The sequence below is a fragment of the Denticeps clupeoides genome, chromosome 1, assembly GCF_900700375.1.
Source record: "Denticeps clupeoides chromosome 1, fDenClu1.1, whole genome shotgun sequence".
NCBI lineage: Eukaryota > Metazoa > Chordata > Actinopteri > Clupeiformes > Denticipitidae > Denticeps > Denticeps clupeoides.
Window position 1 is genome coordinate 1114386 of NC_041707.1, and position 120649 is coordinate 1235034.

At 47.1% G+C, this 120649-nt stretch overlaps 9 protein-coding genes, 1 non-coding gene and 1 pseudogene across 13 annotated transcripts; 5 read left to right on the plus strand and 6 right to left on the minus strand.

The window, feature by feature from the left end:
• Positions 1 to 3493: 3493 nt before the first annotated feature.
• Positions 3494 to 5057, minus strand: LOC114798216 (olfactory receptor 142-like). Its single transcript, XM_028993727.1, has 2 exons — positions 5048 to 5057; positions 3494 to 4680 (listed from the first exon to the last, which is right to left on the minus strand). Exon 2 carries the CDS (start codon positions 4670 to 4672, stop codon positions 3740 to 3742), a length of 933 nt encoding a protein of 310 aa, XP_028849560.1. The 5' UTR covers positions 4673 to 4680; positions 5048 to 5057; the 3' UTR covers positions 3494 to 3739.
• A 2556-nt stretch (positions 5058 to 7613) lies between these two features.
• LOC114791325 (olfactory receptor 10J5-like) lies at positions 7614 to 8555 on the minus strand. Its single transcript, XM_028982081.1, has one exon. The coding sequence runs from the start codon at positions 8553 to 8555 to the stop codon at positions 7614 to 7616; it is 942 nt and encodes a 313-aa protein (XP_028837914.1).
• Positions 8556 to 14004: 5449 nt separating this feature from the next.
• On the minus strand, positions 14005 to 15141 carry LOC114798551 (putative gustatory receptor clone PTE01). The gene has a single exon (XM_028994355.1). The coding sequence runs from the start codon at positions 15139 to 15141 to the stop codon at positions 14200 to 14202; it is 942 nt and encodes a 313-aa protein (XP_028850188.1). The 3' UTR covers positions 14005 to 14199.
• A 2024-nt stretch (positions 15142 to 17165) lies between these two features.
• On the minus strand, positions 17166 to 18165 carry LOC114798222 (putative gustatory receptor clone PTE01). Its single transcript, XM_028993741.1, has one exon. It carries the CDS (start codon positions 18163 to 18165, stop codon positions 17221 to 17223), a length of 945 nt encoding a protein of 314 aa, XP_028849574.1. The 3' UTR covers positions 17166 to 17220.
• A 1537-nt stretch (positions 18166 to 19702) lies between these two features.
• Positions 19703 to 20647, minus strand: LOC114791503 (olfactory receptor 142-like). The gene has a single exon (XM_028982172.1). The coding sequence runs from the start codon at positions 20645 to 20647 to the stop codon at positions 19703 to 19705; it is 945 nt and encodes a 314-aa protein (XP_028838005.1).
• An 11029-nt stretch (positions 20648 to 31676) lies between these two features.
• LOC114798089 (uncharacterized protein FAM241A-like) lies at positions 31677 to 35449 on the minus strand. 3 transcript variants are annotated; one of them, XM_028993507.1, is made up of 3 exons: positions 35086 to 35449; positions 34505 to 34712; positions 31677 to 32594 (listed from the first exon to the last, which is right to left on the minus strand). In XM_028993507.1, exons 2-3 carry the CDS (start codon positions 34589 to 34591, stop codon positions 32349 to 32351), a joined length of 333 nt encoding a protein of 110 aa, XP_028849340.1. In that variant the 5' UTR covers positions 34592 to 34712; positions 35086 to 35449; the 3' UTR covers positions 31677 to 32348. The 3 variants fall into 3 exon arrangements, with proteins under 3 accessions (XP_028849340.1, XP_028849329.1, XP_028849319.1); XM_028993496.1 differs by having other exon boundaries at positions 34505 to 34722; XM_028993486.1 differs by having other exon boundaries at positions 34505 to 35449.
• LOC114798082 (eukaryotic translation initiation factor 4E-1A) lies at positions 35117 to 40320 on the plus strand. The gene is made up of 7 exons (XM_028993473.1): positions 35117 to 35256; positions 37225 to 37325; positions 37406 to 37501; positions 37597 to 37660; positions 37771 to 37884; positions 37959 to 38098; positions 39294 to 40320. The coding sequence occupies exons 1-7, from the start codon at positions 35239 to 35241 to the stop codon at positions 39406 to 39408; spliced, it is 648 nt and encodes a 215-aa protein (XP_028849306.1). The 5' UTR covers positions 35117 to 35238; the 3' UTR covers positions 39409 to 40320.
• Positions 40321 to 48867: 8547 nt separating this feature from the next.
• Positions 48868 to 73272, plus strand: LOC114800344 (leucine-rich repeat and immunoglobulin-like domain-containing nogo receptor-interacting protein 2). The gene is made up of 2 exons (XM_028997570.1): positions 48868 to 49261; positions 71019 to 73272. The coding sequence occupies exon 2, from the start codon at positions 71031 to 71033 to the stop codon at positions 72915 to 72917; it is 1887 nt and encodes a 628-aa protein (XP_028853403.1). The 5' UTR covers positions 48868 to 49261; positions 71019 to 71030; the 3' UTR covers positions 72918 to 73272.
• On the plus strand, positions 56646 to 56764 carry LOC114803029 (5S ribosomal RNA). Its single transcript, XR_003751864.1, has one exon. It is a non-coding gene; the product is annotated as a 5S ribosomal RNA (ribosomal RNA).
• A 6418-nt stretch (positions 73273 to 79690) lies between the features above and the next one.
• Positions 79691 to 87932, plus strand: LOC114789063 (guanine nucleotide exchange C9orf72-like). Of its 2 annotated transcripts, none has more exons than XR_003749614.1 (10): positions 79691 to 79850; positions 80100 to 80684; positions 81252 to 81347; positions 81467 to 81531; positions 81606 to 81678; positions 85711 to 85827; positions 85916 to 86125; positions 86993 to 87050; positions 87121 to 87230; positions 87316 to 87347. XR_003749614.1 is itself a non-coding variant. In XM_028978132.1 (10 exons), the coding sequence occupies exons 2-10, from the start codon at positions 80229 to 80231 to the stop codon at positions 87500 to 87502; spliced, it is 1398 nt and encodes a 465-aa protein (XP_028833965.1). In that variant the 5' UTR covers positions 79691 to 79850; positions 80100 to 80228; the 3' UTR covers positions 87503 to 87932. The 2 variants fall into 2 exon arrangements, 1 of the variants encoding a protein (XP_028833965.1); XM_028978132.1 differs by having other exon boundaries at positions 85916 to 86151; positions 87316 to 87932.
• A 232-nt stretch (positions 87933 to 88164) lies between these two features.
• On the plus strand, positions 88165 to 120240 carry LOC114797563 (transmembrane protein KIAA1109 homolog; annotated as a pseudogene).
• Positions 120241 to 120649: the final 409 nt, after the last annotated feature.

The window sequence follows — 120649 nt, forward strand, 5'->3', positions numbered from 1 at the left end:
CACTAGGCCACGACTGCCCCTACCAGTGACCCCAGCGTGATACCCAGAGGTCAGACTCACCTTCACCCCTAGTTGGCCTCAGAACTGATGCCAGAATCTGGCCCCGAATTGAGGTCCTCAGTCAGAGAGTAGTTCAGGAGGGCCATGATGCCTGAGCACCTCTCTTATGATGATTGCTCTTGTCTGAGGTGACTTGGGGAGACCGGGGAGAATTTGGAATTGCCCGCCAGAATTTGTTAGACTGGTGATGAACTCCATGGATACATGGGACAAAGGGCGATGGGTAATGAGAAGACATGAGGTCATTGGTTCTCCACCTTCTGTGTAGTGCAGGTGGGGCATGCGGTTATGCGGTTGTGGCAGTGGTGGCCTAGCGGTTAAGGAGCCACTGAGCAAAGCACCGTCCCCACAAACTGCTCCCCAGGCACCTGTCATGGCTGCCCACTGCTCACCAAGGGTGATGGGTTAAATGCAGAGGACACATTTCGTTGTGTGCACCGGGGAGCCTGGGCGATGAGAAGATTTCGACAAGCTCCTGTGTTCTGGTGTGTCCTGGATATCCGGACAGTGAGTCATCATGGCCCCATTGGAGACCCTGAGTACGCACATACGTGTGATCTATGGTATGAACAATGACTCTCTCTACTGTAGTGGAAGCAAAGGCCCCACAGTGAGGCAACCTGGGAACTTAGTTACCACCTTCTCGCGTGTCTACCTGTCTAACAGTAAGCCAACCTCGGATGTCAGTTACAAAATCACTGCGTGTCCATCAGTAAAGACAACCTGGGAACCACCTCCCCACTTGTTCTACAGTAAGGTAACCTGAAACTCAGTTGCCACCTCCCCACATATAAAACAATGAGGCAACCTGGGAATTCAGTTACCACCTCCTCACGTGTCCAGCAGTGAGTCAACCTAGGAACTCAGTTGCCACCTCCCCGCATGTCCAGCAATTTTGGGCAGTGGTGGCCTAGTGAAGTGAAGTGAAGTGATTGTCACATGTGATACACAGCAGCACAGCAAACGATGCACACCGTGAAATGTGTCCTCTGTATTTAACCATCACCCTGAGTGAGCAGTGGGCAGCCTTGACAGGCGCCCGGGGAGCAGTGTGTGGGGACGGTGCTCAGTGGCACCTTGGTGGATCGGGAATCGAACCGGCAACCTTCTGATTACAGGGCCGCTTCCTTAACCGCTAGGCCACCACTGCCCCACTGCCGGTTAAGGAAGCAGCCCCGTAATCAGAAGGTTGGCTCACCCTCACATGTCTAGCAGTAAGGCAACCTGAGAACTCAGCTGCCACCTCCCCAAGTGTCCAGCAGTGAGGCAAACCGGGAACTCGGTTGCCACGTGTGCGTCCAGGAATAACACAATCTGGGAACTCAATTGCCAGCTCCCCACGTGTCCAGCAGAGAGGCAACCTGGGATCTCAGTTGGCACCTTCTCGCGTGTCTACCTGTCTACCAGTAAGACAACCTCGGATGTCAGTTTCAAACTCACTGCGTGTCCAACCTGAAACTCATGTTCTACAGTGAGGAAGCCTGGGAACTCAGTTGCCACCTCTCTGCGTGCCCAGTAGTGAGGCAACATGGGAAATCGTTGCCACCTGTGTGTCCAGCAGCGAGGAAACCTGGGAACTCAGTTGCCACCTCTCTGCGTGCCCAGTAGTGAGGCAACATGGGAAATCGTTGCCACCTGTGTGTCCAGCAGCGAGGAAACCTGGGAACTCAGTTGTCACCCCCTCACGTGTCCAGAAGTAAGGCAACCAGGGAACTCAGTTGCCACCTCCCCATGTGTCCACCAGTGAGGCAACCTGGGAACTCAGTTCCCACCTCTCTGCATGTCTAGCAGTAAGGCAACCGGGGAGCTAATTTGACACCTCCTTGCGTGTCCAGCAGTGAGGCAATATAAGAAATCAGTTGCCACCTCCCCATGTGTCCAGCAATTTGGGGCAGTGGTGGCCTAGCGGTTAAGGAAGCGGCCCCGTAATCAGAAGGTTGCCGGTCCGAATCCCGACCCGCCAAGGTGCCACTGAGGTGCACTGTGCAAAGCACCGTCCCCACACACTGCTCCCCGGGCGCCAGTCATGGTGCCCACTGCTCACTCAGGGTGATGGGGGCACATGATGGGGGCAACCTGGGAACCCAGTTGCCACTTCCCTGCGTGTCCAGCAGTGAGACAACCTGGGAATTCAGTTACCACCTCGCAGTTAAGCTAGGCCACCCTAATTAGAAGGTTGCCGGTTCGAATACCGACCCGCCAAGGTACCACTGAGGTGCCACGCCCCTGCCTGTCCAGCAGTAAGGCAACCCGGGAACTCAGTTGCCACGTGTCCCGCAGTGAACCCAGGAACTCAACCTAATTCCCTGCATACCCAGTAGTGAGCAATGTCTAGCGGGTTTGGTGAACTGGTGCATTGGAGTCTGGAGCATCGTGGCAGGAGCTTGTTCAAGCTAAATCTCAAGTTTATTCATAAAGCACTTTAAAACAACGCAGTTGACCAAAAAAAAAGAGCGAGACAGCAAATAAAATAATAACAACCAAGAAATGATTAATAACCAGAATAAAACAGTAAAAACAACATCTCAGACAGATTTAAAAGCCGAGGAGAAAAAATGTGTTTTTTGAGGGAGCTCTTAAAAGCAGGAAGGGGTTTGGCCTGCCTGATGTTCAAGGGCATTGCATTCCAAAGTCTTGGAACAGCGACTGAAAAAGATCGGTTACCCCTCAGTTTCCGCCTTGTCTAAGGGACAACTAACAATTAATGTTCTGCTGACCCGAGAACCCTTGGATGAGCATACGACTGTGGCAGATCAGACAGAAACTGTGCGGCAAGGCCATGAGGACATTTAAAAGCAAACAAAAGAATTTTAATATCCATCCGATAGCGAACTGGGAGCCAATGAATGCTAGAACTGGAACTGTGTTTCTGTACCAGTTTAAAGCCGCATTTTGGACCACTCTGGTTAAGCCCAACATAAAGTGCATTGCAGCAGTCCAGACGATTCGTAATAAAAGCATGGATTAAAATCGCAAAGTGGCGCCGAGAGAGAAGTGGCCGGACTCTCAACAGTTGTCTCAATTGAAAAAAGCTGGCTTTGACCACTGAGCTGATCTGTGCATCAAATGTCAATTGTGGAGTTAAAGAACCTAAGTCGATTTTAACTCTATCACTTGCTCCAAACAACATAACCTCTGTCTTTTTTTTTTATTATTAAATTGTAAAAAATTCAGTGACATCCATGCTTTAATTTCTGCAATACACTCCAGATACACTACAGATATACTCCAGATATACTCCAGAAAATGTGTTTTCTTCTTTTAGTGTATATAGATTTTACTGTCATTTTTCCGAAGCATTGACCCTAGAGGAAGTAAGTACAAAGAGAAGAGACAGCAAGGGAAATGACCACATGACCACACAAGAATGAACAGACTGAACAAACAATGCCTGCAGTGATATTTAACAGCTCAGCGAAGGAACATTGTGCTTTTTTAAATATTTTTTTACCAATATTCTGTTTCAGTGCTGGTTGTAAATAGAATTGATTTGCTCTAACACATCAGTAGGCTTAAAATAAAAGGATAAAAGAATAAAATCATAATTACAGAAATAAACACATAACTTTTGCCTTGAAATAAATCCACCCACAACATTTCACTGTTTATGATTTTGAATGAAGCATGTTCAGCTCAGAAACTTCCGTTCTTATGATTTGTGACATGCCATATTACAGCCCTATTTAAAAGTGACAGAGATCTTCGGTGATTGCATCAAAAATGGATTCTTTTTTCGCATTTCTGCTAAAGTGAGTCCGTACATGAGAGGATTTAAAACTGGGGGAACCACAAGGAACTCCACAGAGAAGATGAGAGCCACAACATTCATAACTGGGCTCAGTTCGTAACGACTGAGTAATACGTCACAGAAAAGAGCGATGGAGTACGTTACAAACGTCACGATGTGGGGCAGGCAAGTTTGCAGAGCTTTACCCCGCACTTCAGCCGAGCTTCGCTTGCACACGATAAGAATCCTGACGTAGGTGAAGAGGATGAAGCCTGAAGGCAGAAAGACGCTGGTTGATGCTACAAATAACCCGAACGCATTGTTAACGGCTGTGGACACGCAAGACAGCCTCGCCACGGACCACGTGGAGCAGTAAAGTCGGGTTATGGCTCTGCCGCACAGGGGCAGCCGGGCTGCCAGGTAAACGACGAACGCCATCCAGAAGAAAGGCCAGAACGCCGCCGCCGCCATGAGGAGGCCGGTCGCCCTCGCCGTCATCACGCTGTGGTAGTGTAACGGCCGGCATATGGCCACGTATCGGTCATAAGCCATTACAGCCAAGATGGTTAATTCGGATATGGAATAAGTATAAATGACGTAAATCTGGGTGAAGCAGGCCGGACGGGATATGGCATGGGAGTCGGAGAGGAGGTCGATGGAAAGGCGTGGGAAGAGTCCGGTGGTGCCGTACAGAGCGTTGATCGACAGACAAGAAATAAAAATGTACATGGGCTCATGCAGCGATTTCTCCTTAATCACAGTCAGAATTATGCTGATGTTGAGGAACAGAATAGCAACGTACTCAAGGAGTATTGTGATGAAATAGACATATTTTAAATGGCCTTGATCCTGGTACAGGGTGAAGTAAAAAGTTTCGTTTTCCATCCGCGTTCCTGGAAATGATGGAAAAGACACAGCTTCAGATTGGTTAGAATCAGGGTGTTTTTTTTCCTTCAGTTAACATTAGCATACAACATGTACCGAATGGCTGAAAATGAACCGAATCAACTTCATACTGCTTCATACTTTATGATTAAAGTATCCATCCATCCATCTAGCCATCTATCTATGTATCTACAGTTAAAGTACAGAATTTTAGTCTTGTTCCTGAAACTACTAAATCCTTCTAAATTCTAAAGCATTTTACAAAAGCATTTTTCTTAACAATATGTGCAAATATTCCATTTTTAAAAAAGACCCTTCTGTACGCCTCCTGTGCTGTCTGCATTCATGTCACATGAGTAAACACTGCAGTGTTACCTTCAGTGATGGCAGGATTTCTGCTCCTCCTCAGAATCGTCCTGCGCTTTTATCTTTCCCCTCATTTCTCAGGTGTGATGGTTCCAGATGCTCTGGAGCTATAGGGCCCAGGGGCAGTGACAGGTGACATTACAGGGTTTCAGACAATAAGAACATTCTTTGGGAAACACCTTGTCAGGGATGCAGAAAACGACTCTGTCTGTTCACACATGAAAAGTCTGCAGAAGGAATATAAAAATATATATTCAAATAATGATGAAGGTTGTATGACTATTTGTTTGAGACCCATAAGTCCTGAATCACATCCGACCCATGCATTAAATATGTGATTAAATTTGTCCATTTGTAAATGCAAATTAATATCAACGGTTGTAATAAATATATCAGGAAGATTACTTGCTCTTTATCCTAGGGGCACTAGGGGTGTAATCTTATAATCGATGCATCATGATGCAGACGTGGACGATTCTGCATGGATGCAGTGCAGAACATAATCGATTATATCATAAAAACGTTGCCTGGTATAAAAGTTCTCTTTAAAAAGTAGGGCCGGCAGTGACTGTGGCGGCCTGGACTGAGTACAGCGCCACTCCGGGCACTTCCACTCAGCGGCCTTGTGCAAATTTAGAAATTTGTAAACTGACCTTATCAGTCTCTGAGTGTACGGAAATCTACAACATGGTGGTGGTAGTAGTCTAGTGGGTAACACACTCGCCTATGAACCAGAAGACCCAGGTTCAAATCCCGCCTACTACCATTGTGTCCCTGAGCAGGACACTTAACCCTCCAGGGGGACTGTCCCTGTAACTACTGATTGTAAGTCGCTCTGGATAAGGGCGTCTGGTAAATGCCATAAATGTAAATGTAAACATGACATTATCGCCTTACCTGGAGTTTCTAAAACCAAACCTATTTATTCGTCCTGAGGCCGTGGGGCACGTTGAGCTCAACTCACAGTTTAATAAGAAGAAGCATGTTCAGTCCGAAAGAGGCTATAGATTTGCTCCAAACAGAAGAGATAATTTTGCCGTTATAGTAAAATTCAGTCACCTGAAGCCACGGACGTCTGAACCAGGCGTTTTTTCTGCCATTTGTGGCGTTAATGGAGCGCAAACTGAGCACTTGACCGTTTTTCTGCTCATTGTAGCAAATCGAAATCCCCACGGATGAAGGAGACCTTAACTCTTGTATTTGAAACCATCATGTAAAGTGATGTAGAAAATGTATGGAATGCATCATGATGTATCCATAATGCACTTATGATAGTAATCAAATTGAATTGTGAGACAAGGTTCACACCTCTACATTTACATTTACAGCACTTACCAGACGCCTTTATCCAGAGCGACATACAATCAGTAGTTACAGGGACAGTCCCCCCCCTGGAGACACTCAGGGTTAAGTGTCTTGCTCAGGGACACGATGGTAGTGAGTGGGTTCATAGGTTCATAGGCGAGTGTGTTACCTACTGGGCTACCACCACCCTACCACCTCTACTGTGGTTGGAATACTGATACAAATAACATTTACATTTATAAAGGTTTATAAATGTGAAGTGGTAGTGACAACAGTGTACGTTCACGTCTTCATGGCGCTCTGGTGGTGACACATCCTGATCAAGGAGCCTGATTGCCTGAGGATAAAAATATTGGCTAAATTTCTGAAATTGTTCAATTTCGAAGGTCACTGATGATTGCACGGTTACCAGAATCTGTGTTGGTTATAGAGAGGTGATAATCTGTGTCGGGGTTGTTGTGTATTATTCATGGTCAAGCAACAAAAGCATAATGTTTTAGGATCTGTGTTGAACCAATTTTTAAAGTAACTGGAATATACTGATCGTTGCAATAACGTTGCAAAATATCTTTGGACAATTCTTATTCTAAGAAATCTGCAGGTTTGTAGACTATATAGATTAATAACATTAATAATCACATTTTCCCTTGGCTTAAATGCAAAATGTAGCATAATGTAGCATAATATACAAATGCACAAGATTATACTGTATTATCAATATACTGTACAGATCAATTCAGTACATAGAGCATAGTAAAATGTTGTGATTTGTAGACAAACCTTTTATTATATGATTTGCACAGAGGTCTGGCCAAAAACAGTGACAAATTATAACTCAAATTAAACTCAAAGATTTTCATATTTTTATACCTGAAAGTCTTGTATTTCACTGCATTTTGAAATATGGCATAAAGCACCCACTTTATACTTATAACACATGACAATGTGGGTGAAGAAATAAATCCACATAAATGACAAACAAGAGCATTTACTCAGCGATACTCATTGTTACATTAATACAATCCAAAATTCATATATGACTATATGACCATTCATAAAATGCTAACATTTTAACATAACATATTTTTTAATAAGTCTGAATTAATTTAGTGCATTTAGTTCACATTATTAGTTCTGGTTACCATTTATTTAGTGCTGTTCTTTATGGAGACATAAAAAGAATTACATAAACCACCATACATTTGCACTACAATGACAATTTATATACAATATCTTGTAGTTATGAATATTATATATAGTTATTATGTTTTTATTGCTTGGAAAACATTGCAGCTCGGGGTAAATACCTAAGAAAGGGGTTCTTTTTTCGCATTTCTGGTAAAGTGAGGCCATAAATGAGGGGGTTGAGGAGCGGAGGAATGAACAGAAACTCCAGTGAAAAGGCGACGGCCACAATGTTCATGATGGCGTTGAGTTCGAAGCGGTTGAGTAGAATGTCACAGTAGAAAGCTAACGAGTACGTCACAAAGGTCACGATGTGGGGCAGGCATGTCTGAAGGGCTTTACCGCGAAATTCAGACGAGCTTTTTTTGCACACTGACAGAATTCGGATGTAAGAGTACCAAATGAAACCTGATGGCAGGAAGACGCTTGACGAGGCCACAAACAGCCCTAAAGCGTTGTTACTCGACGTGGACACACAAGAAAGCCTCGCCACCCCCCAGGTGGAGCAGTAGAGTCGCGGAATCGCTCTGGAGCACAAAGGCAGCCTGGCAACGAGAACAACAACGGAACCGATCCAGAAGAACGCCCAGCCGAACGCCCCTGAGATCAGGAGGGCAGTGATCCTCGGTGTCATGATGCTGTGATAGTGCAGCGGCCTGCAAATCGATGCATATCTGTCATATGCCATCGTAGCCAGTATGGTCATTTCTGAAATTCCATAAGAATAGATGACAAAAATTTGTATGAAGCAAGCAGTGCGGGATATAAAATGAGAGTCTGAAAGGAGGTCGCCAGAAAGCCGAGGAAAAAGCGCGGTGCTGCCGTACAGAGCGTTGGCAGCTAAACAGGAAATGAAAATGTACATGGGCTCATGCAGAGACTTCTCCTTAATCACAGCGAGTATAATGCTGATGTTCAGAAATAAAATGGCAACATACACAATCAGGACTATCAGGAAGTAGACATATTTTAAATTCCCTTGGTCTTTGAACAGAGTGAAGTAAAAGGGAAGAGTGTCATTTTCCATTTCCTCGGGTGGATCTGGTGGAAGAAGAACAGTAAAGAGACATTAAGATTTTTTTTACACGTTTTACACAAGTAAACATACATTTACAGTCTGAAACAAGAAAAAAAAGAACTTCATTCAATTTTACTGAAATAAAAGTTTTCATTTGGTATTGTAGTCATTACATGAAGTACACTTGAGGCATTAAAATAATAATACAACAATTGTAATAATAATCAGTCATATTATTTTACTTGAGGGTGCATCTATGAATTGAGGTGAATCTATGAGAGAATCTTCATGTTCTCCTGTTACCTTCAGTGACAGTGTGAGCTCTGCCCATGAGCTCAATCTTTCCTGGCTTTTTATCTCCCCCACATGTGGTATTTTTTTTTTCTCAAAATGGTCTGAGGACATAAGACCCCTGGGTAAAGCCGTGATGTCATTATATTGCTGTTTTGAACTTCTGTTGATTTGCAATAACGAAAAAATAAATATATATTTTTAGGTTACATTGTTGCTTAATTACATAGACAATCCAAAAAAAGTCCATAATACATTCTTAATAAAAATGTGAATATTCAGCACTGATAGTTGATGTTATGTGAGGTAGGGGAATGCACAATCGCGGACAAGCAGGTTGAACTAAGCACGAGTTTATTAGGGGAAGGACACAGTGAGGGAGACTGGGAAATTGTTCAGGGTTTTTGAGGCAATGGGCACGCTGGACACCTGTTCCGGTTGATGGCCCGAGCACTGAGGCGAGTGCGATTGCAGTTGCAACACCATCGGGATAGGGGACAGAGCAGAGAGAGCCACGGATCAGTCAGAGGCGTGGGACAGAGCAGAGAGAGCATAATCATTGCAACGCACCGGTCAGAGCAGAGAAAGTAATTAGCGTGACCGGGGTCTTTACCGGGGTTCAAAGTCAGGTGGCTGAGTGAGAGAACTACAATGAATAAGCGAGAAATCACCGTCCAGGTTACTTTGCTAGTTGTGTGGTATCCAGTGTTCTCCAGTGGTGTCTGTGCCCGCTGTGCTGAGTGGATATGGGGGCTGTGGCTGTGACAGTACCTCTTCCACTAAGACCAGGTCTGGACAGCTCCATGACATCAGGCCATTGGATGGAGGCCTTGGATGAGGGCTGAGTTGAAGATGCCATGGCTGGGCACGTAGAAATGTTTCTCCATAACCATCCCAATCAACCAGGTACTGTAGGAGGCAGCCCCAGTGTCGGACATCCAGCAGCTGATGGGTGTGACAGAGAACCCCAGCTGCTGCCAGAACTGCCTACAGAACCTGGTGATTAATGAGGTCCTCCGGTGTCGAAATACCTCCCATAGGACTATTTCTGCAGTATGAGCAACTGACAGTAGATGCGGCAGGACGGCAAAATGGACCATCGTGATAAAGCGGTCCCTGAGAGCAAGCCAGAGAAAAATTCCATGGATACATGACCAGGGCCGACAGGGCTCTGGAAATGGCAGAAGTGATGAGAGTTGCCTTTGTGGGGGTAAGTGGCCACATAGGTGCAGACATCAATCAGGATAGAGGGCCACCAAGATAAACACGTAGGTACGGAGACACAATTGGGGGGAGTCTCAGGTAGAGGTGCTCTGTCTGGTGACCACCACATACTTCATGTCGACCCACTGTACAGAAGCAACTATGCATGGGGCAGGCAGGGTGGACTCAGTCTAAGTCTCGGGCAAACTGCCATGAGAGGGGGTAGGTTGGGGGTACCAAGTCATGGTAGGTGGGAACAAGGTTTAAGTCAGGGCTTGGGGCTGAGGTGGTGCCAGTCAGAGTGGCAGGCGCAGGAAGGCCAGAGGCTGTCATGGCCACATGGTTTCCCAGCACTCCTGACTCTTTGGGAGAGTCTATGAGAAAGAACCATACTCAACCCTATCCCAGGGGCGAGATATTCAAGGGATGACAGTGGTGGCAGGGAAGACAAAGATTTCATGCCAGGCCCCAGTCAATAAGGTTGACACTGGTGCCTGAATCCACTATCACCCAACTATCACCCGAGTTGGTTCCCGAGGTTCAGATGAAGGTAACAGGCAATTCACGGCAGAAGAATGAACAGGGGCCACCTGGTGAGCACTGGCTTTTATTGGGAAAAGCCAATGGACATGTTGGTCATCGGAGTTGGTGCAGAGATGTCCCAGCCTCCCACAGTAAAGAAAGTGAAGTGATTGTCACTTGTGATACACAGCAGCACAGCACACAGAGCACGCGGTGAAATTTGTCCTCTGTATTTAACCGTCACCCTTGATGAGCAGTGGGCAGCCATGACAGGCACAATGTGTGGGGGCGGTGCTTTTGGATCAGGATTCGAACCGGCAATGTCAGGATTGGCATCAGGTGGAGAAATCTCCTGTGCCCCATCAAGACAGGAAATAAAGGGGCCATGATTCCGCCCCTCTGCAGCAATGGCATTGTAGTGAACTCTGTGATGAACTTGAGGTTCTTTTGTGAACCTGTTTGTGTTTTTGGTTCTGACAACCGCCACACGCCTGCAGGCTAGTTTATGTTGATCCTCTTAATTCTGCGTTTTCGGCCATCGCGCCTTGTTTTTATTTCTATTCATAAATAAATCCTTGTTTCCCAGAATGCGGCCAGCTGGAGTGAACTTAGGTGGCAGCGGGGAACGCTGGAGAGACGCCGTGGGGTTGGGAAGATCCACGGCGAGACGCGCTGGGACCGTGTTACAAACCCCCTGTGCTGGTAGAGCGCTTTCTTCTCTGTGATGACGTCGACCCCTGGAGATCAGTGAAACCTGGAAGCAGCAACGGAGGCGTTCCTCCAGTGGAGAGAGGGGCGGGCTCCAGCCGGAATGGCTGGAGTACTGCCCGTGGGAGTTGATCGCACCCTGGGTCCGGGATGTCAGCAGGGTGGACGACCCTCGGGACCGTCCAACATCATCGTGAAGTCCGTGACAACCCACGTGACTTCCGGGGGTACGAGGAAGATGAGGGAGACATGGACTACGATGAGAACGATGATGACACAGGTTTGGTGGTCGGTGCCAGGATGGCTCCGCCCAACGTGCCCGTCCAGGTTCGTCACGAGGTGGAAACCCACGTCACTCCCAGTGGTGTGAGGACAGCAAGGAGCCAGCAACTGCGCTGCCAGGACTGCCTTGCGGGGAATCAGTCTCTCCCATTCCGGTCACCGACCTGCCTTCCCTCTGCCTGGACAGCCCAGCACCAGCGCCCCCGCCTGCTGTAGTGGAAGTCAACTACCCTCCACGCCACACACCCACCGCCATCTCCACCAACGCACCAGGCCCCATGAGGGACATCACTCTGGTCCCAGGACCCTTTAGTGGGGCAGCAGGTACATGCCAGTCTTTCACAGCATCCTGTGGCGTGTACTTTGCTGCTCTTCCCTCAGATGTGGAGAAGATCACCACCATCCTCACGCGTCTGACAGGGTCAGCATGGGGCTGGGGCACAGCCCTGTGGCAGCAGGGAGAGATGGACCGAATGAAGACCAAGCAATGGTGGGCGGCGAGAGGGTCATACCTCATGTGACCCTGGCTGTGCCCCCTGAGGAGGTGACCCTCTATTCTGTCTGTCTCTCTCTGTGTGTGTAGGGCGGTAGTAGCCTAGTGGGTTACACACTCGCCTATGAACCAGAAGACCAAATCCCACTTACTACCATTGTGTCCCTGAGCAAGACACTTAACCCTAAGTTGCTCCAGGGGGGGAATGTCCCTGTAACTACTGATTGTAAGTCAGATTGTAAGATAAATGCTGTAAATGTAAATGTGTGTGTGCTTGTCATTTGTGTCCGTATGTCGCCCCGTATGTCACTGCCCTTTTTGTGTCCACCAGATGGCGACCCAATAGCGGAGCCAAACCCCATGGAGGAAGTTCCTGACCTGACTGTGTGGTTCCAGGACGAGCCCCAAAGTAACCCTTAGTCCAGTCGGGGAAGGGGGTGCTCACCCAAATAATTTTTTTGTAGTTCGGATTCCTCCTGAGGGGAGGGTGTGTGGGGAAGCAACAAAGCTGGGTCTTCTGGTAGCCGGAGAGGAGGGCGGACCGGGAATTGGCCTGCGTCCGCCTCCAGAGGGGTGGAGCACCATAGAGCCCCCTGGAAGGCATGAGGACCCAGCTGGGACAGGCAGGAAGAGGGCCTGCTTGTCCCAAAGGCGCAGAAGGGGCTGCCTGGATGGTCTGGCAAAGCCCCCACAGGGGCTGCATGTGCCCAGAAGGCATTAGCCAGGGGTGCCATGAACAGTAACCGGAGGTTCCGGGACCACCTCCCTGCGCGGTGCAAGGAGAGAAGCACGTGCCTGCAGGGATGTGCAGCAAGAGGGGCTGCATGTGCCCAGAAGGCACCAGACAGGGGTGCCGTGAATGGTCCGGTTCTTGAACCGCCTCTATGCGCGGTGCAGGGAGAGAAGCTGGTGTAAAAAAGAACCGTGTGGTGATGAGAGAAAAGAGTGTAGAAAAACTCTTTCTCCCTCCACACAAAAGCGCTGTATTCAACCACTCTAATTTGATGTTACCTGGCAGAAAGAGTGGTAGTAGCCTAGTGGGTAACACACTCGCCTATGAACCAGAAGACCCAGGTTCGAATCCCGCTTACTACCATTGTGTCCCTGAGCAAGACACTTAACCCTAAAATTGCTCCAGGGAGACTGTCCCTGTAACTACTGATTGTAAGTCGCTCTGGATAAGGGCGTCTGCCAAATGCCTTAAATGTAAATGTAAAGAAAGAGGCATGGCACAATAGAGGTTAAAAGGGAACAGTTTCTAATTTATTAACACCGGTAAATAATTATTGTAGTTACATGTGAATATTGAATGTAAAAAGGTACCAAGGTTACAGAGAAAATAAACATGAGAAGAAAGAGTAAAGGGGGAGAATGAGAGAGAAAGAGGCAGAGCCATGGGAAATAATAACTTATTATTATATCATCCCCAACCCTGCACTGACAGTATTTGCAGGCTCACTCTACCCTGGAATGTTTATAATGTTGCAAATGAGCAAATCAGCTCCATTGTAACATTTTTACTATTGTAACTATTATAATGCTCTATAGATATATTTATATATAAATTCATATATATGAATATATATACATTTTATATATATATATATATATATATATATATATACACACACACACACACACACACACACACACACACACACACACAGTACAGGCCAAAGGTTTGGAGACACCTTCTCATTCAATGTGTTTTCTTTATTTTCATGACCATGGATTGGGTTCAGGTCCGGTGACTGTGGAGGCCAGGTCTCCACTTTTTGTTAAGCAAATAACACATTGAAGCCTCCGTGTCTCCAGCATTAATAACATTCATAATGGAAATTATTTCATTTCAGTTCCCCCAAAAATTGTAAGAAATTCAGTGAATAACTTAAATGACAAAGTTTATTTTGGGTATGTAATTTCTGAGGAGGGCCCAGGGCTTGAAATACTGCTGAGTGTGGTGGGCTGGTGAAGTCCCAAATCTTTACAGATAATTCTGTTTATTGCCTAGACGGTTCAAAAAGCCTCTGTAATTTTACAGTCTGATGGTGTGATGACAGAGCACTGTGTTTTGCATGTCACAAAATGCACATACAAGTGTTTAGCAAATTTAACACGTCAACCTCCAAAATTCATTTAATAAACAGAACACATTTATGTTTTACAAGCAATTTTACCTGAATGCTTAATTAAAGGATTCCGTTTTCGCATTTCTGGTAGAGTGAGGCCGTAAATGAGAGGGTTAAAAATAGGAGGGATCACAAGAAACTCCAGTGAAAAGATGAGAGCCACGACTTTCATAATGTCCTTGAGTTCATAGCGACTCAGCACAATGTCACAAAATGAAGCCAAGGAATAGTTCACAAAGGTTATGATGTGGGGCAGGCATGTCTGCAGAGCTTTACCTCTGAACTCCGACGAGCTCCTTCTACACACAATAAGAATTCTTACATACGTGTACAGTATGAAGCCTGCGGGCAGGAAGACGCTTGAGGCTGCGACAAACATTCCTAAAGCGTTGTTACTCACTGTTGGCACGCAGGAAAGCCGCACAACTGACCAGTTGGAGCAGTAAATCCGGGTAATCTCTCGGCCACATAATGGCAGATTCAGAGTGATATAAAGACCCGCAAACATCCAGAAAAAGGACCAGGAAAATGCTCCGGCGATGAGAAGACCCGTCATCGTCGGGGTCATGATGTTGTGGTAGTGTAGCGGGTGACATATCGCCACATATCTGTCATACGCCATTACACTTAATATGGTGAATTCAGATACTGCATAAGAGTAAATTACAGAAATCTGAGTGAAGCAGGCAGGACGGGATATAATGTGAGCGTCGGAGACGAGGTCGATAGAAAGTCGTGGAAACAGTCCAGTGGTGCCATAGAGAGCGTTGATCGATAGACAAGAAATAAAAATGTACATGGGTTCATGCAGAGATTTCTCCTTTATCACAACCAATATGATGCTGATATTAAGAAGTAAAATGCAAAAATACACAATGAGCATTATTACTAAAAACATATATCGTAAATCCCCATGGTAACTGTATAGGGTGAAGTAAAAATGTGTCTGAAGAGATCCATTTTCCATTTGAAAAGTCTGGAAGGGTACGGTTTGGTTTAAAAATTATGTTTCTTTGAAAAAGTTCTTGTCATTGTGCATTCAGGTGATTTTTCTCTGTCTGTATTCATGTTATCATTGCATATTAACATGTCATACAAACTTCATTTATAAAGCACTTTAACATTCAGTCCTGGGACCCAAAAGTGCTGTTCGGGAAAAAATGTTCATAAAATAAAGTAAAATAAAATAAAAACAATTACAGTCAGCATCTTACAGAAAGCCAAAGAGAAGTGATGGGGTTTCAAACGTGACTGAAAAGGTGAGAATGAGGAAGCCTGTCTCACACACACAAGCAAGTCATTCCACAGCCTCGGAGCTGCAGCACTAAAAGCGCGGACCCCTCTATGCCTACGATTCGTTTTTGGCAGACCAAGGAGCCACTGACCAGGAGACCTTAGAGACCAGGAGGGTGTGTAAGCCTGTAAGAGCTCTGAAAGGTAAGGAGAGGTAAGTCCATTCAGAAAATATAATTGCAGCCAAGTTTTAAATATATAATTCCATACAGATACCAGAGGCTGGAGTGCAGCGTTCTGGTACCTTCAGGAGCAGTTAGATTTCTGCCCCTGGACGTGAGATTAGGTCCTGGGCTTTTATAGATGCACTTCTGTGGAGTGACGTGTCTGAAATACTCTGGAGAACCATTTAGTCAACACAGATTTTATTGTTCACTGCATCACATCCATTCGTGCAAAAAAAAACCTATTAAGTTAAAAAAAATTAAACCGAACACAAAAAGTACAAAAAAAAAAAGTACACACACACATATATATTTGAGATATCTTGTAGAATGCAGATTCCCCCCTCCTCTTTCTTGGATGTAGACGGCCTGGTCTACATATAACATTACGTGACAAAACCCTCATTTCTAGGGCAGGTCCAACCTGCACAACCTTTTTACCGAACATTTAGACTTTAGCTACGTGTTCGATAGAATGATTATCTGAATGATTATTCTGCAGGTTGCCTATAGGGACAGTGGTGGATAGGGACAGTGGTGGCCTAGTGGTTAAGGAAGCGGCCCCGTAATCAGAAGGTTGCCGGTTCGAATCCTGATTCGCCAAGGTGCCACTGAGGTGCCATTGAGCAAAGCATCGTCCCCACACACTGCTCCCCGGGCGCCTGTCATGGTGCCCACTGCTCACTCAGGGTGATGGGTTAAATACAGAGGACAAATTTCACTGTGTGCACCGTGTGCTGTGCTGCTGTGTATCACATGTGACAATCACTACACTTTACACTATTAATAAAAAAAACTTTACGATGAGTGTTAGTTATTGGGCTCTCTGAATAACATATGTGATATTTCTGCAGGCCTTCGTTCCTAATCCATCCCTCTTGTTACACAGGAGATGTGGTGAAACGAGGTTGAGGTTTAAATTTATTGTCATATGTACAAAGTACAGCGTTCAGAGCACAATGAAATTCTTACTTGAAAACTCCTCCCACGCAGACAGAACATAGGACATGATACACAGAGGACATATAAGACAAATAAAAGTGTTCAAAACAACAAAAAAAACAATAAAAAGTGTTCAAAACATTGATGAAACAAAATTAATCAGCTTTTAAACTTTCTAATTAAATATTAACAATAAAAACCACACAATTTCCATTGTAATGGACCTGAGGTCACAGGACTCCGGGTTTTGTGCCATGCTTTGTGGCATTTGACTAGCCAGGACTACCACCACCTTTAAGAAGCAGTTGAAAACCCACTTGTTCAAAAAGTATTTCAGACGAGTCCGACACTAACACACACACACACAAAATATATATATCTATATATTTTTTTTTTTCATCTAGCACTAAACAATTCCCAGCATGTTCTATTCCTGACAAGATCGGCCTTATCAGTGCTCTTAGTTTTGTAACTATAAAATCTATAGAAACCGAATGAGAATTGCTGGTGTCCTCTTGTAAGTCGCTTTGGATAAAAGCCTCTGCCAAGTAAAGTAAAGTAAAGTGGCAATTAAAGAAAATCAGTCATCCTGGCACTGAAATATCAATGACATCATGTGATCTGTAAAAGCAAAGCAAGTTTCTATGTTATTTAGAAATAACAGCAATTTTACCTGAATGCTTAATTAAAGGATTCCGTTTTCGCATTTCTGGTAAAGTGAGGCCGTAAATGAGAGGGTTAAAAATAGGAGGGATCACAAGAAATTCCAGTGAAAAGATGAGAGCCACAACTTTCATAACGTCCTTGAGTTCATAGCGAATCAGCACAATGTCACAAAATGAAGCCAAGGAATAGTTCACAAAGGTTATGATGTGGGGCAGGCATGTCTGCAGAGCTTTACCTCTGAACTCCGACGAGCTCCTTCTACACACAATAAGAATTCTTACATACGTGTACAGTATGAAGCCTGCGGGCAGGAAGACGCTTGAGGCTGCGACAAACATTCCTAAAGCGTTGTTACTCACTGTTGGCACACAGGAAAGTCGCACAACTGACCAGTTGGAGCAGTAAATCCGGGTAATCTCTCTGCCACATAATGGCAGATTCAGAGTGATATTAATACACACAGTCGTCCAGAAAAAGGACCAGGAAAACGCTCCGGCGATGAGAAGACCCGTCATCGTCGGGGTCATGATGTTGTGGTAGTGTAGCGGGTGACAAATCGCCACATATCTGTCATACGCCATTACACTTAATATGGTGAATTCAGAGATTGCATAAGAGTAAATAACATATATCTGAGTGAAGCAGGCAGGACGGGATATAATGTGAGCGTCGGAGACGAGGTCGATGGAAAGTCGTGGAAACAGTCCAGTGGTGCCATAGAGAGCGTTGATCGATAGACAAGAAATAAAAATGTACATGGGTTCATGCAGAGATTTCTCCTTTATCACAACCAATATGATGCTGATATTAAGAAGTAAAATACAAAAATAAACAATGAGCATTATTACTAAAAACATATATCGTAAATCCCCATGGTAACTGTATAGGGTGAAGTAAAAATGTGTCTGAAGAGATCCATTTTCCATTTGAAAAGCCTGAAAGGGTACGATTTTGGTTTAATCAAGCTTAACAATTCAGTTTCTTTAAAAAGTTCTTGTCATTTGCATTCAGGTGATTTTTCTCCGACTATATTCTGTATTCATGTTATCATTGCATATTAACATATCATACAAACTTCATTTATAAAGCACTTTAACATTCAGTCCTGGGACCCAAAGTGCTGTACAGAGAGTAAAGGAAAAAATGTTCATAAAATAAAAACCACAAAAAACACAACCACATAAAAACAATTACAGTCAGCATCTTACAGAAAGCCAAAGAGAAGTGATGGGGTTTCAAGCGTGACTGAAAAGCTGAGAATGAGGAAACCTGTCTCACACACACAAGCAAGGTTTTCCACAGCCTCGGAGCTGCAGCACTAAAAGCGTGGACCCCTCTATGCCTACGATTCGTTTTTGGCAGACCAAGGAGCCACTGACCAGGAGACCTTAGAGACCGGGAGGGTGTGTAAGCCTGTAAGAGCTCTGAAAGGTAAGGAGAGGTAAGTCCATTCAGAAAATATAATTGCAGCAAGTTTTAAATATATAATTCCATACAGATACCAGAGGCTGGAGTGCAGCGTTCTGGTACCTTCAGGAGCAGTCAGATTTCTGCCCCTGGACGTGAGATTAGGTCCTGGGCTTTTATAGATGCACTTCTGTGGAGTGACGTGTCTGAAATACTCTGGAGAACCATTTAGTCAACACAGCTTTTATTGTTCACTCTATCAATGCATCACATCCATTCGTGCAAAAAAAACCCTATTAAGTTAAAAAAATTTAACCGAACACAAAAAGTACAAAAAAAAAAAGTACACACACACATATATATTTGAGACATCTTGTAGAATGCAGATTCCCCCCTCCTCTTTCTTGGATGTAGACGGCCTGGTCTACATATAACATTACGTGACAAAACCATCATTTCTAGGGCAGGTCCAACCTGCACAACCTTTTTACCGAACATTTAGACTTTAGCTACGTGTTCGATAGAATGATTATCTGAATGATTATTCTGCAGGTTGCCTATTAATGAAAAAAACGTAATGATGAGTGTAAGTTATTGGGCTCTCTGAATAACATATGTGATATTTCTGCAGGCCTTCGTTCCTAATCCATCCCTCTCATTACACAGGAGATGTGGTGAAACGAGGTTGAGGTTGAAGTTTATTGTCATATGTACAAAGTACAGCGTTCAGAGCACAATGAAATTCTTACTTGAAAACCTCTCCCACGCAGACAGAACATAGAACATGATACACAGAGGACATAGAAGACAAATAAAAGTGTTCAAAACAAAAAAAACAATAAAAAAGTGTTCAAAACATTGATGAAACAAAATGCGTTTAAACTTTCAAATTAAATATTAACAATAAAAACAACACAATTTCCATTATAATGGATCTGAGGTCACAGGACTCCGGGTTTTGTGCCATGCTTTGTGGCAATTAAAGAAAATCAGTCATCCTGGCACTGAAATATCAATGACATCATGTGATCCGTAAAAGCAAAGCAAGTTTCTATGTTATTTAGAAATAACAGCAATTTTACCTGAATGCTTAATTAAAGGATTCCGTTTTCGCATTTCTGGTAGAGTGAGGCCGTAAATGAGAGGGTTAAAAATAGGAGGGATCACAAGAAATTCCAGTGAAAAGATGAGAGCCACGACTTTCATAACGTCCTCGAGCTCATAGCGACTCAGCACAATGTCACAAAATGAAGCCAAGGAATAGTTCACAAAGGTTATGATGTGGGGCAGGCATGTCTGCAGAGCTTTACCTCTGAACTCCGACGAGCTCCTTCTACACACAATAAGAATTCTTACATACGTGTACAGTATGAAGCCTGCGGGCAGGAAGACGCTTGTGGATGCGACAAACATTCCTAAAGCGTTGTTACTCGATGTTGGCACGCAGGAGAGCCTCGCCACTGACCACGTCGAGCAGTACAGCCGCGATATTCCTCTGCCACATAATGGCAGTTTCACCGTGACATACACAACCAGAGCCATCCAAAAAAAGGACCAGGAAAACGCTCCGGCGATGAGAAGACCCGTCATCGTCGGGGTCATGATGTTGTGGTAGTGTAGCGGGTGACAAATCGCCACATATCTGTCATACGCCATTACACTTAATATGGTGAATTCAGAGATTGCATAAGTGTAAATAACATATATCTGAGTGAAGCAGGCAGGACGGGATATAATGTGAGCGTCGGAGACGAGGTCGATGGAAAGTCGTGGAAACAGTCCAGTGGTGCCATAGAGAGCGTTGATCGATAGACAAGAAATAAAAATGTACATGGGTTCATGCAGAGATTTCTCCTTCATCACAACCAATATGATGCTGATATTAAGAAGTAAAATGGCTAAATATACAACAAGTATTATTAGAAAAAATAGATATCTTAAACCCCCTTGGTCTCTGTACAGGGTTAAAAGAAAATCGGTTTGAAGTGTGTAATTTTCCATTTGGCAAGATTCTCCTGGGTTTCCTAAGAGGTAAGAAGTAAGCAGTTATATTTAATCAACATTAACAAAGAAATAAGTCCTTATTTAAAAGAATTGTCGCATGCATGCAGTACACTAGATATTCTTTAACAAACTATGTTATTTACAACCTGATATTTTACACTAAACTCTTTTATCCATTAGAGGCTGTGATTAGAACCTGGAGAACCCAGAGCTGCATTTACCTTGAGGAGCAGTAAGATTTTCGATGGTCAGAATCTTCCGTGGCCTTTTATTTTGGTCTCAAGACATCTCTGGTGTGATCTCAGCAATGCTCTGGAGTTCCAAAGTACTGAAGCATGATGGGTAGACCGCATGATGTCAGACATTTGATTCCTCCTTTGCGGTTAGGCGGGCAGCAGAAATCTGTCTTTGACCGGAAGCAGTGTCTTAAGACACAGTGCTAAGACACTGTGTCTAATATTGTGGACAAAAGGACATTTTACCACTGCATGAACATGAACGCAAGTTAACTCTGTTGTGTTTGAGACAGGACTTGACAGCAGATAAGCTTTGTTTGAAATGGAACCATAGTGAGTGGCATAGCAATGGAAGTCGAGGTCAAAGGGCACCAATAATGGACCGAGGACAGATCCCTGTGTGACCCCGCATGTTACAGCAGAGATGGTGGACATTCAGTGCTGTCCTGCTCTCACAAAGCAACCGAATTGGAAGTTCTTCTAATGTTGTTAGGCTCATATCTCAATGTGATGTTGCATTTCACCAGCCAGGGCGTGGAGCTTTCTTTTCATGTCTATTAGTTTCCCTATCAAAATGATAATCATCTCTGTTACAGTGCTGATGTGACATTGTGATATGTGACATGTAGACCTCTAGGACACAAATCATACATTGGATACATTCAAAGCAAATGATTGTTCTGTAGGCCTCTGAAGAAAAGCCTCAAATGTCCTCCGATTGTCCCTTTGTCTGCATGATGCAATTCGGTGGACATAAACATGTTTGCTACAACTAATTAATGAGTTTCAAAACTCTTCCGATCCCTAAACCCTGAAGGTCAGTTTACAGCATGCGTCTCTGAGGGGAGCGAGGAGTGGGGACTCATTATCAGAGGAAGCTTTAATGAAGTCCCTTTGGTCATGTGGTCAAGTTATTCCTGCGTGGCCAAATTAAGTCCTGTCTGGAGAGATCTGGCGAGATGTTGTTCATCTTTCCTTTTATTACTTCAGATAAAACAGAAAAACACTCCATAAATATGTATTGTATGTTCAAATATGTCAATATAGTCCCAGGTTCAAACCCCACTTACTACCATTGTGTGCCTGAGTGTCTCCAAGTCACTACTGTCCTGACTGTCCCTGTCACTACTGATTGATAAGGGCGTCTGGTAAAATGCCATAAATGTTACTTTAGTTGTCATACAGAGAAACTAGAAATGACCTGCGAACATGCTTCAAATTTAGAATTGCATCATCCACGGAACCCATCACCACGTGCGTCCCGATTGTGTTTATTCGTGTTTGTGATTATTAACTTTCTGGCCACTAAGGATCACAGTCTGTTTTCCTGTTGACGGCCTGGCTTTCATCAGACCAGGAGGGACACATCTAGAGTCCACAGGGAGGACAGTAATGACACGCTATACCTCGGTGCATATTGTTGGACACCACGGCAGCGTTCCTGCTGACTTAATGAGCCAAAATGAGGCACATTAGCACATTATTTGCACATTATTTGGTAGTCTTTAAATTACCTGTAAAAATCAATTAGCAATTTGTTCTGTGACAATCTTAATTATTGGCTAAACAGAGATTGTTGATCAAAGTGCTGCTAAGTATAAAACATTTAAGAGGAACGATTCTGAAAATACACAGATAGGAAATAATTATCAAAAGGAATAATGAATCAGAGATTGGAGAAAATGAGTTCAATTATATAAGAATGGAAGATAAAAAGCACCAGTAGAGAAGACATTTTGACTTCAGCTTGACAGAGACGCCGATGTTAGCAGTTGGTCTCAGGCCTGCAACCACATTTTGAGCAAAACCTGCACAATTGTCCCCAATAGTTGTCAACGCAAGTCCTGGCATTTTAAATCTGGTACGTTTGCTGGTCACTGCTGGTTGGTTTGATGCTGTTTCCAGCGTAATGACACATGAAGGCCTGCATGCCCTCGATATGTAGACATGCATACGGTATAAATCTGGTTGTACAGTTGTTTTTGTCGGCCTGTCGTCATTTTAGTTTTAGTCTAGACTTTGCCTCAAGATGACATTTTAGTTTTTATTTTAGACTCATTTTCTTCTACTCAAGTTTCTACTCAACATTTTAGTCTTATTTTTAGTCTTTATAATAACTGAGAATTATCCATGACTATTTTAGTCTAGTTTTAGTCAGTGAAAACTGTATTTTGGTCTCTTATATTTTAGTAATACAGTTCTATTTAACCCAGTCAGTATAGTGCAAGTACCTGGTAGAACCGACAAAACCAGCATTTTCTTTTAGTCAAAACCACTTCACAGTTAAAACAAGGTTATCTTAGCACATTATTTGCACATAACTAGGTAGTCTTGTAATTATCTGTAAAAATCTTCCTTATTTGCTAAACCTTCAGGAGAAATTGCTGATCAAAGTGCTACAAAGTGTGTAAAGAGATTGTAGAAACAAGTTCAAACATAAAAAATAAAAAGATAAAAAGCACCAGTAGAGAAGACATTTTGAAGACAGCGTGTCCAGCTGTCCTGTCTGGTATTTTGAAGACAGCGTGTCCAGCTGACCTGCCTGGTATTTTGAAGACAGCGTGTCCAGTTGACCTGCCTGGTATTTTGAACACAGCGTGTCCAGCTGTCCTGTCTGGTATTGTGAAGACAAAGTGTCCAGCTGACCTGCCTGGTATTTTGAAGACAGCGTGTCCAGCTGACCTGTCTGGTATTGTGAAGACAGCGTGTCCAGCTGACCTGACTGGTATTTTGAAGACAGCGTGTCCAGCTGACCTGACTGGTATTTTGAAGACAGTGTGTCCAGCTGTCCTGTCTGGTATTTTGAAGACAGCGTGTCCAGCTGACCTGCCTGGTATTTTGAAGACAGCGTGTCCAGCTGACCTGACTGGTATTTTGAAGACAGTGTGTCCAGCTGACCTGTCTGGTATTTGAAAAACAGCGTGTCGAGCTGACCTGTCTGGTATTTTGAAGACAGCGTGTCCAGCTGTCCTTTCTGGTATTTTGAAGACAGTGTGTCCAGTTGACCTGCCTGGTATTTTGAAGACAGTGTGTCCAGCTGACCTGCCTGGTATTTTGAAGACAGCGTGTCCAGCTGAACTGTCTGGTATTTTAAAGACAGCATGTCCAGCTGACCTGTCTGGTATTTTGAAGACAGCGTGTCAAGGTGACCTGTCTGGTATTTTGAAGACAGCGTGTCCATCTGAACAGTCTGGTATTGTGAAGACAAAGTGTCCAGCTGACCTGCCTGGTATTTTGAAGACAGCGTGTCCTGCTGACCTGCCTGGTATTTAAAGACAGCGTGTCCAGTTGACCTGTCTGGTATTTTGAAGACAGCGTGTCCAACTGACCTGTCTAGAATTTTGAAGACAGCGTGTCCAGCTGTCCTGTCTGGTATTTGGAAGACAGCATGTCCAGCTGTCCTGTCTGGTATTTTGAAGATAGCGTGTCCAGCTGAACTGTCTGGTATTTTAAAGACAGCGTGTCCAGCTGACCTGTCTGGTATTTTGAAGACAGCGTGTCCATCTGAACAGTCTGGTATTGTGAAGACAAAGTGTCCAGCTGACCTGCCTGGTATTTGGAAGACAGCATGTCCAGCTGACCTGTCTGGTATTTTGAAGACAGCGTGTCCATCTGAACAGTCTGGTATTGTGAAGACAAAGTGTCCAGCTGACCTGCCTGGTATTTGGAAGACAGCGTGTCCAGCTGACCTGTCTGGTATTTTGAAGACAGCGTGTCCAGCTGTCCTGTCTGGTATTTGGAAGACAGCATGTCCAGCTGTCCTGTCTGGTATTTTGAAGATAGCGTGTCCAGCTGACCTGCCTGGTATTTTGAAGACAGCGTGTCCAGCTGTCCTGTCTGGTATTTGGAAGACAGCATGTCCAGCTGTCCTGTCTGGTATTTTGAAGATAGCGTGTCCAGCTGACCTGTCTAGAATTTTGAAGACAGCGTGTCCAGCTGTCCTGTCTGGTATTTGGAAGACAGCATGTCCAGCTGTCCTGTCTGGTATTTTGAAGATAGCGTGTCCAGCTGAACTGTCTGGTATTTTAAAGACAGCGTGTCCAGCTGACCTGTCTGGTATTTTGAAGACAGCGTGTCCATCTGAACAGTCTGGTATTGTGAAGACAAAGTGTCCAGCTGACCTGCCTGGTATTTGGAAGACAGCGTGTCCAGCTGACCTGTCTGGTATTTTGAAGACAGCGTGTCCATCTGAACAGTCTGGTATTGTGAAGACAAAGTGTCCAGCTGACCTGCCTGGTATTTGGAAGACAGCGTGTCCAGCTGACCTGTCTGGTATTTTGAAGACAGCGTGTCCAGCTGTCCTGTCTGGTATTTGGAAGACAGCATGTCCAGCTGTCCTGTCTGGTATTTTGAAGATAGCGTGTCCAGCTGACCTGCCTGGTATTTTGAAGACAGCGTGTCCAGCTGTCCTGTCTGGTATTTGGAAGACAGCATGTCCAGCTGTCCTGTCTGGTATTTTGAAGATAGCGTGTCCAGCTGACCTGCCTGGTATTTTGAAGACAGCATGTCCAGCTGACCTGTCTGAAATTTTGAAGACAGCGTGTCCAGGTGACCTCTCTTGTATTTTGAAGACAGCGTGTCCAGCTGAACAGTCTGGTATTGTGAAGACAAAGTGTCCAGCTGACCTGCCTGGTATTTTGAAGACAGCATGTCCAGCTGTCCTGTCTGGTATTTGGAAGACAGCATGTCCAGCTGTCCTGTCTGGTATTTTGAAGATAGCGTGTCCAGCTGACCTGCCTGGTATTTTGAAGACAGCGTGTCCAGCTGTCCTGTCTGGTATTTGGAAGACAGCATGTCCAGCTGTCCTGTCTGGTATTTTGAAGATAGCGTGTCCAGCTGACCTGCCTGGTATTTTGAAGACAGCATGTCCAGCTGACCTGTCTGAAATTTTGAAGACAGCGTGTCCAGGTGACCTCTCTTGTATTTTGAAGACAGCGTGTCCAGCTGAACAGTCTGGTATTGTGAAGACAAAGTGTCCAGCTGACCTGCCTGGTATTTTGAAGACAGCGTGTCCAGCTGACCTGTCTGGTATTTTGAAGACAGCGTGTCCTGCTGACCTGCCTGGTATTTTAAAGACAGCGTGTCCAGTTGACCTGTCTGGTATTTTGAAGACAGCGTGTCCAGCTGACCTGTCTGGTATTTTAAAGACAGCGTGTCCAGCTGACCTGTCTGAAAATTTGAAGACAGCGTGTCCAACTGAACAGTCTGGTATTTTAAAGACAGCGTGTCCAACTGAACAGTCTGGTATTGTGAAAACAGTGTGTCCAGCTGACCTGTCTCCCTGCAGTGGACAGTGAAGACAGCAGAGCGCATCATCGGGGTTCCACTTCCACCATCTCCCAGCTCTACGAAAAACACCTCATCCGTCGAGCTCGGAACATAGGGTGGTAGTAGCCTAGTGGGCTAGTGGGCATCACCAGAACATGAAACTCAACAATACACCTCCAGCCTTATACACCTGATCTTTGCACATCTCAACTGCACCTTGAACATTCCTGCACATGTTTGTCTTGTCTTGTGTGTCCTGTCTGAAATATCCAACTTATCCACTTACAAGCGTCCTACATGATGTTGTCCAGTTATGTCCCATTTGACCTGTTCATTGCACAGAAAAGGTCTTCTGAAGAGAAACCAGTCCAGTATTTACGTTTTAGTTAGTATAGTTTAGTGTGTATTTACATATATATTTTTCTTTTATGATTGTATTATGGGGGATCTGTGTGAAACATTATTTCAATACAATAAACCAATCTAGAATCTTATTATTATAATTAAAAAGTGAATTGATTGTCATTGTGAAACACTGCAGCACAGCACACGGTGACACAGTGAAATGTGTCCTCTGTATTTAACCGTCACCCTTTGTGACAGTGGACACCATGACAGGCGCCCGGGGAGCAGTTTGTGGGGACGGTACCTTCATCAAGGCACCTCAGTGGCACCTCGGCGGTTCGGGATTCAAACCTGCAACCTTCTGATTACGGTGCCGCTTCTTTAACCACTAGCTTTAATGCCCCTAACATTAATAATAATAACCTTATAGACTCAACATCCTTTCCAGTGCCCGCATTTCTCCTCAAGTTTTTCTTTTCCACATTGTAAAGAAAGTGTGCAAACGTCGCTTCATCTTTTTCTCCCTAATAACCCACCACCACATATCTATAACCCACCACAAGCATTATGAAATATTAATAAATCACGAATGGGAATTGAGGAAGTGACGTCATCTGTGCGGCCAGATGAGAGGGACAAACAACAGAAATACTGCATAATAATAATAATAATAATGTAACTAGAAAACAAAATTCCATGGAAATTTTGAGGGGCCTGTCCGGGTGTTGGTCGCTGCAGCGGGCGTGGCCTCTAGAGCTGGTTTCAGCTGTAAGAGCAGACTTTAAAACTACATTAGCCGAGGAAACAGGCAGTCACATGACTTTAGGTGATGTTTGGAACATGTTTAATAACAAATGATATATAATTATAGCTAATGCTAACATGTTATGATCAAAAATGCTAAAAGGCCGTGGCCAAGATATAACTAAAGTGGCTGAGGACAGGGCATCTCTAATGAAGTGCCCGAAGGACAGGGTGTCCCCAATAAAGCAGCCAAAGGACCAGGTGGTCTTAATAATGTGGATGATTGGCATCCTAATGAAGCTGCTGGTTTAATCTGCCATTGAATTACAGTGCTGGCGCTGCTGCTGTATCAGTACCCCTTGTAGGACCCCCTTTGCTGGCAATGACACAGTAGCAGTACCACTTAAAAGGGGCCCCATTTTACCAATGCTACCAATGCTAAAATTAGCATTCAATGCATTCTAATGCGAAAATGACCCTGACGTTTTTTTCTCACCCATTGACCCATTTTTTGTTTTTCCAAAATTTGAAAGTGAAGTGATTGTCACTTGTGATACACAGCAGCACAGCACACGGTGCACACAGTGAAATTTGTCCTCTGCATTTAACCCATCACCCTGAGTGAGCAGTGGGCACCATGACAGGCGCCCGGGGAGCAGTGTGTGGGGACGGTGCTTTGCTCAGTGGCACCTCAGTGGCACCTTGGCAGATCGGGATTCTGATTACAGGGCCGCTTCCTTAACCTCTAGGGCACCACTGTACGTGATCTGTAAATCAGACAGAGACAAACCATATGTCAAAATGTCAGTCTTGCCAAGACTTTTTTTGCATATCAAACCATCTGGACACAAAGTCCAAAGTTCTGAAAACGCTTTTTGGTGAATTGCGCGCAGACCATAAATCCCACTGAGCCAAGCCATATATCAAACCGTACGGAATGAAAATGGCCTTTTTTGCTTTTTTCCTATTTTTCCAGGTTTTCCTGAGCCCTGTTGGGGGTAGCGACACAACCAATATATCGGATTGTGTGACTCGGCGAGGCCTTCGGTCTCGCCTCGACTCCCGAGTCTCTAGCATTTACGGCTGGTCCCAGGGAGCTGAACACGTCTTCCTCTACACAACAGTAAACGGTACTTTTTACACTTTGAACCTGATTTGTGGGCGGCCCGTACGACCTACCTAAACAAACAACATGTCATCTTGTTTCTGTTCGTTTCACAGTCTTAGCGTTGCAGCCTTGAATGTAACACGTCCTTTTTTGTCTTTTTCACAGTTTTCCGGGTTTTCCCGGGTTTTCCAAACCCCCATTGGCGGCACCATTTCGTCCCAAAAACGTATCCCCAGCACAATAGTAAATGGTCTGTCGTACTGACCGGCCCAAATTAAACATTTCATTCTCATAATAAACATTTTTGACATTTTAGTCTAGTTTTTATTTTGTAATCCACATTTAGTCTCATTTTTCGTTACGTGACCAGCATTTACGTCTTGTTTTTTTTTGGACCAACACTAATCAGAAGGTTGCAGTTTGGAGTCCTGAACCGCCGAGGTGCCACCAAGGTGCCCTTGATGAAGGTCCTGTCCCCACACACTGCTCCCCGAGTTCCCACTGTCACCAAGGGTGATGGTTAAATACAGAGGACACGTTTCACCGTGACACCGTGTGCTGCGCTGCAGTGTCTCACAATGACGATCACGTCACTTTCACTGCATCAGTTTAATATTTCCCTGAATGACAAGTTCAAGGGCTAATCTTTTTATAATTCAGTACAAAGACAAATCAATTACTTTGAAATCCATTGTGGTTTTCAAAGAAGCCACACGTGAAGACATCTTGGTACAACACACAGCAATAAATGCAATGGAATAGGTTCATATTTATCAGGGTACCTGATATTATCTGTAATATTATTTTGTTGTGGGCCAGATGTGAGGTGCAGGAGAGGGAAGAAACACGGAGCAATCTTCAGCTCGCTAGTGAAGAACACCAGCTGATACGTGGACAAAGTTCGTCTGGAAGAAACAGGGATCTTCAGCTCGCTAGAGAAGAACATCAGCTGATACGTGGACAAAGTTCGTCTGGAAGAAACAGGGATCTTCAGCTTGCTAGAGAGGAACACCAGCTGATGGACAAAGTTCGTCTGGAAGAAACGGATCTTCAGCTTGCTAGAGAGGAACACCAGCTGATGGACAAAGTTCGTCTGGAAGAAACAGGGATCTTCATCTCGCTAGTGAAGAACACCAGCTGATACGTGGACAAAGTTCGTCTGGAAGAAACAGGGATCTTCATCTCGCTAGAGAGGAACACCAGATGATACATGGACAAAGTTCATCTGGAAGAAACAGGGATCTTCATCTCGCTAGTGAAGAACACCAGCTGATACATGGACAAAGTTCGTCTGGAAGAAACAGGGATCTTCAGCTCGCTAGAGAAGAACACCGGCTGATACGTGGACAAAGTTCGTCTGGAAGAAACAGGGATCTTCAGCTTGCTAGAGAGGAACACCGGCTGATGGACAAAGTTCGTCTGGAAGAAACAGGGATCTTCATCTCGCTAGTGAAGAACACCAGCTGATACGTGGACAAAGTTCGTCTGGAAGAAACAGGGATCTTCAGCTCGCTAGTGAAGAACACCAGCTGATACGTGGACAAAGTTCATCTGGAAGAAACAGGGATCTTCAGCTCGCTAGTGAAGAACACCAGCTGATACGTGGACAAAGTTCGTCTGGAAGAAACAGGGATCTTCAGCTCGCTAGAGAGGAACACCGGCTGATACATGGACAAAGTTCGTCTGGAAGAAACGGATCTTCAGCTCGCTAGAGAGGAACACCAGCTGATACGTGGACAAAGTTCGTCTGGAAGAAACGGATCTTCATCTCGCTAGTGAAGAACACCAGCTGATACATGGACAAAGTTCGTCTGGAAGAAACAGGGATCTTCAGCTCGCTAGAGAAGAACATCAGCTGATACGTGGACAAAGTTCGTCTGGAAGAAACAGGGATCTTCAGCTCGCTAGAGAGGAACACCGGCTGATACATGGACAAAGTTCGTCTGGAAGAAACAGGGATCTTCAGCTCGCTAGTGAAGAACACCAGCTGATACGTGGACAAAGTTCGTCTGGAAGAAACAGGGATCTTCAGCTTGCTAGAGAGGAACACCAGCTGATGGACAAAGTTCGTCTGGAAGAAACGGATCTTCAGCTTGCTAGAGAGGAACACCAGCTGATGGACAAAGTTCGTCTGGAAGAAACAGGGATCTTCAGCTTGCTAGAGAGGAACACCAGCTGATGGACAAAGTTCGTCTGGAAGAAACAGGGATCTTCATCTCGCTAGTGAAGAACACCAGCTGATACGTGGACAAAGTTCGTCTGGAAGAAACAGGGATCTTCATCTCGCTAGAGAGGAACACCAGATGATACATGGACAAAGTTCGTCTGGAAGAAACAGGGATCTTCATCTCGCTAGTGAAGAACACCAGCTGATACATGGACAAAGTTCGTCTGGAAGAAACAGGGATCTTCAGCTCGCTAGAGAAGAACACCAGCTGATACGTGGACAAAGTTCATCTGGAAGAAACAGGGATCTTCAGCTCGCTAGAGAGGAACACCGGCTGATGGACAAAGTTCGTCTGGAAGAAACGGATCTTCAGCTCGCTAGAGAGGAACACCAGCTGATACATGGACAAAGTTCGTCTGGAAGAAACAGGGATCTTCATCTCGCTAGAGAGGAACACCAGATGATACATGGACAAAGTTCGTCTGGAAGAAACAGGGATCTTCATCTCGCTAGTGAAGAACACCAGCTGATACATGGACAAAGTTCGTCTGGAAGAAACAGGGATCTTCAGCTCGCTAGAGAAGAACACCAGCTGATACGTGGACAAAGTTCATCTGGAAGAAACAGGGATCTTCAGCTCGCTAGAGAGGAACACCAGCTGATACATGGACAAAGTTCGTCTGGAAGAAACAGGGATCTTCAGCTCGCTAGAGAGGAACACCAGCTGATACATGGACAAAGTTCGTCTGGATCAGGTTCAGGTTTACAGAAGTGCTTTAAAATGTCCCTCATTAGGATGATCTGTAGATACCATTATTTTAACAACTCGGAATTCCCAAGACTTCCATAGAAGTCTTCGTTTATTGAATAGATGTCAAATTTATCAGTGATCTCATGAACTGGGAGAATTTAAATCAAAATGTCCATTATAAGTTGGCCCTTTTGGATGCTCCTTATTAATTTATTTTCATGATGTCTCTCGTCCTGCTTTAGCAGTGGAACGACGACACCCCCTGGTGATCTCTTTACGTATTTATTCACTTGATCTTTGATGACTCTTCTATAAATGTGCATTTCTCAGCTGTTTCATTGCACATTTTTTGGATAAATATCTTTGGTGAGAACGACACGGAAACACAATGACAGAACAAAACCAGGTAACTGCAGCTCCCCGTGAGAATTTAACATTTATTCATTAACTGAATACAGCATGGTGTAGTAATTCATCAATAAGGAATAACGGTTCAATAAAAAAAAAGGAAATAATTACAGTAACTTTTCATTTCATTTTCATTCAGAATGCAGAAAATAATCACAAGAATTTAAAATCCACACAATGCAATAAATGGCTGTTCAAGATATGGCACAACACATGATATAAGATCATGAACAGCAGCCAGCGCATCAATACATGTCTCGTTGGAAGTACCATGCACAGCCAATCCAGTGGAATTGTGTTCCGTGGCACTCACGTTTTCATACGTTATCCGCTCGTTCTTCTAGCATAAATTCACTAGATCCTGAAGGCATACAAAAGCAATTCGGCAAATTTCCATGGGATTTAATTCACCCCGGTTATGATTTTCCATGCGGCATGCACCCCCATCAAGCGGGAACTGGGGGGAAAAAATAAAAATCTCCTCTTTCCGTCGCAAAAAAGTGGGAAAACGGTGAGGTCACTCGGCAATACTTTATACAAAAAAAATTTTTCCAATTCCAATTACTGGGTGGTACAGTAGCAGTCCAGCACAGGTGAACCCATTCTTTTAATCTTCCGTTGGCATGTCTGTTTAAAGTGCAAATTCCGAAACATTCATGCACTCCTGAACGCTACTTCTGCATGTAGATGATGATGATGCACAGCGTCCCCACCAGGCCAAGTGCCTGGATTCCCAGGAACCACAGCAAAGCCCAGAACACCAGAACCACCACCGGCTCCACGATCTTCTCGCCGAAGTACAGCTGCACGAAGCCGACGCCGCGCAGACACTTGTTCAGCTCCCCGAAGAGCGTGCCCAGCCGCTCGCAGTCGTCCACCTCCGGCGGCGCCGCCTGACCTCCGACCTGCCGATCGGCCTGAGGAGAGAACGGGCGTTCCACGGTTACCGGGGTTCAAACAGAACAAGAAAAAAAATGGCTGACAACCACCCTCAAACCCACCAGGACAATAAAGAAAAATGATAATAATAAAAGCCATTTTGTCTCCTCTCAGTTCCGCAGTATTACAACACGTAGTGTGTACACATGGGTAACGTACTCAGTAAATGGTGACCGTATCGCGGCAAGGAGAGCGTTTCCTGGATCCAGCTATTGAAAGATGAGGCGAAACAACAAGCCTTCTGGACATCAATGAGGCAAAAGCTACCGCCTTAGCTTGGGACGCGGTAAAAAGAATGTAAAAATTCTATACAAAGAAAAAAAAACTGATTGTCACATGTGATACACAGCAGCACAGCACACGATGCACACAGTGAAATTTGCCCTCTGCATTTAACCATCACCATGACAGGCGCCCGGGGAGCAGTGTGTGGGGATGGTGCTTTGCTCAGTGGCACCTCGGTGGCACCTTGGCGGATCGGGATTCGAACCGGCGACCTTCTGATTACGGGGCCGCTTCCTTAACCGCTAGGCCACCACTGCCCCATTTACAGCATTTACCAGACGCTCTTATCCAGAGCGACTTACAATCAGTAGTTACAGGGACAGTCCCCCCCTGGAGACACTCAGGGTTAAGTGTCCTGCTCAGGGACACGATGGTAGTAAGTGGGGTTTGAACCTGGGTCTTCTGGTTCACAGGCGAGTGTGTTAACCGCTAGGCTACTACCACACTGAGCACTGGAGCTCCTCAGGGCTGTTCACCCTGCTGACGTATTCGTACCGAGCAGTCTGTTGTTTGTTTTCAAGCTGACCATCGGTATAATATTTATGGGGAGGAGCCACCCAGGTCGTTGTGACGTCACATTTATTATGGTGCAGTGGTGGCCTAGCGGTTAAGGAAGCGGCCCCATAATCGGAAGGTTGCCGGTTCGAATCCGTGCCTGTCATGGCTGCCTACTGCTCACCAATGGTGATGGTTAAATGCAGAGACCACATTTCATTGTGTGCACTGTTTGCTGTGTGGTGGGAGGGAGTGGCGGATCCTGTCAGTCCAGGCTACTTCCGTCCAAAGTACACGGTGTGACGTGGACAAGTGTTCGGTCCCCCTTGTGCTTTCACACTGGTGACACACACATGTGCACTCAAATTTCAGATTCCAATTTTATTTGTCACGAACACAGTCATACACGGTATGATATGCAGTAAAATGCTTTAGCGACTGTACAGACCACAGTGTTGCAAATATTGCATCTATTATAAAGCATGCATGAGGAAAGCCCGTCTCCCACCATCCATCCTCACCACCTTCTACAGAGGGACCATTGAGGGCATTCTGACCAGCTGCATCACTGTCTGGTTTGGGGACAGCACCGCATTTTGCTTTTCTTATCTTGCTCACACGACACCGTTAGTATTTCCTGTATTTCCTGAATGTGAAATATTAGCATCATTAAAGTGCTGACTGGCCTTGTACAGCTTCACAATACTAAAAACAGAGAATTTTACTCCTGCAAGCTTGATGAAAACGTGGGATCGTACGAGCAGCAGACACACGCCACACACCCTGTTCCTCGGGGAAATTCACCAACGGAACCAACTCCACACTGTGGGTGCCAACAGGACAGTCCGGTTAGACGAGATAAAGTACAGGAATGTCCTCGTATCTGATATAGCATCATATATAATCATGGGGGTAAAAACTTTTTTTGATAAGAGCCGCAGGAAATTTTGTGACACAAGCCTGTGGAATTTAATATTATAGCAGCTATAATAAACGTGGAACGCGCCCTACGTGAGGACGTCCTCGTTCAAACTTTGTGGCTGTAATAAAGTTTTGGTTTTTTTCTCTCTCTCTTTCAAGCGAGGGGAAAGGCGCTCCGCACAGGTACCTGTTCCCGGAGCCTGGAAGTGGCAGGGCGGCACGGCGACCCCCGGCCCCCGGGCTCGGCGCAGCTCCCGTCGGCGGCCGCGGACATGGTGGCGAACGCTGGATCACGCAGAGCTTCTTCCGGCCTGGAGCGTCCGGAGGGCCGCGGCTCCTCCCGCAGCCGAGAGCGACGACTCTCCCCGCGGATAGTGAGAGTTCATCTGGCAAACCTGAGGGATTCTATCAGATTTTTACTTCAACTGTGTAATGAATGTGTAATTAAAAGCGTAGATATTTTGTAATGGCTAATTAAATAAAGTTTGATGTAGTTCTCAGAGCACCTATAACATCCGGGTAAAAAAAAAATCGGTTCGCTTGGAGTTTACATCATGTGACTCGAAGCCGAGTCGCACGTCTTCGTCGAACAGAGACTCTTGGCTCAAATTTTTGTTTTCACTTGCGCTGCTATGTATAGAATCAAAAATCGAGTCGTGCTTTTAAGTTTCTATTTGCACACTCGGTAAAGTATCCATAAAAGAACGAAATGTGCATCTTTTACATCTTATCGTATGGATGCGTTCACTGTAGGTAAATACTGATTACCAGAGTTTCAGCTCCTGAACGGAGGGCCTAGAGCTACACAAAACGCGGCGTCCGGTGCCGTGCGCAGGGGCGGGTGGCGTCGATCTATGCGCCGTAGGTCTATGCGCGCCGGGGCCCAGCGGGGTTCGCGGCCCGTGACTCAGTCGCGGTAAGATGGCGGCGGCGGAGCCGGTGAGTTCGTCAACTTTATTCTTTCATCGACGCTCCCGCGTGTTCGCTGACTGCGGCGGCGCGGCGTTTGTGGTGAGCGCGTCCCGCGTCCGTCCGCGGACTTGGAGGCGTTTGTCGCGGTCCGCCGGCGCTGGACGCGGACGGGAGTTGGTCGATGCGGCGCTGATGCGCGAACGGCGCAGGCGCGTCTGTGAATCGCCGTAACGCGTGTTGCCAGATCCATTCTGTTTATAACCCGCAGAGCTGGAATTGAGCTTTCCAAATTCACCAGGCGGGGTCAGTTTTTACTTCTCACCAGTGGTGATCGTTAAATACAGAGACCATATTTCGTTGTGTGCACCGTTTGCTGTGCTGCAGTGTACCACACTTTTCACTTTCACATGCGCTGAAAAGTGTGAGGTGATGTTTGAAAATCTCTGCGTGCATTTTTCGCGAGATCTGGCAACACGGCGGCGTTCTCCTCTCAGTCCCAGGCTCGGTTAGCCGCCGCGGTTAGCTCGGCTAAAGCGGCTCCACTGGAGCTCTCCAGCTGCCCGAGTTTATCCGTGCTGGGTGGGAGGGAGTGGCGGATCCTGTCAGTCCAGGCTACTTCCGTCCAAAGTACACGGTGTGACGTGGACAAGTGTTCGGTCCCCCTTGTGCTTTCACACTGGTGACACACACGTGGTGACCCCATGTGCACACTTCATCTCTTATAAACCACGCATGGTGACCCTCCATCAGCGCTCTTCATCTCTTATAAACCACGCATGGTGTCCCTCCATCAGCGCTCTTCATCTCTTATAAACCACGCATGGTGACCCTCCATCAGCGCTCTTCATCTCTTATAAACCACGCATGGTGTCCCTCCATCAGCGCTCTTCATCTCTTATAAACCACGCATGGTGTCCCTCCATCAGCGCTCTTCATCTCTTATAACCACGCATGGTGTCCCTCCATCAGCGCTCTTCATCTCTTATAAACCACGCATGGTGTCCCTCCATCAGCGCTCTTCATCTCTTATAAACCACGCATGGTGTCCCTCCATCAGCGCTCTTCATCTCTTATAAACCACGCATGGTGACCCTCCATCAGCGCTTTTCATCTCTTATAAACCACGCATGGTGACCCTCCATCAGCGCTCTTCATCTCTTATAAACCACGCATGGTGACCCTCCATCAGCGCTCTTCATCTCTTATAAACCACGCATGGTGACCCACCATCAGCGCTCTTCATCTCTTATAAACCACGCATGGTGTCCCTCCATCAGCGCTCTTCATCTCTTATAAACCACGCATGGTGACCCTCCATCAGCGCTCTTCATCTCTTATAAACCACGCATGGTGTCCCTCCATCAGCGCTCTTCATCTCTTATAAACCACGCATGGTGACCCTCCATCAGCGCTCTTAATCTCTTATAAACCACGCATGGTGTCCCTCCATCAGCGCTCTTCATCTCTTATAAACCACGCATGGTGTCCCTCCATCAGCGCTCTTCATCTCTTATAAACCACGCATGGTGTCCCTCCATCAGCGCTCTTCATCTCTTATAAACCACGCATGGTGTCCCTCCATCAGCGCTCTTCATCTCTTATAAACCACGCATGGTGACCCTCCATCAGCGCTCTTCATCTCTTATAAACCACGCATGGTGACCCTCCATCAGCGCTCTTCATCTCTTATAAACCACGCATGGTGTCCCTCCATCAGCGCTCTTCATCTCTTATAAACCACGCATGGTGACCCTCCATCAGCGCTCTTCATCTCTTATAAACCACGCATGGTGACCCTCCATCAGCACTTTTCATCTCTTATAAAGCACACATGGACACCACGCAAAGCTCCTGTGATTTAAATATTGTATTGGCCTGGCGGTCCCAGGTTCAAACCCCACCTGAGTGTCTCCAAGGGACTGTCCCTGTCACTACTGATGGGGACACAGGGCTGTAGTTCTGGATGGTTGATGTCCAGTTGATGTCTGTTTGTAGGAGAGCAGCCCGAATCCCCCGCAAGATGCAGAAGATTCAGAGGAGACGCGTCAAGAAGTTGTCTGCTCCGAGGCGTACATCAAACACCCACTGCAGAACCGGTAGGCGTCCCTCCGCTCATCACAACGTCCTGAAAAATGTATGTTCTTCTCACTGTCATCCGCTTGAATTGTCCCTGTAGCTGGTCTTTGTGGTTCTTTAAAAACGACAAGAGTAAGACGTGGCAGGCGAACCTTCGGCTCATCTCCAAGTTTGACACGGTGGAGGACTTCTGGGCGTAAGAGTTGCTTTTCCTCTAATTCGGATCAGTCGGTCGACCTCAACACCTCAGTTTCAACCATAAATGGATTTTTCTCTCCCGTCTGATGCCAGTTTGTATAACCACATCCAGCTCTCAAGCAACCTGATGTCTGGCTGTGATTATTCCCTGTTCAAGGTACGTTGGGCTCCACCGGATTACGACCTGCTCTCTGGTTGAATGCGGTTTATACTGTAGTTGGAGATGATTTATCACGACTTGTAGGATAATCTGCCGTGTTTGTGCAGGACGGCATCGAGCCCATGTGGGAGGACGAGCGGAACAGGAAGGGAGGTCGCTGGCTCCTCACCCTCAACAAGCAGCAGCGGCGACTCGATCTGGACCGCTTCTGGCTGGAGACGGTGGGCGGCGCTCTCTTCCGCTTCTTTAAAGCTCCCTGTGCCGCCGATGCTGATGCTGCTTTGTTCGGATGCAGCTGCTCTGCCTAATAGGAGAAGCTTTTGATGACTTCAGCGACGATGTCTGCGGCGCTGTCGTCAACATCCGGGCAAAAGGGGACAAAATCGCCATCTGGACGGCCAACTACGACAACAGGGATGCTGTCACACACATAGGGTAAAATCCCAGCGATCCGACTGGCCGTCCCGCGTTCAACCGGTAGACGAGGGAACCGAAGTCACGCGTGAAGGCCGTGATCCGTAGTCCCTTCACACTTGCATTTCATGCTCATTTCAGGAAGCAAATAATACACTACAGATTCATAACACGCCATGCAAAATATATTAAAATGAAAATACTGTACAGGACAAAAGTTTGGACACCTTCTCATTCAACGTGTTTTCTTTACCTTCATGACCATTTACGTTGGTAGATTCTCACTGAAGGCATCAAAACTATGAATGAACACATGTGGAGTTCTGTACTTAACAAAAAGTGGAGACCTGACCTCCACAGTCACCGGACCTGAACCCAGTCCAGATGGTTTGGGGTGAGTTGGACCAACAAGTGCTAAACACCTCTGGGAACTCCTTCAAGACTGTTGGAGAAGCATTTCAGGTGACGACCTCTTGAGGCTCATCGAGAGTGAAAGTGGGGAAAAAAAGTGAAAGTGAAGTGATTGTCACATGTGATACACAGCAGCACACAGTGCACACAGTGGAATTTGTCCTCTGCATTTAACCCATCACCCTGAGTGAGCAGTGTGTGGGGACGGTGCTTTGCTCAGTGGCACCTCAGTGGCACCTTGGCAGATCGGGATTCGAACCCGCAACCTTCTGATTACGGGGCCGCTAGGCCACCACTCACCATCGAGAGAATGCCAAGAGTGTGTAAAGCAGTAATCAGAGCAAAGAAACTAGAATATAAAACATGTTTTCACTTATTTCACCTTTTTTTGTTAAGTCCAGAACTCCACATGTGTTCATTCATAGTTTTGATGCCTTCAGTAAGAATCTACCAACGTAAATGGTCATGAAGATAAAGAAAACACGTTGGATGAGAAGGTGTCCAAACTTTTGGCCTGTACTGAATATCTTCTGGTTCATAGGCAAGTGTCTTGCCCACTAGGCTGCTATATAATAAATGTCTTTACCTCTTGCAAAACAGTCAACAGAATAAAAAGAATGCCAATGACCCAACACGTCTACACCCCTCACGCTGGGTCCTTTATTGCTTCCATGTAAATTAAGAATGGCGTGACTTGGCAGCTCCAAATCGATCGGAGTTTGAAGACGGCCAGTTTCGGTGTGATATTCAGTGTTGGTGTTTGTGCAGCATGTGGGTCAGTTAACCGTGTTTTACTGACTTCTAGGAAAGTGTATAAAGATCGATTGGGACTCCCTATGAAGATGACGATTGGCTACCAGTCCCATGCCGACACGGCCACCAAGAGCGGCTCCACCACCAAGAACAAGTTTGTGGTCTGAAGCATTTTCCATCTGTAGAACCAAAGGACTTATTCTCACAAAATCACATGTACACACACACACACACACACACACACACGCCGTGGCATCTTTTACACAGATACACACTCTATAAACACACTAAAACACTCAGGCCTGGACTCTGTGTGCTCCTTTCTTTCCTCCATCTTCCTGTTGGCCTGGGTGCACTTCCTGTTTCTTCCCTGCTGAAAAATGTCTTCCGTGGCTTCAGCTGACCACCTTCTTCCGGTAGCCTGTGCCAATTAAAACCGATTCTAATTAAATACGCCGACGGTGCATGTCAGACAGACACGAAAAGCCCATCGGTTACGGCACGCTGGTCCTTCCGACACCATCAACCCTTAAATCCAGAGTTGCCGCCGATGGGAGGACTGTAGCCGCGCCGCGCCGCGCCGGAGGAGGAACCGGGCGCTGGAGCACGATTGGTTGAGAAGCAGTGAAGAAGGCTGGAAGCCTGGAGACATCTTCACTTGAACTACATTCACGGAGAGCAAAACATATGCATATGCGCGTCATGTCAATTTCAAATTGTAAAATATTCTCTCAGCTATTTTAATTTTCGAACAGCAGATTATTGATGCCATATCAGACATTTTAATTTAATATTAATCTTGATAAGCCTTTCATATTTCATTTAGAGCGCATGTAATCATGTTATGAATAAAGATTGTTCTCCTGCCGTATTAGCATCATTTTAGTTTTTATTATTGAAATATATATATATATATATTTTTTTTTTATTGTAGGTTGATTTCATGCATAATTTTGTCTGCATTAGATGTAGCTTATGCCACTTTTAAAGACTCCGTATGAAAGTTGTCTTGATTGGTTGTGAACAGGCTTTGGTTTTAATAAATTTATGTTTTTGAATTTATGTTTTGCTGATACACATTACGCTTCTATGTCTTTCTTTTCAGTAAAGCATCACACAATTTCAATGAGAATATCCCAAAGGAAAAATGAAAAGCCAATAGAGCATTAAAAAGTATTAAAACATGCTAGGGCGCTGTAGTATTGGAAAGTGTCCACCAGGTGGCGCAAGTGCTATTTGGTTTTTAGCCTCAGCACCCATTTCACAGCTCAGGGGCCAGAAATCATGTCCAAACTTCCAACCAAAGAAATGAGTCGATCAGTCACATCTGCAGAACGCCGGGAAAATCATTCCGGCAATTGTAAAAGCCGCGTAACGGTTCTGATCCGTGTCGCCGTGCTCGGCCTGCCGGAGCAGGGCCCGGACTCCAGCCGAGTGACGGGATGGAAGCTGAGCACCGAGTGATGAAGTGGAACTTCGCCACAGTCGGACAGCCTAGCGCTCACGCTTCCCACATAAAGCAATAATGTCGGCCGCGGGCCGCCGGGCCGGAACAGGGGATCCGATTTCATGTGAGGTCTACAATATCAGACGAATCCGCCCTGACCTACCAACACAGGCCAGATCCTGGTCCAGTCCTTAGTAATCTCATGACTGGACTACTGCAACTACCTTCTAGCTGGTCTACCTCTATGTACCATCTGACCTCTACAACTCATACAAAATGATCTTCAACCTTCCCAAGTTCTCCACACCGCCCCTCTGCTACGTTCCCTCCACTGGCTCCCAGTAGCTGCACACATCAGGTTCAAAATACTGATGCTGGCCTACAAAGCCAAACATGGAGTAGCACCATCCTACCTCACAGCCATTATTACACCTCGCACTGCACCTCGTCTACTCCGAGCCTCCAGTACTGCTCGCCTGGTCCCTCCATCTCTGAAGGTAAAAGGAAGACGCTCATCTAGACTCTTCTCCATCTTGGCCCCTCGGTGGTGGAATGAACTTCCAGCTCAGTCACTGAGCACCTTCACACGGCAGCTCAACACCTTCCTCTTTAGAGAAGATTTAGATGAACTTGTGACTTTCTTCTTGTCTGACTTCTGTATAGAAACTAGAACAGAGTGAATAAAAAGATTGTATTCATAGTTGGGGGTCCTGGTGAACCAGAACTGATTACTTCATCCATGGTGACATGGAAGGCACGTTGCAAGTCGCTCTGGATAATGTAAATGTCAGGTTCAGGGAGAAGGTACCGAGACCCCGATCTGCTCTTTACATGCAGTCACATGGCAGCATCTCAGTGCATTTAGTGAGGTTCAAACTGAGCACCAGAATGGTTATTGGTGCCAGACAGGATCTACTGAGCTCCGTATGAAAATGAGAGAATATCCAGGGAGCAGCAGATGTGTGGACAAAAATGCCTTGTTGGTGTTGGCCAGAGGACAGCGGGTTCGAGATGAGAGTAGCTCCAGTAACCGCTCATTACAACCAAGGCATGCAGAACACCATCTCACACCACATCGAACAGGAGAAGAAGAACCTCAGAGATCTGTGAACTCACCAAAATTGGACAATAGAGGATTGTCTGGTCTGACTGAGTTTTGGTTTAAAATGCAACGTTCAGATGGTATGGTCCATGTTTGGTTTAAACGACGTGATGGTATGAATCCATCCTACCTGAAGGTGAAAGTGAGTTTTGTGAATTTCTGTTGCTGTTGGTGTGATGGTGTGAGGGACACGTTGGATCCGTTTGTACCAGTTGAGCACCGTTTAATCTGCACAACCTACCCGAGTCGTGTTGCTGACCATGCAAAACCACTCTTCTGATGGCTACTTCCAGCAGGTAATGCACCCTGTCACAAAGCTCAAATCATCTCAAACTGGTCTCTTGAACAATCCAATAGGGCATGTTTTCAATGTTTTGAAACATCATGGACGTGCGGCCGTTGTTTGATTTGTGAGGGGCGTTTCCAACACCTTCTTCCAACATCTATGCCATGCAGCGTTACATCACAGTACCAGCAGAGTGGCCAGCGAGTGCATGGTGTTGTCATCAGTGTGCAGCACACTGGCGCATTAATGCTAACTGACATTTCAACAAGTGCGGTCCACATGATCTGCTCTCCTCGCCCCACTAAACATCTGGCCTGAAGCCCGAACGTGCCGTTGAAATGAAGCGCATCGCTGCGCAAAACCACCGCTGGGCTTCCTGTTACATTTCCATTCGTCCAGTCAGTAGTGACATGGACAGTCCCCCTGGAGACACTCCGGGTGAAGGTGGTGGTGCACTGGTGCCAGTTATCACTGTCTTTGTCATGTCATACCTCGCCTGATATGTCTGGTCACCACCGGCGTGTTTCGGTTTGATGTTCACTATTAAAAATAGATGCTTCCTCCATTCTTCTCCACGACATGACAGGTAGTCAGTGGGGTTTGAACCTGGGACTTTCATAGGTGAGTGTGGTGTTGCTTTCGTGAATGAAATTTATGACTAAATATCTTCATCAACTAACCTTTTTGATGGGATTGAAAGGAAACTCAACAGTCATGTGACAATAACAAAATATATCATGTAATATAGTTCCATAAATGTATTTAGTCTGCATTTAGCCATCACCCTGAGTGAGCAGTGGGCACCATGACAGGCGCCCGGGGAGCAGTGTGTGGGGACGGTGCTTTGCTCAGGATTCGGGATTCGAACCGGCAACCTTCTGATGACGGGGACGCTTCCTTAACCACTAGGCCCCCACTGCAGTGCTGGCCTCGCTGGTAAGGAAGTGGAAGGTTGCCGGTTCGAATCCCGGACCGCCAAGGGGCCTCTGTACCGACCCCTTACACTGGACACGTTTCACAAGGAAAATCACTTCACTTTCACTTCCGTATCGGGTAGAAAATGACGGAGGAGACAGAATGACTTGGAACAAATCAGAGCGTCTTCCGACCCTGGAATGGATGTCGAGTATTCCTGAGTCTACAAGGCAACAGTAATATATAATAATCAGATAACCTACTGTTAATTGAGAAATGGGTTTGACTAAAATAAATTGTTCTTTTTGTCTGTTCTACTCGGTACTTGTTCTGTATTGACTTTGTTAAACAGAATTGTAAAAAGAGACTAAAATACCGTTTTCGTCGACTAAAACCAGACTTAAATATCATGGATAATTTTGACTAAAATGCTCGTACTTTTAGTCGACTGAAACTTGACTAGAATACAATGAGTCTGGATGAAAATTGAAATGACGGCTTAAAACAGCGATAGGTGAGTGTGGGGTGGCTGGCATACCATCGCCCTCCAATCGCGGGGACCCTCAACCACTTAGACCACGTTAGCATTGATCCGAGAAAAGCTAATCTTGTAATGATCAGTGTAACACTTGCGTATGGAGATCAGGTCCGAGATCAATGGAAAAGGCCAACGGATATACATTCATTCAGCAGGACGCGAGCACGTCCCAGAATGCACAGTTTATTGATCGAGCGGTGGGTTGTGTCCACCCTTACGCCGAGCATTGATTAAAGCGCAGGGCCGATTCGGCGGAGCATTGCGAGACTGCGGCCCTGCTTCCCGTCCAGGATTAATTAAACACCGTATTCGAAGGCAATCAGGAGCCGTTTGAACTGGGCTCTGGCGTGGACACCGGGCGCGTGGCGAATCAGCCACATTAGGTGGCATTACCATGGTTACCGTGTAATGGCTGCTCATTCGAATTCCGGAGACCTCGGGCGACTGGCACCAAACACCAGGCTGGAGTTATCTGGATAATACTGGTGCATATTCGTTACCCGCATAATAACAGAAGATGGTTGACAGTCTTTATGGTGCAGGAGATTTTGTGCAAAGTTCTGCGTTCGTCTGGATTCATTCATGCCTGACTTTGTACCACGTGCCCGAACATCGTTCTGCGCGGGTCACAGATATTCGTTCGTCTTTAACAGCCAAAGCCTGCCGCGTTTCATGCAGATGTATATGATATATATGTGCAGTCACAGATATATACAGATATATATGTACATGTACAGGGGGGGGCATTTATATGGATACACCTTAATAAAATGGGAATGGTTGGTGACATTTAACACATTTTAAGAGTGGTCAGAAAATTGTAAATAACTCAAGCACACCATTGTTTTTCTTGAGAAATTACCAAAAGATTTGATGTGTCACATGACCCTCTTCCTATTGAAAAAGTTGGATCCAAAATGGCCGACTTCAAAATGGCCACTATGGTCACCACCCGTCTTGAAAGGTTTGCCCCCTCACATATACTAATGTGTCACAAACAGGACGTTAATGTCACCAACTGTTCCCATTTTATTAAGGTGGATCCATATAAATGACCCACCCTGTATATACATGTATATTAAATTCGCCAACGCTGCCAACTCGCTATGTCCTACACACGCCTCCCCAAATGATGACTTCCAAAACCGTACCGATTTAGAAGATGCTGGTCTCTTCCTGCCTGGCTGGCACGCAGGAAAACAGCCTCGTCTCTCCGGCTCTTACAGAGAATGTGAGTCAAGAGGGCAGGCAGCCAATCACCACAGGAACATGGACTTCTTCCTTCTTTTTAACCGGGTGTCGGAGCTGCGGCGGAAGCAGAAGAAGAGGCCGCGGCTCGAGTGATTGATGGGTCGCGCGCCGTAATCTCATTGGCGGGACCATTACTGTGCGGCGTGTCCAGGTGCGGGCGGGGTCGGGAGCAGGAGCTCTCTGTGCGGTGAACGCGGACCGGCGGCTGTCATCCTCCGCGGAACCGCCCTCGCGTTCTCGCCCTTCAGGAAGCACAACCGCCCAGAACATTACCTGTTTCCCAGAATGCCACCTGGCGCACGCGTCCAGAAGCAGCAGGATAAGAACCAGCTTTGACCTGACGCGGGTCTCCGGTTCCTGCTCTGTGGTTCTCCGAGGTTCTGGCCGGGCTCCTGCACGACCAGAAAAGGGGTCAGCAGTTCTGTGGGTGCTCCAGTTCTGTGGCCGGCGTGGGAAGAAGGTTTCTCCCCCTGACTGAGGGCCTTCTGGAGATAATCCGGCTCCTCGGTTCCACTTCCAAACGGACGGAACCGGACCGATGGAAGTGAAACCCTCATCATTAAGGAACCAATTTCTTCTCCTTCCAAGCCGCAGTTAAAGTCTCTAAAGTGAAGTGATTGTCACATGTGATACACAGCAGCACAGCACACAGTGCACACAGTGAAATGTGTCCTCTGCATTTAACCATCACCCTGAGTGAGCAGTGGGCAGCCATGACAGGTGAAAGTGAAGTGATTGTCACATGTGATACACAGCAGCACAGCACACAGTGCACACTGTGAAATTTGTCCTCTGCATTTAACCCATCACCCTGAGTGAGCAGTGGGCACCATGACAGGTGAAAGTGAAGTGATTGTCACATGTGATACACAGCAGCACAGCACACAGTACACACTGTGAAATTTGTCCTCTGCATTTAACCCATCACCCTGAGTGAGCAGTGGGCAGCCATGACAGGTGAAAGTGAAGTGATTGTCACATGTGATACACAGCAGCACAGCACACAGTGCACACTGTGAAATTTGTCCTCTGCATTTAACCCATCACCCTGAGTGAGCAGTGGGCACCATGACAGGTGAAAGTGAAGTGATTGTCACATGTGATACACAGCAGCACAGCACACAGTACACACTGTGAAATTTGTCCTCTGCATTTAACCCATCACCCTGAGTGAGCAGTGGGCAGCCATGACAGGTGAAAGTGAAGTGATTGTCACATGTGATACACAGCAGCACAGCACACAGTACACACTGTGAAATTTGTCCTCTGCATTTAACCCATCACCCTGAGTGAGCAGTGGGCAGCCATGACAGGCGCCCGGGGAGCAGTGTGTGGGGATGGTGCTTTGCTCAGTGGCCCCTCGGCGGGTCGGGATTCGAACCGACAACCTTCTGATTACGGGGCCGCTTCCTTCACCGCTAGGCCCCCACTATGCTGCAGGGTGTGAATATAAGCCAGCAGGGAGGTGCGTTTGGAAAGATTCGACAGAGGAAGTGTCTGCCGAAGGTGGCGGGAAGGCCTGGAGCCGGATGGTCTCCCATGGCAACCCCGGGCACGTGCGGGGTGAGAGACCGGCGCACCGTGTGATCTCCGCCGTGCTTCGTCTGCGCGGTTCTCCAGCTGCGAAAATAAATCGCTTTTCATTATTTACGACATCGATAACGAACCGCTTGCCTTTTTCTTGCTGACGTCTTGACTCCCTTGATGTCCTCCCGGCTTTATTATGGCGGTGACGTCCACGTCAATGTCCACGGTTTAGAGGGAATTCTGCGCTGGGACAATTCATTTAGTTTCATTCCTGGTGACATTCCAACATAAATGGCCGTTTCAGGGCCCCCTGGGGACCCCAGGCAATAAGGCCCGCTGTCTGAGGGACATTACCTCTTTAAATAAAGTAGACATGGATCTACTACAGCGCTCAGGCAGTAAAATATAATAAACACATAAACAGAATCAGTATTTTAAAAAGGGAAAATGTCCCATCTGGCCTTGTTACTTTCCCAAATGGGTTCCACCGCGAACGTCTCTTTTCCGCGTATCCGTGTGGACGGCAGAGTGGCGCCGACATATTGGTCCAGCCTCCAACCTTAAAGGAACCGTTTTCGAGAAAAGCGTCCTCGTGTGGCTAGTTTGGTCCGATTTGGACATTTCCACTTGGGGGTGTCGCCAGCGGTTTAGACATTAACGTGTGTTTAGTTCTTTCGAGGAAACAGCAGATCTGGACACTGTGAGTCTCATGTCTTCAGGGTGGGTCCCAGAGAAAGTCGCGGTATATCGTATATAATACGATAGTATATAATACGCTCCAGTCTCCATTTCTACATTTAATCCGGCCGTCCCTTCCCACCACAGCCACAGAGCCACTGACCTGTCTTCTCTGCGGAGAAGCGTCCCCAAACACACACACTCAACACAGCCCAGAAATAGGACACACACACACACCCACACGCTGTCACAGAGGACAGGAATACGGAAGCTGCATTTCACCGGGAGGTGGGGGGGACGTGGGTTTACGCGAGGTGAGTCCCGGACACAATTATCCTCTCACAAATCGCGTTTATCCCTCCATTAACCCCGGTCGGCGGAGACGGAGCGAGCGACACATGGTTGAAGACAGCAGGACGGCCGCTCCTGTCCTCCCCTTCTCCCCGTCTCCTCGGCGGGACGAGGTGGAAGTTGGACGTGGTGGACGCGTGCGCACGCACGCCGCTTTATATTTAGTATGCATTCATCCCGAAGCGCTCCTCCTTCATTCACTTCCCCTTTCACTGCCTATCTCCATGACAACCACTGCCTCTCATATCTGACACAGAGAAGGAGGGAGGGAGAGAGAGAGAGAGAGAGAGAGGGAGGGAGAGAGGGAGGGAGAGGGAGAGAGAGAGAGAGAGAGCACTTGGCCTTATTAAGTGATAAGTGCGCGGCTTGGCCTTTAACGGTGATGAGTGTGTGAGCTCCGGCCTTCAGTGGCGGGAGGCTCCGCGAGGGATGAGGGGGGCGGCGGCCTCGTCTTCGCCCCGCCTTCCTGTGCCGTTATGCATTTTTAATCGCTTTAATTATCCCCTCCTCGCGTTAGAGCAGAATTAACGAGTGTAATTACTCGGGGGGCGGGGCTCTTCTGGTCACCTGTTGGTTACCGGCTGCACTGACCCCCTGTGTTGGGGAGGGGGGGGGGGGGCAGAGTGCGGCGGCGTGGCCGTCAGCATCGCGGTCTCCATCTTTTTGTGGCGGGAACTCGCTGTAGGCTGGTGCCGAGCTGCTATTTCGGTTGCTGCGTGAACAGGGACGTTTGTGCACTCAACTGCACTTAGGACAGGTCCCCTTAGGACAGTCCCCCTAATGACGCCAATGCTCCTCATCAGAATAGTGCAGCTGTGTGTGTGTGTGTGTGTGTGAGGGTGCACTTTTGAAACTGCACGTCAGTGGATAAGTGTGTGTGTGTGAGTGAGTGTGTGAGTGTGAGCCTGCACGTCAGGGTATAAGTGTGTGTGTGTGTGTGTGTGTGTGTGTGTGTGTGTGTGTGTGTGAGTGTGAGCCAGCACGTCAGGGTATAAGTGTGTGTGTGTGTGTGTGTGTGTGTGTGTGTGTGTGTGTGTGAGTGTGTGTGAGTGTGAGCATGCACGTCAGGGTATAAGTGTGTGTGTGTGTGTGTGTGTGTGTGTGTGTGTGTGTGTGTGTGTGTGTGAGTGTGTGTGTGAGTCTGCACGTCAGGGTATAAGTGTGTGTGTGTGTGTGAGTGTGAGCCTGCATGTCAGTGTATAAGTGTGTGTGTGTGTGAGCCTGCACGTCAGGGTATAAGTGTGTGTGTGTGTGTGTGTGTGTGTGAGTGTGAGCCTGCATGTCAGTGTATAAGTGTGTGTGTGTGAGCCTGCACGTCAGGGTATAAGTGTGTGTGTGTGTGTGTGTGTGTGTGAGTGTGAGCCTGCACGTCAGTGTATAAGTGTGTGTGTGTGAGCCTGCACGTCAGGGTATAAGTGTGTGTGTGTGTGTGTGTGTGAGTGTGAGCCTGCACGTCAGTGTATAAGTGTGTGTGTGTGCGTCTCTTCTTCATTCACTTTCTCTCTCACAGAACCTCAGAAAATCTCCATGACGACCCCATCCTTTCTCGTCTGATCTCACACTCTCTCTCTCTCTCTTTCTCTCTCTCACACACACTCTCTCTCTCTCCCTGCAGAATCCCAGCTCTGCTGCTCATCCCCATGCATCTGACCAGACGTCTCACACTCCGCGCACGCCCTGGAAAAGCGGGTGGACGGGCGAGAGGAGGAGAGAGCGAGTGCCGGAACGGAGGGATGAGACGGAGGAGGAGATAAAAGCTCATTGTTCTGAGGCAGAGGAGGTGTGGCGTCGTCGTGGAGACGGTTGTCTAGTTGGGCGCCGCCGCTCTCTCTCTCCTCCCTCACACACGCGCACATCCAGAGACGCGCCGAGTCCAGCTGATCTCGCCGTCACAGAGCCTATGGCACCAGGGGCAGCAGCCACAGGTAACCGGCGTCTCAGTGCGTGTGTGTGTGTGTGTGTGTGAGTGTGTGTGTGTGTGTGTGTGGCTGAAATTGTCTTTCTTGAGCACACCTGTGTGAGATTCGGTACAAGAGAGAGAACCGAACAGCATTATGACTCATAAAGGCTGGTGTGTGTGTGTGTGTGTGTGTGTGTGTGTGTGTGTGTGTGTGTGTGTGTGTTACAGTGGGAGAGCTCTTTTTGTCTGGTGCAGTACACTGGTGGTGAGAGTTGGGCTTTGTTGGTTTTCCAAAATATTTATGTGTGTGTGTGTGTGTGTGTGTGAGTGAACTCCATTCAAGAAAGTGAGAAATGAAGGTGTCGGTGAATCTGGACGGGCGTGTGTTAGAAGTGATAAATGTCACACCTACCGTGTCGGGTCCTTTCGTTAAAACTCTTTCTTGATGTGGGTGGTGTGGAGTGGGTGGAGGTCAAAGCTGCGGTGTGAAGCTCAAAGTCTTCGTTAAACGTTAAAAATGTGTGTGTGTGTGTGTGTGTGTTTCAGTTCACGGTTTATTCTTACGGTGGCAGAAAAGCGAGTGTGTGTCCAGGTATCTCCCCTGTCGTGGCCTCCTGTAGCGCCCCCTGCTGATCGCAAGTGGTGCTGCGCCTAAATCAATTCTGGACTGAGCAGCCAGGACCAGTAAAGCTGACACTGTTCCATTATACGTTTGTCTATTCAAAGTTGAACAGTTTGCTGAATACATTTGCGTCCAACCTCGCCGAACCAAAATTTAATAGAAAAATACCCGGAAGGCCCTGGCTTGGGAATTAACCGAGCTCTCATATCGTAACGTGATGGTGAAATCTACGTCTCCAGGGATCCGCTACACCACTACAACTAATGCTAACCCAGATCTGGCAACGGTGGCAGCTGCATGGAGATATTAGTCAACCAGTGAGCAGAACATCTCCTGCACAGCAGGTCCTCCTAGTTGGGTGTTCCTCATATCCACTGGTTAGACTGGACCGGTCATGACAGAACGGTGTCAGCAGCACAGCTTGCCATCATACTGACCCGTGTCCACCACCGAAAGCTCTTGAGAAGGGGAGGGAAATGTCATAATTGGACCATGGAGCAAGGCATCTTGGTCTGGTGAATCACGTTCCTGCATGCGGCACGATGCGTTGTGAGAAGAAGGCAAGCCAGTAGAGGCCGTGTGATGCTCTGGACAATGTTCTGCAACATGTACCCTACTGTTGTCCATGGCCATTTTTATGAAGAAGCTCACTGAAAAAAATGCCAAAGTAAAGTTTGAGGAAGAAAGAGTTGGAGGTGTTAACTTCAAACTCCACAGATGTCCTTCTGATCGAGCATCCGTGGGATGTGCTGGTCGGATCCATAACTTGCGGGATTTAGAGGATCTGCTACCGATAGCCTGGTGCCAGATACCACAGGACACCTTTGATCAGTCAGAGCTCCTTTTTTGGTGGTGTTAATGTTGCGGCTGATGTGTGTAAAACCTGGTAAAACCAAGATTCTCTCGGGTCACATTCATCTGGATCATCCATGTGTTGTCAGCGGACAGTAAACCAACAGATGATGAACACCAGATGACGGTGCCATTTGGGCGTTGGTGTTGGATTACGACTGGCCCCGGGTTACATCATAAATGGTTTTAAAAAATCCTTTTGGACATTTTAAACAAGGTCCACAGATGATTTTCCTTTGAAAAGTAGACGATTGTCATTGTGAAACACTGCAGCACAGCAGTGTGAAACGTGTTCTCTGTATTTATCCAGTAGTGTGTGGGGACGGTACCTTCATCAAGGGGACCTCAGTGGCACCTTGGCAGTTCGGTATTTGAACCCATAACCTTCCGATTACGAGTTTGCTTCCTTAATTTCCTATTCAGTGAATATCTGTGTATGTGAATGTGTATGTTTGTGTGTGTGTGAGAGAGAGAGAGCATTACTTTCACAGAATTATATGTCAGGTTGTATACCAGTATTTTGCCAACATTTTTCAAACATTCCATCTGGGCTACTGTGTCCCATTCCGAACAAATTATAGCGCCATCATGTAGCGCTAATGGGACATGACGCAAGAAAACGTATTTCATAAGTTCCTTCAAATCCTGACTCCTGTGCTGGTTCCTCACATATTCATTTACAAATTAACATAATGGACAGAGACACGGTAGTAGTGGCCCAGTAATGAGGGTTGAGATCGAATGATTCCAATATTTTAAAACGTGATTGGTGGACTGTCCCTACTGTGATCCCATATTTAAGCATTCGCAGAATATCAAAGAGTCCCTTTTTACAATTTGTATGCTAACTGTAAATGAACACGGCGTCTTCATCGCTTCGTGCATCTCATTTGCATATCTGGACTGTTGTTATAGCTGAAATTGTGTTTTGATGCTATTTTTGGGATATTAAAGCACTTTAAGACTCGATTTTGCAGTTTTAATCAGATCTGTGCTCCATGAGACAAAAACAAGTTTCTGGTTAGCTGAACCATTTAAAGGCAGCTCATTACGCTTGTGAGATTCCGAAAGCGCAATCCGACTCACCGACTTCAATTTCCAATCTCGCAAAAAAAGCCACAAGTGTTCCTCTCACGCTCCCGAGAGCTTCTACACGCTGCATCCATGCAATTACTGGACTGGGGGAGACAAAACGTCTCCGGCGACCTTTTGGACGACAATTTCGTTCGCTGATATTCTTTCTCATCAACACAGTGGTTTGGTTTCTTCCCTTATTCCCTTACTTCCGTAATTCCGGTTCCATTACTGGAAGGTAACGAGCATCTTTTTTATGGGAATTATTACGTCACATTACTTCACAGCAGCAGCAAAGAAAACTGTCTGTGTTTCTCATAGATTGCAAATAAGTTTGCATTTATTTTAAAATGTGGCTTCTGCTCAGGAACTAAATCACAAGCCCGTTATCATTTAATAGATGTTCTTATTTCTGCTATATTCCCAACTGGTGCCTGTATGTATGAAAGATAGATGGTTCAAGGTGTGTGATTGTTTCAGGCTGGATGTAGGGACATTACTGTGTGTGTGTGTGTCCATCCCCCTCCTGAAGTGACTGATGGTTGGACGGCTGCGAGTCTGAGGGGGACCTGCCGGAGACGTAAATTGTCTCACAGGAGCTTCTGGCCAATCTGCTGCTGTGCCACGCGAACCATCACCGCTCGGAATGATAACCGCGGCAATAAACCAGGCTGGGTTGAGGACAGCTTTAGTGTCATTGCGGTGTTGACATTTCGAACGTCAAAAATGACAAATAGACACATTCTCTTTTTAACCTGATGTAACTTTATGCTTTTTTGGAGGCTGAATGTCAGTTTCATTGCAGAGGCCATGAGCTACATGATGGCTAATCATCCCTCCCCATTCCAGGTCCCAATTAGCATCTGTTTTGTAAAGGTGCCCATCCATGGCAGGGTCACAAAGAAGCTGGAAGCTGTCCCAGACATTCTTTGGACACAATGCTGGAACATCCTCTGGAGACAGCTAGTCAATTCCAGGGTGAACCCACACAAAGATAAATATGTCCAACGGTGCAAGCATGTGATGGATAAATGTATGAATTGTTGGCTTATTATAAGACAGGCTGGTTACCACTAGGGAGGTAGTAGCCTAATGGATAAACTTCTTGACATTTGTTCAAGGCACCACTAAGCTGGTTTCAACCTGGGTCTTTAAGGCTCAGTTGATGACAGGTTGGTTAGTAGGATGCATTTTACCTGACTAACCACAGATGAAGCAGGTAAGGACGTGGACGTGTAACTGAAAGGTTTTGGGTTCAAATCCTGAACCGCTGAGGTGCCACCGAGGTCCCCTTGATGAAGGTCCCGTCCCCACACACTGCTCACCGGGCGCCTGTCATGGTGCCCACTGCTCACCAAGGGTGATGGTTAAATACAGAGGACACATTTCACTGTGTCACCGTGTGCTGCGCTGCGGTGTTTCACAAGGACTTTCACTTTGGTGAGCCACGTTGACATTGTAGGTGAGCTGGTGATCAGTCTTCCACGTACAGATCCAGAGTACCAACTCCTGATTCGGTCTGTAGGGTCAATTATTAACTTATTACCCTGTTATAACGTTTTAATTCCATCCCGCATTCACGATTATTGTTAGACTAAGCGAGAACACCTGAGCCTCATGAAGGTGAAAGAACCTCTGGATCAAGTGTTTCATGCCAATACCCATGTTACACGCATGCCGTTACACGTGTTGTTGTGTTGAACTTTGACCTCTGCAAGGTAAGATGGTGATGCAAGCTGATGACTTGGGTGGCACCACAAGTCATCATTACAGTTACGCCCTCGGGCAATCTGGGCCTTGACTTGTATCTGGACCTGTGGCTTTCTGTCCATTGATTGTTTGTCTCCACATGCGGCTCCCAGGTCATTCCAATCATCTTCACGCTGACGTAGGAGGGAAGCGATAAAAACCCGGCTGAAGCAGGCACACGGGGGTAAAAATAAAAGGCCGTTTTGATTAAAATTGCAAGTATGGATTGAAATGACAAGACGAGAGATGGGAGGGAAGGATTGCGGCCTTCAAACCCCCATTTCCTGCGAGGACATGCACCTGGTCACCCAAATTCCCAGTCACATCAAATATTGTCTCCCTTTGGATGAAATTGACATTTAACATTTATGGTGTTTGGCAGACGTCCGTATCCAGAGCGACTTACAACGTGCTTCCATGTCACCATGGATGAAGTGGTCAGTTCTGGGTCACCAGGACCCACAACTATGAATACAATCTTTTTATTCACTCTGTTCTAGTTTCTATACAGAAGTCAGACAAGAAGAAGGTTACAAGTTCATCTAAATATTCTCTAAAGAGGAAGGTCTTGAGCTGCCGTGTGAAGGTGCTCAGTGACTGAGCTGGAAGTTCATTCCACCACCGAGGGGCCAAGACGGAGAAGAATCTAGATGAGCGTCTTCCTTTTACCTTCAGAGATGGAGGGACCAGGCGAGCAGGACTGGAGGCTCGGAGTATACCAGGTGCAGTGCGAGCAGAAGGGTGATTTGATGGGTGGAAGCCACCAGGTGGGCCAATCTCAGAAGAAGCAGGATGCAGACACGTTCCTGTCACATTCCCATCCTGAAGCACCTGGTAGAACCGGGCTGCGGCGTGCAGGTGCTTCTAGAAACTTCGCCTTCATATTGATTATGGTGGTCAGCTTCTACACTGCAGAACTTCGTACAAGAACGGTCCTGACCGTCACATGGCCACGAGTGGGCGTGTCCGTGCACGGAGAGCACAGGAGCGGCCGACCGGCTGAGGTTCCTCGCTGGTGGCTGATTGGATGACGACTCCATAAACTTTATCTTTTGCGACACGTGGTCGAGCGGCCACTGCAGACATGTGAGCGCCGCCTGAGTTTCTCGGTTGTGTAGGAGGCGGTTTTGTGTTTAAAATCGTGTTTAATATCGTACAGGCGTGGCGCTCACTACAGATTCATCAATACGGAGCTCTGCCTTCGCCTCCCTCTGAATTATTCAGCCTTGTGGGATGGCGGCTCCTCGTTAGGCTGGTACGAGCTTCTCTGCCGGTCGGGTCCCGCTGGCGATGAACCGCCGCATCCAGCTGTGCGGCTCCTAAGGACGCGCCTGTCCAGGAGGATTCGTGTCTTAATTACATCTGTCAAACTCTCTGAGTGGTGTTACGGCTGGGACATGGGCAGACTGCGAGTTCTGTAAGTGGAAGCGCTCTGCTTTAATTAATCTCCCCCCGACCTCTGACAGTCAGATGGGACGGCCCGCGGAGAGGAGAGACGAAGCCGGGGTCCGCCTGTCCATTTGCTTGTCCATTTGCAGCCGGCATGATGTGATGGCGCGGATTAAAAGAACCACCTGCCTCGCAGCCAATCGGAGCTCACGGCCCTCCAAAGGCGTGTCTCATTAGCCCACCGCTCCACCCACCAAACACCACCCAACCGACTCGAGCAGCATATAACTTCTCGGCACTGGCGTCCAAAAGCAGCGTTCTCCGGTGCGGACACCCGAGCCCTGCAACAGGAAATGGGAGGGGCCTTTAAACATGGCGGCCGGCCCCGGTTCTGGGACGTGCACGTTCCTATACGTCGCCTTCACTCCGCAGCAACTTAGTTACGTAAAGCGAGAGCACTTTCACACCGTCGGGTGTAGGGTGGTGGTGGCCTAGTGGGTAACACACTCGCCTATGAACCAGAAAACCCAGGTTCAAACCCCACTTACTACCATTGTGTCCCTGAGCAGGACACTTAACCCTGAGTGTCTCCAGGGGGGGACTGTCCCTGTAACTACTGACTGTAAGTCGCTCTGGATAAGGGCGTCTGGTAAATACTGTAAATGTGTAGAACTTCTGGATTTAGAATCTTACTGCGTGATTTAGTGCTTTAGGACTTGATCTTTATTACGTAAAATCTTCTTCTTCTTCTTCTTCTTCGTATTGTGGGTGGCTGCAGCTGCGCTCTGTCACCAATCCCACTGTGACAGAATGACAAGGGGCGGAGTTTATGATCCGCTTTGCTCTGTGTGCGTGCAAGAGGGAGGGATGGATGGGCGTTGGGACAGGGCGGGGCACGTCCTCCGCCCCGGTCGGTGGTTTCCGTCAGCGGTGCGAGGGCTTTTCTGGTAAACATGGCCATCAGCAAACGATTTTTTAAATCATCTCCCGACTCCGGCAGCAGAGCGTGCGCGGCGGCGAGCGCTGAGCTGAATTATAGATGTGTGTTTGTGTGTTCGGAGCGCGGATGCGGCGGCTTATTGTTTGCCGTGCCGGAGCTGGGAGTGGGGATGATAATGAGGTCTGACCTCTGAAAGAGGGAGGCTTTCAGATGGAAGACGGGAAATGAGAAGAAAACAACACCTTTCTTGTGTTCATGCTTTGCCGGGTTCTGGTTTTCATTGTTCCGTGTCTTCGAGACATCCTCCATTCTGTCCTGTGCCAAGTCGTGATGTTTCGTTCACATTTTTAAATAAAATAAAAAATGATCAGAGCTGGATAATCTGATCCGGAAGGATAAGCTTCCGCTTGGTAGAGATCGTCTACTTTCATGATGAGCTTCCATTCTTAGACCACCAAATCAGTTATCGGTCACCGCGCCCCAAACAATGCACACCGACACTTATGGCTTTGACCTCTGACCTCAGTCCACCAAAATCCAATCAGTTATGCCACAGGTCGAAATCTAAAAGCTTCATCCATAAATCTTAGTGAGCATGTGTGGCCAAGATTGAGGGAACCTCCTCCAGGCATTCTCCATAAATTCATTTACAGCATTTATCAACCAGGAGCGACAGGGACAGCCCCCCTGGAGACACTCAGGGTTAAGTGTCTTTCGAAAGGGAAGTGAAACCCTGCAGCACAGCACACGGTGACACAGTGAAATGTGTCCTCTGTATTTACGGCTTACGGCCATACCAGCCGAAGAACGACCGATCTCGTCTGACCTCGGAAGCTAAGAAGGCTTGGGCCTGGTTAGTACTTGGATGGGAGACTGCCTGGGAATACCAGGTGCTGTAAGCTTTAACTCGGAACAGTGGTGGCCTAGCGGTTAAGGAAGCGGCCCCGTGATCAGAAGGTTGCCGGTTCGAATCCCGACGGTTTGAATACCGTCCCCACACGCTGCTCCCCGGGCGCCTGTCATGGTGCCCACTGCTCACTCAGGGTGATGGGTTAAATTGCAGAGGACAAATTTCACTGTGTGCATCGTGTGCTGTGCTGCTGTGTATCACATGTGACAATCACTTCACTTTTTTTTTGGCTGTGGGGACGGGACCTTCATCAAGGGGACCTCAGTGGCACCTTGGCGGTCCACTTCCTTACTTGGTAACTACTACCCGCCCACAGCCATGTTTCAATAAGACGGACGAGTTAACGACGTGACAAAATGTCGTTTGGAGCCGAGACGCTGCAACGCGTCCATTATGAGGACATTTACAGCAGCACTTGGCTTATTGTCATTGCTGACACCTCTGCAGCGCCTCGTCTCTTCAGTTAATATGATGCGCGGCCGGATTTAATTACACAGGTCTGCTGGTTCGCTTTTCTGGAACAGTGAACAACTAAACGCTCATTTGTCTGTTTTTGACACACTGCTGCATTTTTATTGGTCAATAAGCGGCACTAACTGAGATCTGCAGAAATCATACGGAAAGTGTCAAGCAATTCTCCCAGTCATTAGCGCGCCAATCAATGTCATTCCAGTTCATCAACAGGCCGACCAAGGTGTGTGTGTGTGTGTGTGTGTTTGAGTCTTCACAAGCGATCTAAGCCTGATAACCACAAAACTCCTCATCTGCAGTGTGTGCATGTTTTTTCATACATTATCATATTTTACCGCTCAATTTGAATATTTACGTGTGGGTATTTCTGTCATTCAACTACACCGGCCTGGAGAGTGCATCTGTTTCTGCGATGGGCGAAGACAAACAATTTGCTTGCGTTTGTGTGAAAGTATAGTGTGTGTGTGTGTGTGTGTGTGTGTGTTTGGGATGAGAGGGTTATTGTCTTGCTGTGTTGTTTTGATTGCAGGGTTAATTAGCATTGCAGAACCAAGGTCTGAAGGCATTTGGCACATCAAACACCATTGTGTGTGTGTGTGTGTGTGTTCCTGCAGTGTGTATGTCTGATACTGTCAATCAGACTGCAAAAATAACCCATCCTCTTCTACTTCTGTTCCTTAGAATTGTGAAATCCACATACACACACACACCACTCTCAACTTATCAACAGACCTCCAATGATGTAGGGGGCGGAGCCAATGTGAATATTCATTCAATAAAAACAGCAGTTGAAAGTTTTAAAGGTCCCCTGACGTTAATTTTTTTGCTTTTATGTCGGTATTGTTGGTCCACTAATTCTGTATCTGACGTCTCTTGGTGCAGAATTACAGCCACTTTGATCCAGTCCCACAGTGAGATTTCCCAGGACGCACCGTTTCCATTTCTAGCCACTGTAGGACCACAGACAGGCTCTGTGAACTCTTATTAATGTTAAATAATAATTTCATAAAGTCACATTTTCATGTCAGGGGACCTTTAAAATACATTTTGACAACTGTGTTGTGTACTGAGCGCCTGTGTCAGTTTGTATTACGTGAGGCACAGTGGAAACAGTCCAAACGGCGTCCATATGGAGGGAGATGTTCAAAGACCCCACAAGTCACAGTTTTGGCTCTAAAACTGAAGTTCTACTAGAGCTGTGAGGTTTCACTCCAGGTTGTGGTTTGGCACAGCTCAAAGCCTGGTGATTCCAGGCCAGTTTTAAAAGCAGAGGTGTGACCAGAACATCATGTGTTGAAAGAAGAAAGTGAAGTGGTTGTCACATGTAATACACAGCAGCACAGCACTCGGTGCACACAGTGAAATTTGTCCTCTGTATTTAACCATCACCCTGAGTGAGCAGTGGGCAGCCATGACAGGCGCCTGGGGAGCAGTGTGTGGGGACGGTGTTTTGCTCAGTGGTACCTTGGCGGATCGGGATTCGAACCGGCAACCTTCTGATTACGGGGCCGCTTCCTTAACCGCTAGGTCACCACTGCCCAGACAAGCGTTTTTAATTAGAGTTATATAACTTAATAAGCCAGTCAAATTTTTTATTTTATTTTTTGAGCAAATATAGAGCTACATCTACAATGGAGCTTTTTTCCAATTAGTGGTTGAGGCTGCTACCGACTCGCACTAAAACATCTGAGTGTCTTTCCGCTTGGGAAAATTAATGTTCATGTTTCAGTCAGGCGGACTGGACTATATTGGGTTGAAGGCAGAGGTTGAGTATTCGACCCGGCCCCAGAGCTGGAGGATTTTGTAGGTTTATCTACATGTTTTGGAGTTTCAGTTGCCGATGTGGGTGCGCCGTGCTCCGTGTTGGTAGCAGCAGTGCCGGGCTCCGCCATGGACCAACAGACGTTGAAAACTTCTGCTTTTTAAAAGCTTTTGGTGTTACCAGCCAGAAAAAAACAAGAAGAATGGAATGTATACACTGTTTTAATGAAAGTGAAGTGATTGTCATTGTGATACACAGGACGCGGTGACACATCCAGGACGCGGTGTCCATTTAACAAGCTCAGTGGCACCTCAGTGGCACCTTGGATTCGAACCGGCAACCTTCTGATCATGGGCCCGCTTCCTTAACCTTATTAACATCCTTCAAATTTGAAATGTGGTGAAATTGTTGTATATGTTTAGGACCAGTTTTCTGTTAAATTCGTACCGTAACCGTGAGAACTCCAGGTCGTCTCCAACAGAACGTAGTGTCGAAAAACACGGAACAAACCAGAGTGTCTTCTGTGTCTTCTGAAATGAATGCCGAGTATTCTTGAGTATCTAAGGTCTACAGGGTAGTAATACGATAACCCTGTTTTAATTATGTAATAGGTTTGACGACTAAAACAAGTCTGGACGTGACTAAAACTAATAAAAACTAATAATTAAAAAAATACAGACTGCCAGAAACTCCTGTATGTCCCTGTGTGACAGACACGGCCGAAAATCGTATATATGAGTGGACATTCTCAAACAGGAGTGTTGCAAGTAAAGGACTCTGTTGGCAGATGATGCACCATGTGTGAAGGAGCAAATATGCCCAACACTGATCATCGTAATCCCGAATTTTATCCCCATCACTAATAACCGGCCAGCCTAACGTGTGCCATTTTCACAGAAGCTCTTTATATTTGCAGTGTGTATTTGTCCCAAATTAAGACATATTTATCCAAGAAAAGCAGAGTTTCATACTGAGCGATGGTGACAACATGGAATATGTCCTCATTCTCTCTTCAAACACACACACTCTCACACACACACACACACACACACACACTGTCACAGTAAAGCTAAACCCATTAGTGGTCCCATTGAGAAAACCTCCCACTGAGTCGCTTTAATTGGTTAACATTCGTCTTCGGTTAACTGAGCGTCCATGCAGACGATACACACCACACAATATCACACAGTATCTACAGAGACCCAAAAACGTAGGGAAAAAATTAATTACACGCGCACACACACACATACACACACACACACAGTGAGTGAGAGTAGAAAGTTGCTGATTGTATCATGTACCTTATAGAGACGGCGTCTCCGCTCAGCAGACTCAGACAAGCTCATTTCTCAGCCTCAGAGTTTATTAAAAACTCACCTAAAGCCCCAGGCTGCTCACACACACACACACACACACACACACACACACACACAGCTGCAGCATCCTGGCTACGCGGGTGTCGTCTCTCCTCGCGATGTCAGGTTGGCTCGATGGGCAGAGGGACGGCGACTAATTAAACCCGGATAAAGAGGAAGGGGCCGCAGTAAAGCGAGGGTGGCAGAACGCCGCAGACAACCCGGCACTCTAAATTTAGATCTTTATGTACACAATACGCTACCGGGATGTAGCTCATGGTCTCCTGCTGCTTCCTGAATTAAACATGTATCTCCAAGACCTGGAGGCACCAAGGTTAACCTGAGACCTGAATACACACACACACATTCGTCACTATTAACTTGATAATCTATAGTCATGATATTTTGGTAATGTGATCAAACGTTTACTTTTAATTACATATATATAATATTTATTTTTTGAAGTCACTGTGTAATGGTGGGACCTGAATTCCCAAGCAAATTCAAATTCAAGTCCCAAGTCCCATTCAAGCAAGCAACTACATTCAAGAAACGCTTCGCCTGGCAGGCCGTAGTACAGCACAATGCGGGGACATTTTATTCCTTTAAATACCCAGAATATGTGGCTCCTGATCTGCGTTGTTTCCAGGATTTTTTCCAGGATTCCCAACTCGCACACTTTCAGCACACAAAATCTCACGCCAGATCTATTCCCTTTAGAACGGGCTGTAATCTGTTCGCTGCTGATCCCCAGACTGGATTAGAGAACAGGAGAGGGCCGGAAACAACTGGATGTCTCAAACGAATAATCTCACTCCAGCTAAATAACCACAGCTGGCAACCTTGGACAGGACAGGACAGGACAGGACAGGACAGGACAGGACAGGACAGAATAGAATAGAATAGAATAGAATAGAATAGAATAGAACAGAATAGAATAGAATAGAATAGAACAGAACAGAATAGAATAGAACAGGATAGAATAGAACAGGATAGAATAGAACAGGATAGAATAGAACAGGACAGGACAGAATAGAAACGTTGTCATCATTGCAATACACAGGAATGTACAGTGTTACTGGGTGCTGTGCTGTGGTTTGCCTCTTATTGCAACTTGACTCACTCTTCTACAAAGATGTTCACGGTACACACAATATTCCGATTAAAAATCGTTAAATTGCCTTTGCAAAATCTGTTGGACTATGCCGTCACAATCACGTTAATAAGGGGTCCTGAAATTCCCAGCCATTTAATGCTCTATACGGTCCATTAGAAGTGTGTTTTGCATCCTGAGCAGACAAAACAATGTATTCAACTTCCAAAATGATTTCAAGAGAAATCCTAGCTGTTGCTGCGGCGCACCGTTTCCTATCCGTTCTCCTCCTGTGGACCATTAAGGTGCTCGTGAGACGTAAGCACAGCCGGCTCTGGCTCCCGGCGGGATGCTGCATTTCCCAGCAAACCCTCCTCCATCAGCATGGCCAGGAATCTTCCTTCTCGGCGAGAAGACCTGCAGAGAAGGGGGGAAATGGCAGAAAGCAGCAGCCCTGTCCGCAGCCAGCAGGCTGATGCAGGAGGGATCTTATCCAGGGTAAAGGAGATTGATCGCCTGTGTGCTGTTCAGGGAACAAAGAGAAGTGGTTTGATAAATGGAAGCTGCAAATTGCGTCGTTATTTCCCATTTTATTTCTCTCTCTTGCGGGGCAAAGCGTATATTTTATCTTCATATTAATTTCACTGTAGTCCCACCTGTTGCCATGGCGCTCCGCTCCCATCCATTTTCCTCCCTTGCACCATTACGCCGCTTGCGAGACTTAAATACAGCTGTCTGCGGCTCCCCGGTGGGTCGGTGCGTCTCCTCAGAAAACTCTCCATCAGCATGACCAGCACGCCGGAGGTCCCCTGGAGCACCGGGACAACCGTGCAGCAGCTGGGCACGAGTGGGACCCGCTAGGACCCCAACGTGTCGCAGCTACGCGTAAGTCGGTGCGTTTGTAACTTTTTTCTCTTGGTTTGGTTTCCTTTCAAACAGAAAAATCCAAGAGAACCAAAACGTGTCGCTTCAAATAACTCGAGAACTTTTCTCTCTGCTGATCGGCCACCAAATGTAAATGCAGGAAGCAGATGTGCTGTTGACGTAATTGAAACGTACCCATAATTCACTGCTCGGGACGTTGAGTTGAGGCCGCCTCTTTTTATGGGTCTCAGTTCGGTTGTTCGATGTTCACGGCGGACGAAAGTCGAGTCTGTAGACGGTAGTCAAGGTGTAAAAACAGGGTGAATTTTGTGGATCATCAGACATATTTTTATCAGACATATGACGGTGTGAATGGTGGGAGACTAACTGTGTACCATTTTAATTATTACATAATTCATATTTTCTACTATCCTAAAACATGCATCAGAATCAGAATCGTATTTATTGGCCTAGTAAGTGCAAGCACATACAAGGAATTTGATTCCAGTAGATGGTGTCTCTCAAGTACAATGTAGGAAAAAACATCAACGACAATAATGTGCAAGGATGTGGTGTTATTGTACAAGTTGTGGATTTGTTTGTGATTTATAAATAACTATATCTACTTTGCATGCATGCTGTAGATGTTACATGTCAGATTTACTCACAAAGCAGTCAGGAGTTGAATTTTCACCCAAATTCCGGTGTGTGCGCTTGCAGTTAAGGAACCGGCCCCGTAATCTAATGGTTCCACCGAGGTCCCCTTGATGGAGGTACAGTCCCCACACACTGCTCCCAGGGTGCCTGTCATGGCTCCCCACTGCTCACCAAGGGTGATGGTTAAATACAGACGACACGTTTCACATTGACAATCACTTCACTTTCATTTTCACTCTGATTGCAGCCTACTAACCCTTTAAAAATGTGCTGGTTATTGGCACAGTTGGCTTGCCGTAGTGGAGGACAAAGTGGTGGGTGGACCACGGTGTCCTAAAAGGAAATTTACGTATCATTATTATTATTACTACTACTTAATAAGCTTTGCTACGCAGGTAAATTTGTGTGGTCTTGTTCTTTTCATATTAAGACACATTAATACAAATTAGTTTTAAGAAACACTTTTTAGTCTTCCTTCATTTGTTGTGCCGCATGGATGGATGGTTTTATTTTTCCCTAAATTCCTATTTTTTCCATTTTAATTCTTGTAAATCCCATGTTCTTCATTATAAACATATTTATTCACCTAAAAACTGTGTGAATAGATGTGAAAAAAGAACCTGCAATATGACAAATCACATTTAAATAATGTTCAACATAGTGCTTGGGCATGTACTCTACATGCTTTTGTAAAACATGTACTTGTAGATACGTATTTATATTCATATTGGCATAAGTATGTGTGTGTGTGTGTGTGTGTGTGTGTGTATATATATATAAAAACACACACTAACACACACACACATATATATAGATATCATCCCACTACTGCAAGTTTCATGGGCTGTTGAAAGTCAAAGGTTTAAATATTTTTTAAATATTTTTGGTATTTAAATATTTTTGGTATTGTTGCACTAGTATGTCTTGGGGTTAGAAGTCTGTAGAGATGGTACTCAAGTAAGAATACTTGACAAGCAAGGCTTACATTTACATTTACAGCATTTATCAGACGCCCTTATCCAGAGCGACTTACAGTCAGTAGTTACAGGGACAGTCTTCCCTGGAGACACTCAGGGTTAAGTGTCTTGCTCAGGGACACGATGGTAGCGAGTGGGGTTTGAACCTGGGACTTCTGGTTCATAGGCGAGTGTGTTAGACGCTAGTCTACTATCTGATAACCCACCACAAGCATCCTGAAATAGAAATAATGCTTGAAGGGGAATTGAGGAAGTAACGTCATCTGTGCGACCGGATGGGAGACAGAAATACTGAATAATAATAACCCGTTTATACGAGAGGAAATAACATCTTTTCTCGTTTTCCTCAACGAAAAGAGACATTTTAATATACTTTTTATACATTTTTTTTATATTTATATTTTTTGTACCGTACTTTTATACTTTAGTTTTTATTTTGAAGACCACATTTAGTCTTGTTTTTATTTGTCAACTATTAAAAGAAAAGTACGCTGCGTCACATTTACGTCACGCACGCTGCATACCAGCAGGAGTGCAAGGGAAGGTTTACCAGACAGTAGTGACACCAGCGATGTTGTACGGGTTGGAGACGGTGGCACTGGCAAGAAGACACGAGGCAGAGATTCAAGATGAGGGTGACATGGAGGGACAGCATTAGGAATGAGAGCATTAGAGGGTTTGGTTTGGAAATGCGTGCTGATGGAGCTGCCAGGCAGGAGGAAAAAAGATGGAGGCCTAGTAGGAGGTTCATGGATGTGCTGCGGGAGACCATGCAGGTGGCTGGTGTGAAAGAGGAAGGTGCAGAAGACAACTGATCTGCTGTGGTGACCCTTAACAAGAGCAGCAGGCAGCAGAAGAAGAAAAAGACTTTTTTTTTGCACCACCAAAGCATCAGCACCTAAAGACCTAAACTTTAAAACAAGCATTTAGCGCTAAATCTATGTTCAGCTGACAACAAAAACTACATCTAAAATCAATTTTATTGATTCTTTGGAGTAATTCTTGCTGCCCTTGGTGCATAAAGAATGAAAAGCGTCTGTCCTTCAACAGGAATAAGGGAGACAATTTATTATCCAATGTCATGCATGTCAGTCCGGAATGGAGCTATTTCCTCTATATGCAGCATATCATGCACATGCTAATCTCTCTCTCGCTCGCACACACACACACACACACACACTCCATACAGCCCTGTGTGTGCGGTAACTGTGTCTGTTCTGTTCAATGAAAAATGGATGAGTCTAAACTTATCCGGACTAAAATTAGCCAAACCTAATCGACGGGGCCATTCTTAAACCTTCTGAAGGCGGAGCCTTCGAAGCGAAAAAGAGACAGCGAGCGCGGTCCTGTTTTCATACGAAGCACCTTCCCCAGAACAGATAAATAAGTTATCTGTTCTTCAGTATAACGCCTGAAAGGAAGAGGATGGAGAAGGTTGCTCATGCTCTGTGTGTGTGTGTGTGTGTGTGTGTGTGTGTGTGTGTGTGTGTGTTTGATCGAAGAAAGAGAAAGTGTCTGATCTCGGCTCCTTGCAGTATGCATGTGAGACACAAAGAGACGGGATGTAATGCAGATTTCTCGGTGTGTGTGGGTGTGGACCTCTGATGTATGTATGCATCTGAAATATGTGCACCTGTGTGACTTTGTGCATTTGAAGTGTTAATTGTGTGTGACCAGGTGTGCGTTCAGTACCTTTGTGCAAGTGTGTATTTGAGCATGTGTTTGCTCCTTTGAGCTGCTGCTTGGTAGTGACCATTTTATTGTGAATGACTGAATGTGAAGTGAAGCGAAGTGATTGTCACATGTGATACACAGCAGCACAGCACACGGTGCACACAGTGAAACGTGTCCTCTGCATTTAACCATCACCCTTGGTGAGCAGTGGGCACCATGACAGGCGCCCGGGGAGCAGTGTGTGGGGACGGTGCTTTGCTCAGTGGCACCTCAGCGGCACCTTGGCAGATCGGGATTCGAACCAGCGACCTTCTGATTACGGGGCCGATTCATTAACCACTAGGCCCCCACTGCCCCTGCTAGGCCCCCACTGCCCCAAGCGGGTGAATGCATGTGTGTATTTGTGCATGTGAGATGGTAAGATTAACAGAGGTGTGAACCTTCACTGGTCTCACGATTCGATTACGATTATCGGATGCGCCACGAAGCGGCATTTCTGCATTACTTCGCATGGGGCTTTCAAATACATCAGTGAGATGAGAGTTAAGTGCAGTAAAAATGCGAATGGCGTTCAGAGGGCGAACTTCAACCCGGACCGGCGCCGTACTAAGATCAGGCCACCACAGTCACTACGGGCACAACTTTATATCTCGAAAATCACCAATCAATTACTGCATTCATACCGAATCGTCCACGTCTGCATTGCAAATCACTGATTATGAGAATCATTTAAAAAAATGATATCCATTTGGTAAATAATTCTTGGACATGTTAGGTGCTGATCGGTAAAGAAGATATTAGCAGAAATGCTCTCCGCCGACCCAGTTCTCCCGGGCTCCACCATACCGGCGCCAAACCACGGCAGAATTACATTATCTACTTATTAAAACTTTAATGAACTCGCACGGCCCTGACGGGGGCCCTGTAATGAACCTGCGGCCCTGCTGACGGCAGCACTTCGCCGCCTAATTCTGCAGGACTCCTGGAGACGAGTTGTTTTTCGAGCCGCCGGTTAGAGCGCTGGGCGTCTGCTTGATGTGGCAGCGGGAGATAAAAAGTGTCGATAAAAAATAAATAAAATTTTTAAAAAAACGCACTCGTTCGCAGCTCCTGCTGAGCGCAGTGCCAAATGGTGCTGCCGCACCGACGCAGCAATATATCAACTTTTACCTTTATTCATTTACATTTATTCAGGGTGGTAGTAGTGGTAGCCTAGTGTGTAACACACTCGCCTATGAACCAGAAGACCCAGGTCTTCTGGGGCAGTGGTGGCCTAGCGGTTAAGGAAGCGGCCCCGTAATCAGAAGGTTGCCGGTTCGAATCCCGATCCGCCAAGGTGCCACTGAGGTACCACTGAGCAAAGCACCGTCCCCACACACTGCTCCCCGGGCGCTGGTCATGGCCGCCCACTGCTCACTCAGGGCAATGGGTTAAATGCAGAGGACAAATTTCACTGTGTGCACCGTGTGCTGTGCTGTATCATCACTTTATATTTATATTATATTAGGTTCAAACCCCACTTACTACCATTGTCCCTGAGCAGGGCACTTAACCCTGAGTGTCTCCAGGGGGGGACTGTCCCTGTAACTAAGTAAGTCGCTCTGGATAAGGGCGCCTGGTAAATACTGTAAATGTAAATGTGAATATTTGGCTCGGGCTAACTGATCTTCCACTGCGGGTTTCCAACACTCACGGTAACCCCTTCGTTTTAACAAGGATCCTTTCACAGGGCATGTAGGTCAGCAAACTGGGTCACTAACCAGCTGGCCCACAAAATCAGAAGTGTGAAATACATTCTTCCAAACGGCCGGGAGAGAGAAGGAATAAGAGCAGCAGATAAATGAACAAGCGTTTTCAATTATTGCGGGCTTTATGAGGCCAACATGGGTCATAATCGGAAAATGGACCGATTCAAACAGCGCTGATGAGAGTCACAAGAAGCCCTTTTAACCTGGAGCCAATTCTTCTTCCACTGAATCACAGCAATCGACACAAATTACAGTGTGAAAAGGGGATCACTCCAGGCAGGAATAGTTCCCGTAATCGTAAGGTTGCCGGTTCGAATCCCGATCCGCCATGGTGCCACTGAGGTCCCGTCCCCACACACACTGCTCACCAAGGGTGATGGTTAAATACGGAGGACACGTGCTAAGCAATTTCAGATTCCAAGTTCGTCCACTCGTACAACTGCTTGTACAGAGAGGACATGGTCAGGTGATGCAATCCAAGAACAACCGAGAACAGGAAGTGGTCATGAAGCAGAACAAATTTTACATCGCCGCGGGCCGCAAAGGCATCCACAGCTCCATCCAACGTGAACAGCCTCCAGCCCTGGAGGGTGTGGCTGATCACGCGTTCAAGATGTGGCTCGAATAGCCAAACGAGAGAAGAAAAGTACTGAAGAATTATGAATTATGAAAAAAAAGCTTGCGAGTGGTTCTTATTCCGTTCTTTGTTTTCCCCTGGCCGCCCAGGACATATGCATCTGTGTAAGATATATTTGCATTCATTTCCTGTAACCTACTTTCAAAAGGACCCAAAGAAAAAAGGGGAGAACATGCAAACGAACAGATTTTTAATTAATTCCATTGATTTAAATGGCCAGCCAGACCGGCGCTAATTAAGCTTAAATGCCAGGGAAGTTGTTAATGGCCCTCATTAGCTGCCGACGACGTCCCCTTTTCTTTTCCTTCCCTCTTGGAGCGATTTTTGAAATATTATTGATTGCCGAGCTGTTGGCGAATGGAGACCGGCGGCTCCTCGCCGCGTTCGTGGCGGCCCGGCGAGGCCGACCTCACCCGGGGCAGCGGGCGGCGGCCAGCTCAACTAGAGCTGCTCTCTGGAGGGATCATATCAAATAAACATGGCTGCCGTGTCAGGGGCTTAATTACCATGGCAATAAAGGCCGATTTAAAGCGCGGAACCGTGGTCAATAACCGCGGTCACTAAACTCGTGTCTTTCCGGTTTCCTGGACAGGCGACAAATTGGGTAAAAGTTGATGTGAAAGAACGGCGTCATTTCAGAGAGCCGCGGTGATATTTTATTTACCCTCCTGTTTTCACAGTTTACTGATCCATTTAAAGTCCGCGTGTCACACCATCTATCCTCCGCCCACACGGCGAAACGCAGCGCGGCGTACGCGCACAGCTCCTGTTGGCGGTCACACACACACACACACACACACACACAAAATGACGTCCGTCGATGGCACACGAAATCCACCCCCGCACACGACACCGAAATAGAGCCCACGCGGATTCCGTCACCTGTGGGCAGGCCAGGTGAATCATGCCGGACCTGCCACTGGACCTGCCACTGGACCTGCCACCGGACCTGCAACCGGACCTGCAACCGGACCTGCCACTGGACCTGCCACTGGACCTGCAACCGGACCTGCAACCGGACCTGCCACCGGACCTGCCACCGGACCTGCAACCGGACCTGCAACCGGACCTGCCACTGGACCTGCCACTGGACCTGCAACCGGACCTGCCACCGGACCTGCCACCGGACCTGCCACCGGACCTGCCACTGGACCTGCCACCGGACCTGCAACCGGACCTGCAACCGGACCTGCCACCGGACCTGCAACCGGACCTGCCACTGGACCTGCCACCGGACCTGCCACCGGACCTGCAACCGGACCTGCCACCGGACCTGCAACCGGACCTGCCACCGGACCTGCCACTGGACCTGCAACCGGACCTGCCACCGGACCTGCAACCGGACCTGCCACTGGACCTGCAACCGGACCTGCCACCGGACCTGCAACCGGACCTGCCACTGGACCTGCCAGGCCACCTCGCGGCCCTGCGCCTTAATGGCTGCCGCTGGCGGCCGCTCATATTCTTAGAAGCCCTCCGGTTTTTTGGCCTCATGCCGTTTTTTGTCTGCTTGGGGATGAAAATCGGTTTTGAACCCGAAGGGCCACGCGCACGCTTCCGTCTTTCTTCAGGTCGGCATTTTGATACCGAACGGGCGCGGCTCGTTTATTTTCATTTCTTCTTCATTTTCGTCTGTACGTTCTTGGCCGCGTGTCGTTTGCAGGATCCATGTGCTCTGTACTCTCTGCTGGTCGTTTGGTCTCCTGCTTTGGACCTGTAGAATGCCAGAGGAAGGTTTCCATGGATACAGTGTGTGTTTGACGAAGACTCTTCCAGAGTGTGTGTGTGTGTCACAATCAATAACCACTCCAGCCCCTGTCACAGCACAGAACATGCAAACAAGGGATTACGGGCTGCCGAGGGAAGAATGCAAGTGTGGATGTGTGGGTCTGTATGGCCGCGGGTGCGGTTTTAATTCATGACCTGTCGCCCTCGCCGCTTTCCGTTTTCCGTTCCTCTCACATCAGCAACCTTTCCCGCTTGTGTAGATTCCTTCTCTACAATATCAGACGAATCCGTCCTTATCTACCAAGTTCGGCCCACCCAGATCCTGGTCCAGTCCTTAGTAATCTCATGACTGGACTACTGCCTTCTAGCTGGTCTACCTCTATGTACCATCCGACCTCTTCAACTCATACAGCAGCACGACTGATCTTCAACCTTCCCAAGTTCTCCACACCGCCCCTCTGCTACGTTCCCTCCACCGGCTCCCAGTAGCTGCACGCATCAGGTTCAAAATACTGATGCTGGCCTACAAAGCCAAACATGGAGTAGCACCATCCTACCTCACAGCCCTTATTACACCTCGCACTGCACCTGGTATACTCCGAGCCTCCAGTACTGCTCACTGGTCCCTCCATCTCTGAAGGTCAAAGGAAGACATTCATCTAGACTCTTCTCCGTCTTGGCCCCTCGTGGTGGAATGAACTTCCCCTCGAGATCAGAACAGCTCAGTCACTGAGTATCTTAACAGGGTGTGGTGGCCTAGCGGTTAAGGAAGCGGCCCCGTAATCAGAAGGTGGCCGGTTCGAGTCCCAATCCACCAAGGTGCCACTGAGCAAAGCACCGTCCCCACACACTGCTCCCCGGGCGCCTGTCATGGTGCCCACTGCTCACTCAGGGTGATGGGTTAAGTGCAGAGGACACATTTCACTGTGTGCACCGTGTGCTGTGCTGCTGTGTATCACATGTGACAATCACTTCACTTTCCTTCACACGGCAGCTCAAGACCTTCCTCTTTAGGGAATATTTAGATGAACTTGGAACCTTCTTCTTGTCTGACGTCTGTATAGAAACTAGAACAGAGTGAATAAAATGATTGTGTTCATATTTTGAGTCCTAGTGAACCAGAACTGACCACCTCATCCATGGTGACATGGAAGCACGTTGTAAGTCGCTCTGGATACGGACGTCTGCCAAATTCCTTAAATGTAAATGTCTCTGTTAATCTGTCCTCTTCCTCTTGTTGTCCCCCCTTAGCTCACGTCTCTGTGTCTCTGCCTCTGCAGGTCTCTCTGGTCATGGTCTCTCCATCCTCCTGTGTTTCGAGTCTCTCCCTCCTCCTCCTCCCCCTCCTCCTTTGCCTTGGCCCCGCCCGAGGCTGCCCCGCCCGCTGTGACTGTTCCGTGCAGACGCGATCCGTCTCCTGTCACCGGCGGCGCCTGGCGACCGTCCCCGAGGGCATCCCCATAGAGACGCGGTCGCTGGACCTCAGTAAGAACCGCCTGCGCAGCCTAGCGCCTCAGAACTTCTCTCAGCTGCAGCAGCTGGAAGACCTCGACCTGAGCGCCAACCTGTTGTCGTCCGTGGAGCCTGGAAGCTTCCGCGCCCAACCGCGGCTGCGCGCCCTCCGTCTCCGTGGTAACCAGCTAACTTTACTCCCCCACGGCGCCCTGGCGGGCCTGACGGAGCTCCTCCTGCTGGACCTGAGCCAGAACAAGCTGGTGATCCTCCTGGACGGCACCTTCGAGGAGCAGCGGCGGCTGCACACGCTGGAGCTGAGCGACAATGAGCTGGTCTTCATCGCGCCGCGGGCGTTCCTGGGCCTGGTGTCCCTGCGCCAGTTCACGCTGGCGCGCTGCAACCTGAGCGCGGTGCCCAGCCAGTCCCTGGCACACATGCACAACCTGGAGGGCCTGCGGCTCACGCAGCTCAACATCGCAGAGGTCCCGGCCCACGCCTTCCGGAACATGCCTCAGCTGCGACGGCTGGAGCTGGACCGCTGGCCCGCGCTGGACGGGCTGCCGGGCCCCGCCCTGCAGGGGCTGAACCTGAGCGCGCTGTCCGTGACCCACACGAACCTCAGCGCGGTGCCGGCGCTCGGACACATGCGCCACCTCACCCACGTCAACATGTCCTACAGCTCCATCCGGGTGCTGAGGGCCGGCGCCCTGCACGGACTGGCGCGGCTGCAGGAGCTGCGCCTGCGCATGTCGCTGCTGGAGCGCATCGAGCCCAACGTGTTCCTGGGCGCGGCCTCGCTGCGGCTCCTGGACGTCACGGCCAACCGGCTGGCTACGCTGGAGCGCGCCGCGTTCCCGCCGGCCCTCAACCTGAGCCTCCGGACCCTGATGATAGGCCGCAACCCGCTCGTGTGCGACTGCCGCCTGCGCTGGATGCTGCAGAGCGCTCCGCCCGTCCTGCACGTCAACGACAAGAAGAACCCCGACGACGCCCAGCCGGAGTGCAACACCCCTGCGGCGCTGGCCGGGAAGCCCCTCCTCGAGGTCGCCGCCGAGCCGCATCTCCTGCGCCTCGCCACGTGCACGAGGCCGCGCGTCATCGCCGTGGCGACCCAGCCGGCGCAGGTGGAGGAGGGTCGGCGGGCGTGGCTCAACTGCAGCGCGGACGGGTCTCCGCCTCCCACGTTGTCCTGGGTGACCCCGACCCGCCGCCACCTGACCACCAAGAGCACCGGGCGGGTGGTGGTCCACGGCGACGGCTCCCTGGAGGTGCGCGTGGCGGAGCGGCAGGACAGCGGCGTGTACATCTGCGTGGCCTCGAACCCGGCCGGGAACGCCAGCCTCTCGGCCTCGCTGGCCGTGAAGAGCGTGGCCTCGAGGGACGGCCCGCCCGGCGCCAACCGCAGCTCGCACTACGACTACCCCGACACGTACGACGGCAGCGGCGACGGCAACGTGTCCCTTCGCGGCAACGCCACCGACCGCTACGCCCGGGTCAGGGTGGTGCTGGACTTCACCACCATCCTGGTCTCCACGGCGATGGGCTGCTTGAGTTTCCTGGGCGTGGTGCTCTTCTGCTTCCTGCTGCTGTTCGCATGGAGCCGCGGCAAAGGCAAGCACCGCGGCAGCGTCGACATCCAGTACGTCCCGCGCAAGCGGAAAGGGGGCGGGACCGAAGTCCCGGAGACCAGCGGACCCCGCCGGGTCAACATGAAAATGATCTGATGGCCCGTGAGGCCAGCACAGATGATCGAGCAAGAAATGCTGCATGGACATGGACCACCGTACGCTGCCCAAGTTCAGCTCGACGTGGTCACCAGAACCAGGTTTTACACCACGTGGTCACCAGAACCAAACCCCAAGGTTTTACTATACATGGTCACCAGAACGTGACCCCCCAGGTTTTATTATACGTGGTCACCAGAACCAAACCCCCAGGTTTTACTCCACATGGTCACCAGAGCGTGACCCCCCAGGTTTTATTATACGTGGTCACCAGAACGTGACCCCCAGGTTTTACACCACGTGGTCACCAGAACCAAACCCCAAGGTTTTACTATACATGGTCACCAGAACGTGACCCCCCCAGGTTTTACTCCACATGGTCACCAGAGCGTGACCCCCCAGGTTTTATTATACGTGGTCACCAGAACGTGACCCCCAGGTTTTACACCACGTGGTCACCAGAACCAAACCCCCAGGTTTTACTCCACATGGTCACCAGAGCGTGACCCCCCAGGTTTTACACCACGTGGTCACCAGAACCAAACCCCCAGGTTTTACACCACGTGGTCACCAGAACCAAACCCCCAGGTTTTACTATACATGGTCACCAGAACGTGACCCCCCAGGTTTTATTATACGTGGTCACCAGAACGTGACCCCCAGGTTTTACACCACGTGGTCACCAGAACCAAACCCCCAGGTTTTACTCCACATGGTCACCAGAGCGTGACCCCCCAGGTTTTACACCACGTGGTCACCAGAACCAAACCCCCAGGTTTTACACCACGTGGTCACCAGAACCAAACCCCCAGGTTTTACTCCACATGGTCACCAGAACGTGACCTTTTCAACATAAGCAGTAAAAAATGTAAGTTCTATGTTTAAGATTTAACAAAAATGGTACAGATGTTTACTCTTCTAGGAATATAAAACAGGGTTTGTCGTAGAACACACACACACACACACACACACACAAACACATGCACGGTGCATAAAGGTACTGGAGATATGTCGTGTGAAGAGGTTTCACGTGTGTATACGTGTATGTGGTCGCTGAACGTGCACGTGCGTATGTATGCGTGTCTTTTTCTTGCATACGAGCCCGAGCGAAACGTCCACGACTTTCGCAGCGCTGCGGTTTATTGGAAGGATCGGTGGACTGCAGTATTGACCCTGTGGAGTCGGGTTTATGGACTACGAATCTATTTTTGATGTGCTAAGGTGTTGTACGGGTGTTTTTTTTTTTTCCTTATTTGTATAATTGTGAGAATATTGTCTATTTATATACTACATGCATATAAAAATATCATACATAAAAGTCCCTCTATACATACATATATATTCTAGATAAGAAAAAATAAAAAAACTCAGTTGTCTTCCCTGAAAAAAAGTGTTGAGTTGGGTACAGTGTCAGCAGTGGCGTGTGTTTGTGACGTGTTTCACGTGAGAGACGGACGCCTGTTTGCTGGATTATGAAACATGGAAGTCGTTTCTCGTTTTGTGGTGAAAAAAAACGGAAAAAAAAAAAAAACGTGGAGACCAGTTTGCTGCCTCGGTGGATAAAAAAAAAAAGGACTTGTGTTTGTGACCTCAGTGGAAGTCTCTTTCTTCTGTATGTGCAACCCCCCCCTCAATGTTCTGTCAAATGCTGCTCCAAATGTTTTTACATAAAAATGAATATCTGCATATATTTTCCAAAGGAAATAAACCCAAGCATACAGCTTTATTACTGGACTACCTGTACGGATGTAAATGGATGTCTGGCTGAGCGTGCAGAGTTTGAACGTATTAGACTGTTTGCTCTTTGCGGGTTTAATGAGCAGGTCCCCTGAACAAGAATTTTAACGAAGAATCCCCCATAATAAGCGGCCCTAATGAATGGTGCCCTTAATGAGGAGTCTGTGCAAGTAGATCCTTCAAGGACAGTCATTGGACAGTGAAACTACCGTACAGCGTCATGCATCGGCATGAAACTGCCTCTACATTTATGGGTACGTTGCAGTTATATTACATTTAGACTTAATTTACAACAATTTTACATGGAAGAAGCTGTTCTCATCAACTGTGAGACTCAAACCAATAAGCCGTAGCGTTGGGATCACTGCACTTTTCATGTGTTGGTGGTCACAATTTGATATACACATACCAGCAATTTTAAGATATAAATAAAAATGCTGAAATAAACTGATAATCAATGTCATATGAGGATATTAGCGTTCCACCATAATCTAAAAATGAACATGCACTTCCACTGGCCAAGCATTTGTACATGCCATCACTTTGATGATGATGATGATGGATACAGAGCTTGTGAATTATGTGTAATGAGGTCTCACTTTTAATATCACCCTCTGTACCTCTGGTGTGTAAAAAGCAGGCAGTTTTAGAGATAATTTCACAGTCATGCAGCAGGTTTGGAGGTCGCAGACTCTGGCTACCTCAAAATTAATTGTCTTCTTAATGGGGGGCGTCCACAAACGGCCCACTTGATGAGAATTCATAAAAGCATTTTAATGCTAAACAATCGTACAAAGAAGACAGTTTAGAGATCCAATTGGAGATTTTACTAAAACTCTCAAGCCATCTCAATCATAAACGATAATTATGAATTTAAGTTTTTAAAGTATGGACATAGATGTTGAGGGAACCACCTCACCACCACCACTGATGTGCAACATCCTCCCATACTCTCCACCCACCATTGACAGATACAGTCAGTTGAATGAATTTGGATTATTGGGAAGATAGAGGTTAAGGAACCAGTTACAACGCAACTCACCCTCCATTACCACTTAATCCAGCTCAGGATTCATCCCACAAACAATCTAGAAGAGCCCATAACTAGAGTTTAATTTAGACTGGCCAGTCCAAATAGTGTCCTTGCCCTTTGGAGAACCAGAAGAAACCTTGGAGAAGAAGATCAGGAGAAAGATTAGCATGAAGGACAGAAGGCCAGAAGGCATCACCATCCAAACATGAACAGGACAACACTCTTCACCAGGACACGAGGTAAACTGCCTTGTATGTACAGTGCTAATGTGAATATTTTAACAGTGTATGCATGGAATGTAAACTCAAAGGTGTCCTCAGGTTGTGCATAAACGGATAAAACCAAGAAACAACCAGTTTCCTCACCATCCGTCCGTCAAAAAAGAGAAACTACCAACTGTTTCTGCTGTCACCTTTAATCACGTATTTTATTCAGATGGGAGGAGCCTGCGGGGGAGATTGGCGCAATTTCACCCAAAATACCAATCACAAAGCCGCCCAATTTGGCAACACAGGAGGCAAGGTCCTGACTCCTCCCACTTTGGCAGCCAGTGACCAATCGTGGACTTTCACTAATTGTGCCATCAACAATCGAGTCCGAGTGCCAAATTCAGCATACACCTACAGTAACTGCATTGGTTGCTTTTAGAATTGGTAATAAATAAATTAAGGTTTGATCAGATGAGTGTGCAGTTTTGAACTGTACATTTTGCCACAGATAATTCCTTATTTCTTTATTTGTTTACATTCCACACAAGTTATGTAATCAATAAACCCTCATTCACTTCCTGCTGTAAATATATTTTGGGTCAAAAAGTGTGTGTAGTGTGCATGTGTGTGTGTGTGTGTGTGTGTGTGTTAGAGAAAGGGAGAGACAGACATTGAGAACACTCAGTACGCATTTTGGTTCAGTCCGATTAATCTGGGAGTTGTAAGTTGTGAGGCATTGTGGGTAATAAAGGATAACATGATCCTTCCCCTGGAGAGGTTTAAGTGTGTGTGTGTGTGTGTGTGTGTGTAGGATATGAGGGTCTTTACTTTCCACTCTTCCACACCAGAGAGAGATTATGTGATTACGAGCAGAGCAGGGGCTTTCTGCGGCAGAGATAACCCCTGTGGAAAGAGCAAGCATGACAACTGCTAATCAGACCAGTGAGGCTCTAACACACACACACACACACACACACACACTCACAAATAAACACAAGACATCACCACGGAGAAACAGAGGATGCTCCCCTCCTTGCTCTTACCTCCACGCTCATACCTTATAACCTGCCCTTCGGTGTCATGGTGACGGTTGCTAGGCGCAAGCGGCCACTGCTATTGCCCTGTTACCATGACAACAAGAAATGCCTCCCTACCCTGGAAGTCTAGTCGAGGATCACCCAGGAGGATGCTTACTGGGAGTAAGATGAATTCTTTTTATGTAGATTTGCAATTAGAGGCAGAAGTACATTTCATCTCCGCAACTCAAACCGGGTCACAAAGAAACGTGGCGTGCAGGGGAAAAAGACGGCGTCCATGGGAGTTCCTCTGCTGATCTGTTCAAGATCAATACATAACTCCTTAGCTGAACATGGCGGATAGAGGCAAATATATATATATATATTTATATAAAAGAAAGTTAAAGATCAAAGGCGAGTAAGTACGTCAGGGCAATCGATCATTAACTGTAGTGGCAAATAATCTTAACACGGTGGACACGGTGCACACGTTATTTACGGCGGAGGCGAAACCATCATTTTAATGTCAAGAACAAATATATATATATATATATATATATATACAATATTGGTAGGGCAAGTGACAAAATGTTTTGGTTTTTTTCCCGGGCGTGGCTGTCATGGCTGCCCACTGCTCACCAAGGGTGCTGCAGGGTTAAAAGCAGAGGACAAATTTCGTAGTGTGCACTGTGCTGCAGTGTTTCACAATGACAATCACTTCACTTCCATTGCAAAGCATGATGGATATTGGGACAAAACGGGAGTATCTGACACATCTGACATTAGTAAAAAGATAACTATTTAGTTTCTTCTTCAAGCCCTTCTTGCTTTTCTGACTCCTGATTTCTAACCAGATGCCGGCACCACATACACATAATTATAAATATTTTATTATTTTACTGTGATAGCATTACCAAATTACGCTCAACCCTGTAATGGTGGTTGCGGCTGGAATAAAAGAAGCCGACCTCCATGTCTTCAACATCACTTGGAGGAGCTCAGCCACATGCTACGTCAGGAATGCGGTGGCCCCCAAATCCAAACTTCTCAAATCAAACCCTTTTAATCAGCTGATTCGTGCGCGGGCATCGTATCCCTTTTTTTTGGTCGTTATTGTGATGCAGCACTTTCGAACGCCTGACCTGACATTTACCGCGGTGCTGAGAAGTCGAGCACTTAGGACGCGAGTCTTTGGCCCAAGGGACCCGGGTTCAATTTTCACCTCGGATGCGGGCTTTCTCACTTTATTATCGGTCGGTGCACATTAATGTACATTACATTCATTTTGCACATTTCTGCATATTCTGCATATTTTAATTTTACGAAACAACAGTTAACGGTAGCGACAGTTGTCTCTGGTCAGCGACGCCCGCTGCTGTTTGACCAACCGAGAGACTTGTCAGCAGTCTCATGCACTTTCTCTTTCATAAACCCAACACACCGCACGTCCATGAGGCCCTCCTGATGTTCAGCGAGCCTGCTCGAACCCGTGACCACTTTTCAACAAACTCTCACGGCCGCAACTTCCATCATAAACGCCAAGAACTTGCATTACATTCACATTTAAGGCATTTGGCAGACGCCCTTATCCAGGATGAAGTGGTCAATTCTGGTTCACTAGGACCCCCAACTCTGAATACAATCTTTTTAGTCACTTTTTATTCACCTTGAGGGACGCCAGTGGAGAGTCTTCGTCAGGCCGATCCTTTCCAAGCCACTTGGTAAGATCGCTCAGCAATGTAGGAAGCAAACCACCGACGTTTGTATTCAGCCTTTCTGCTTTCCAGGCCAAGTGTAGTTTGCTTCTCCAACTACCCCTTTCTTGGTTTACAGATCGTGTCCCATGTCAAAGTGGCCAGGACTAGGGGCCACCATAGTTGAGGACAGTGGCGCTAAGATGATATGACTCCTTGGTGAGACCTCAGCTTCTTCTGTTCACATTTGGTTGGATTCAGAATGGCGGTGTTAACAGGGCTCAATTTAGATTCTCTTTATTCATATTCTTCATTCAAAGTGATGAAGTTCTCATTCAACGTGTTTTCTTTATCTTCATGACCATTTACGTTGGTAGATTCTCACTGAAGGCATCAAAACTATGAATGAACACATGTGGAGTTCTGTACTTAACAAAAAGTGGAGACCTGACCTCCACAGTCACCGGACCTGAACCCAATCCAGATGGTTTGGGGTGAGCTGGACCAACAAGTGCTAAACACCTCTGGGAACTCCTTCAAGACTGTTGGAGAAGCATTTCAGGTGACGACCTCTTGAAGCTCATCGATAGAATGCCAAGAGGGTGCAAAGCAGTAATCAGAGCAAAGAAACTAGAATATAAAACATGTTTTCACTTATTTCACCTTTTTTATTAAGTACAGAACTCCACATTCATAGTTCTGATGCCTTCAGTGAGAATCTACCAACGTAAATGGTCATGAATATAAAGAAAACACGTTGAATGAGAAGGTGTCCAGACTTTTGCCCTTTATTGTATAAAATCACTAGAAAAATCATAGATAACTTACAATAACGTACAATAATCATAGATGTATCGTAGTAACTTTTAAGGTCTGACAGGAATTCCTTTGGGGTATTAGAGACACCTCCACACGAAAGGTAGTTTTCCCCCAGCGCTGAACTGATAATAATGAATTTAAGATTTTACCTTTTTTCCAAAAACGCGAACTCTTCTTCGCCCCGTCGGGAGACGGCGGGCCGTGCAGTGTCCGCCGCCGAGCAGCAGGGGGCGCCGCGCCGCCCGTCGCCACCGCGGGCCGCGCCTCTTCTTCTCCTCCCCGCCGTCCGCCGTCAACACGGCCGGAGGACCGGGGCGACGCAGGCGGCTCCCGCCGCTACAGGACCCCGTGTGACGAGGCGACGCTGATCGAGGGATAAACAACGTCCACGTCCCACTCGTGTTTGGGGACAGTTTCAGCTAAACGTGGGTTATTCGGATCTGTTGTGCACTGGCGCTGGTTTTTATCTCAACTGGGAAAACAGAAGAGACAAAAAATATGAACTATCAGCTTTTTGGGGGGGTTAAGAACGTACCTGGGATCGTGAGACTTGCGTGGTCTAAATTATATTTACTCACCAGACGGTGTTTATTTCTGCCACGGACACGTTTATATTAATTGTCGGGGTTTCCTGTTATCGACGCATTTAAACGTCCTTGCCGTTTCGTTTGCAGGGTTTGGCGCTTCCCTTTTTGTGTGTGACCACGTGATCCCATCATCTGAAGGGACGTCTCTTTGTCGCAGCAGGACAGGGGACCGTGTGTGTGTGTGTGTGTGTGTGTGTGTGTGAGAGAGCGGTCGCCATGTCAGCTGGCTGTCCCCCCCAGTCCCCTGCAGTGCCGAAGACCACGATGAGCATGACGGGGACGTGCCCCCTGCTGGCCGCCACCTTCGCCTACTGGGACAACATCCTGGGGCCGCGCGTGCGCCACATCTGGGCCCCGCGCCGGCACGCGGCGGAGTCGCTGCTGTTGCTCAGCGACGGCGAGGTCACCTTCCTGGCGAACCACACGCTGAACGGCGAGATCCTGCGCAGCGCCGAGAGCGGCGCGGTGGACGTGAAGTTCTTCGTCCTGGCAGAGAAGGGCGTCATCATCGTGTCGCTCATCTTCGACGGCGAGCTGAAGGGCGACAAGAACACGTGTGCGCTGTCAATCATCCTGCCGCAGGAGGAGCTGAGCTTCTACCTCCCGCTGCACGCCGTGTGTGTGGAGCGTCTCAAGCACATCATCCGCAAGGGACGGATCTGCATGCAGAAGGTACATCTGCATGCTGGTCATTCGTCAGGAGGCCATTTTTCAACCTCCCCTGACATTAACATTTCTTTGCTTTTATGTCGGTCTTGTTGGTCCCCTAATTCTGTATGTGAAGTCTCTTGGTGGAGAATTAAAGCCACTTTGATCCAGTCCCACAGTGAGATTTCCCAGGACGCGCCGTTTCACCATCTGTAGCTTTAAATGCTAATCAGGAGGAGAGAGGCGGGACGAGGAGGAGAGCGGCCAATAGAAGTTGAGGGGACGTCATTATTTTTTTTTCAATAAACAATAAAATGAACCCGCTGGTTCTTCAGAGTCTCGCGGGGGGACTGTCCCTGTAACTACTGATTGCAAGTCGCTCTGGATAAGGGCGTCTGGTAGATGCTGTAAATGTAAACATTTCTAGCCACTGCAGGACCATAGACAGGCTCGGGGAACTTGTTTTAATGTTCAATCATCTCACAGAGTCACTTTTTCATGTCAGGGGACCATTAGTAAATAATATAAATGTGGAAAAACGGACGTTAGCTGCACCCAACGTTTCTTAGAGGTATTTCTGTTTTCCCAAAGGGTTTCGACATTATCCCTGTCCTGACATCTGAGATCCTTGCAATCATGAACCTGCTGTCCTCAATGAAGACACACAGTGTACCAGAGGACGTGGACGTGAGTACACACACACACACATGGTCTCCATTTTAACACCAGTATACCCACATCAGCGTAAGATCTGGTGAACCTGCATATTAAACCCATGCTGGGCGTTTTTGTCCGTTCTGGTGCAGATTAAAGACACCGTCCTGAACGACGATGACATCGGTGACAGCTGCCATGAGGATTTTCTGCACAAGTGTGTTTATTAACTGGCCCGTTCGCGCCAAAATCTCCTTCATTCTTTTTATCTTTTTATTCTTTGCTTTTCAGGGCCATCAGTTCTCATTTGCAGACTTGCGGCTGCTCCATGGTGGTTGGCAGCAACCCTGACAAAGTAAACAAGGTACCAGAGGAAGCGCTTTGGGTGATTCCTTATACCAGTAATTCTGGACTGGAGGACCACGGGGATTCTGGAAATGTTACCTCTGCTGAAATTGGATACGCGCCATAGCACAGCACACAGAGACACAACGAAATGTGTCGTCTGCATTTAAAGGTCCCCTGACATGAAAACGTGACTGTGAGATGAATAAACATTAATACGAGTTCCCCGGCCTGCCTATAGTCCTGCAGTGGCTAGAAATGGCGGTCGGTGTAAAGAGTGTTTTGGTCGTTCAGAGAGCGGCAGCTCAGACGGTCGGATCTGGAATTTGTCCTCTTATGACGTCATAATTCTAGATTGGTTTATTGTCAGCACAACAGTATACACCGTACACCGTGTATTGAAATAATGTTTCACACAGACCCCCCATAGTACAATCATAAAAGAAAAATATATATGTAAATACACACTAAACTATACTAACTAACGTCTCCCAGACGGTAGGATGGAGAACCAGGCGTGTGAGGGGTGGTGAGCGTCCTTCATTATGTACCGAGCTCAACGGATGAGGTGTTTTTCGTAGAGCTGGGAGATGGTGGAAGTGGAACCCCGATGATGCGATCTGTCTTCACTGTCCACTGCAGGGCCTTCTGCTCGGTGACAGTGCAGTTCTCGTACCAGACAGTGATGTAGCAGCAGAGAACATCTCAGTGGTCCCCCGGTAGAACGATGGGAGGAGGGAGGTTGGCCTTCTTCAGCTTCCTGAGGACGTGCAGACGTTGCCGGGCTTTCTTGGTAGTGGAGGTGGTGTTGAGGCTCCAGGAGAGGTCATCTGTCATGTGCACACCCAGGAACTTCACGCTGCTGACTATCTCTACAGCAGAACCATCGATGTGCGGTGGGGTGGGGACAGTCGGTTTCTTCCTGAACTTGATAACCATCTCTTTGGTCTTGGTGACATCGAGAGTCAGGTTGTTTATCTGGCTCCAATCCACCATCTCCACTCTGTAGGCAGACTCATCGTTGTTAATGTTGTGTCATCTGTGAAGTTGATGATGTGGTTGGCACTGCAGAGTGAACAGCGGTGGGCTGAGGACCTTGAAGGTCTTGTTCCACAGACTGGGGCCTGTCTGTTAGGAAGTCCAAGATCCAGCTGCAGAGTGGAGAGCTTATTCCCATCAGGTCTAACTTCATTACAAGCTTCTGAGGGATGACAGTATTGAATGCTGAGCTGAAGTCGATAAACAGCATTTTTTGTTGAGGTAGGAGAGGGTTGTGTGGAGGGCAGACGAGATTGCATCGTCCCTTCTGTGGAGCGGTTTGGCCGCTAGGCGAACTGAAGCGGGTCCCGATTCTGTGGAGGTTGGGTCTTCATGCGCCCCAGAACCAGCCTCTCAAAGCACTTCATAATGATGTCTGTGAAGGTCCTCAGTCATCCGGGTGAATTCGTCTGAAAGTTGAGGCGTGGCAACTGGACTTTCTTTCTTTAACGTAGAGACGTTTCATTCTGCATCCACAGGACGTTGTCAATCTTGAGGGAAGTTGGCTTGTGACCACAGATTTATCCTTTACTTTACTTTTACTTTATTTAGCAGATGCTTTTATCCAAAGCGACTTACAAGAGGAAGACACCAGCAATTCTCGTTCGATTTCTATAGAATATTCAGTTTACAAACTGAGAGCCCTGATAAGGCTTAGACTTGTCAGTGAAGAGCATGCTCAGAGATTGTTAGGTGCTAGACGAAGAAAAATTATAATGTATTTATACATTTTTGTATTGTTTGTGCAATGTGTATGCATGTGTGTGTGTGTGTAAGTGTTATCCTCCAGGTTGGTTTCACCTCACTCCTGAAGGTGGGTAGATGTGACCGCCCCGCCCTGCCAGCTCTTCCTGCCCCCATTAAGCGTGTCATTAAATGTGGCCAACCTGGTGGACGTGTGAATTGGGCCTGTTTTTTTGGGGGGAGATGGATGAAAGGGCAGCAAAATAGGTTGTGTCTGAGGCCTCCACCTCTGTTGGGTGGGGGGTATAATACCCATCCTAATGATGGGTGTGAGTGCTATGGGCCGGTAATCATTGAGGCAGGACACAGTTGACTTCTTTGGCACTGGGATGATCTCGGTGGCTTTGAGGCAGGTAGGTACCACGGCTGAACTCGGCGATGTGTTGAAGGTATCTGAAGGAATGTTGTCTGGTCCTGCTGCCTTTTATTCGTCAAAAAACGCAACACGACGTCCTGTCTGCACCAAACGTTGTGGTTGGTGGATGGTGTTGATTGCGTCATTTCCGCGAATGCCCAACTTCTATTGGCCGCTCTCCTCCTTGTCCCGCCTCTCTCCTCCTCATTAGAATTTAAAGCTACAGACGGTGAAACGGCGCGTCCTGGAAAATCTCATTGTGGGACTGGATCAAAGTGGCTTTAATTGTGCACCAAAAGACTTCAGATACAGAATTAGAGAACGATATTAAAAAGCAAAAAATAATCATAACCCATCACCCTTAGTGCTGAAAATTCCGGAGAGGCGCCTAGGGTGCAGTGTGTGGGGACTACCTTGATCAAGGGCACATCAGTGACACCATGACCTTTGACTAGTCTGTTTACCCACCAGGCCACCCCTGCCCTGTTACATTGTACAGGACCTAGACAGTTTGTAAGATATTATGTCATATTTCCCATACAGTAACACTTTACATTTACAGCATTTACCAGACGCCCTTATCCAGAGCGACTTACAATCAGTAGTAGTGCTGCACGATTTATCTAATCGCAATTGTAATCACGATGTCAGTCTGTGCGATTACATGAACGCAAAAAGCTGCGATTTAAATGATTAGTACATGGATTGAATCGGCAACATATCACTCATTCTCTCAAAGTTTGCGAGCTGACTGAAGTCTCACTTCAGTCGAATATGACGTATTTGGTCACATGACTTTCGATTCGGTTCAATGGAGACCTCAGATTCGTGACTCGCATAGACATATGGTTAGACGCCGCATGACGCGCTGCATTGTACGTCAACGTCGCCGCCATATTGCGAGAGGTTCTGCTGTGGAGTGAAGTATATACATGTCTATGGAGAGAAGTGCATAAAAATGCCTCACTCTTGTGCTGCTTGGGGCTGTACAAACCGCTGTACACTCCAAACCAGATCCCGGGGGATTACTTTTCATAGGTAAGGCAGGACAATTGTTTTGAATATATTTGGCCGTTATAAAATCCCGTTTTATTAGTCTTAACCTTAGCTAATCTAGGCTAAGCTAGCGAAGCTATGCATTCCTGTGTTCAAGTCAGCCTCCAAACAACGTTTTGGCTAAACGTAGGCATTAACTATTTAGACTGTTTCCTAAAGAAATTCACCTCAGTTTACAAACCTTAACCTTAGCTAAGCTAGCAAAGCTATGCATCCCTGTGTTCAAGTCAGCCTCCAAAAAAGAACTATAATACGGGATTTTATAATGGCCAAATATAATTAAAACAGTTGTTTAGCCTTACCAGGGTTTGTCGTTCGACAGTTTTTTGTGATTATTTAATTTTGTAGAATATTGCATTTTGAAAGCACTGGGCATTTCAAGTTGTTATAAGTAGTTTGTATGTTTCACTTTGAAATTAAACATTTCACTATTAGTAATTTCTATGCGACTTTTCATTGATATACAAGCATTTATCATATCGCAATCGCATATCGCAATATTGATCTCAATAATTGCAATATGTCTTTTTCCCCAAATCGTGCAGCCCTAATCAGTAGTTACAGGGACAGTCCCCCCTGGAGACACTCAGGGTTAAGTGTCTTGCTCAGGGACACGATGGTAGTAAGTGGGGTTCGAACCTGGGACTTTGTGCCCCTCTGGTTCAGAGGCGGGTGTCTTTCAAACATGAGTGAGTGCAAAATTTCTCCCTGTAAAATTGATTTAAAAATATTGCCTCGCTCTGTCTATATGATCTCCTGTAGACTCATAGTCATATTTTCACCGGATCAGTTGTGACGGACTATATTCTGTCAAGTTCTGGTGATGCTAATGGCGGTAAAAAATGACGATTCCTGCAGATCGTTCTGACGCTCTGCCTCTTCCTGACCCCCGACGAGAGGAAATGTTCTCGCCTCTGCCACGCTGACGGCTCCTTCAAATACGACACTGGCCTGTTTGTGCAAGGCCTGCTCAAGGTGTGTGTGAATGTGCATGAACATGCCCACATTTCTAACACTGTTGTCCCTGTTGGCGTTGACGGCCGTTGAATTTGTGCCCGTCCAGGACTCCACGGGCAGCTTCGTGCTCCCGTACCGGCAGGTCCTGTACTCGCCGTTCCCGACCACGCACATCGACGTGGACATCAACACGGTGAAGCAGATGCCCCCGTGTCATGAGCACATGTACCACCAGCGCTGCTACGAGCGGGCGGAACTCGGCACCCTCTGGAAAGCCTCCAGCGAGGAGCACGTGACCCCTGACAGCCTGATGCAGGCAAACGACTCTTTCACCCCTGACCTGTATGCCCCCTGACCCGAATTATACACACGCACATTTCCCACACTGGCAACCGTACTGCATGAAACCCATGTTGTTATGCGCCATGCATTAGTGGGTTTTGGAGGTGAAGTCACTGGCATTGTGAAAAACTGCAGCACAGCACATGGTGACACGGTGAAAACGATGGCTTCATAGCTCAGTGGCCAGAGCACTGGTCTTGTAATCCAGGGGTCGTGAGGTCAGATGTTGTAGTCACTTCAGTTTTTGGGCGGTGGGCCCGTAACCAGAAGGTTGCCGGTTCGAATCCCGATCCACCAAGGTGCCACTGAGCAAAGCACACATCCCCACACACTGCTCCCCGGCGCCTGTCATGGCTGCCCACTGCTCACCAAGGGTGATGGGTCAAATGCAGAGGACACATTTCACCGTGTGCTGTGCTGCTGTGTATCACCATGACAATCACTTTAAAAATGTCCCCTCTGCATTTAACCATCTTTACACCACATTTTCATGTCAGGCGACCTTTGACCTCTGCATCTGTCCTTTGTTCGTAAAAAGCCAGACGAAGCTCAGGCCAGTTAATTAAACCCCCTGTGAAGTGCCTAATGAATTCTCACTGATGCTTCTAAGCGAAGAGAGGACATTTACAGCATTTGTACAGAGCGACTTACAATCAGTAGTTACAGGGACAGTCCCCCCCTGGAGACACTCAGGGTTATGTGTCTTGCTCAGGGACACGATGGTAGTAAGCGGGATTTGAACCCGGGTAAGTGTGTTACCCACTAGGCTGCTACCAGATTAGTGAATTGTGCCACAGTATGCAAATGTTCACCTCTCTTGCACGCGCGTGTGTTTTAACAGGAATATATTCCAGGATGTGATGCACAAGGACACTCTGGTCAAGTCTTTCATAGATGAGGTGGGTGGCGTCTCCTCTCTGTGTGGCAGATGTTGGCGGTGCCACCGTCATGGTTGTGTCTGTGCTGCAGGTCTTCCTGCTGAAGCCCGGTCTCTCGCTGCGGAGCGTCTACCTGTCCCACTTCCTGCTGCTGCTCCACAGAAAGTCCGTCACCCTGCTGCGCTACATCGAAGACGAGACGTGAGTCGCGCGGTCGCCCCACGCTCCTCCGTCAGATCATGCCTTAGAAACTCGCCAGCTCACCAGTCTTAAAATGCTCTTCCAGGCAGAAAGGCAAGAAGCCGTTCCGCTCGCTCAAGAACCTGAAGACAGACTTGGACTTGACCGTGGAGGGCGACCTCAACATTGTGATGGCGATGGCGGAGAAGCTGCGGGCGGGGCTTCACTCCTTCGTGTTTGGGAGGCCGTTTTACACCAGTGTGCAGGAACGTGACCTCCTCATGAACTTCTGATGCCACCACTGCGGCCTGGTTGCCCTTCAGAGGGATGTTTGCACGTCTTGGTGACACAAACCCGCCGCCAAACGCCGTTGGCAGCTTGCAAATGCCCTCGTTTCTGCGTTTGACCTGTTGTGCAGTGTTACAATGATACAATGATCTTGCTTTTTTGGACATTTGGACATTTACAGAATTTGCTTTAGTGTGTGTCATATGTGCCATCGATGCCCAGTGTGCAATTAATCACAGATCTTTCTTTCTGACGTGTAGCAAGTGGTGAAATTGAGCTTCGTGCAGTGCCCTGCTTTGCTGGAGCTCTGCTTTGTTTGTGTGAGTTTGCACTGTACATTAGAAGGGAAGTCGTGCATGTGAGAAAACTGATTAAATGGAATTCATTGAAGTGTTGTTCTAGTGCCATACTGTCAATAAATGAATGTCTTTGCCATTTATGTATTTGTGTGTTTTTAATGAATAATAATTTAATTATACGTTTGAAATTTTACGTTCGGCTTGTTTACTTGGTTCTGCGTTCTTTTTACGCTCGTTCTCTATTCGTCAAACCACGGTGTCAAACATGCTGACTTCCTATTGGCCGGCTGGAACGTCACTCGAGATTTATTTTCTGGACTCCGTGCGGCCATTGGTTGACTCTCGCCCCGCCCTTCGGGAATGGAACCGGAAGCAGCGCAGCGGCCAGCACGTAGGAAGGTAAACACGGACGGCGGCGCCGGAGAAATGGCCTCCTCCCCGCGCCGTGCGGAGCGCTCCGAATGACCATGGGCGCGGCGTAACTCCCCCCCACGGGCGACGACAGGTTGGTTCTCCGTTCGTGTCGCTCGGCGCCGCGGCCGGGACCCGGGTCGGCGTGGTGTGGACCGGGCCGGGTTGCGGGAGTAATCGCTGCAGCTGCGTAATTAATTTGTAGGCATCATTAATACAGTCCTCCTCCTCCCTAAATGCACCTGCAAGTGAAGCGTTTTGGGCCGCAGTGTCGGTAAATATAAAGATGTGAACCCACAGAAACTGGTCACTTTATGGCCCTGAAAGCGTTTTCCGTGTCAAAGGTCGCCTGCTGGCGACTGGAGTTGTGAGTCTGATTTGTTACAGCAGCTCTTGGTCGAGATCTGACATTTTCTGGTTAAGTCACGAAACCACAGGTTGTCCCGTGGGTCACGTTTGTCGTTTTTGTGGACACGCCACCCACCTCAGTCGTGCCGCTTGTTATTCGTAACTTATCAGCAGGCCCTGTTCTGTGTAAATCCCGGTCGTGTACCTGACCTCGGAACAGAACGGAAAACTTCAGGAATTAATGGCTTTTTATATTTAATTGCATCCTCATTAAAGGTCCCCTGACGTAATTTTTTCTTTTATGTGGGTCTTGTTGGTCCACTAATACTGTATCTGAAGTCTCTTGGTGCAGAATTATAGCCACTTTGATCCAGTCCCACAATGGGATTTCCCAGGATGCACCGTTTCTTTGTCTGTAGCTTTAAATGCTAATGAGGAGGAGAGAGGCGGGACGAGGAGGAGAGCGGCCTATAGAAGTTAAGGGGGCGTTCGCGGAAATGGCGTCATCAACACCATCCACCAACCACAATGTTTGTTGCAGACAGGAAGTCGTGTCGCTGTTTCTCCAGAACAAATAAAATTAACCCGCTGGTTCTTCAGAGTCTCGCGTGACGGAACTAAAAAATACATTTGTGCTCATTTTTACATCCAAACACAGAGCAACTGCAACGCTTCACACGTTTGGAATGACGGTCGGTGGAGATCATGTTTTAGGGGCGGGCCGGTAAATTCTCTGACCGGAAAAACCATGAGAAACGGGAGGTAACCTTTCCCCTCATGACGTCATAAGGGGACAAATTCCAGATCCGACCGTCTGAGCTGCCGCTCTCTGAACGGTGAAGCAGAACGACCAAAACACTCTTTATACCTGTCGCCATTTCTAGCCACTGCAGGACCGTAGACAGGCTAGAGGAACTTGTATTGATGTTAAATAATCTTAATTTTCATGACATTTTCATATACTTCAAGTACTGTCAGGCTATGTAGTTGATTTTATAAATGTTTTTTCTTCTGCTGATATGATGAGATCTGTGTGAAGATGCTTCAGGAATTAGAATGAACCTTGCCGTCCTCGGGACGAAAGTGAAAGCCATGTGATGTTATTGCCACATGAAGGGGAATGTGATCAGTTTTGCTCTTCACTTGTTCCGGTAAACACGTAGATGGAGGGGGAAAAAAAACACGCACAACATTCCAAATAGACAGAGTGTTGGATGGAACTCCTCTTTCAGGAAGAGCAAGTGCATGTTGGCTATAAGCACTTCATTTGATCTAGACGTGCATGCTTCCACAGATCATATGCATGTGGACTAGTTATTTCTAGTTATTTTCCTCAAACCACTGTATAACTGTATAAAAAAAAAAAAAAAAAAAACGGATGATCATTCTTGCCACGGCGCGATGTCTCGCATATACAAATAGCATTTTAAAGACCGAAAATGTCCAAAGTCCAAGTGGAACTGCTGTGGTGACAGGCTCCCATGGGGCGGTGTGATTGTATTGGGCTGGGATCAGGGCAGATTTAGTGTGAGTGCCGCATTTGGAGGATTTGTGGCATTTTGGTACAGGCGGCATGAAGCAGGTCACGTGACTATAATTTAGTTTTAATAATTAATGACTGTTTTTGTGTGTGTGTGTGTTTTGTTCCAACAGTTTGGAGAAAACATGGACAACAACAAAACCTTTCCCAACCTGAATGACCTGGACCACATCCTGTCCCCACGAGACTCCAACTCTGTCTGGCTCCTGGTTGGTAAGTGTTGGAAGTCGCCAGCGTGTGTGTCTGTGTGTGTGTGTGTGTACGTACGTGTGCAACGTTGAGCCTCCGCCTGGTGCGTGTTTGTATAGCGACCATTCTGTCCTGCGGATGGATCATCTACCTGACGTACTACAACTCCCGCAACGTCGGCCTCATCCTCACGCTCATCATCAACCGGCTCTACAAGAATGGCTACATCCACATTGGTGAGTGTGTGGCCAGCGATTCTCCCGACTCGTTCTGTTCCCGGTACTAGTGTGTGTGTGTGTGTGTGTGTGTGTGTCTGCAGGCTCTTTCTCCTTTTCTGTGCTCTCGGGGAAGGTCATGTTCCGCGATGTCTACTACATCAATGAGGACATGTCAATCAGGTAACTCGAGTTGACAAGACATGACATCACGTTTTACACACTACGCTCATGCCGGCTGTGCTGTGCTCTGTTTTTTGTGCTTTTTTTTAATATAAGAATTGTGTTCCTTGTACAGAATCCAAGATGGCTTGCTCATATTCCGCTGGTGGAAAATGTACAACCCTAAACAGAAGCAACACGGTGAGACGCAGACATTTTCAGAGTCGACCTGTTCAGTACAGTTGAGGATTAGAAAATAAATAACTAGGGATGGGAATTAAAAAAAAATTAGTACTAAAATGCAGATTAGCTGCTTGACCAACGTTGCTGTAATGAGTATATTCTTGACCTGCTGACCATCTTCAAATCATGGTGGATAGAGAAAAGCGTCAAAGTACTGTCAAAATGTAGTTTTCGATACCGGTATCAAAAAAATCCTGACAATACCTTAACGTTACACAGTACAGGGTTTCTGCAGATTAAATAGGATTCTCAAAGGCCTTTGAAAATCTGCAGATTAAATAGGATTTTCATTAAGGCCTTAAATATCATTAAAATTAATTCTAAATTCTAAAATTAATAGCTTAATTCTAGAGTTAAAGGTCACCCTAGTCAATTTATTTTGTGGTAAACTGTGAAAATTACCTTAAAAAAGGTCTTCAAAAGTCTTACATTTGGCTTTCTTCAACCTGCAGAAATGTAGAATTTAAAGTTATTAGATTTTGTTCCAGTTAGTTTAAAGCATTACAAACTTTCTTTTAATGGCTGTTCCCCTTCCATCAGATTTATTCATAATGTTGTTTAATAGACTTTGATGTCCTGACATGAAAAAGTGACTTTGTGAGATGAATTAACATTAATACGGTTCCCCAGGCCAGTCTATGGTCCTCCAGTGGCTAGAAATGGCGGAGAGCAGCAGCTCAGGCGGTCAGATCTGGAATTTGTCCCCTTATGATGTCATGAGGGGACAGGTTCCTCCCGTTTTGCATGCTTTTTCCACCCAGAGAATTTCCCGCCTCTCCCCTAAAACGTTGCATTTAAAGCTACAGACGGTGAAACGGCACGTCCTGTCAGTGGACCTTTTATATGCTTGTAAAGGCTAAATAGTTTTGTATGTATCTTTTTATTTTGTACCTGTTTTAGACCCGAAGGCGGAGACTCGCTTGTACGTGACTGTGAATGGATTTGAGTTCCATGTGTACAACCGGACGGACCTGTACGCACGCCTGCAGGAGACCTTCGGCCTGGACCCCACAATCATCCCCCCTCACCGTGCTGAGGAGAAGGGTAGCGAGGAGTGGGGGAACACCCTGGACAGGTGAGGCAGACCGGCTGCTCGATACCTACCAGTTCAATCAGCTGTTGATTGGCTGGAAATAGAAGTCCTCTGGTTTGTTTTGTCTTGTCCAGTGTCAACATCAAGACGGAGACTCAGGACCCATCATCCTCATGGAGGTCCCTTATCCCCGTCATCAAAGTCAATATCAGTACTGTGAGTGTCAAAACACACACACACACACACAGTCTTTTAGCTCTATCTAGTGGTGGTTCCTTATCACACTGAGGCCCAAACGGGAACATTTCTATCCGATCTAGCATTGCGTCCAGGCGTAGACGCTGTGTCCGGGACCCAGAATGGTTATTTTCTAAAACTGGTCCCATGGTGAATTTCTCTTTTCTGCGTATCCATGGAAACCGAAACTGACTACTATGTGGACAGGGCCTGAAAATTTCTCATCTACTTTGAATATATGCAAGTTTATCGATTCATCAATGCAGAGAAATGAGTCTGAAGAGCACTGGTATCTTCTTTTCCTTGATCTCTGTGTGTCGTTCTTTTCTCTCGCTTTTGCCTTCTGTCTGTGCGTCCAGGGCCGTGTGGCGTTCGGTAACCACCACCTTCCTAACACGCTGTGTATGAACTTCGACGACGCTTTCCTCACCTACACCACCAAGCCCCCCAGCAGCCACCTGGACCAGTTCATGTACATTGTGAAGGGCTCCCTGGAGAACGTCCGCGTCATGCTGGTGCCCAGTCCACGATACCTGGGCCTGCAGAACGACGAGTAAGACCCTCAGATGTCGCCGCCTGGGTGGCTTGTCCTGTAACAGTGGAGCCTTGGATCTGTCACATGGCCACACTTCCACTTCCTGTCACTCATTTGTAATTAAAAATGTGCCATTTTAGTTTGGGCTCAGGCTTGGTCTCAGCTGGATGCTGTGAAGATCACATTTTTTAAAAAACCTTTGATTGGTTGTCTGGGGTTAATTGAATGCTAATTGGGTTAGTGTTGGAAATAATTGCGTTTAATTGAAATGTAATTCATGTGTAATGGGACTAAATGAGATTTATATAAGTGAGACCGTGGTGACGCGCAATTGGCTCATGGCGTAGTAATGACGACCATGCCTCTCCTCTGCAGGCCCCCCCGGCTCATGGGTGAGGGGTTTGTGGTCATGCAGTCGAACGACGTGGACATTTACTACTACCAGGATGAACCAGGTGTGTCTGAGAGGGAGAGCAACAATGCGAAATAGTGGCAGTAAAATGTTTGTCGTCAACCAAATGTGTGTGTGTCTGTGTGTGTGTGTGTGTGTGTGTGTGTGTGTGTGTAGGGCTGGTTCCAGAGGACCAGGACTCTGATGCTTGTTCTGAAGGGACTAAGCTACAGGATTTGCCGCCCTGCTGGGGTCTGGACATTGTCTGTGGGAAGGGGACAGATTTCAACTACGGACCTTGGGCTGATAGGCAGAGGTGCCACACATCAAATTCAAACAAATTTCCATAATAAACCTTTTAAATGCCAACGGGAGGCTGTGATGCATAGAAATGGATGTGTTCATCATTTAGAAGATGCGCATATGTAAATGTAATTGTAGTTATCGTGTGTGTATATGTGTGTGTAATTGTAGGGATCATGTGTGTGTATGTGTTCCCTGCAGAGACTCTCTGTGGAAGTTCTTCCTCCCAGCAGATTATCAGCCTATGAAAGTGAGCGAGGTGGCCACGCCCGGGAAGCCCCGACAAATTCAGGCGTTCGAGCTCCGCATGAACATCATCGCTGATGCAACCATCGACCTGCTGTTCACCAAGAACAGGGTACACGCGATCACGTTTAACACCAGTACAGCACAACACTCATCACCATTCTGCACAATCTGCTCTTTTTATTCCGTTTTTATCTTTCAACGGTATTAGGCATTTAACTTTTGTAGAACTTTGAGATTTGTCTAAATGTAAATAGCGTTATTAGTAAAAAGCTTTTACAACTTCACCATGAAAACTGTAAAATGTTGCACAAATTCTAGCAAATTTGCCAGGTCTTTCTAATGACAATTATAACTTGTCTGTGTTGTTAAGGTTACTGTGTCACATAATTTACAGTGATGACTGGGTGAGACCTACAGAGAAAGCAACTTACAGTACAGTATAAATGAACAATATGTTCCTTTGTTATATTTCATTTCAGACACTAGAATTACATTTTCTTTGAAGAAATTTTAACCAGGTCCTGTAAACATCTTTTAAGGCACAATATTACAGTTGCATGATAATTTATATGGTCCACAAAAGCAGCATTTACTGAGATGTCAGCACTCTTATTATTATTATTATTATTATTATTTGTTTCCTAGGAAACAAACGCCATCCATGTGAATGTTGGTGCCGGCTCTTATCTGGAGGTGAACATCCCCATGACTGTAGGAGAGAATGGTATTACGTTCCTGTTCAATGTCTTACTGGTTGTTCCTATTTCAAGCTAAAGATGATCACACGGCCCTGCTGTGTGTGAATAATAACCGTTGACGTTCTCTTTCTCCTCTGACAGGCTACTCCCCCACCATTAAAGGCCAGTTGCTGCATGTGGACACGACCAGCAGCATGCAGTACAGAACCCTGCTGGAAGCCGAGATGCTCGCCGTGAGTGGGAATATGTAAGCTTGTATGAGCATGAGTTTCTGCTGGTGTCCGAGTACATGGCTGCTGTTCCCCACAGTTCCATGTGATTGCCGGCTACCCGCGCATCTGGAACATGCCCCAGTCGTGGCAGTGTGAAATTGAGGTTTATAAAGCCACCTACCACTTCATTTATGCACAGAAGAACTTCTTCACAGGTGTGTACTCACTTAGCTTAAGTAGTCCAGCATTCTTGTATCCTTATTATGATTGGTCAAGTACTAATGTACTATTATTTGTACTATTTGTAATTATATGTTCTTGGTTTTGGTTTAACAGCTCCTTTTAGTGGTCTTTAAATGACCCCACTGAGCTTTTCGCGTGTGTATGTTTGTGTTGTGCAGATCTTATCCAGGACTGGGCAAGTGACAGTGAGCCTGACATCTATTCCTTTGTTCCGTACGCCTGGAAGTTCAAGATCCTCTTCCACCAGTTTGAGATGATCTGGGCAGCCAACCAGCACAACTGGATCGATTGTTCCACGAAACAGCAGGAGAACGGTGAGAAGAACACATTGCTAGCGTTTCCTGTTGGAACGCTTGCCCTGGCCTTGGTGTTTTGTGTTTCACAAAAAAATGAGATCCCTATGAAGCAGATTCATGACTAACAAGCTACAACGAGTCCTTTTTTTTTTTTACTCATTAATAGTGTGTTAAGCAACATGAAAGGCATCTTAAAATGAGCAAGCAATTTGCGGTTATTCCTCACAAAAAAGGTTTTTATTCATTTTTTTTTTTTCCAAAAAGGTTTTTATTCAAACTTTTATCCAAACACTTTCATTAGATCAAAGCTTAAAACCTGTGGCTTATTGGCTCTAGAACTAAGCCCATTTAATCAAACTTTCTGTGAAACATTTATGATGTATATCATAAATGTCATGTGATATAATAAAACTATGAAATACAACTTCATAAACATAGGTTAACGTAAAAAAAAAATCAACCTTTGAATTTCAAACACCGTTTCAATACCAAAAGAAAATTAATGTTTCTGAATATTTTGCCTCTACAATTTCAGTGCATAGTTTCCAATGTTTAAAACACAACAAAATTTTAAATAATATTTTTCAGCCTTCTGAAAAACTTGTGAAATTCAGGCTCATTATGCTCCACTGTACTGATTAACTGTTATTGTTTTTTGAAGTTAGTTATCACAACTTCCTCGAGGAGTTAAATAAAAGCCCGCCCACACTGACATCTGATTGGCTCTTTGTCTAGGGAATCGGAAACACGCAGTGATCCGCACATACACGCTCTTTCTCTTTTCTGTCATGTGAGCGCATGATGCAAACGCTAATGTCTTGAATGCATGCTCTTGTTTGCTTGGTCTAGTTTTCGGGATATTTATACAATTTGCAGACATCAACATGTGGAACGGCCCAGGATCTTCTGGGAAACTTTGCATATCTGGCAGCCATGCGTCTTCGTTTAAAAGTAACGTAAAGACCCACACAAACGATGCTGAATATCTGCTGCTTTATAGATCGGTTAGCAATCATAAAAATACGATACCTTGTAGAAGCTCCGAGTCCGCTTGGAGAAGTGCCGTTCACGTGAGGATGCGTTCGTTTCAGGTGCACTGATGTCTTAATTTTCCGCCATTGCCATAGAGAATAAAATAGATCACGCCGCCGTAAAACTTCAGTTCAAACAGTCTGTGGAAAACAATGATATCGGTGCTGCGCAGTACTCTACAAAGCGGGAGTGGTACTATTATAGATGGTGACTTTGGTGACTAATTAAACGAAGCCTTGAGGCAAAGAATTTACCTAAAATTGGGTGAGGGGAGGTAGTAGCCTAGTGGGTAACGCACTCGCCTGTGAACCAGAAGGCCCAGGTTTAAACCCCACTTACAACCAACGTGTCCCTGAGCAGGACACTTAACCCTGAGTGTCTCCAGGGGGGGACTGTCCGCGTGGCCAACTACTGATTTGTAAGGCGCTCTGGATAAGGGCGTCTGGTAAATGCTGTAAATGTAAATGTAAAATATTTTTTGTGTTCGAATCATTTGAGTTACTTAACTGCTTATTTCGGCCCTACTTCCTCAGTCCTAACCATATTTTACTTTGCACAAGAAGCATTGCAGAGACCTCTAACCTGTTTAGAATCATGGTCTGTATTCATATAAACCTGAATGGTAATGGCTCATTAGTTAAATGTGTCATATAGAGGTTTAACAAGCAGAACCCGTAGAGGATTCTGTTTGGTGTAACGTGACTCTATGATCGGTTCTGAATAAATATAGTATAAATGTTTGTACCAATTTATACAACAGATATGTCTATTCCTGAAATGCTATGTTTATTCAAACCAATTTGGAATTTACTGTGAAATTGTGTTAATGGCTGATGCACATAAATATGCATACATAAAAAATGATTGCTTCACACAAATTTCATTTTCTTTTCCTCATAAGAATGAGTGGTAATTGATTCATTGGCAATGCTTCATTAAATGTGTTAAATATTGACTGGTTTTGTAGTGCATGACTGCTTGACCGTCAGCCTATGGGGAAATTAGAATGCATCCCAAACCCTTTATTTCCCTTTTTTCCAACCTTTTTTCCTCTCGTGTGCAGTGTATCTTGCTGCGTGCGGAGAGACGCTTAACATCGATTTCACGTTACCATTTAATGAGTTTGTGCCGGCCACATGCAACACTCGCTTCTGCCTGAGGGTGAGTACGCCCACATTAACGCACTGGCACACATACTGACTAAACACGGGGTTCCTACGCTCGGGGGAAAAAAGATAATTTTTTTTTCTTGAAAAGTTTTGGAATACGAAATAATCATATACAGTTCTGGAAAATTAATTGAAATTTGATTGACACATGAATGTGTAATGATGTACATAGTAAGACTGCACAATAAAGGTTTTTTTTTTTTTTCTACATTTACAACTACAACATCTAATACTAGCGCAGGTCTAGAATCTTTGCTTCCATATTCCAGAGCTTTCTTAGCCGCGTAAAGTAAATTACAGCTGATGATCTACGCCGGAATGTGATTGGTCCATTTTACTCGGGCTCAGGCTGTGCGAACTTGGAGGAAGAAATGCTGTCGTTCAAGTTCAGCTTAGTTTTAACCGTTTTGTGGTAAATGTAATTTTTTTTTTTTGTGGTTCCTTCTTCATGCACATGGACACTCACGTTACGCCTGCGTTCTGTAGGCAGAGGACACAGACATGCGTCTCTCTCTGCCAGACTGCCACCCAAGCCGCTATCCCCTTCTGACCCTCGCCAACGACTACCAAGGCGCCCGGCCACCCCCCGACAGCTCCATGCCCGCTGAGGGCCACGCGGCTCCGCCCAAAACCAGCAAAGCCCGCTGGAGGAATATCACCCATGCTGAGTGAGCGCCTTTCAAATGATATTTAATATGAGAAATTAAAGGTTCGAAACTTCATCTGAGTCTTAGTGTCTGGCTTTTGACTGAAACAATTGTTTAAAATGATTGCACGTTGATTTTAAATGCAACCTGTCTTTATTAAACTTCAGCAGTTAAAAATATTGCATTTTAACAACTTTTTAAATGTGAATTAAACTGAAAATGAAGTAAATATTAGCAATGCATAACATGAACATAAAGAAATAGAAATATTTGTAATTGAAATTAAGATTGGAATAATTTTGTGCTGGACTGGACAGGGCGGGATGGGTGGACTGTTGGAGTGTGCCAAACTTCCTTCTCATCATTGACTACACCTGGCACCCCATCTACCCCCAGAAAGCTGACCAGCAGCTCAAGCAGTCTCGTGAGTGACCTTTGACCTGTCATCCGACCCCTGCTGTTTCCTCAGTTTATATTTGGGATGTGTTAGTCGTACACAGACCATGTGTGTGTTTTGTGTGTGTGTGTGGTAGTAGTGGGTACCACATCCACCTACAAATCAGAAGAGCACAAAGTCCCAGGTTCAAACCCCACTTACTACCGTTGAGTGTCTCCAGGGGGGACTGTCCCTGTCACTACTGGTAAATGTGTGTTCTTGTGTAGTTTCTGAGATGGAGGAGTCCATGCTGTCTGCATTGCGGCCACCAGAACAAACGGCTCCTGTCCCACCAGCACCACGCACAGCATCCGACCCCAGTGAGCTGCCACCTGACAGGCTACATGTGGAGATGGAGCTGAGCCCAGAGTCGCACATTTTCCTGTATGGACCTCTTCTCCGTGCGCTGGTGTCTATAAAGGTAAACGTGTGTGTGTGTGTGTGAGAAACCTCTGCTTGTAGCTGTCTGTCCATCTCAGGTCCACTTGACTGTCTGTGTATGTGTTCTGCGTACGTTCAGGAGAACTATTTTGGCGAAGATGACATGTACACGGATTTCGAGGAGTGTGTGTCCAGTCCGGTGCTGAGCTCCTGCTCGTCTTCGTCTGGTTGGACTGGGGCAGTCGAGGAGAAGGAGCCCCCCCACCCTCTATCACTGCGACCGTGGGACATCACAGTTCTTATCAACCTTCACAGGGTGCACGGCAGGCTGCCCACGGTACTCACACTCTACAGACCCACTCACGCACACAGTTCATCACGAACAGGAAAATGGCACGAACTGATGTGTGTCTGTGTTAATGGGCGTCCAACAGCACTGCAGCAGCGATGGTCCAGAGGGTCCCACAGGCTTCCTGGAGCGCCTGTGCTTCGAGATGAAGAAGAGCTACAAGGAGACTCTTCTCCAGCTGGTTCTGTCCCCCATGCACGTCTTCGTTAGTGACAACTACCAGGTGTGTGTGATTGAAGTGTGTCTGTCTGTGTGTGTGTATGTATGTTCATGTGTGTCTGTGTGTCCACAGCGTCCCTCTGTTGATGCGGTGCTGCGTGACGGACACCTGAGCCTTGCCGGGCTGCAGATGCGGGCGCATGCCATGTTCTCGGCGCAGGGTCTGCCGGCGGGCAGCGACACACTGGAATACGCCTGGCTCATCGACGTGCAGGCAGGAGCCTTGACGGGCAGAGTTACCGTTCCACAGGTCAGAGATGCCTTCATCCAGAGCACCGTACAGTAGCAGTAGTGACACGGACAGTCCCCCTGGAGACACTCAGGGTTAAGTGTCTTGCTCAGGGACACGATGGTAGTAAGTGGGGTTTGAACCTGGGACTAATACTCCATACTGTTTTTATACTACAGGAAAATACAAAACAAGCACAACTAAATTTTTTTTTTTTTTAAAGATTATTTTCAATAGTCAAAACTGCATATATATACACACACACACACACTTTGGGATTCGAACCGGCAACCTCCCGGTTAGGGGACTGTCTCTTTACCTGTTAGGCCCCCACTGTCCCAAATTAATAAATACATTTTAAAAATGTAAAACTAGATGATGAACAAATAAATAAATTATTTATTTTAATGTTTTTGAGCCAAACTAAAAAAATAAAGTGAAAAATATTAGAAGCGAAGACACAGCCATTCTTGTTGTTGACTAACTTCAACGGTATTGTTTGACCGTGGCAGTTAAAGCTTTACTCCGCTCTCAATAATTCTGTGTGGTGTAGCGGGACGTGCTGCCTGCTGCAATGCATGTTGAAAATTTCCGTGAACCGACTGATGCAAAACTGGAATTTAATTATCGATACCAGTGCTAATTGATATTTTAAATTTTTTTTGATAACAGTTTGAGATTTTGTTTAATGGCCATTTTCGTTACAGTGTGCGACGCTGCTGGAGTGGGGCGAGGCGTTTGTGTTCCACGTGGTGTCGCGCGAGTTCCAACTAGAGCAGCCGAAGCACTCGGTCATCTGCCAGCACGGGGTCGACCGCAGAGTGTGTGATGCCAAGGTGGGACACACAACACACACACACACACACACACACACGTTCACTTGAAGCTAAATCATTTGGGTCTTTGGATAAACACCTATGTCTAATTTTAACATGCTTATTGTTGGTCCCTATAGTCAGATGGTTTTATTACATTTATCTGCTGTATACAGAGTAGCCTTGTGTGTGTTTGTGTGTGTGTGTGTGTTGTAAAGCTGGCAGCCTTGCCTGGCCCGTGTCGTACATCCGAAGAACTGAAGTACACCATGACCCGCCTCTCCATGGATTCAGTGCAGCTGTTTATCGTGGAACATGGCTGTGCTGCCAACATAAAGGTACAAATACTTTTTTTTTTTTTTTTATTCATTTGTAGGTTTGAGATTGTTTTTAGTAATTTTCTTCCATGTTCACCTAAAGAATGAATTTTAGAACGTGCAATGCTCCGTGTGTTCGTCATCTCTTTCAGACGGGAGCTTTGCGATTGGCCACCTGCAACCTGCACACGGCTGCGGTGGGGGAGGGGATTAGCGCGGTTTTGCAGGATGTTGTGATTGGTCAATTCATCGAGCAGCAGGAGGTTCCGCGGGTGGGCCTGCCCCCACCTTTTCTTCGCCGCTCCCATTGGCTAGAGGCGGGTTCTGTGACATTTAACCTAATCACCGCTGACGTAGCATTGGCTGCTGACCACCCGGCTAAATATGAGGTCCAGAGACAATTTCTGGAGCTGCACGACACCCAAACAAAGAGGTAGGAGTTAGTTCTGTGTGATTCTTGACTCACCTGGATCCATTAAATAACTATTGAGTCACGAATCTGAGGTCTCCATTGAAACCGAATCCTTTGAGTCGTTACTACTCCATGTCTAAATGGTAAACTTTGTGACATAAATACATCTTAGAATCATTAAAATTACTACCATAATTACTACCATAAAAGCTGCATAACTTACAATTCCTTTGAATCTGAATCACTCATAGGTGGGTTAGCAATCAGAATTGCTCAGAGATCTAAGTTAAAATACGCATGTACATACCTGCGTGTGTATCCTGCGTTCTTTGCATCAGTTTTTGTGCACATACTGAAAAATTTACGGAACGTGTACAGGTACGGATCCAATACCGGTGTAATTTTTTATAGGGGCAGTGTTGCGAGACCTGTACTCAACAGATGACTATTTTAAGATACCGGTATTCATATATCAGCACAAACGTTAACAACGCAATTGCGTACGGATACGGATACGCATACGTAGCTCACAGCAAATATATTTCTGGCTTTAGCGCTACTAACCCGAGTCAGTGCATCCAGTGTTTCCTCTGGCCGGAATCGCTCAGAGGTCTGGGATCGTGCTACCAACCAGTGCATACGGCGGTTCATTTCCTCTACAGCCGAATCGGAATCGCTTAAACGAGAATTTGAAAGTGTTTGGTTCTCATCGCAAGGCACTTCTTCCCCTTGTCAGTTTGGCAGTACCGTCTCAAGTGACTCAACTGAATCACACACCCGGATCAGTTTACTGAGTGACTCGAGTGTTACGAGTATCTGTGCGCACACGTAAATATTTACCCATGTTGTGTTGTCTGCACTTGTTAGGTTGTGGTTCCTTTGGTCGGATGAGAAAGTTCGGCGTAGCCGGAGCCGCTGCGGTTGTCTGGGCGGCTGCCGCTTTTTTGGCGGTTCTTCTGGTGGGCTGGACTTCTTCCGTCTCGAGGAAATCACGCCGTCCTCCAGCTCCGCCTTCTCCTGTGCCGGTGGCGAGAGCGACATGCCCTATGGCCAATCCCTGCTTCAGCCTGGGGAGTGGATTGTCACCAAAGAGACACCGAAGCTTGCTGATGGTTTGTGTCTCTTCGCACAGTCAGAGATTATTCACATCCGTAATTTATTAGTATTTTTTTTTTTAAAGGAGTTATTTTTGTTTGTATAGGCGGAGGCGTGGCTATGCGCAGGGAGGCGTGTTCTCCTGTCCCAGCAGCCAATGGAGAAAGGCAGAGCCAGCAGCACCTGAGTCTGCAGGTGCCCCAACGTTCACACAGCTCCGCCTCCTCCTCAGAAGAAAACTCTTCCTCCAGTGCGGCCCTTCCTCTGTTGGGCGGGGAAAGAGAAAGCCCCTCCCCCAGCACCGAGTATGTCTGAATCTGTGCTTTTATTAGTATTTTTCAAAAAATAAGAATTCTGTACTTTAATTCAGATGGTATCCTAGCGGTTACGGAAGCGGCGCTGTAATCAGAAGGAATCCGCCAAGGTGCCACTGAGCAAAGTACTGTCCCCACACACTGCTCCCCGGGCGCCTGTCATGGCCGCCCACTGCTTCACTTCACGATGTGGGGACGGAACTTCAGCCACTGAGGTGCCACTGAGCAAAGTACTGTCCCCACACACTGCTCCCCGGGCGCCTGTCATGGCCGCCCACTGCTTCACTTCACGATGTGGGGACGGAACTTCAGCCACTGAGGTGCCACTGAGCAAAGTACTGTCCCCACACACTGCTCCCCGGGCGCCTGTCATGGCCGCCCACTGCTTCACTTCACGATGTGGGGACGGTACTTCGGCCACTGAGGTGCCGCTGACCATTGGCGGACCGGCAACATTCTTCCTTACCTGCTAGGCCACCACTGCCCTTTATGTAGAGAGGAACTTTATCAGCAACAATTTCAGTGGAATGAAATCTCACTAAAGCTTTCGCTGTCAGTCTTAATCATTGGACTGATCTTTGTAAAGCTGAAAAATGCCACCTACTACCATCATGTCCCTGAGCAGGACACTAAACCCTGACTGTCTCCAGGGGGGGACTGTCCCTGTGACTACTGTTTGTAAGTCGCTCTGGATAAGGCCGTCTGGTAAATGCTGTAAATGTAAATGAAAATCTGGCACCACAAATGTAGGTTAAATTATTTCTTATCAAGTGGTTTATTTCAGATAAATTCTCATTGAAAACAAGGTCTTTTCTAAATGACCTTTCAGCGGTAGTGTAGATATGTATTGATTTAAATGAAAATGCTTTTCAGAAGTTTCACTAATTTCACTTTACTGCATATGGCATATATTGACTGCATATAGCATAAATTATTAATTATTTACAAACAAATTTAACATTTAATTAACAAATGCACGTGTATATATAAATATAGCAGCGTTATGCCAGTTACTGTCCATTAGACTTGTTTCTGTTTGGGAAATAACATATAAAAAAAATGTAAAGAAGTTCCATGTGTGAGGCTTACTACAATTGACTGTGGGTGTGTGCTTGTGCCGCAGGTTTGTGGGCGTGGCTCCAGAGCCCCCGCTTATGGACACCCCCGCCCTGCACTCTCCTCTCCGTTCCCCGCTTAAGCGGCAGTCTTCCATTCAGTCGGCCCGCCTTGGCAGCACAAAGAGCCTCTCCGCTGCAGTTTTTGCAGAGAAGGCTCCGCCCCCCGCTGGCGTACAGTTCAGCAGCGAGGTGTCTCGCAGCGACGAGAACGTTCTGGATTCCCCCCGGCAACGGCGAAGCTATGGCTCCTTTCCCTTCACCCCCTCAGCTGATTCCAGCACCTTCCACCAGTACCGCTCTGTGGACTCGTCCATGTCGGTCGCCGACAGCGAGGCGTACTTCTCCGCCAACGAAGAATTTGAGCCAATCAGCAGCGACGAGGGGCCAGGCACATATCCTGGAAGGAAGCGTCGCCGACGGCAACAGGGACAGCCAATTGATCAGCGTAGTCGCACCTCGATCTACCACAGTGTTGAAGGCCCCCTGTCAGTTGCTGAAGTCCACCACCCGATCTTGCCAAGCCACACCTCCCAGGCGTCCTTCGTTTCCGCGCTGGGATTGGAGGAAGAGGTGGTCTCTGTGGAACCCGAGCGGGTGGAGCAAGGTCTGCTCACCATCCAGCCCCACCTCATGGCCTGCTACTGCAGCTACCTGGCCCACTACCACGTGGCAAACTGGTCAGTCAAGCAGCCCACCAATAAGAGGACGTCCAAGTCCTCTCTGCACCGCCCCCTGGACTTGGACACACCCACCAGTGAAGAGAGCTCCGCCTCGTTTGATCAACTGTCCATTCCTATGTTTAAGGTCCGCGTGTCTTTTAATTTGCTCATCATCGCTGAATAGTTTTCAGCGTTTGCATGTTTTGATTTTAGTCTCAGTAAAAGTTGTTTGTCTTTTGTTGGTTTGTTGGCGGTTCAGATTGTAAAAGCTGGTCTGTCTGCCAGCTGCTTGTTGGACAGGGGAGTTCAGCTGATGGGAGACTCCAGCAGGTAATTTCTCCCTGCAGTAGTAATCTGGCAGAGGCCCGTGTGAGGTTAAATTCTATTCATGATATATCGATTATGAAGCTCTGCTGTGCCGTCATGTCCTCAACAGCACACCCTACACCCCTCTGGACAAACGTGCAATGGAGAACACCGATGATGAGACCACAACGGAGGACTGGACTGTGGACCAGCCCCTAACACAGACCAGGACCACCGCAATCGTGGAGGTCAAAGGGGCCGTCAACATCGTGCTCACTCCACTGGTGGCTGAAGCTCTGGACAGGTGGGTCTTTTTCTATCAACAAGATTTTTATTGATTTTAAACAGGGATATAACAGGGTAAACATGTAACGATTCAATATACTGTAAATTTTATAAATTTTATAAACCCTATAGCACCCCCCTCCCCTCCCTGACTCCAAGCCAGCTTTACATGCATAAGGAAGGCTAGATACCAGGCATTTAAACAGACAAACAATTAAATAAGAAGGGAATCAGACTATAAGTGTATATGAAAAAAGCAAAGGAAGGGCCCCCACACCTGAATCTTCTCCAGGGACAAACAGGACATAATATCTCTGAGCCACTGGCCGTGAGTGGGTGACGTGGAGTCCTTCCGGGTCTTTTTTTTAATAGAATTGTGGGTTCTTTATTTGTTGTTAACATGTTTTTTTTTTTTTTTTTTTTGGTTGTAGGTATATTGAGTCCATGGTCCACTTTGTCAGCGTCCGTCACCCAGCCTCCATCCTAGACGACCTGCATGGAAGGGTGCTGACCGAAGCGTACCAAATCAGCAAGTCCACGGTCACCGAGTCTGTGAGTGTGTTCACGCGCTTAAGTTACAAAATATACAAGTCTGTGTTAGTCTTTCTCCTCATCTGTATGTTCCACATGCTTCAGAACTCGGCCAAGCCTGAACACAAGATTTCCAAAACTGACACTCCGGCATCAATGACCCACGGACAAACTGATCTTTCGGTCAAACCTGACAATGTCAAAATTAAGGGACTTCAAGCCAACGTTACCATTCCTAAGGTACCCTTTTAATTTTGTGCAAATATGTGGTATTGAAAGGCCGAAATTCATAACTTATCAATTTGCTCTATCATAATTTACATTTAGAGCATTTATCAGACGCCATTCTCCAGAGTGACTTACAATCAGTAGTTACAGGGACAGTCCCCCCCTGGAGACACTCAGGGTTAAGTGTCTTGCTCAGGGACACAATGGTAGTAAGTGGTATTTGAACCTGGGTCTTCTAGTTCAAAGGCGAGTGTGTTACCCGCTAGGCTACTACCACCCATGTTCTTTAGTCATTTTTTTAAGTAGTAGTGGCTAAAGCCCTGGCAGCTTATTTTCTTGTAGCCGGTGTGTAAGATTGTGTGTCTGTGTTACACAGGTGAACCTGTGCGTGCTGCAGGCTTCAGTCGAGGAAGGTGTTCCCACCAACAAGAACGTCACACATGTGTCTCTAGTGTCTCTCTGCTTCGACAGAATTGCCACACAGCTACGCATGAACAGGTAAGACGTACTTTAATTTTTTAAATGATCTGTGTGACTGCGTTGTGTAGATTCTGGATGACTGGGACGAGTTGGGCACGTACGTGAAGTCACCCCTGCAGCAAATTAGTGCACTGCGAGAGTGACAAAACTACCAGATCACTTACTCGCAAATAATTCACAAAATAAACATACACATATACCAATAATTTACTTATTAAAACATTTTGGGCGTAAGGGACCATTAAACTTTACATATAAATACAGGAAATAACACCCCCTCGTGGTCATTCTCATTAAAAGTGAAAGTGAAGCGATAACACTTGAGGGACAATATAATACTTAATGAAATAATACTTTTACCCTTTATCAGATCCAAACATGGCTCCACTGGCACTACATAAAACACACAAAAATGCCCAAATAACCATTAGAACTGATTCTTTACCTGTACAAAGGGTCAGAGAACTAAAATTTCCCCATTATAATAAACTGTACAACATGGCACAAACATGATCATTAATTAACATGCAGTATGTTAAGTTATTGCATTTAGGGGACAAACAATTTATATAAGGGTAGTTTATATGAAGTTTTATACATTTTCTCCCATACTCACAGCAAATTGCCCACAATGCAGTACAGTACAACGTCATTGGCATTTATACAGTAGTCCCGAGCCATATATGCACTATTTAACCTTAAACACAAGATATTTATTAACTCTTGTGCCATGTGCGTGTACAGAGGTATAGTGGAGGACACCGAGAAGTCCACAGCAATGATGGAGAAGCTCTCTTCTAAAATGGGTCCCCAGTCCAGCGGCTCACTTCGCTCCAACGCGGGGGTGGAGAAGGGCAAAGAGATCGCAGCCCGGCTGAACATACACCGCATACACAGCCAGCTACGGGGACTGGATTCCTCAGGTGCGCGTGCATTTTTACAGTGGCCATAAGTGCCATTCATACCCGGGCACCTGATGCATGGTTCCGCTTGTCTCTGCGCGTGCAGATCTGGGGTCCTGCGCCATCACTGCGATTCCATTTGAGAAATCCAAAGTTCTCTTCAGTTTGGAAGAAACCGATGACTTCGCCTTAGTGGACGAGACCGAGCCGTCAATCAGCGCCGACCACGCCCCTGACCACACACCTGAACACGCGCGTGGGGCAGCCCCTGAGAAGTGGGGATGGATCATGTTTGAGTGCGGCATCGAGAACCTCACTGTAAAAGGTGAGACGTACACTTGCAGACAAATGCAGATGGTGGTAGCCTAGCGGGTAACACACTTGCCTTTGAACCAGAAGACCCAGGATTAAATGCCTCTTACTATCATCGTGTCCCTGAGCAAGACACTTAACCCTGAATGTCTCCGGGGGGTAGCTGTCCCTGTAACTACTGTAAGTCCCTGTAAGTCCCTCTGAATAAGGGTGTCTGGTAAATGCTGTAAATGTAAATGGTTGGGCAGCGATGGCCCAGCGGGTAAGGAAGCGAACTTGTAATTGGAAGTTTGCGGGTTCGAATCCCAAACTGCCAAGATGCCACTGGGGTCCCCTTGATGAAGGTCCCGTCCCCACACACTGCTCCCTGGGGGCCTGTCATGGTGCCTTCTGCTCACCAAGGGTGATGGTTAAATACAGAGGACACTTTTCACCGTGTCACCGTGTGCTGTGCTGCAGTGAGTCTAAAAAGACTCACATTTTTATTGTTCTTGACTGCATTACCTGTTATGTGTCATCAGGTGGTCGTCAGTCTGGGGCAGTGCTCTACAGTGCATTTGGTGTGATGGGTGGGGCTGATGGGCATGTCAAAGGCGGAGCCTCCAAATCCAATGGATCCAGCGGCTCCCAGACAGGAAGTGGCTACAGCACCGACGTCTCGGATGACAACCTGCCGAATGACGCTCAGAGCCCCACCTCTGAGCACAACAACAACTCCGATTCAGATGAGCAGGTGCAGTAGAATTCACTTTTATTTTGTTGGTATAGAATCTGTTTTATCAGAATGTAATTTATAGTATCATTTAAAGTCTTTTATATCTGAGTTTCCGATATATGCAGGATGAAGGGGTGGAGTCTGATGACTTGAAGAAGGACCTCCCACTCCTGCCCCCGCCCCCTGACTCCAGCAGTATGAAGCTGACCATTAAAGAGATCTGGTTCAGCTTTGCTGCTCCAACCAACATACACTCACCGGCACAGGCCAGGTACACACACACACACACACACACACACACACTAACTTCATAACACACAAATTCATATAATTTATTGTTTAAGTTGAAGTTGAGCTTTGTCATTTTAACTACATACATGTTAGACGATACATAGTGAAACGAAACAACATTTCTCCGGGACCTGGGGCTACCTGTGACATTTAAACAACGTTACATGCTAATATGAAGCGTACATGTGTGACATCGACAAACCAGAATACATAAAGTGCAAACATGGGACACAGGCACTGCAAGAATAACAATTAAAGTATGTAGTCAACAAAGAAAACAGACAGAGAGCGCTAAAATAGTGAAATGTATAATGGTGCAAATACTACTGTGCAAAATGGAAACAGATTTACTTTACTTTACTTTATTTAGCAGACGCTTTTATCCAAAGATAAATGATTATAAAGTGTGTTTGTCAGTCCAAAGAGGAAATTCCCTGAGAGTTCAGTTGCCTGATGGCCTGTGGAATTCCAATGATTATCTTCTCAGCTGTCCTCACTATCCGCTGTAGGGTCTTGTGGTCGGATGCGGTGCTGTCCCCAAACCAGACAGTGATGCAGCTGGTCAGAATGCTCTCAATGGTCCCTCTATAGAAGGTGATGAGGATGGGTGGTGGGAGATGGGATTTCCTCAGAAGTAAAGAGTGCTGCTGGAACACAGAACAGTGGAGAGTGGTGCCTTCATTCTCTTCTGAAGTCAACAATCACCTCTTTCATTTTGTCCACGATCAGAAACGGACCACACCGGTCAGTTGGACCTCCTCTTTGTATGCTGACTCATCGTTGTTGCTGATGAGAAACACCACGAAAAAGAATTTGATGTGGTTGGAGCTGTGCATCATTTATATTACAGTCAGTAGTTACAGGGACAGGACAGTTAAGTGTCTTGCTCAGGGACACGAGTGGGGTTTGAACCTCCAACTTAAAGTGAAGTGATGTGATACACAGCAGCACAGCACACAGTGAAATTTGTCCTCTGCATTTATCCCATCACCCTGAGTGAGCAGTGGGCAGCCATGACAGGCGCCGGCGCACCTCAGTGACACCTTGACTGATCGGGATTCGAACCGGCAACCTTCTGATTACGGGGCCGCTTCCTTAACCACTAGGCCACCACTGCCCCGTAAAAACCTGGGTCTTCTGGTTCATAGGCGAGTGTCTCACCCACAAGACCACTATCACCCCATCGCTGCGCAGTTGTGGGTGAGCAGGGTGAGCAGCATTGGACTGAGCACACAGCCCTGAGGAGCTCCAGTGCTCAGTGTGTGGAGCTGGAGATGCTGAGGTCTCTGTCAGGATCCAGTTTAACAGGCCACCCTCTATTTTGATATTAGATGCTTAGCTAATCTACACATTCCAAAGATTATAACTTTACTTGACAGACGCTTTTATCCAAAGCGACTTACAAGAGGAAGACACCAGAAATTCTCATTCGGTTTCTATAGATTTTGAGTTACAAAACTTAGAGCCCTGATAAGGCCGAACTTGTCAGGAATAGAACATGCTGGGGAATTAAGTGCTAGTTGAATTTTTTGGTTTTTGTGAGTGTGTGTTAGTGTTAGATTTGGTTGAAATATAACTTGTGTCTGTGTGTGTGTGTGTGTGTGTGTGTGTGTGTGTGTGAGAGTAGGCAGCTGAATCTCCTGAGCACGGCGACCCCAGCCGTCGGGGCGTGGCTGGTGCCCATCGACCAGCTGAAGTCATCTCTGCAGAAGCTGGAAATGGAGACGACGTTGAGAGTGTGTGCGGTCATGGGCTGCATCATGACTGAGGCTCTGGAGGTTAGAACACACACACACACACACACGAGTCACACTTATACTCTCAGGTCAGACTGTCACATCCAAAACGTGAGCAGAACTTCAGCCAGAAGTAATGCGCACCGATTCAAAATGAGCGGTCATCTCCATCACTCGCATGTTGCAGAAGAAGAGCATCCACATCCCGTTCCGCAGCAAGTACAACCGCGTGACCAAGCGAGCCCGGTACCTGCACGAGAACCCGTCCTGTCTGCTCTGCAACATCCTCCACCGGTACCTGCAGCAGGCCGACTACGCCGTCATAGAGGAGGCCACCATGGTGAGCGCCGGCGTCCGCCACGTCACTTCTGACTCTGAAGTTTTTAATGATCACTTTTTCACGTCTCTCTCTCTCTCTCTCTCTCTCAGAACGATGGCTTGCCCGCCCTGGTCACGTTGAAAAAGGGTCTGGTCGCTCTTGCACGTCAGTGGATGAAGTTCATTGTTGTGACGCAAGGCAAGGGCTTCAAGGCCATTGGACCAATCCGAACCGCTCAGCTGGCAAAGCCTAAAGAACCCACCCCCTGCGGCCCCGACTCTGGCCAGGGGTTAGAATGCACGGCGCTTCAGAGCGACACCAGCGCAGACGGGGCCGAGTTCGACTTTGATGCAGGTATGGGGTGGTGGTAGCCTAGTGGGTAACACACTTGCCTGTGAACCAGAAGACCCAGGTTCAAACCCCACTTACTACCATTGTGTCCCTGAGCAAGACACTTAACCCTGAGTGTCTCCAGGGGGGGACTGTCCCTGTAACTACTGATTGTAAGTCGCTCTGGATAAGGGTGTCTGGTAAATGCTGTAAAAGTAAGAAAATGTATTTAAATTCGTTGGTTTAATTTGTCTGTTTTTTTTTTATTTTTATTGTAATATTCACGTATCTGAGGCATGTTTTTAATCATTATTTCTAATTGTGTGTGTGTGTGTGTTTAGGTACAGTGAGCGAGCACACGATGCTTTTGGAAGGTGTGTGCAGTCGGCCTGCGCAGACAGGCAACTCGGCCCCGGTGAGCGGTGTGGAGATCATGAGGAAGCTCTCCAAGTCTCACGGGCTCAGCGAGTCTGGCCTTAGGATAAAGGTGATTTAAAATGGACGTATGTTTGTGTGTGTGTGTCTGTGTGTTCTCGTTTTTGGAATTGAATTGTGAAATTGCGCTCGCTTTGTGTGTCAGGGATCACACCCCTACCAGTCCCTGAGCTACACCAGCGGCGACACGGCGGCCGACTCCCCCGCCCACGTCTGCCGGGCAGGCCCTGGGTCCAATCACAGCCCCCGGAAGGAGTCTCTGCTCAGCTACCTGACGGGCAGCTTCCCCAGCCTTCACAACTTGCTGGAGGCCACGCCCCCACGCAACAACGAGCCCGTCGCAGTCAAGAGCAGCTCTCTGACCCGCACGGGTAAAATGCACACACGCCTGCACAGCCTGGCACTACCGACAATGCTCCGATGTTAAAGTGCAGGGTTCCTACGCTCATTAAAAACATGCAACGGTCATGGAATTTGAAAAGATCGTTTTCCAGGCCTTGAAAAGTTTTGAAATACGAAATAAAGTTCCGGAAAATGTATTGAAATCTGATTGACGCTCGAATGTATAATAAGACTGCGTGAGAAACGTTTTTCTGCGTTTACCAGTGCAATGTTTAAAACCAGAGCAGGTCTGTAGTGTCTTTGCTGGCTTTACGTGGTGGACCACGTCACGTGCTGCTGCCATATTTCAGAACTTTCTCTCCGCCGCAACGTGATTGGTCTATTTTACTCAGGGTTAGGCTGAAGTAACGCTGTCATTTAAGTTCAGCTTTTCAGGGTTGTCGTGAATTTGTTTTAACTATTTTCTGGTAAATTCGTTTTTTCGTGATTATTTTGAAAATTGCACAAATTTTACAATATGCGGCCATGAAAATTTGCCGTTTGAGTCGTTGAAAAGTCGTGGAAATAATAAAGTGCGTGTGACTTCTGGTGACAGGTAACAGCATGGGGACGGACGTTTTGACGGAACACACCCGCTGCTTTCTGAGCCATCCCCAGTCAGCTTCTACAACTGGATGTCGAACGCTGTGGGTAACCGCGCAGGTGGCCACGCCCAGGACTCCCCCCTCAACCGCTCACAGCACAACAGCCTGCAGACGGGAGGTGTGTGTACATATTAATGCTAAACATATCATGTTTGTGCAATAAATGTAAATAACTCCTCCATCCTGTTTATTAAATGAAAACTGAACCCATCATGAACCCCTGAACCTTCATCCTCAACAATTTGTATGAAAAATTACATTCTAAAAGCACAAATGTATGTCTGGGGGCATCAGACTTAAGACTATTGTTGTCTTTTTTTTTTTTTTTTTTTTTTTTTTATGTGAAATATAGGTTTATATGCTTTAATTTTTGCCTTCATTTTCTCATCTCACAGGTGTTTTGCCAACCATCCCATCTGCTTCAGACTTTAACACTGTGTTGTCGAGTGACCAGAACACACTGGACACACACTCCCAGCACACGCACACACACTCCCAGCACAGCACCAGCCAGGACGATCTGCTGGAGCAGGACGAGATTAACCAGTGCCCTGCCGCGGTTCAGCTGGCCGATGCGCAGGTACACCGCCACACACCGCACATCTGCGGGTACTCCGAAGCGTAGCGTTCAACTGAAACAGACATGAACAGAGGTGTTTGTGTGTGTGTGTGTGTGTGTTCATTTTCCAGGTGGTGTTTAAGCCGCTGTTGAGCCACACTGGCATCAAGTCTCAGGAATCTGCGCCTTTCAGTTATAAAATGTACTTTGGAGAACATCTGTCCTTCAGCGGGACCCTGGAATGCCTCCGTGCCGACATAGTGGACTCGGACACCAGCAAGGATCGCAGGAACAAACGGTCACGCAGGTGGGTGTGTGCGCCTGAACATCATTTGCTCGTGTGGTTTTTTGCATCGGAGATTGAATTGGTGATAATCACATGGAATTTCTTCAAGACTCTCCATTGATGTGGGAATGTTGTGAACCCATTTTAGTCAGTTACTTCATTCAGACAGGGTTTCCACTGATCCTTAAAGTCAGGCCGTAAATATCATTAAAAATTATTAATAATCCTTAAATCCAGAAAGTTTTTAAAAATACTGCAGACAAAAAAAAAAATAAAACGAAAAAAAACTCAGTCAGTAGTCCTCTGGTCACTGCGCACCGGGTGTACTAAGTGCAGTGTGGGCATGGAAATGACCTGTTTAACACCCCCACCCATTTACAACATTTATCAGACGCCCTTAACCAGAGCGACTTACAGTCAGTAGTTACAGGGACAGTCCAGCAAGACAGTGTCTTGCTCAGGGACACAATGGTACTAAGTGGGATTCGAACCTGGGTCTTCTGGTTCATAGTCGTGTGTGTGTTAACCGCTAGGCTACTACCACCCAGCTGGTTATCACATGCCGCTCAGTGGCCATTGCTGCTATCCCTTCACATGCCCACAGTGACCCATCTCGCCCGTATCGAAAACAGTTTACTGGAAATGACTGAAAATATTTCAGTCGCCCCCTGGTGGTTTGCAGCAGTACAGGTAGTATGACTAGTAACATACATTTTTTTTTTTACAGAAATTTAAAGTTAAATTTATGTATCAAATAATAATATATTACTTAAGATACAATATTAATTGTATCTTATTTAGAAGAGCATCTGTCCCGGAAAAACTCTGGCTCTTGGACAAATGTAGTTGGCTAAAATTAGCTTCCTTAAACCTGCAGAAACCCTGTGAGAAATCTGGTCATATTTCCGAATCCTTCCACGTTTACGCGGCGTGTTTTGCTGGTGCAGGCAGGGCCTGGTTAACCTCCCACCGCTGGAGTTTAAGCCCGCGCTGATGATCGAGACGTTCAGCCTGAACGCCGTGGTCCTGGAGAAGTGCATGTCGTCGCTGCCCTTGGCGCTGTCGTCCTTCCACGAGCTGAACCGCCGCCCGCAGGCCAGCGTGCACTGCCACTTCACCGTGGCCTGCCAGGCCATCCGGCAGCACGTGGACATGGCGCTGGTTCGACTCGTCCACCAGTTCAGCACCATGATCGACGAAATCAAGGCCACGCAGACGGACATCAAGCTCAGCAGGTACACGGCAGGCTCCGCCTCCCCCACGCCCACCTTCAAGGCCCGCCCCTACCGCGAGTTCCGCTCGTCGGACTTCAGCCGCAGCAGCCGCGGGAGCCTCAACGCGGCCTCACGCATCGGGGTACAGAAGGGTAAGCGTTCAGGCGTGGTGACTGCGGGCGTGGCAGCAGGGGGCATAGGCGTGAGTTTGGCCACAGGGGTCGGAATCCCTGGCCTGGACACGCTGACGCGGCGCGAGCCTCGGGGGCGGAGCTCGTTGGGCCGCTCGGAGCGGCGCACCTCGAAGGTGTCGCGGAAGGGCTCGCGCGACGTGGCCGATCACATGACCATCCAGATGGAGGACTCGGACTCCATCACGGTGTCTGAGCAGAGCGAGCCGTCGGCCGAGTGCTGGCAGAACATGTACAAGCTGCTGAACTTCTACTCGATCATCTCCGGACCCCACCGGCATCCTGGAGAAGGGGTCCCCCATCAACGGCCCCTCAGGTGAAAAAGGGGGGAAAAATCGCAATGCGTGTTTCTGAAGTTAAAATCTGAGACGCGTTTCATCATTTCAGAGAGTGGGCGGAGCCCAGCCGACCCCCCGTGCCGACTGGTCTTCGAGACGGAGGAGGAGTCACCCCCCAGCCAGCCGGGGCGAAGGCGGAGCCTGGTGAACAGCGAGCCGCATCACGTGACCCTGATCGTGTTCGGGGTCGGCATGGTGAACCGCAACGCACCTGGAAGCTGACATCGGGGGGCTGACCATGGAGGCGGAGCTGAAGAAGATCCACGGCAGCTTCACGCTGAAGGAGAAGATGAAGGGTAGCGTGTCCTCTCTCTGCGACTCTAAATGATTTTGACAATTTTTGACACAAATGTGCGTCCGCAGACATTCTCCACCAGAAGATGACCGAGACCGTGTGCGTCCGCTCACATCGGAGGGGTCAACATCGTCCTGCTAGAGGCATCAGCCCTGACATACAGTAGGTTCTCCCTTTCACCGGCACATCCCGAACGTGGGACACATGTGCGGCTGTGAGCCCCGCGGCATTTTTCCACCACCTCAGTGTTTTTGGACAAATGATCCCTGTTTCTTCTTCCTCTCTCTCTTTCTCTCTCTCTTTTCTTTCCTTTTTTTTTTTTTTTTTTGTCGGGGGTAGACTGGAGGACTTCCCCACCTCTCCTACCAGCACAGCCAGCAGGAGTTTCTGTATGTGGGCGCCCTTTCCTCTCCTCCCTGTCTCTTTCTGCATCTCATCCGCCCCCCTCCCGTTCTCGGCGTAGCTCCACGGCCGTTTCACGACCCTGTCTGTCTTGCTCAGTGCATCAGCCTGGAATGCTTGGGTTACGGATGCAACGTCCCACGGTGTCTCACACGGTCTCACATACCGTTCAAAAACATCTGTCCAAATAACTCTTTCCATGCCCTGCTTTAGGAATAAGCAGCTATGGATCGTGAGTGAGAGAATGTGTGTGTTTGTTTTTTTTCCCCCCCTCCTCTGTTTTTCTCCATTGTTATACAGACACACAAATACACAAACACCCACTGGTCCACCGTCCTCTTGTGTAACATGCTTGTGTTTTGTCAGTGTTGGTGTGATGTTTTGCACTTTAACAATTATCCTTCATTTTCCATTTAGTTGCCCTTCCATAACAGTTCATGGATGATAATGGAAACCTGTGTGTGTCTGTGTGTGTGTCTGTATGTGTTTGAGAGTCTGCGCTGCCAGTGAAAAGTTTGAACGCCCGTTCTCTGTGGTGGTTATGGAGACTAAGATGGAGCCATTTTGATGAATCCAATAGACGAATTTGTCGTATGAGGAGAAAGTGTAGTGTGTTTGAAATCCATTTTCCATCACGGCTGCTTTGTTCACTATCGTCATCATCGTCAGCCGCTTGATGAGATGCTCATTAAAATGACTGAATGATTTAAAAAAAAAAAAAAAAAAAAAAACACTGTTCAGCAAAAACCTTCAGGTCTGTTGGACAAACAGTCCCCGCTTGTCCAACTTAAGGTGGTGGACAACTTTTTTTTTTTTTCATTCCATACCTCACGTGTGTTATTTCATAGTCCTGCACCTTCAGTTTTTGTTCTATAATGTGGAAAACCGCAAGACTCATCAATGAACAGGGGCGTCCAGACTTTTGACTGGTTGTGTATGTATTGGGTTTGGATGGTAATTTGTGTGTGTTTTGTATATCTGCGCTCACTGTGTGTGTATGTGCGTTTCAGACCGTAGTGAAGTGCAACATCGCCAAGTCCCAGGCCCTGTACAGCGCCCAGCGGGGGCTGAGGACCAACAACGCGGCGGTGTGCAAGGTCGGCACCATCATCATCAACCATCCCTCAGCACCCCGCCACCCTGCACAGCATGATGGTGCGCAGGCTCGCACCAGCTCTCCAAGCAGATCTCCGACCTCATCCGCCAGCCCGCCGCTGCGTGAGTCCACACCGACACTCCTGTAAAAAAAAAACCAACTCAGTTTCATAGAAGGGGTCGGTCACCCAGCCCATCAACGTGCAAAAGGGACCTGAAGTTTGGTTTTTATTGATCCGTCGCAACGTGAGGTGAATAAGCTTTACCCTTTCAGCCCGCCCTCAAACAGGGAGGACAACGCCTACCCCACAGCCCTCTGAGAAGGTCTCGAGGTCAATCAAACACCAGTGGAAGCCACTGAGTTCCCCCAGTTGCCGGAGGGACTGGAGAGAAGCCGATCGTGCTGAAGTTCAGCGCCATGCTGGAAGGGCTCCACCATTGGTGCCGCGCTGCTGCCGTCACTCAAAGCTGAGTACAAGATGGGCCGCATGAGGAGCCATGGCATGACTGGTACAGCAGAAATATGCATTTTTATCTTTATTTTATATTAGAAATAAACTCAGAATACAGAAAAGTCCTGTTTTCCTCTTAACACCAGATGTAAACCCCCCTTCCCCCTCCAACCCCTGGGCACACTCGTCAAAAACATGCTCATTTTCGTTATAGAAAACTATGCATACATAAGTAAATATGATATATTTAACTTTTTTTTTTTTTTTTTATAATAACTTTTTTGTGAGGTAAGTTTAGAAATGTTTATTGTTTTACACAATTTGGATGCCATTTTTTTTGGAGGATCATTGTTTTGTGTGTGTCCGTACCCAGGCGCCCAGACAAGGTTTCACATTTGAGCTACCCAACCACAAGCTCTGTTTCCAGTCGAAGGTGTCCCCAGTGGACGTGTCGGCGATGCCCCCCTCAGCCAGTCTGACGCTTGCCACCGGTCACCATGAGCGGCGAATACATCATCCAGGACTCCGAGGGCCACGTGGACCACGCCTGGGCTCCAGATGACATGCCCACCAAACACGGGAACTATCTCCAGGGCAACTACCTCCGCTGTGTGGCAGAGGTAAGCCTCAAATATAAAACCTTGTGAGTTTATATATGTATATTTGTACTTCGAAGCCTCATCTGTGTGCTTAATTCATGTTTGAGTTTGAATTTGTGGAGTTTCCATGTTGTGGGATTTAGAAGTAATTCCGTTCTCATCACCTGGCAGATTGGGTCCTTTGAACACAACCTGACCACCGACCTGCTCAACCACCTGGTGTTCCTGCAGAGGGTCTTTATGAAGGAGGTCAACGAGGTCATCCAGAAGGTCTCAGGTCTGTTTTCAGCTACACACAGGCTGAAGTGGAATTTGTGTAGCCAAACCTGTGCGTCAGTCCATCATTGATGTGTGATGTTGTTGTAGGAGGGGAGCAGCCCATCCCTCTGTGGAATGAGCACGACATGTCCACCGATGGAGACAAACCCAAAATCCTGCTGTACTCCCTCAGCCTGATGTTCAAGGTTTGTGTGTCTGTAGTAGAAATCAACACCGTTAAGTTTTTTTTAATACATTGCGGTTTATTGTGTGCTCGTGAAGTTTTGCCTCAGACTGACCCTCTGTACCCCGTGACGTGTGCGCTGTAGGGTATCCAGATGACCGCGACCACACCCTCTATGCGTGCGGTCCGTTTTGAGACGGGTCTGATTGAGCTGGAGCTGTCCAACAGGATCCAGTGCAAGGCTACGCCAACAGGAAGTAGCTACCTGAAGCTTTTTGGTAAATGCCAGGTAGACGTGAACCTGGCTTTGGGGCAGATAGTCAAGCACCAGGTACGCACACATTCCCGAACGTTCAAAGCGCGTACGCTGAGCGTAAAATAATCTTTCCTGCTTATCTCTGCTTCCTGTCGCTCAGGTGTACGAGGAGGCCGGCTCCGACTTCCATCAGGTGGCTTATTTCCGGACACGGATTGGCTTGCGTAACGCTCTGCAGGAGGAGATCGTTGGCTGCTCCGACAAAGAGGCGGTGCTAATCACCCTCAACCGGCCAATCGTGTTTGCCCAGCCTGTGGCCTTTGATCGAGGTGGGTCCAGAGTGATGAAAGTGTGCTTGTGGTTCTGTGTGTGTGTGTGTGTGTGTGTGAGAGAGGTGGGAACCTTCACTGGTCTCATGAATCAATTCGATTGCGATGATCAATGCATTGATTATCGATGCATCGCAATGCATCAATTTTAGTACATTGGCATCAGGTGAGCGCGGACTGATCGTTTTTCTGCTCATCGTAACAAATCCAAGCATCCACATGGCCGTTCAGCACCAGCACGCGTTTCTACTTTGTGTTCGGATGGCGGCAAATTCCTGCTAAAATCCCGACGAGCGGTAAACGCCGGTGATGAAACGGCAATCGGACACAGCTACAAAGCGCACTAGAAAAGTGGCAGCGGATCATTTCAAGCGTCCATGTGGAGGAGGCTGAACCTCTACCGATCAGGCCGCCGCAGTCACTACCGGCACTTTTTAACTTTTTTTATTACTCCTGATATTGTTTTATATAGGATATAAGAATAAATTGTGTTTTGGGGTAGGAGATGGTTTTGACCTGCTTCTTCTTGTCCTGTGTGCGTAGCTGTACTCTTCTGGTTGAACTACAAGGCTGCTTATGATAACTGGAAGGAGGAGAGCCTGGCGTTGACCTCTGACATCCACATGGCCACCAAAGAGCTGGTGGACAAGTTGCCAGGCATCCAGCAGAGCAGCGTCCAGGCCTTCAGCACCCTATTCCTGCAGTTGACCGTCAATGACCTGGGCATCTGCCTGCCCATCAGCAGCGCCACGCCGGTACTGCACTGTTATATATACACACACACACACACACACACATCTGGGTCACCATACCGACCAATCACCTGGAATTACCCTTGCTTGTTGCCCCTCTAGGCCAATCACAACATAGATTTTGACACTGGCTCCGCCCTGGTGCTGACCATAGAGAGCACCTTGATCACCGCCTGCTCCTCAGAATCTCTGGTCAGCAAAGGCCACTTCAAGAACTTCTGCATCCGCTTCGCAGAGGGCTTCGAGACGACCTGGGACGACTGGAAACCTGAGATTCGGGGCGACCTGGTGATGAACGCATGTGAGTCCTGCTTTCACATTCGGTCCGTGCGCGGTTCATATATTGAAGAAATGTACATTTGAAGTACAGTGTTCATCTCTCTTTAACTCGTACTAATGCAGCTTTATACTGTACACTGTAGGTGTTGTCCCTGACGGCACTTATGAGGTCTGCTCTAGAACTACAGGACAGGCTGCTGCAGGTCTGTGTGCCTTTGTGTTTATTAACTGTGTGTGTGTGTGTAATGATTTTTATTCATTTTATTTTTTTTAGAGAGTAGCAGTGCAGGAACGTGGACGCTGAACATTCTCTGGAAGATGTGTGGTATCGACGTGCACATGGACCCCAACATCGGGAAGCGGCTGAACGCGCTGGGCAACACCTTGACGTCTCTGACTGGGGAGGAGGACACCGATGACATCGCTGACCTCAACTCTGCTACCATGGCTGACCTGTGGGACGAGGACGAGAGCGACGGCATGTCCCAGCCTACACACGCGGTCAGCAGCCTGCTTTTAATCCGACCTTATTTCCCCCTCCAAAGCCTTGCACCTTTTTCAGAGAAATTATGTGCTATGTCTAGAAAGTAGAATTCCAAATTGCCACCCCCTTTCACAGTTAACAGAACAGCTCACAATTCATTTATTTTATTTTTTTTTGGAAAAAAAAATCACCAAAAGTACTTTTACGTTAGTAGTTATATAGAAATATTGAGGTCTTCTTAAAGGAAGCGATGGGAGAGTGGCCTGCCTTGCAGCTCTTATCGTGGAGACATGGAAGATATCTAACTACTCGGAACCACGATTACAGGCACGGTTTATCGGAGCAACGGTGACAGCCTCTCAGAACCCCGTCGATCGCAGACCTGTTGAGCAGCGCCTCCAGTGGCCGCAGGACCTGATGGCTGTTTGTTTATGCTGCACATCCCCTGTCGCGAGTCACGACTTTTTATGTTGTCTAGTGACCATTTGCTTAAGTGTCTTAAGGGTGGTAGTAGCCTAGTGGGTAAC

What these genes read in the sequence shown, in the direction of transcription:
- LOC114798222 (XM_028993741.1), bottom strand. Translation starts at nt 18,165, where the DNA reads ATGGAAAATGGATCTCTTCAGACACATTTTTACTTCACCCTATACAGT.
- LOC114798082 (XM_028993473.1), top strand. An exon ending in ACCGCTTCTGGCTGGAGACG is followed by an intron (nt 37,885 to 37,958) that starts GTGGGCGGCGCT and finishes GTTCGGATGCAG; the next exon opens with CTGCTCTGCCTAATAGGAGA. An exon ending in GATGCTGTCACACACATAGG is followed by an intron (nt 38,099 to 39,293) that starts GTAAAATCCCAG and finishes ACTGACTTCTAG; the next exon opens with GAAAGTGTATAAAGATCGAT.
- LOC114791325 (XM_028982081.1), bottom strand. Translation starts at nt 8,555, where the DNA reads ATGGAAAATGACACTCTTCCCTTTTACTTCACTCTGTTCAAAGACCAA.
- LOC114789063 (XM_028978132.1), top strand. Translation starts at nt 80,229, where the DNA reads ATGTCAGCTGGCTGTCCCCCCCAGTCCCCTGCAGTGCCGAAGACCACG. An exon ending in TTGTGCAAGGCCTGCTCAAG is followed by an intron (nt 85,828 to 85,915) that starts GTGTGTGTGAAT and finishes GTGCCCGTCCAG; the next exon opens with GACTCCACGGGCAGCTTCGT. An exon ending in GACTCTTTCACCCCTGACCT is followed by an intron (nt 86,152 to 86,992) that starts GTATGCCCCCTG and finishes GTGTTTTAACAG; the next exon opens with GAATATATTCCAGGATGTGA.
- LOC114798551 (XM_028994355.1), bottom strand. Translation starts at nt 15,141, where the DNA reads ATGGAAAATGGATCTCTTCAGACACATTTTTACTTCACCCTATACAGT.
- LOC114800344 (XM_028997570.1), top strand. Translation starts at nt 71,031, where the DNA reads ATGGTCTCTCCATCCTCCTGTGTTTCGAGTCTCTCCCTCCTCCTCCTC.
- LOC114791503 (XM_028982172.1), bottom strand. Translation starts at nt 20,647, where the DNA reads ATGGAAAATTACACACTTCAAACCGATTTTCTTTTAACCCTGTACAGA.
- LOC114798089 (XM_028993507.1), bottom strand. Translation starts at nt 34,591, where the DNA reads ATGTCCGCGGCCGCCGACGGGAGCTGCGCCGAGCCCGGGGGCCGGGGG. An exon ending in CTTCCAGGCTCCGGGAACAG is followed by an intron (nt 32,595 to 34,504) that starts GTACCTGTGCGG and finishes TTCTCTCCTCAG; the next exon opens with GCCGATCGGCAGGTCGGAGG.
- LOC114798216 (XM_028993727.1), bottom strand. Translation starts at nt 4,672, where the DNA reads ATGGAAAACGAAACTTTTTACTTCACCCTGTACCAGGATCAAGGCCAT.